This window comes from Lygodium microphyllum, chromosome 6, assembly GCF_053477565.2.
Source record: "Lygodium microphyllum isolate KBCC chromosome 6, Lygodium_microphyllum_v1.1.10, whole genome shotgun sequence".
NCBI lineage: Eukaryota > Viridiplantae > Streptophyta > Polypodiopsida > Schizaeales > Lygodiaceae > Lygodium > Lygodium microphyllum.
Window position 1 is genome coordinate 9,605,644 of NC_141140.1, and position 144,179 is coordinate 9,749,822.

The 144,179-nt window shown below is 41.9% G+C and overlaps 1 protein-coding gene across 3 annotated transcripts; it reads left to right on the plus strand.

Moving 5' to 3' along the window:
- The first annotated feature begins 26,585 nt into the window (after positions 1-26,585).
- LOC148034298 (basic leucine zipper 61-like) lies at positions 26,586-94,495 on the plus strand. 3 transcript variants are annotated; one of them, XM_087679242.1, is made up of 5 exons: positions 26,586-26,876; positions 26,968-27,902; positions 28,011-28,101; positions 28,193-28,319; positions 93,451-94,493. In XM_087679242.1, exons 2-5 carry the CDS (start codon positions 27,148-27,150, stop codon positions 93,795-93,797), a joined length of 1,320 nt encoding a protein of 439 aa, XP_087535368.1. In that variant the 5' UTR covers positions 26,586-26,876; positions 26,968-27,147; the 3' UTR covers positions 93,798-94,493. The 3 variants fall into 3 exon arrangements, with proteins under 3 accessions (XP_087535368.1, XP_087535369.1, XP_087535367.1); XM_087679243.1 differs by having other exon boundaries at positions 26,586-27,902; positions 28,026-28,101; positions 93,451-94,495; XM_087679241.1 differs by having other exon boundaries at positions 26,586-27,902.
- Positions 94,496-144,179: the final 49,684 nt, after the last annotated feature.

Below are 144,179 nucleotides of genomic sequence, written 5' to 3' on the forward strand. Positions count from 1 at the left end.
TAGTCCACATATCAGAGTGGATTAATTCCAATGGCTTCTTACTCTCTTGAACATGTCTAGGAAATTGTTTCCTTGCATGTTTTCCAAACTGACAGGCTTCACATACCTTATGCATTTTTGCAACCTTGAATTTTGGCAATCCTGCAACAATATTTTGGGCCTGCATTAATTTAAGTCACTGTACATTAACATGACCAATGCGTTTATGCCAGATATCAATATCTGCAACTACACCGGTCCCATGTGCAAATATTGCTGCACTCAATTCAGACATGTCTGCATCCAATGTAAACATTCTGCCCTTCTTCTTTCCTTTTTCTATCAAGCGACCTTTATTTTTCATATCCTCAACAAAGCATCCATGAGGATTAAATCTGACCTGCAAGCTCTGCTCAACCATTTGACCAACAAAAACCAGATTCTTGGTGATATTCGGGACATGAAATACATCGGACAAGTATTTCTTTTTCCCATCCTGCATAGACAAAGGAATTTTTCCAATCTGCACAATAGGATGTGCAGTATCATCACCAGTCTCCACAAATCTTGGTTTTTTCATTTTTCTTACATCCTCCATCCATTCTGCATGACCTGTCATGTGGTTTGATGCACCTGAGTCAACATACCATACATCGTTTCTTTCTTCTGCACTTGTCACAGAATTGTTCATGTGCTGCACCATAAACAAATGCTCATTTCTGTCATCACCCTATCTACTAGAAGATGCATAATTCCCTTGTTGCAATTTTCCATTCATGATGTCATTCTGCTTTTTATAGCAGTCTTTAGCCATATGACCCATTTTACCACAGTAGTAGCATTCAACATTGCTATTTGCATTTTGGCCTCTTTGCCATCCACCACGACCTCTTTAGCTCCCCCTGCCTCTAGAGTTACCACGTCCTCCTCCATAGGACTGGTTTTCTTGAGTTTGCTGCATATTCTGATTTCTACCATGGCCTCTAGATTGGCCTCCTCTACCTCTGCCTCTATCTCTTCCAGCATTTGAGTAGAAGACAACTTCTTTTGAAGTTCCTCCTGAAGAGGATGCGCCACCATTTCTCTGCTCCTCAGAAATTAGAAGAGCAATCAACTCCTCAAAATTAGGAAATCTTTCACGGACGGAAATGGATGTTCGGAACTGTGCATAATCCTTTCCTATACCATTCAAGGTCACAGAATCTAAATCATCATTTTCCACTGGCGACCCAATGGAAGCAAGTGCATCTGCAATCTTCTTCACCTTCATGTGGTAGTCATTGATGCTCATACTTTCTCTTTGCACATTGTGTAACTCTTGCTTGAGCTGCATTTTCCTGGCTTGCGTATTTGTGCTATACATTTTTGACAGAGTATCCCATGCCTTCTTTGGCGTACTTGCATCCTGAATATGCACAATCATAGAGTCTAAAATACTGATAGACAGCCAGTACATAACTTTTCTGGCTCTCTCATGCCATGCTTTAAATGCCTGCATTTGCTGTTGATTGGGAACATCAGGAAGAACTGGTTCTTCTTCATTTCATGCAACAAATTCCCAATATCCTTTTCCCGTAAGGAAATTCGTCATTCTAAACTTCCATGCTTGGAAGTTGTTCTTGTCAAGCTTTTCAGTGACAATCTGTGAAAGAGAATCAGACGCCATTACAGAACACTGCAAAAATTTCTTTCACTGCAAAGAACACAGCTTCAACCTCACAAGGGCAAATTTGCAAAACTGACGAAAGTGGTATTTGACCACATAGTCACTTCCTAGTGACGATTTTGCATCAACAGGCAACAAGGATGATTCTGTAACTTCCAATGTCTCTGCGCACAGGCATACGATGCAATTTCTACAGTAACTTTTCACCGACCTGTAGAACAATCGTCGCACAGCATAAAACTGGGCCTTTTCTTGAGTGCGTGCAGAAAACTTCCGCCTCCAAAATAGGCCCCAAAATGGCCTCAAATCAAAAAAACAGAGCAACCTGAGACAATGCATATATTGTCCTCTTGCTACATCGCGAAGGGCGTCTCAACCTGAGACAATGCACTCTTGCACTTTCCGGCTGTGCTACCTGCAGAGACTTGCTCCCAAAACAGAAAAATGGAAGCAACACTGGTCCTCTTACCAGAACACCGTGAACTTGGTTTGCTTTGTTGAGCTCCTTACCACGAACAAGGCTCTGATACCATGTCAAGATTGTGGGAGAGAAGGAAGGAGTCTCACTTGTAGCTTTCTTGCTTGCACTATGGGGGAAATACACACAAGGGTGAAGGCTGAAAATAGTTTTCTTCTTCTTAGTTGTGTAAGCCAAAAGAACTCTAGTACATAGAAAATAGAAGAACCCTATATATGGGTCTCAAACCAAACTCAACTAACTAAGGTGGCATACTAACTGAGCCACGAACTAGAGTAGATAAGAATAGCTGTCATCTAGCTATTATTCATGGGCGGTGTACCAACCACATCTGCAACTGACAAGTCGGTGACATAAATGCACAACGGTCACCCTGGCATATCACGAGTGGAGCTCGATATCTCAATACAAGGATGAACTGCATGGGTATAGTCTAGCTGTAGAAGCACTAGTGTATCCTTATGTTGGTCACCTAGCATACTAGTCAATAATATCATGCCATATTACCAAGGCACATAGTGGATGCCAACTCATGTAGAGCTCGACATCTCAATATAAAGTTGTTATAAGCAAACTTAGCCAATTATACCAAGAATCCTATGCATGCTTATGCATCATGATAAAAATGGCAAACATAGATCTCTAACTACTTATTTATCTTTTCTGTACACAATTTGTTTGTTTTATTATCTAAGAATAGTTTATGTTTAGCTCCTAGCTAATGTTATGTTAATTGTTATAAAAGTAGTGTGTTATTATTTTTAAAAATTTTAATTTATCTATTTACCACATGATTTGTGACTTTTTATGTGAGTTATTAGGAGGGTATCAAATCTAGCATTGGTTGCATTGTGCTTTGATAGATAGATGGTAGCAAACTCATGTATTTCATGTTGTGGTGAGCATATTATTACATAAAAGTTATACAAATTGATCATTTTGAGTGGATCATATTTTAATATGCAAGGAATATTATATTTGGATATTTTATACCCAAAAGTTTATTTTTTGGGTGCTCTCTAGTGTAGGATTATGTATGCGCACATATGTAATTATTTTATTTGGTTGTCACTTTTGTGCAAGGCCTAAATGGATAGATAATATTTTTGTGTGAACCATAGAATAGGTTATTTAGTTTGGAGTTGGAAAATAATAGGCCAAAAAGTATGTCCATGCAAAGAAAGAAATAGCCCAAAAAAGGGATGCTTTTCATGTATTTTGAGCACAAAAAAATAATGCAAATCCATAAAGATACAGATAGGAGACATGCTCACCTATGTATAAGGGGAGATTGTATCCAATCTTGTGCCATGCCCTCTTCTTATATTCTCTCTTCTTGCAATTTGTGTATTTTATCAATTTCTTGTCAATTTGTGCTAATGTATGGTGAAGAGCTATAACACTAGAAAGGGCTAAAAGGCAAATTGTGCTACTAATAGTTGCTTGTTAGCCTCAATAGGCACTCAACAATGCGACATTGAAATCAAGTGACTGCCTCTCCTAAGAAAGCAAAAATACAAGAATGATTCAAGAGTTGTAGTGTGCTCATCTACCTATCTTTTTACATTATAGTCTAAAAGCTCGAAGGCTTGTAGATCATCCCATGATCTAAGTTTTGAAGTCCTTTTTGTCACCTCAAGAAGCTCTAATGCAAGAGAATAAAAGATAGAAAAGAAGAAGGGGAAAAAAAGGAGAGTGAAGAGGAGTTTCTTCTCAACCAATCTATCACTGTCTCACATAAGCTCTCACTCTCACTCCCTCTCTTCACAATCCCTCTCTCTCTCAACAATGAGCACATTAGGGAAGACAATAATAAGAGAAAATTTGATTCACCACGGCATGCACACACAAGAATGAGTTCTATATTCACTTTTTTCATCATCTATACATTAGGATTAGGGTTAGGGTTTCCAACAAAATTAGTTAGGTTCTTTGTACCCTTAGTTAGGGTTGAAATTTCCCCCAAAAGTTGGGCACCCTACCCTCTTTTGTGGTTCATGACCACCCTTCTCTTGATGTATGTAGACAATCTTAACTTGATCTAGTCTAGGGTAGTAGAGAATAGACCTACATATCTCATGGGTCTTCTAATTTAATAGCGAGAGATATTACAACTTGCATGGAATTGAGCCCACCAATTATCACAAACTCTCATTGAAATTAATATACGGAATGGGTTACATTACACTTTATGGATGGCCAATGCAATTAAATATATTATAGACCACACAAATTTCCTCTTGCAAAATCAATTCAAACACTTTGATTTACATGCCCTTGCTTCTCAAATACTTTGATTTTGACTTTGCATCTTTCATCTTATTTTGCCTTTTGCAAATCAGATTACCCCCTCCTAATTGAGTGCTAAGACATTGCCCCATTCTTTAAGTTTGATTGGTGATCTTAAAGAGTATGTCTGTTAGGAGGGTGTATGGATTTGAAGAAGATAAGAGGGAATTTTGAAAGTGATTGTTGCAATAAGAGAATGAATGACCATTGATGCTAATGGGTATCCATGCTCTTCTTTAGCATTTAGTTTTATCTACATCCAGTTTATGCTTTCCCTAGGGGTATGACTAACTTAACCATATAGGGTGAAAGCATGCTATGTTGTATATACTATTGGCAAAAACCCTTAGTACTAAAGGCAACTTCCATTTAACAAGCATGAGAATATGTGCATTTACTACTAGCACGGAATGCCATGGATAGAATGAAGCTTACAAAAAAACCAATCTACACTAGATACCTAGAATCTTATCTAGATAGTATGCATCCCACGCTTTAGTAACTATGTATTTGTTTTTGGCATTGTTTTCAATTCAAATTCATGGCACCCTCTCTCATTGATGAGGCTCTTATCTCTTTGTGCGTGTGTGTGTGTGTGTGTGTGTGAAGCTCTCGGTTGCTACATCTTTGTCTCTCTTTGCCATTGTATTTGTGTGAAGTTCTCTCTCTCTCTCTCTCTCTCTCTCTCTCTCTCTCTCTCTCTCTCTCTCTCTCTCTCTCTCTCTCTCTCTCTCTCTCTCTCTCTCTCTCTCTCTCTCTCTCTCTTTGTATGTAGCCCTAGCCACCACATCAATCAAGGATGATGAAAAAGTGAAGAGCTCCCTACGAAAAGAAGCCCTAATGTGAAGAAATTGCCCGTAAAGAGTTAAGGAAAGGCAAAAATCAATGTCAAAGAGTAGAAGACTTTGACTACACATTGCATTTTTCCTATAGAAAATTATCCTCTCCTTTTCCCTCCCCCATGCTTTCCCCCCATTAGTAATAACACATTGTTGTGTTTCTACTTGCTTATAGCTACTATCACAGGCACTTTTGGTCCTACTCAATATGTAAACCCTCGAAGTATTCCCACCTTGTAGCACAAGGGAGAAGCAGCTAGAGGTGTGTATGGGTTTGCACAAGGATCCTCTGCAAAGTTTAAGAAGTTGATAGGGCCCCTGTACAAGTCCTTGAAAATAAGGACACGAAAGAGAAAGGGGCTAAAAGAAGCACTAGTTTGGATAATGTTGATGATGTAGAAGACTCCTATGACAAAGATGAGTGTAAGGAGAAAGCCTTGAGTGGCCAAATAGAGATTTTAAGCTCTGACCATAGTAATCAAAGGTACCCAATTGAGGTACTAGGTGGATCTCCTCTCCCACAAGAAGCAACACATTGTGAAAGTGTGCAATTCAGATTCCTAAGCTCGTTTACGTAACAAATTTAAATCTAGCATGTTACTTTACATGTAATCTAATTGTGACTCAGGTCTAGCTACCAGTGAGGTTGACCACGAGGGTGTGTTTAATATGCAAGGGATCACCCTTTCGAAAAAGATATGCACAATAGAAGCTATACATCCAAAGAGAGATTGGCAACCAAGGTATCTTTTGATTGGTTTAGTGTTAAATCTTTTTCCTATGTCACATATTTATCTCATATTATTCTATTTGACTTTATCACTGTGATGATCTAGATGATAAAATAGAGGCTGAAATGGATATTGAATTAGAGCAAGAGTGGGAGCTTGCTCTCCATAAAGAGGCATAGGAGGATGAGGCCACGGTTTAGTAGCAAGAGACTGATGTTGCATTTCCCAAGAACACTACCATGGAGCACAAGGAGGAATGCACTGTCCAGGAGCAAAAGGCTACTATTGCATGCCCCAAGGACACTGCCATGGAGCATGAGGCAACACCCATTGCCAATGAGCTATATGAGGAGGACAGTACTAAGGAGCATATCTAGGATGCTACTACGAAGGAGCATGAGGCCTATGTGCTCCAATCCCCTGGTGACAATCCTACATTATCTATCTCGTTTCCTCTTGGGTTTAGAAAGAAAAAGACTTGCGTCATCTTCAAAGCCATAGTAATGCTGAGCCTGTAAACGTGCATAAAACTAGATTGTGGAGCTCTAAATGAGCATATTTGTTGTATTACCATTTTCTTATGAATGATCTGCATTTTATATCATGCACCTTCTCTTTTAATATTGAGCAATAAATAGAGTACTTTTGCCATATCGCAATCTCTCTATGCGTATGTTGAGGGGAGCTCATTTATATGAACATGTGTTAGATATGCTCAATGCCCCACCCTTGTAAGGTGCCACCAATGATCCATGGTGCTCCAAGTTGTAAGCCATTATGAGGAGAAGCCATGTGTGAGCACAGACATTGGGTGGGTCCTTACTTGTATGTCAAATGAGATCTATGTGATCGGATGGCAAAAAGGTGATCTTTATGGATCTAGTCTTTGGGTTAGATAGAGTAGTTATGTCGATAGCAACTCAAGGCACAATGCATCGAGTTGCATGGCGTGGGAGTTATAAGGGTCCCTATTTTGAAGTTCGAGGGTAGTGCCCTTGGCCAAATGGTAAAGAAAATATTCCATGGAATATTCCTTGGTTGACTAAGGAAGGTTCATAATATGGTCAGACTTGTCAACTAGATTACCTTTCCGTGCTATAAAAGAAAGACCCCTCTAAAGCCATCATCAATCCATCTTTCACTCAGTCAGAGTTCTTCTAGCTACCCTTAAGCTCTTTTCCTATTATTTGTTTGGATCTATCAATTTCTTTGAAATTAAAGCAGTCTCTATTGTTCTCACATTTGCTATGTATTCTCTACTCCTTGCTTAGATTATGTCTGTTTTACCGTGTAATTTCTACATGGCATTAGAGTCCAGGGGGATTTGAGAAGTGAAGAGTACATGAGAGACAAGGGCTTCAACAGCGAAGAGGAGAAAGATTTGTTCACCAACCTTCAGCAAAGGCAAGTTAGATGGTACAAAAACTATACTTTGTGGAAGTTTAAAATCACAACTATCCTTAATTCTTATGTGCTTCTCGAGACGATACTGGGGACTAGCCCAAAACCATAACCCACCTTTGACTCATAAAATTTGAGTGTTACAATTCCTCCAAATGTAGATCTTCTACAAACTTGGAAACGAAGGAACGCAGATGTATTGTGTGTCTTGGTTATAAGCTATTCTAACAATGTTTTTACTTGATTCAGCACACAAACGGGCATCAAAGGCTTGGAATATACTAAGGAGCAATATGAGATGCGAAATCAAACAAGGATTTAGAACTTGGAGAATCAACTAGCATTAGAGAAGTTTGCTGAAGGAGAGACAACTAAAGCATTCATCACTCGGATCAAGAATCTACATAATTAGATGGCTAGCACTGGGATACAAAAGACTAGTGAGGAGCTAGCTCATAGGTGTCTTCGGATTTGTTCACCAAAGTTTGATGGATTGGTAACTGCCCGAAACATTTAGGTGACACCCCAAGCTTTGACATTTGAGGAATTTTGTGCACTATGAATGGAGGATTTGAGGCTTAAATCCTAAGAAGGTAGCAAATGTGGTTTCTCTACCAATAGTGACAAAAAGAAAAAGTTTCAAGGAGAGTGCATCTACTGCAAGAAGAAAGGACATGCAGCTTTGTAGATAGTCATGTCAAGAAGGCAGATGAAAAGAATGGCACCATGAAGACTAAAGGTAAGGAGATAGCCAATATGGTTGAAGCAGAGTTAGAGTTATTCATGGCAACCATTGAGGAAGTGTATTCCTCGGCACAAGAAATATCTAACACTAACTCATGGATATTGGATAGTGGCGTCTACCATCACATGACCAATAGGAAAGGTCTATCTATATAGTTCTATGAAGCCTTTGTAAGAATCCATCACTGTGATGGTTGGGAATGATGCAAAATTCCCTGATGAGGGCACATGTACTATTTCCTTTGTTACTATAAATGGTGAACTCAAGAATCTTTCAAATGTGTTGTATGTTCTAGAGATTATGAGAAATCTGCTATTGGTTGCTTCTATAACTGATCTTGGCTATGAGGTGAGGTTTACTAAGACAGGTGCAGAAATTATCAACAGTGTTGGCAAAGTTGTCGGCACATGAGAAAGGAGGAACAACATGTATGAGCTAAGTGCTCTTATAGCCACTGTTGGTTTGGGCACAAGTAAACTTTGGCATGAAAGATTTGGTCACATTGATTTTGCAGTGTTGAAGGAGATGCATAAGCAAGGTATGGTTGCTCACTTACCTATAGTAATAATTGAAATGAAGGAACCATGTGAAGCTTGTATGATGGGCAAGCAATAGAGAAAGGCATTTCCACAAGAAACGAGAATAGAGCGAAGGCTCCTCTAGAGTTTGTGCATGCTGGCTTGTGTAGTACAATGCCTACAAAAGCTTTGGGAGGATTTTCTTATTTTATGTTGATCATTGATGACTACAGTAGGAAGATGTGGGTGTACTTCCTTTGTGATAAGGCTCAAGCTTTTGGTAAGTTTAAAGAACAGTTAAAACTTGTTGAGAATGAAATAGGGCAAAGTGAGAAGTTTAGAACAGATGGTGGTGATGAGCTCAACTCAAAGGAGTTTGAAGACTTTTACAAGAGCAAAGGGATAAAGCGTCAATTCACGATGCCTCATACACCTTAGCAGAATGGCATTGTTGAACGCCAAAATCACACCATTGTGAAAATGGCAAGGTGCATGCTTAAGGGCAAGGGATTGCCTAACCAGTTTTGAGCAGAAACTGTTAATAGTGCAGTGAAAATTCTCAATTGGAGTTACACAAAGGCTCTTAAGAGCAAAACTCCTCATGAGGCATATTCTAGTAAGAAAGCATTTGTCTCATATTTTAGAAAATTTGGATGTGAATGTTATGCACATGTTCCAAAGGATAAGAGAAACAAGTTAAATCCAAAAAGCACAAAATGTATCTTATTGGGTTATAGTGATGAGCAAAAGGCTTACAAATTGTATGACCAAGAGGCAAAGAAGATCATAGCAAGCTGTGATGTGGTGTTCAAGGAGCTACCACTTATCGTGGAGGAGGAGAATATAAGTTCTTCCACTTTATCATCTAGAGAAGAAGTAGTCCACTATGAACCTATCCCAAGAGCTATCCCTACTCTCAAGGAAGAAGCATTGTCTTAGAGGTTTTGTCACCAAATTAAAGTGCTCAGTATGTTTTCATTGAATCTTGATGTACTGCATCAAGTTGCCATGTATGTGGTGCATACTTTTGAAAATATAGAAAAAGTTTATGCTACACAACAAGTGATCACGTGCATTACACAATGAATGTTTGCAATAACTAGAAGCAATCCATTGATTGCATAGTTCATTCATATTACAATTGAAGTTGATGTGGTGCATGAGTTGGCATTTGAATCAATAAAGTTTCACGTCAACAACATGTTAAAATTTTCAAGAAGGTAATCACCACTTTATTTTTCTATACTCCATTACCACAAACAACATGGTAGTGTCATATGTACATATAGGAATGACTTTTTTTTAGTCTTTTAAGAGGCATTATCTTTTGCTTTACCTATAGAGTGACTAGTATTGTAAATATAATACATTTCATAAATTTCTCCATCCTTATATTTTGTCTTTTACGCATGTATATACACAATAAATATAAACCACATACTCAGTTGGTTTAAGAGTCCCTTTAAGATGATAATGGTGGTTTAGTACATTATAGATAAGATAAGATTAAAATTCATTGGCATAGAATCCAATTGCATGGAGAATGTTTCTATCTACCCTACCTTAACAAGGAAGTGAAAGCACGTACACGGAATCAATACTATGGTCAACTATTAGAAAACACATGGTAGTAGTTGATCAATAAATTTATTAGCTTATGTTTAGGACCAAATGGTTCTATTTTAGATGTTTTTGAGACACATGTGGGCCTATTATCCTCATAAATATTAGAAGTAATTGGTTGCACACCAGATACTTGGTTTTCCAATGTCTACAATAATGGCTTGTATAATTCATTTGACATAGAAAACATGGTCTCCAACTATTGTTCACATGATGTACCTCTAGGGTGTTCTAGAATAATTGGACAAGGACCAAGACATTGGGACGAAGATGATGAAAGACAATTGAAAATACTAAGATAAAATCTAGAGAGATTATGCCATTTTTTGGATGAGACGGGGAATCTAATTACATAGCACATATAGAGATGAATGTATTGATTGAGGAACTTGTGGAACAAAGGAGCAAAGCAAGAATAGTGAGGCAACATAAGGGAAAAGATATGCCTAACCAAATAGTTGACATGTGACTTTTTTATACATGATTTACTTGCATTATCCATATAGTTCAATTTATTCATTTCATTTGTTGATAATTGTTGTACTTGTAAGTACTTTTTTGTGAAGTAATTCACTCTTTATTTAGATATCATGTTTAATTTTCTATGAGTTAAGTTACTTTTACTTGCTATAAGTGTAATGTTGTTTAATAAAAATACTCACTATTTTTGGGTATTTTTATGAGTTTAATCTTATGATACCACATGAGTTTATCTGTTGTGCAACATTAATATCAAAAAGTTATTCAAGTGTAGTAAGCTTGTAAAAATAGAATGATGATGTCTAGTAGAGCTATATAACATTGTGGACTTCATGGCATGTCTTGAAGTGATTGTATCATGCCTAAAATAAAAACTTATACAAAGAAGGCTTTGGGAATATGTATTTCATATAATATTTCATTGTTCCATTATATAGCACTCAAAAATGAGGAGAAACCTAAAAGTTTCAAAAATGTTAGATTTGGTAAAGCTCTAAGCATAAAACCAAACATAAATTTCCTTGTATGTTTATATGGTTATGTGCCTTATGAGCATAGGAAAAAAAGTTTATTACTAAGACTGTTAAACCTTTAAGATGTACGAAACTAATGATGTTTCCTTATTTTCTCCTACACATAAAATAGGTAATTATTTTGGTATATGAAAATTTTAATTTTGAGATATGTTGGTATGTAATGAATTTAAGTACTAGAAAAACAAGGCTTTTAAAAGATCATGTTGTATGTTAGCAATAACATTTTGAAAACATCTAAAATTTTCTATTTTTTTAAAAATGACATGTTGATTTTGGATAATTTTTGAAAATGGGCTATTTTCTTGAATTTTTGAAAGGAATCTTCTTAGGAGAAACATACAACTTACCCAAAAGGTTTGCAACTCTATTTCATTTGAGTGTTTTCAAAACCTATGGTAGGATTACCAAGAGCTTTCACTGGAAAGGCTTATGGAGGGATGTTAAGGACTTTGTGATCAAATGTGTTCCATGCCAACTGAATAAGGACAATACTCTTAGACTTGCTAGTCTTTTGAAGCCCTAGCCTATTCCTGAAGGGAAATGGACACATATCACCATGGACTTCATTACTAGCCTTGCCGTTACCAAGAAAGGATGGAACAATATATATGTGGTAGTCAACCACCTCACCAAGGCCACCCACTTTATCCTATCTAAGACCCAATACACTGCCTCTCAGGCGGCCACTTTTTTTTATGGAGAATGCATTCAAGTTGCATGGATTAACATAAGTCATAGTGCATGATCGAGATGCCAAGTTTATGAGCAACTTTTTGCAAGTAGTTTTTATGTTTATGGGCACCAAGCTTGCTTACCACCCCCCATGGACAGATGGCTAGACCAAAATGGTAAGACATACCTACGACACTGTTGCCATGATGTATAACACAATTGGGATATGTGGCTCCACTTGGCTGAATTTGCATATAACAAATCCACCCACTTTAACATTGGGGTTTCTCCTTTTGAGGCATTATATGGGTATAAGGTTCCGCTCTCTACAGTCTTGTTCAATGATAAGATGAACCACTAGAGTAAAGCCGAGTTGGAGCACATGCAGGCCCTACTTTAGCAATGCAAAGTGAATCTTCAGAAGGTACAAGACCATGTGAAGCTTTATACCAATGAGAAAAGAAGGCATTTGGAATTGTAAGAGGGAGAGCTGATCCTCTTGGAAGTGCCTAAGTCCCATTACTCCACTCTTAAAGAAGGTAGTAGTAACAAGTTGGCCCATCGTTTCTATGGCCCCTACTGAAACCTCAAGAGAGTTGGTGACTTGGCTTACCGATTAGAGCTTCCCCCTACCACCAAGATTCACAATGTGTTTCATGTCAGCCAACTGAAGCTTTTCATTGGCACCTCAGTGGATTATGTGAAAGAGCTACCCCCCCTTAGATAAAGAAGGTATCATTTAGTATATTCCTAAGGCAATTATTATGTAGCGAAATAAACACTTGAGATTTCAATCCATCAAATTATACCTCATCAAATGGCAAGGCCTATCCTTGGAATAAGCCTACTAGCATGCAACCACTATTGTGAATGAATTTCCTCACCTCTAAGCGGCCCAATGGGTTGAAGATTAGCTAATTATGTCCCCTTTTGATTGTTGGGGGTAAAGGCGCCTCTACCTAGCCGCCCATGTATTACAACACTGACAATACCCGCCACTACACACTCCAAGTGGTGGGCGCCCATCACCATCACTTTATTATTTATTCTTTTAGTGACAGTTTGAATAAAGGATGGCCCGATCACACATTGTGACTGTTGGAGTTCCCATTTGCTCTCTCTCTCTCTCTCTCTCTCTCTCTCTCTCTCTCTCTCTTGCTCTTGCTCTCCCGTACAAGCTTTGATCCTTCTCACCTTTCAATTGGTATCAAAGCATGGTTGCTTGAGCCTTCCAACTTGGTTTTGACTCCTTCAGCTTCCTATCGATTACCTACACTCATTGGGCTCCTTCCCGGTAGTCATAGGTGACTCTCCCGAGCTCTCGTCACTTCTCGACTTCCTGAGCACCTACCCAGCCCATTTGGGCACCCTCAGGGCATTCCTTCAAAGGTATTGGAGCTCTCTTTTGTTATTTTACTTCAATCCACAGGTTTTGTGAAGCAGGGCAGCCATGTCCTCTTGCTTCTTATGATGCCTACTCTCTACCGGTGACTTTGCCCTTCAAGAGGGAGTTCTTGGGGGTCCTTGACTACTCCCCCAACCTTGCCTTCAGCCCTTCCACAAGCCCTAGATAAGTTTGGGCTAGCTTGAAGACCCGCTAAAAAAATCTTTTTTTACTTCAGCCCTCCCTTGGCCTCATTGGCAGCCTGAAAAAACTTCATTTGGCAATTGGGAACACCCCCTTGATGCTCGACATTGGTGGTTATCATTGGCATTGATTTATGGACTGATTTACCTCAGTCTAGGATTGTTTTCCACAGCAAGCAGCCACAAACAATGTTACATCAGCACTTTATGTATATGCTTGATTGGCATTGACATTGGTTGCTTGGTTCCCAAATGCGCCCCGAATGCTAGGGGAATGTATGCCTATGATGTGAGATGCTTTTGGGGCTGAATTTACTCAGTCATTGATTGTTTTACACAATCCACAGGTAGCCCAAAATAAGGCAGCCCTCTATCATCACACTTTATGCTCATGCTACATAGTCATTTGATGCCCGATTATGCCTGGTTGGTGCCTATACATATGGGAAAGTATGCCTATGGTTTTTCTATGGTTTTGAGCTTGGAAACAGTTTGCTCAATTTTGGACGTTTACTTGCTGCTGGAATATTCAAGGCTAAAGCTTATTTGCTTATGTTTGGATATGCATGTTAGATTCGAGCTATGTCTTGGATGTATACATTGATGTAGTGACTCTCAGGGATCGACATAGAGCTTGGATTTTCTCTCGAATCATTGGTTGAGCTTGAGCTCACTTGGCATAACATTGGGATCTTCATCTCTGATGTACTTATGGCATTACTTTGCTTATGTTTGACCGGTCTTGATATACTTGGCCTATGCCACTACCACATGCTTGTTACATTGTTTGGAGTTGGATTCTACTGAGGGCTTTGGCTTGACATTTGATTTCCTGGAGCTTACTTTGGCAATTTCTCGGCTTGACAAAGTTACATTTTGGATGTACTTGATGTCTATGGATGCTATGTACGGATGCTACACGGCCTATATATGCTCATGAGGTCTTATTGATGCTTGATCTTGAATCTTCTGCTAGCACTGGTGCTATCATATGTCCTTGTTGAGCTTCTTTGCTTGATATTTACGGCTTTTGTGCCAGTGGGAGCATCTTGATATGCTTGACAAACATTGAGCAAGTGGTTTATGCTACTTAAGCATTCGGATACTTGGAACTGGGATCTTCACTTGGATGTTGCATGGTTGATATACCTTGGTCCTCACAAATGTACTTGGGCTGATTTGGGCTTTGCACTCCCTGAGCATACATCTCTTTGTGTCAAGTCTTGCCAGTGTTGTGTACACTTTGTCCTGTTACACATAGGGTGTGCCGACCTATTGACAGATTCTTTTGATACGCTTGGGTGTTTGCTCGATGTCCCTATGACTGTCACTTTTTGCTGATTTATTCCCGCTTGATGCCGGTTATGCTTTGATAGTCATTGGTTGACTTAGTGTATTCATTTTTCCTACAGTTTGCTCTCATTGTACTTGACTATAATTTATTACAACAAGCAGTTATGCATGAACTGATGTGGAATTTCCATGCTGAATCATCCTGATTTTATGTACTTTTGATGGTACTTGGTGGGTAGCATCATTAGCTATCAGTTTGTGGTCATTTTGCGTTGGTTTTGGTGGTATTTTGGCTGTTTACAGCAGCAAACAGCAAGCATTTTTGAATTGTCTACACTATTTTGGACTACAGTATGGCATCTTCTTCCACTGACAGTGCTATCTTCAACATCACTAAGCTTGATGGTATAAATTATGCCTATTGGAAGAGCCAAGTTTGGCAAGTACTGGTGCAGAAATCTCAAATGATGCCACTAAGGATGCATGGCAAGCAGCCTGAAACTATGATTGATGATGAATGGGATGAGCTTGATGAGTTATCAAGTCCACCCTCATCTTGTCTATCATTGAACAGGTGACTGATGACGAATGGGATGAGCTTGATGAGTTATGCAAGTCTACCCTCATCTTGTCTCTCACTGAACATGTGCATTACAATGTAGTTGAGGAAGCACAAAGTGCTTGGCAGCTTTGGGATAAAATTAAAAACCTCTATGACAAGAAAAGTCCAGCAAGTCAAATGTATTGGGTGAAGCAGCTTATGGACCTATGCATGGAGGAGAATATGACAATGTTTGCACATTTGAGCCAATTCCATGCTATTCTCAAGAACTTGACTTCACAGGGCATTACCTTTAATGATGAGGTTACTCCAGTGTTTTTGCTTGGGACTCTGAGTGAGTCATGGGATGTATTCCGCACTGCCTTATGTGCTCCTGCTACTATTTTGAACTTGCATGATGTAGAGAGTGCTCTTCTACAGGAAGAGATGAACCGTAAGAACTTGGATGCCTCTCGTGTGTTGCATGCTTTGACTATTAGAGGCAGAGATGGTAATGGAAAGAGTGACCGTGGGTATGGCTGTGGCAGAGACTTACAGAAGTTTAAGTCTAAGTCGTGCAGCAAGTCTCATGGAAGAAATGCTAATGTGACATGTCATCATTATGGCAAGAAGGGTCATATACACCCATAGTGTCATGAGTTATGCAATGAGAAGCGCAAAGAGAAGGGGAAAGACAAAGTATAGGAAAAGTCCTCTGATCGCAACATTATGCCTACAACATCTAGTGTGAAAATTGAGGAGATAAATGTCATGTAGACTGATGACTCGAATGGGGAGTACATACTTGCAGCTAATTCTTGTGATGCTATGCTATTGACCGAGGTTTACTCTATGTATGCGCAGTGCTGGCTTTTGGATTCTGGTGCTTCATTTCATGTTACACCATGTCGTGAGTGGTTCCATTCCTACCGCAATGTCTTTGGTTCAGTTCACTTGGGTGATGACATGTCACTTGCTATTGTTGGCATTGGGGATGTACGACTGTAGTTCTCTATTGGCAGTACTTTTTTGTTATAGGATGTATGTCATGTACCTATGCTTACACACAGTCTTATGTCTACAGGAGGGCAGCTTGATGATGTTGGATTTCATGTTTCATTTGGGGATTCTGCCTGGAAGATCACTCATGGTAGACTTGTGCTAGCTAGAAGTGCCAAGGCTGGCAGCCTCTATCCTCTTGTAGTTGATGGATCCTCTGTTGACCATGTTTTGTCAGTCAGTTCCATCCCACATGTATCTCTTTGGCATGCCCGTTTGGGCCATATGTCTTTGAAGGGAATGAAATGCTTTCTAGTTTTTGCAGTACTTATTGCTCCTCACTGTCCCTTGACTATGCATGTTTTGATTCATGTGAGCATTGTCTTTATGGTCGACAGACTAGGAATACACATAAGAACTCTGGTAGGACACGCATGAGTGAGCCCGTGGCATTGGTACATTTAGATGTTTGTGGGCCCATGCCCTGTCAGTCTATGGGTGGTGCAAAGTATTTTGTGACATTCATTGACAATTTTTCCCGTGAAGTCTGGGCTTACTCCATTAAGCTTAAGTCAGATGTCTTGGCTATGCTTTAGAGATGACTTGCATTGGTTGAGAACTAGACTGGGCATAGGATGAAATGCCTTAGAATTGACAATGGGGGAGAATATGTGTCACATGCCTTTGAGTAGCTATGTGATGAGAGGGGTATTAAGTGTCAGTTGATCGCCCCCTATACCCCACCCAAGAATGGTTTAGCTGAGCGGATGAATAGAACCATCCAGGAGCATGTACGCAGTATGCTTAGCCATGCAGGCCTACCACAGAGATTTTGGACTGAGGTAGTTAGTACATTTGTGCATGTCATCAATAGATCACCTTCCAGTGGTTTGGATTTCTAGGTTATGCAGAGGAGGTATGGATTGGGAAACCTTCATCTTATGTGCATCTACGTGTCTTTGGATGTGAGGCATTCTGCCATGTGCCCAAGGACAAGCGGACTAAGTTGGATCCTAAGAGTGTCAAATGCATTTTTATTGGCTATGGAGATGCAGGTTAGATGGGTTACCACCTCCGAGATCCACAAGCGCGAAAAGTCATCCGCAGCCACGATGCAGTCTTCCATGAAGACAAGAATCATAGGCAACCTAAAAAGGTGGTAGAGATACGCATGGGTATATTCTAGGAGGAGCCACGTGCTCCTGCACAGCCAGTTGGACGGCCTGCAACAGCAGTTGGTACATATGGCTAGGGTGTTGGAAAGGCAGTAGAGCCTACCGTAAGACGGTCTACTAGAGATAGACATCCACCTAATAGATTTGAGCCTTTGATGCATTATGTCTTGGTTACAGATGCAAGAGAGCCTCTCATCTATGATGAGGCTATGCATAGGGGTGACAGTCACTCCTAGGAGAGGGCTATGCAGTCTGAGATAGACTCCTTGCATAAGAATATGACTTGGGATTTGGTTGTATTGCCTAATGGCAAGAAGGCTTTGCCATGCAAATGCGTGTATAAGATGAAAAGTACCCCTAGGCATCCCAAGCCAGCTTATTAGGCAAGACTTGTTGCTAAGGGTTTTAAGCAGGAGCATGGAGTTGACTTTGATGAAGTCTATTCTCCTGTGGTCAAGATGACCATCCTACACTTGGTTTTGGCCTTAGTCGGGCATCTTGACTTGGACATGTATTAGATGGATGTCAAGACTGCATGCTTGCATGGGGATTTGCATGATGAGATTTACATGGAGCAACCTAAGAGCTTTGCAAAAACTGGTAGGGAGCAACTAGTGTGCAAGTTGAAGAAAAGTCTTTATGGCTTGAAGTAGGCACCTAGGGAGTGGTATCATAAGTTTGATGCCTTTATGCAGTCACAGGGCTACAGCAGGAGTGCTATGGATCCATGTCTTTACACAAAGACAGCCCATGATGGCTCATTGCTTATTTTAGTACTTTATGTGGATGATCTGCTGATAGCAGGGAAAGCTCATGATGAGCTGGATACTCTTGAATCTCAGCTAAAGAAGAGCTTTGAGATGAAGAATTTGGGACAAGACTCTGATTATGCAGGATATGCAGTTAGTAGAAAGTCCACTTCTGGCTATGTATTCACCTATGCTAGAGGTGCTGTCTCTTGGATGTCCAGGGTCCAAAAGTGTATGGCTCTTTGCCACTAAGGCCGAGTATATTGCAGTCATTGAGGCTTGCAAGGAGGCCATATGGTTGGGCCGTTTGGTTCATGACCTTGGGATTGATTCTATACCTATGTTGCATTTGGATTCTATGAGTGCTATTTAGCTAGCCAAGAATCCAATCTTCCATGTTAAGATGAAACACATTGAGGTGAGGTATCACTTCATACGTGGCGTTGTGGAGGACAAGTCTGTTGACCTTGTCAAGATCTCCACTAACGAAAATCCTGTAAATCTGCTCATCACGAAAAGCCTCACTACTAAAGCAATTTGCTTTCCTTAGGAGATTGATGGGTGTTGGATGAGATGACGTTTTTCCTCATCCTGTTGTACATGTGTATATTGTACTATCTTTCTTTTTCTTTTTCACTCCTCACCAGGGTAGATTCGCCTTTAAGTGGAAGGCTGTTGGGGGTAAAGGTGCCTCTACCTAGCCGCTCGTGTATTACTACACTGACAGTACCTACCATTGCACACTCCAGGTGGCGAGTGCCCGTCACCATCACTTTATTATTTATTCTTTTAGTGACAGTTTGAATAAAGGAAGGCCCGCTCACACATTGTGACTATTGGAGTTCCCATTTGGTCTCTCTCTCTTGCTCTTGCTCTCCCGCCATAGCTCTCCCATGCAAGCTTTGATCCTTTTCACCTTTCATTAATCATACACTACCTATTGTGCAGACTGCACACTGTTTTAGAACAATTTTATAACTACCTCAATTAGAGTCATGTGCTTCCTACATGGGATGAAAGTATGCATCATAAGTTTTATTTCGACATGTGGCATGCCCCATTTGGAGTAGCCTATTAAAAGTTATGGTAGATTTATCCTAATAGGCATGTATTGGAGAGCATGCTGTCCATAGTCTTCACCCATCCTTCTCATTGTAATGTTGATCAGAGTAGTACTCTACACCCCCACTCCTTAGCCCCTCCAGTTACCTTTTCTGTTTTAGGGCAAAAACTCTCAGGGTAGGGATGGAATGTAACGAGCAAGATACACAGGAACTAAGGGTTAGACACTACTCACACTAATTAGGTATATAAGGTGTAAGAAACCCAAATTAGGGCATCTAAATATAATCAAGAATTGACTCTTCACCTTTCTCTCAAGCTTTCATGGCTTCCTTTCTCCTTCTTTCCTTTTTTCTGTCTTTCTCTCTCCTCTTTTAGTCTTTCTTCTTCTTTCTCTCTTTCTCTCTCTTCTGCTCATTCTCCTCTCTCCTCTCAGCTTCATTTGTTACATGGACTACACCCATGTAGATCATCCTTGGTTATGGCACATTTATTGTTTTGCCTCTTCTTTTCTAGCGGGTTCACACTTAGTGACAGTGTTGTGTACATATGTTGTGGTACTTTCATATTAGTCTTTTATCATGTTGTAGACAATTTTTTTGTAAAAAGAAGAATATTTAAGCCATGTCTCTCTGTGTTGTCAAGTCTCCATTACTTTTGTGTGTGTGCGCTTTTGGGTACTTCATCTCTTATCCGTTTTCACTCTACCCATGCTAGTATCACAATTTCACCCTTGAGGCTTTACATGGCTACAAAGTGCCCCTTCCCACATTCATTTTTAGTGAGAAGATAAACCCTAATGGGAAAAAGGAATTAGAACAAATGAGAAGAGGTGTCCTATGGAGAGTTGGTTTTGCTAAAAGTACCAAAGTCTTATTGCTCTACCTTGAATGATGATTCCAGTAACAAACTAGCTCATAGGTTTTATAGACCCTATAGAATCTTGAAGTGTATAGGAGACTTGGCATAGAATGAAACTATTCTCTTCCACTAAGATTCATAATGTGTTTCATGTCAAGCATATCAAATCATTTTATAGCACCTAGATGGATATAGTCAATAAGCTGCCTCCCATTGATGAAGAAGGTCTCATATAGTACATCCCTAAGGAGATCATAGGGCAAAATGATAAGAAGCTTCGCTCCCAATCTATCATTGAGTACTTGAGTAAATGGAGAGGTTTTCCATTTGAGGAAGCTTCTTGGAGGCTAGATTCTATTTTGGATAAGTTTCCATACTTACAGGATGTATTAGTGGTGGCCTAAACATAGTTCTAGATGGGCCAATTTTGATACAAACATGACCTAGACAACAATCTCTTTTAGAAGGGTTTTTATTCTACCCAATTTTAGAAAAATACCATCTCCTACATAAACTCAAAGTACTCTTTGAGAGCTACGTTTCAATATGTGGCATGCCTCATTTGGATTACTCTATAAGAAGTTATGTCTATTTATGTCCAACACGATTTATTTTTCCAGTAAGTTGTTTAATAACTACAGGGACTATTTCTTAAAGATCTAAAGGCTCAAGTTCTCTTTTGAAGACATCCAGACGGTGTACATGGCAAAGGCTTCTCTTTATGTCTTCATTTGAGTCAAAATTTTGATTCTTTTCATTCATTTTCTATCATTTGTACAGTTGTAAACAGAGTAGTACTTTATTTTACCGTCCTTTTCAGCCATTGTAACTTTGTTTTTGTGAGCAAAAACATTCGGTAAGGAATGAATTGTAGGAAGTTGAGAAGACACATTATTTTAGGTGGTTTTATTAACAATACCTTGTCACACTGGCATAGGTATATAAGGTACTGAGGCTTGAAAATTTTTGTCACTTTTATAATAATATAATTACATTCTCTTCATCTTACCTTCTTGTTCATAGCTTTCATTGCTTCTCTCTCTTCTCACCTATTTTTCTAGTCTTTTCTCTCCTATCTTTCTAGTCTTTCTCTCTCCTCTCATCACTCATTCTCTCTCCTCTCTCTTCTTTTCTCTCTCTTTTGCACTCTCTTCTCTCACCTTTCAGTCCTCTTCTTGACAATTTGTATTAATGAAGATTGCAATATATGTATTATGATTATTAATATTATAATATAATTGATTAGATATTAATTATTAATTATTAATTAATCAATTAATTAGTAACAAAAGATGCATAATTGTAATTTAATTGATGTATTATACATATATAATTGTGTACATACATAATCAATTATTAATTATGAGAGAGAGAGAGAGAGAATAATAATAATTATAATAATAAATTCTTGATACAGTTTATAGCTTGTCAAATTTATGTGCTATTGTAGGCTCAATGTGTAAGGATAATATGCATCCCATGATAAGCTTAATGTGAATAGAAATCACTATTAAATGTGTTTGTCTTTGAGAAACTTTGAGAAATGATCATAAGGATTCTTTGGAGATATAGTTTATGCTTGATTCTATTAATGTTAGTCTTTTACCCCCATATATACCAATGAGTGCCACATCCCCATATATTGTATTTTCATGATTCAACATCGTATTAGTCTAAGTTGCCAAAGCTTTAGAAATTTAGATTATGATTCATATATTAACCTTTTATGAACCTTCTTGCCACATGAAACATGCTTTCAAACTCAAACATAAAGCATCAAGAGAACATGGATGCAAAGCATCAACAAAATCTAGGTGCGGAGTACCTGGTATGTTACTAATTAATTCAAGCTATTGTATTTCACCTCTCCATGACTATCAAGGCCCTTGTGATGTTTTTCACCTTGTTTTACTAGTTATTTACTAGGATGGCTACTCTTACATTGTTTTAACAATTTAAGAGGACACATGTAATCATTGCTCTCATATGATTTATTTAATGGCCTTGTTTTGTCTTCTTATTTATCACAATTTTCATTCAATTGCCTCCATCCTTTGAAATGATTATAGCTCTTTCTCAATCATATTATTTAGATGTGATAGGGCAATAGTCAATTTTTGGCTCTTGTGTTTCCAAGCCAGATTAGGATAATGAGTGATGTGACTATTGCTCAATTTTTTAAAAATAAAATTTGAGACTCTCACTAGGCTCTCACTACGTAGATGTCTATTCTTGAGAAGAACGTGAAAAGTGGCATTCAAAATACACTCCAAAAGTGCATGCTAAATGCTTCAAGAAATCCAATAAAAGTTTCCAAGGTTGAGCATATGGTATTTATTAAGTCCTACTTTTAACAACATGTAATATATGGTACAAAAGGCTCTATGTACCTTTTGATGGCTCTAACTCATTAGGAGTTACAAAGTACCATTTTGTGATATAGAACTCAACTTTACATCTAACCATGTTGATCACATGTTCTCTTGAGCAAAGTAGGGATCTTATTGGTTCAATCCTATGAAGTATATCCCTAAGATATTGAAGTATTTCAACATAGGTCAACCTCAACAGTGACTCTCACATGAAATTCATAGAAGTTGTCAATTTGAAGATATGGCATGGATCCTTTGGCTAAGAAGTTTGATATATGTGATCATACTGCCCATAGAGAAATAAAAAAATTGTGGAGAGCTGATGATAGTGACAACTTAAGGATGATATATAAGAAATATATATGCTTGCACAATGAGAACACACTTACTTTCAATTTGCTATTGACAACACATAAGATGCTCAAGGCACTTGCCTTGGGCTCTACATATTGGAAGCAATACTCCAAAGTGTGTGCAAGTTTGTGTGCTTGTCGTAATCAAAGTAAAAATGGTATGGGTGTCCCAACGTTGATACATTATGTGAATAGTGAAAGCAATAATGTACATGCATGAAGCTTAAGATTATGTACTTGTCATGATATATGGCCTTTCCACTTTAAGAGCTTATGGTGTATGCCTTTGGGCTCTATATTGAAGCTGAAGTTTGAAAGTATATGACTTGTTATGACATGTGACCTTTCCACTTGAAGAGTGCATGGCAAATTCTTCATACAATATGAAACCACTGAGTGAAGAGTTAAATTTTATTTCCTTCATATGACACCTATGCTTAAATAGTGGGCATATATCTCTCATCAACATAGTAGGACCTCCACATGTTAATGACAACTTGAGTATCGTGTTGCAAGAATGACTTAACTTTTCATGCTTGACATACATCTCTAACATCTTGTTGATTTTCAATGAAGAGTAGAGTTGTGTTCTATTTCTCCTCTATAAGTTTATACATAAGGTCTATAAGCTTGGTTATGAAATAAAGGCATTAAAGTAAATAGTAATTTATCCTCCAATATTAATCAATAAATACAAAGCGTCATACAAGGCATTGAGGGGTCAAGAATACTCTCCTTTGCTTGGATGCTGGCAATAATCTACCTATGGAGGCTCATGAGAGCTAATTTTGATTACCATTGACTATGTATAATACTATTCATGGCAACCTTTTTGGGAATCGATACAAAAACTTCAATAAAAATTACAAGGTATAAATGAAACTACTTTGGGTTTTTGCTAATTTTTCTAGCTAATTACATCAAGGTCTTATCTTGTATTGAGGATCTAGCCTTGTTGTAAACACTATTGTATCAAACTTGTATCAAGGAGTCTATTGTTGTAATTCCTTATCTTCAAATAAAGAACATGCCAACGTATGTTTGGGGCAAAGATATTCATGAGAGCAGCATCCTAGTTTTCTAATATATCATTTGCTAGCCGAATCAATGGACTAGCAAAGGTATGCAAGCTCTCCACTCCAATATCATGATTACCAAGGTGTGTATGAAAAGAAAAAATTAGACATGCTTCCTAAGCACTGACCTTATGATTGTGCCATCAAGTTGCAAGAGGGAGCTCAACCCTTTAGCACAATTTATAAGATATCTCAAGATGAATTGGTAGAACTACAAAGATATATTGATGGGAATCTAGCCAACGGTTTTATACAATACTTGAAGTCACTGGTGGGCAGGTGCTTCAATATTATTTGCTAAGAAGGATGGCTCTCTCCATATGTGTGCCAACTATAGAGGACTCAATAAGATAATCATTAAGAATTGTTAACCACTTCTCTTAATCCAAGAAAATTTGGAGCAACTTGAAGAGTAAAGATATTCACAAAGATTGATCTTCATAGGGCCGATAATGCTGCCAAAATAAGAGAAGGTGATGAATAAAAGACAACTTTTTTGCACAATATATAGCCACTTTGATTATGTCATCATGCCATTTGATCTCATAAATGCTCCAATAGTCTTCCAACATCTAATGAAGATACTTTCTCTTAGTATCTAGATGACTTTGTGGTAATATATTTAGATGATATTTTAATATATTCCAGTAATAAACAAGAGCAAAAGCATCACGTGCATTTAGTTTTGATAAGCTATGTGAAAAGGACTTGTATACTAAATTGAAAAAGTGATCCTTTTGTCAATATTCATTGGATATATTGTCTCTCAAAATGGAATCTTAGTGGATAGGAAGAATGCAAAGAGTGTTCTTAAATGGCAAACACCAAGATTGATTTGAGATATGCAATGATTCTTGATATTCACAATTTTTATTGAATCTTCATTAAGGGTTATTCCAAGATTAGTGTGCCACTTATGTGATTAACATAAAATGGTATATTTAAATAGAACTCTGATATAGAGAAGGCTTTCCAAATACTTTAGTAAGTATGCATTGTAGCCCCTATATTGATACATGTAGATCCATCCAAGCCTTTCTTCTTGGAGACTAATGCATTGGATTTTGCTCTTGATGCTATCCTTTCCTAAGTTGTTGATGATGGCCGAGAACATCTAGTGACTTTTCATTCTAGAATATTCTCAACATTTGAAATAAAATATGAAATTAACCTCTTGTTAATTACTTTTGGTATAAAAATAGGAGGTTTGTGATACATGTTTCCAAGGATATATAATGGACTTTTGGCATAAAATGTTGCCAATGATATATAACAAGCTTCTAGCTGATTGCTAAGGTTATGTAAAAAGAAGAGGTATTTCGAAACAAAAGCCTATCTAATACAAAAATGTATCATAATATGATTGGAGCTTGTTCTTCCTGGGAAGTCTTCTTCCATGACTACTATCCCATACAAGTTCCAATCATTTTGGAAGTAGCTGGCTTTATCTGGATTATCTTTTCTCCATTTGTATTTGCTTCAATAATCTTTATATTTCTCCATTTTTTGGTTAACTGGATAGTCCATTTCTTTATAGTTGCTTTGGATTTCTACTTTGGGAGTCTAGATAGTTCATTTCTTTATAGTTGCTTTGGATTTCTTATGTGACGATGGGATGTTGAGCTTCTAGTCAAGTCAAAATCCTTCCTTGAAGATGTTGAAATTACACGATAATGATGACCAAGTCATCACCAAAGCAAAAGACAAAGGAAATCCATGTTGATTGTAGTAGCTCAAAGTGTTTCTTTTGTTTCCATGATGTAATGATAATCTATAGTGAGCAAAGTTGGAGGCTTGATGATCATCATAACCAACAAGGCATATCATTGCTAATGTATGTGGTTTTGCCTTCAAGGGTTTAGGATGTGCACAATGGCCTCCATGGTGCCAACTTCTACTTGCCACGACCCCTCTTCGATCCAACTTAGCCATACGTGGTCTCTTCCTCTCTGTAATCTTCTTCTTCTTCTTCTTCTTCTTATTTAGGTATATTACATCATGCCAATAGAATACCCGTCTTCTCTCTTGCCATGCGCATGCATGCCATGGCTAAGCATGATATCTTCCTGCTGTAAAGAAGGAAAGAGGAGGGCAAAGACATTGTTGCTAATGATTCTCCTTCTCTCTTTGAGAGACATATACACTGTAGGTGCAATAGACACAAGAAAATGGTCATAGAAGTGGAGGAGGTGCGAGAAGAAACTCACAGAAGAATCTCATATATAATGATGCATTACGATTTAGGTATAAATAGATATTAAAAAATAGATTCATTTAATATTTATATAAAAAAACAAGTTATTCTAATTTTATGTGCTAAAGAAAATTGTCGATCAAAATGATGAGTATATAGTATTGGGCGAGGCCAAAAAACGTTGAAATATTTGGAAAGAGGGTTTTTCGGTTTTAGGATCTAACCTTACAAATAACCTAAGGAGTGGGCCCAAATGCCAGCTGGACGAGCCCCACCACCAAATCAATCTTGCGCGCTGACTTTTTTCAAGAGAAAGACCTCGCAGTTCCGCGGAGTATGATCATCACACGTAGCACGTTGGCGCCCAGCGATCGCCACGTGGCGGTTGCGAGTAGGCCTGCTGCCCCATGTCGCCAACGGCGGGCGGGGTGCTCAGCTAGGCTCGCAGGCGGACTCTCATCATCACCACCACCACCATCACCAGCATCGGAGGATATCGTCATCATCTACTTCGTCGTCCTCCCATCATCCAACCACCATCGGCCTTCACTGTCGACATATCGATTCAACTGTCTCTCCTTGTCTGTTTTTGCTTTTGTCCGCCTCCTTTCTCTCATCACTTTCTCCAGTCGAGGCTTCATTCGACGCAACGGAAAGGTCCTTCATCATCCGTTATGGCATCTCGGGATCTGCGTCTTTGTGCTCACCCGCTGTAAAGGATGATGACACACCTTTGATGATAATGCAGAGACGGCGAGCATCTTCTTGAGAGCTGGATCCCTCTCGCCTCTCTTCCTGCATTTCGCTGCTTCAAAGGCCGCCATCCGTCCTGGTATGTATCGCGAATCCCGTTCATAAACCGTCTGTACTAGGCACCTCACGTCTAAACAATCGGTGAAACCAAGATCCATTTCCGGGCCTTGAATCCATGGAAGCTGATCGTGGCCGAGAAGTTGCAAGCATTGATTGGTCGTTTGCAGCAGCATCACCACAGCCTTACCTTCCACCGAAAAGCCCTGTGTTCGCTGGTGGTGCATCGACCCTCACTGACGGTAGCAATAGTTTCTTCTCCAATTGGTCCGGTTTTCCTCATCAAAGTGGGGGCCGCAGGCAGCACCACCGCACCCCCTCTACCAGCTTCCTTCCTCAGACACCGGCGTGGATTGACGATCTGCTGAATGACACACCAGATGCACCCCCGGTGAAGAGTCTGCACCGACGGTCTTCCAGCGATTCGGTAGCATTCCTTGAGGTCCCCTTCCACCATGCCAGGATTGATGACATTGCAGAAGAGGAAGAGCTGGACTTTGGGAATTCTAGTCTGAAATCAGGAAGAAGATTTAGGCACTCTGACAATTTTGATGAAGAACAGCTTACATCCAAGTTTGCAGGGATTGGCCCATTCCAAAAGCATCACAATACTTATTCGGTTGCAAAGCCAGATGCATTGCTATCTGACAGGAGAACACCATCGGAAACCCCATCCACAGCTTCTGATCAAGAAAGTTGCAAAGCTCATTCTTTGGATGATCAGAGGATTAGAGGGGTTGGGTACTTGAAAAGTGAGCCAGAAGTGCAGAGCACACACAAAGGTGAGCAGATGATGTCATCAACAGGAAATACAGAGACCTTGCCAACTTCCATTCTGAACGACCCGACCCTTGACCCGAAACGGGCCAAGCGGTAAGCTACTTCTGCACAATGAGGCTTACTCTGCTAGGCCACATGGACATTTCCACAGTTGTCGGTTGGTTTTGTCTAGACTTTTCAGAAAACCTACATTTTTTTCAGGATCTTGGCTAACAGGCAATCTGCTCAAAGGTCAAGGGTACGGAAATTGCAATATATTTCTGAGCTTGAAAGGAGTGTTAACATTCTGCAGGTGAGAAGATGGAAGCTCGCACCCTGTTTTGAGTGCAGGAAAAATACAAGTTTGATTTCACTGGATTGCTCAGGTTTGTCTACTTTTACAGGAAGAAGTATCAACACTGTCACCTCAGGTTGCATACCTTGATCATCACAGGATTATTCTCAATGTTGACAACAGCGCTATGAAACAAAGATTGGCTGCTTTAGCACAAGAGAAGCTTTTCAAGGATGGTAATAAATATGCTGCATGAAACATTTAAGCCCAACCTTTTAGTATTCTTACTGCTATGTTAACCAAGTAGAGTATGCTAAAATTTCTTTAAGTTAACATTCTATTCTACGGATTAGCCTCTACTTTGCTGCTAGCATGACGCACAAGCAAACTGCTTGTCTTACATCAGCAGATTGTCTGTTCCAAAAGGGTGCAAACCCACCATGAAATACAAAAATAAAAAGAATACAGACTGCTCACTTCAGAGGCTGAAAGATGAAGTAAAAAAAGAAAAAACACAGTGCTTTATTCAAAAGAAAGTAGGCAGCTAAAGAGGGAAGTACAAGAATATGCTTTTTTCAAGAGAGTGGACAGGTAAAAGCTTTCCTGTGAAAGTTTTGCAAGACCAATAACTGCTTGGCTGTAAGTGCTGAGCAATTGATACGTCCTTGAAAACCAATGCATGCTTAGCTGAGTAGAATGGAAATGGAAGAGTAGATACAAGAGCCCTTTTTTAAAAAGGGATCGCTAATTTACCAGAGTATGAGAGATAGGACGAAAAGTTCCGAGGCAAAGTATAAGATTAAGGAACTTTCAAGATTTAACAAATAAACAACAAAAGGAAAGTCTATTACAAGGCCTAAGGAAATAACCCATCTAGAGTTCTACAATGCCACATCATGTTTGACTCAAAATGGAAAAGTGTCAAAAAATCCCAAATCCTGAGAAAAACATCTCCTCTCCTTCTAGTCCTTGAGTCAACTTGCAGCCTCTCCCATGTATGCAGACAGTGGACAATTGTTGTCTAGAGGTCTTTGGAATGGCAACCCCATGACTACATGTGATAGTCCCAAATAAACTAAGTAATGATATTGGTTATCAACTCCCATCTGTGATAAGACCCCTTGGGCCACTTTGTGTACTAAAAATCAAGCATGGCTATCTTGCTCAAGAGCTACAGGGAATTGAGATAGGAGCTACTCTTTTAAGCATCCTCATAGTCACAAGTCAGGCATCTATTCATGATGCTGTAAAGAAATACCCTAGCACAAAAACACAAATACAATTGTACAACAAAACACAAATCGAACAGAACATAGTTAGTATTTTTAGATAAGTGGACAATCGTATTAAGAGGTGTGGCTACATACCACGTTTGATCATGGCAATATTGATCCACCAACCGAGGAGCGTACTTGTGTTGTGACACAAAACTACATCCCCTAGATCAAACTACCTCCATCTCCAAAACGTAAGACAACAAACCGAGGTCTGTCATCTTAAATGTAGCACAGAGCTTGGTCTTAATTTTTGCTATAGCAGTAGAATTTGATCCAGTGATAAGTAAGTCGTCTACATGTAGCAAGATATAGTTGACCCCATTTGAAGTGATATGGACATATAAGTTTGTGTCATAAGGGGTAGAATGATATCTGAGGTCTTACATGGCTCTAGAAATCTTGCATGGTCTTTGGAATCCATGGTAGTCTGATGTCTCTTTGGCTATGTCGGATATTGGAGGAGCAAGCTAGGCCCGTTGCTGCTCATTTCTCAATGGATTTGGATTGAAAGAATGAAGCGGTGATGTCGTGTTCGAAGTCATCTTGCTCTCTTGTTATTTCTGCTTCTTGCGAAGGGCTTTGAGTTTAAAGGCCTAGGTTTGTTTAGAGAGATCCTAGCTCTGATACCATGTAAAGAAATATTCTAATGCAAAAACATAAATCCAATTGTACGACAAAGCACAAACTGAATAGACCACAGTTAGGGTTAGGGTAACTCAGAGACAATGAACATAGTGAATAGTCTGAAATGAATGAATCTGAATAATATAATGCTTGTGCAAGAAACACACTATGTAGTAAATGAATATTGTACCTTGAACTCTCATGTCTTAAGGACCGAGGTAGAGGTCACCTTCATATTTTCATACTGTGTTTCATTTTGCGAAACAAAAAAGGTTTTGAAAGAGTTTCTTTTATTAAAAGGACATGTTGCTTTTATTACAACCCACATTTCTTCTATGTCCTCCTTGCACACCCCGTCACCTCCTCCTCCTCCTTGTGCATCTCCACCTTCTCCTCTATCTCTTCGTGCTCCACCTCATCCTCTATCTCTGCCGCATGTCTTCCTTCTCTTCATTCTCCATCTCTTCCACACACTCCTCCACCTTAACCTCTACCTTGGGCCTCTCACCTTGAGTGAAAATGCCTCCTCACAGATTTTCACTCATGAACTTCAGTTTCTACTTTCACTTTACATTATGTATTATGTGTATGTTGTAGCCTATATATTTTGATTTGTGAGTCATGAATGCAAATTTCTAAATTAGTAGGTAAAATGGATGTTTTAGTTGTAGGCTTTTGAGTTTTGACTCTAGGATCTAGGTGGAATGAACAGTTTCATTTTATGGATATGTTTTCTTCCTCTAATATTACTATATATGGATCTACTTTTCTTCCTCTAATATTACTAATTTATAATAATTTTAATTATTATAAACAATACTTTTCAAAACCTCAAGGTAGCTAACAAAACGAAATGCGAAATGAAACCTCGAACCCTCAAAACACGAAATAGGATGAAACATTTCTGGTGACTATGATCAATCCTTTATTTATTCTCCTTAAAACAACCCCAAAGCACATTAATGCTTATTTGTTATCGAATGGCTTATTTTTTGGCAGTAGATATTACATGGTATTAGAGCATATATGCTCTAAGAGCTAATGATTCTCACCTCTTATGAAGACCAAAGTTTGTGTTTAGCTAACAATGCATTACATGCTGATTAGCCACTTATAACATCACCAAAACATGCTTAATTAATTAAATTATCAAATTTCATTAAAAAGAAATGCAATCCTAGAGAGTGTTTGTGTCCCATAAGCCAAACCCTAATTTGGGAGGACTGGGGCATCTATAAATAGACAAGCTGCCCTCCAATCAGCCTTAATCTCATTTTTGTAGCTTGTAGGTGCCTTCTTTTTGCTGTCCACACTCTATTCCGGAGGATATCTCAGTTTGAGCTAGGGTCCACTACAATCTATCATTAGGCACTTGCTCTCCAGCCTATCTCCTGCTGTTCATGACTGTTTTCAGTCTTGCAGCTTGTTGTTCAGCCAGGCGAGTACAATCTGCACCTTCTCCAATTGCTGCATGCTGCCATGTGCCCTATTTCTTGCATTTGCTGCATTGTATGACTAGCCTCAATTGCGTTTTGCTGTTCCTGGAGCCATCTGATGGCCATGTCATCATATCATATGTGTTTGCTATTTGTGGAGCCGCCTAGTCTGTCATGTCATCAATGGAGTTGTGTTTACTAGATTTGTTGCATAGCCAGGCTGCCACATCATCAGTACTTGCTATATTTACTTTTCTTTTGCTCTGAGAGCCCATCTGTCATTGATAAAGTCATCACAGAGTTGCTTGCTATGCTGCCAGACATTGAGAGGCTACTTGCTGTGTTTCGGGATGTATTAGAGCACGACACACTTTTCTGCTCATACTCTCTGCCTCGATCCTGGAGGCATGGGAGTTAGGGGGTTAGCTGTCACCTTGCATAGTGTTTGTTCATTATTCAGTTTTCTTTTATCTTCTGTGTTCATTGTCTCTATATTACACTAACCCTAACTATGTTTCTTTATCAATCTGTGTGTTTGTCATACGATTGTATTTGTATTCCATAGTCCAACATTTCTTTACAGTTTGGCCTTCCACAGCACAAGGACACCTTTTGATATGTTTGCCACATCATCATCAATGCATTCTGCATTAGAGCCTATGAAGACTATTCTCAACTCTCTCCTTCAAAGCCCGTAACATTGGATGAGTTGAGAAATTGATATTCTCAAACCAAAATGTATAGGATTACGCGCGACGAATATGAGATGATTTTGACTTTTTGATCTTTTTATGGCATTATTTTATGCCTATTTATATAGCTCCTCCTCCTTAGTCAGATCATTCATCATTTACAGTCCTTCAAAGCAAGTCCTATTGGAGAGAGGGAGCCAATGCTAGTGCCCATGCAACCAACTATTCACTGGTGTACATGATTGTTTCTCGAGCATACATCTGAGTTCTCATCTGTATTGTGTTCTTTCTTTCCCTTTCTCTTTTGTCTTGTATTTCAGCAGTTTATTATAGCTTATGTTTACACTTCCATTGCTGCACCACTTTTGACATGGTATCGGATTTCAGGATTTGTGTTCCTGCTATGTTTTCTTGCTGATTTCAAGACTGTTTTCACCCTTGCTGATCAGGTGACTGTTGCTCCATACAGGTGACCCATTTTACCTGCGTTTCCTGCAGATTTGCCATCGCCTGCTATCTATAGCCCCTTTGCTACTTGCATTTTGAGTTTTCAGGTTGTTGCAACAGTTTTTTAGCCTATTTGTCGCAATATTCAGCTTGCATTTTGGTGTTCTTGACTCCTTCCTAGCTGGGCAACTGTACTTTCAGGCCGTTTTTGCTGTTTTTGGTAGTTTTTGACTAATTTTTTGATTTTTTGCAGCAGCTTTTATCTTCTTTTGGTTAGATTTTGGGTTATACTATATGTGAACTCTTGGTTTTTGTAGTCTTTGCTCGTGTTTTGGTTGTGCTCCCTCTCTCCAAATACTTTATTTTCTCTACTTCTTCTAAATCCTCTATAGATGGCTCCTCCATGCACATCCACTAATGACAAGCTCCATGGACCTAATTATTACACGTGGAGTGCAGTGATGAAGGTCTGGTTTATCCGGAAGTGGTTATGGTACGTGGTTGGTGGAGCTATTGCACATTCTCAATAGCCTTCTCTTGTTCCATTTGATTTTGATGAAGACAACCATGAGGAGGTAGTACTTGGGATTCGGATGATGCCCGTGCTTATTCGACCTTACTTCAGTGTATTTCCAAAGAAGTCCTACTAGCAGTCACCTCCTGCAGGACAACTTTAGATGTATGGTCGAAGTGGCAGTTGATGTATGAGGCTCCTTCCACCATGAGGGCCGTTACTCTCTATGGCCAGCTCCAGCAACTGAAGTTTGAACCCAAAGATACAATTCAATCATTCCTACTTCGAGTTACCCAAATCCAAGACCAACTTTGCACTATGCAGTCTGCCCTATTAGAGGCACATCTTGTTGATACAGTACTCTACAAGCTTCCTCAGGAGTTTGATGGAGTGGCGAATGCTTTACGGATGCAGACATCTACGACTCTTGTCAGTTTTCTTCATATGTCCTCGATACTACTTGAGCATGAGGCGACTTTGCGACTACAGGGGTAGCTTTCGTCATGTTATGGAGGTTCAGGTGAGGCTCTTGTAGCTTCAGAGAAGGGTTCGAAGATGCAGAAGTCAAAGGCCCAGTGTTATCATTGTGGCAAGAAGGGCCACTTGCGAAAGGATTGCAAAGAGTTAGTGGCTTCTAGGAAGAAAAAGAAGCAGAAGACGAAGCGGGATGCGGACTCCTCTGACGAGTCATCATCTGCCTCAGATTCCGACTCAGATCCTTCGGCCGAGGCGAAGTCCAATGCGTAGAAGGGATCCTCTCTTTGGATCGTGGGAAGGGCTTGGTGGCCCCTTCCATTCTATTGTATCAAATCACCCATGATCTGAGAAAAGGTGTTAGCAGATATGTCAGCTCATGTGTGAGTCTGAGCTGCAAAGGCTTGGGTACATTATTTAGGTTATTTAGGCATTTTTTATTGTGTCATTATGTGGTCATATTGGGCATTTATTGCTGGCCGACTTGACATATTTTATGGCATTATTTGTGCCTATTTATTCTAGGCTCCTCCTCCTCAGTTGGTCAGTTCACCACCTGGAGGTCCCATGGAGAGAGGAGCTGGTGCCGGTGCCCATGCAGCCAATGACTCACTGTTGTATGCGATAGTCTCGTGTCTGATATATGGAGTCCAGTTCCCGAGCACACATCTGAGTTCTCATCCATATTGTGTTCTTTCTTTCCCTTTCTCTTTTGTCTTGTATTTCAGGCTTCAGCAGTTTATTATAGCTTATGTTTACGCTTCCATTGCTACACCACTTCTGACACTAACATGGTATCAGATGTTTGTGTTCTGGTTCTAGTGCTGTTTTTTGCTGTGGAAAGTCTGCCCTTACACCTATTTGCTGCTGATCAGCCTCCTAGTGTTTGCTACAGCCCATGCGACTTGTCCTTGTTGCAAATGGGCCTGATTTTCTGCCTCTGAAGTCTGCATTTTCTCTCACCTGCCTGCGTTTTCTGATTTTCTGCATTATTTTCATGCTGACGACTTCATTTGATGCTTGTGTGTCTGCGTTTTGATCTGCAGATGCTGCGTTTTCAGCATTTAATGCTTGTTCATGTTGGATGACGGTGTTTTCAGCCTCCGGATAGTGTTTCTCAACTATTCTCACCTTGATTTCCTTAGTCTTTGTAGTCATTTACTGATCAGCTCCTCTTTACACTACTTGTGAACTCAACATCCATGCAATTTGTGTTGTGTTTGGCTGTACTTTCCCTCTATCTTTCTTCATTTCTTTATCTTCTTATCCTATTGTCTTCCAATGGTACCTCCCTGTTTTTCTACTGATGATAAACTTCATGGCCTTGACTATCTCACATGGAGTGCTGCGATGAAAGCATGGTTTGTGTAGAAGCGATTATGGTACGTGTTTTTTGAAGCTATTGAGTATCCTCAGCCTCGTGCTCCTCTTCAAGATGATTTGGACCAAGAAAACCATGATCAAGCTGTGCTTACATGGGATTTTGATGATGCTTGCACGTATTTTGCTCTTCTTCAATGTATCTCTAAAGAGGTTTTATCAGTGATCACCTCATGCAGTGGTAGGGAGAAGCTTTAGATGTTGTATGAGGCTCTCTCGAACATGCGTGTAGTTATCCTCTATGGCTAGCTCCAGTAGATGAAGTTTAAGCCTAAGGATACTATCGAGTCATTCTTGCTTCATGTTACATAGGTACTGTGAAGAAATGCTCTAAACATAGAAAACACAAAACCAATCATATGACAAAGCACAAACTGATAGAACATAGTTAGGGTTAGGGTAACTCAGAGACAATGAACACAGAGAATATTGAAGTGAATATCTATTGAAAATACAGGTGATGAGGTATCAAACACACTATGCAACGAATGAATATTGAACCTCAAACTTCTGTGTCTCAAGGACCAAGATAGAGGTAATGAGCTAGAGAGTGTGTTCATACTCTGAACGGATCTTGAAACATAGCAAGGTAGCTTCCAAGGGTCGAACACTAGTAAATGCAGTTGTGGAAGTTGGATTTGATGCAGACAGGTAATGAGGAGAGAGAGAGAGAGAGAGAGAGAGAGAGAGAGAGAGAGAGAGAGAGAGTAAAAACGCAGGTACCTGAGGAGAGAGAAAAACTAAGCGACAGCAGAAAGCTGAAGGTGCAAAAGCTGATGTGGTCCTCCCAACCAGGTGACAATAAAAACAGCAGGGGGATAGTCTTTGGATGGTCGCCAGAAGTAGAAAGTGGTCAAGAAGTAGTAATCAAGAATTGAGAGCGGTCATTAGGCAGCAAACACAGCAACTGTGTGGTTGGATCAGCAAGGTAGAAAGTGATAGAAAAATAGGGTGGAGGTTGGAAACAGCCCCAGACTGATGTAGACAGCAATGGGCAACTTTGGATGAGATGTCCTCTGCGAACGGGGTGTAGGCAACAAAGATAGAGGGCCTGAAACTTGCAAAAACGAGATTGGGCTGAATGGAGGGCAGCCTACCTATTTATAGAAAGTTTCGGGATCTTGTATCACGCACTGTTTTAGAACTCTCTCAAACAACGTACAATTTAGGGTTTTGATTAATTAAGCATTTTTAAGACTGTTTAAGTGGCTAATTCAGCAAATAATGCTTATGTTAGTTCAACACCTCTTATCAAGCCCAAAAAGTAAGCTAGAAAGGAAGGCCAATAAAAAATTTTAAATGGTTTTATTTTTATTTGTTTTTACCCCAAGGCATTCCACCCCAAAGCAGCTAGGGTATCAAACAAAGGGTGTACGATGGTTGCCCAATGGCCTATCAAGACTATAGAGGTGATGGTTATCTTACGAACGGAGTCCAAGTGGTCACCCCAAAGAGGCTAGGGCGTCGGACAAAGGGTGCACGTCAACTGTCTAGTGGCCTACCAAGTCCTGTAAAGGCAGATGGAACCATAGTGAACTTTTTTTTTTTGTGGGCTCGATAATGACTGTTTCAAAAAGGGAAGGTGGCGGTTAATTAAGTAATGAAGGGGAGACTTGTAGCCAAGCCCAAAGGCTTTCACAAAATAAACAGGCCATTCTACTACTACTGGATATCGATGATGAAGGTATAGGCTAGTGAGTGTGTAATAAATATTAGGGGTATGTGGAGAGAGAAAAAAAATGTGTGGAAAGCAAGCTAGCAAGGCTAAGTAAGTAAGAGAGACTATCATGTGCAATGGTGTGAATATGGTGGATCCAAAGTTGACTACTCAGAAAGACCGAAAAGGGATAAATGCACATAGGTGCATGTTTATAGAAGAGAATGCCAATGCATTGGAGGTATGCAAGAGGCAATGTAGGTGTGATCATGCTTATGCAAAATGTTATGCAAGGTTGCTACTTGGACAATGCCCTTGTATGGGAATTGTTCACTTGCTCAAGTGTCCTTTTTCAATCATGTCATCTTGATAGTGGGGATGGAGATACAATTTTAAAAAATGTACAATAAATACAATGTTTGAATCAAAATGTGTAAGCATCATCACTGTCACTATAAAGAGAAGAAGTTGCCCTCTCTCAAAGTGGAAGGGAAAGCAATGGACCGCTGCCCCCTCTCACTAGGAGATGGTGGAAGGAGAAGTAAGCACCCCCTCTGTTTGTAAGATATTGATGTCAACGGGGGAAAGTAGTGGTACCCAAAGAAGAAGAGTGAGATATATGTCCAATTGAAAACCTCTGAAATGAATAGCCACCAAGGTAGACTCCAAAGAGGCAATGATGAATCCTAGGGAAGAAGCGTCACCAAAAGATGCAACCATGAGAAGGAGTGCCAAATGATCCAAGTCTTTGCTCCGAGCTAGGCAATAGTTCTTTTGGAAGCAAATGCCAACCTTCAAAAGGAAGCAAAAACAACTACATAGATCATAAAACATACAAACCTCAACTTCAATAGAAAGTGTAAGTGGGTGCTAGGGACAAATGTGAAAAGACCCCCACTACCTAAAGGTAGACACACTAAGAATATGAAACAGTAAAAGGAGAAATGTGCAACAGAAAAGAGAAGACAAACTAGAGCATGCTCAACAAGGATCAAGTGATGTATAGGTGGGGAGTGGAAAGGGATCACAGTTAATATCACGAAGATCTGAACTAGAGGAAGGCTCCACAATTTGCTAGGCGGAAGCTTCTCTAGAGAAAGTAGGCTCAAGTACTTCTTGCTACATACTTGAGGAGAGGGCAACTTTGAGCGGGAAGGGGACTCATCAAGTCTGTCCTTAAGAGAGACAACAAGTGCCCGAGGATAATTGAAGTCCATAAAAGTAGGATGGGAAGATATTTTTGACAACTCCTTAGGTAAAGAGGGAGCAATAGAATTAGTTGCCATGTGAGTAGTAGGTCCACCCTGCTATCTCGGTTGTGGAGGGGGGGTGGGAGTGCCCTCACCAGATGTGCTCGAGATGAAGAGTCTTGGGCAGATTGCCCTTAGCCTTTAAATGATACTCCTCGTCAAAGTGACCAGCCTTTTGACAATGTTGGCAATACCTATTTTTCTTTGGTACATTTTGCCACTTGGGTTTGAGTTTTGATTGGGAAGTTCCTTATGACTCACTAGCTTGGGATTGATTTGGATTTTGATTGAAAGTTTGAGGTTGCTTGCCCTTTCATTGTTGCCCCTTATGAGAAGATGCAACAAAGGCCCCCTTTGTGGAGGATGTCCCATGAAATTGATCGAAAAATCGAGTGTAAGATAGTAGTTGACACTCAAATTCATAGAATGTGGACATCTGAGGTTGTGAGATCACATGCTGCACAAAATGTAAGTATTTCCTTGGTAGCTTTTTAAGGAACAATGTAACTTGATCGTCAGGGTCTTAGGGGCCCTAGTGATAGAGAAATTAGTGAGGAGACGTGATACTCAGCCAACTTGACTTTCAAGTCATCCTTGTCAATGATTGTGAAGTTTTGTAGCTCATGGTCTAAGTTGATGTAGCGAGTCTGATTCCATGCAACATAGCCGTCAATGAGATGGGCCCAATGCTCAAAGGCAAGGTCAAAATGCTAGAGTTGAGAATGGAATTCAGGAAAGAAACCTTGTATCAACTTGACTATGGCTACAGAGCGACAAACCTCATATGAAAACTAGTGGGGGTTATGTTGGGGTTTTTATTTGTAGACAAGTTCCCACCAACCTTGGGAATCCAAAACATGCCTTATCAAATTGGAATGAGTGGTAAAATTTGACCCGTTAAAATGAGTATTATCTAAAAACGCATGCTTGGTTTATGAGGGTGAATGGATGTTGGTGGGGGGTAGGTAGGTGGTGTAGGATATGGAGGTGGATAAGGTGGATTTGGTGGTGGTGGATAAGAGAGTGATGGCTCAGGTGGGTAGGCAAAAATAGACAGTGTGTGTCCAAGAAGTGCTGATTGATGTGAAGCCATTGGAACATGAACGTTTCCATAATGTGCCAATGGTGGAGGTGGAGGCACTGGGACATGTGAGCCCTATCCAAATGTTGGTTGGGAAATAGAAGAATGACTAGTCAGGCCACTAGGTAATGCCATGGAGGCAAATTGTAGTACCAACTGGGGCACACTCGGGTATGTTTGGGAGGCACTCCCAAAGGGATAGCCTGAGTGTGTGGGGGAGGCCGAGTCTCCATCACGGGTACACTGCCCAGATAGGTGGAATGAGGTGTCCTAAAGGATGTGCCTAAGGATGCGGAACCTCCCAAGGTTGTGTGTGGTGGAATATATGGTGTCCTTAATGGAGGCTAAAAGAAAGGTGCAGTGGAATATGAGGGTGGGATAGGTGGGAGCCCAAAAGGATTTGTGATTGGTGTGGAAGTGGGAAATGATGTGGGTTCCTTTTGTCCATTAAATGCATTAAATTGAAAAGATGATTGTGATGTGGATGTGGATGCATCTACTCCAGTTTGACCATGAGAAACAAAATCATTTGAAGAAAAAGAAAGTGGGGGATACTTACAACTTCTTGCTTCAATTTCTTCCCTTCGTTTGAGTTTACAGAGAAAAATCTATCTTCTTCATTGCTCATAAACAAAAAATCATTATGGATAACCCCTTTATCAAGAGGATCTCCCAACCCTTGAGAAAAAGAGAAATTAGCTTGAACAGAATTAGAAACATGTGTTGATACTTTACACTGGAGTAAAGATGAATGATGGAAGTGGTGTATAGTCCGTGCCAATTTCCACTTGCGCATGGCCAGTCCATGGTGGAAATTTCGTCTTTCCTGCATGGTCATTAGTTCTATGCATTGAACCTAAAGGAGAAAACTCAATCTTACCTTCAATTTGCTCCTGATCCCTATGCATAAGGATGAGATCGTACGTGAAATCTCATATGATCGATGGACTCCATGATAATTTGACATTTCTCTAGCCATACTACATCTATCAATGGCAAGCTGGGAGGCCCATTCCCGATTGTTTCTAGACATGTTTGGCTATGAAGATTGAAGTAGTGTGGAAGTGTTCGAAGTCATTTGACCCTTTTGTTGTTTCTGCTTTTGTGGATGAGCTTTCCGATCAAAGTCCTAGGTATCTCAAAGAGAACTTGATTCTGATACTATGTGAAGAAATGCTCTAAACATAGAAAACACAAAACCAATCATACAACAAAGCACAAATTGATAGAATATAGTTAGAGTTAGGGTAACTTAGAGATAATGAATATAGAAAATATTGAAGTCAATGTCTACTGAAAATACAATGCTCATGCAGCAAATACACTATGTAGTGAATGAATACTGAACCTTGAGCTCTTGTGTCTTAAGGACCAAGGCAGAGGTAATGAGCTGGACAGTGTGTCGTACTTTGAACGGATCTCGAAATGCAGCAAGGCAGCCTTCGAGGGTCGAACACCAACAAATGCAGCTGTGGAAGCTGGATTTGATGCAAACGAGTAGTGAGGAGAGAGAGAGAGACTAAAAAGTAGGTATGTAAGAAGATAGAAAAATTGGGCAACAGTAAAAAGCTGAAAACACAAATGTTGGGAATAAAGGGCCATCGTGCCTTTTATATGTGCACGGTTGTGAACACACCCTTAGCACATTGTACTCTCATACATATATCTATCTAAAAAACCTAAAGTGGTACACTCGTCATTGTACCGAAAAACGTGTTCACTCTCTCTCTACTCTGCTCTCTTGCACTCTCTCTGTCTCTCTCACTGTGTGTAACGACAGTCTGTCTTGATCTCCATGCCTAGTCAATTCCTACAAACTGGTATCAGAGCCAATGGCTCACTCAAGCTATTGAGGGGTAGATCAATAGGTGTAACAGTCTTGTGGACAGTTGAGAGGTGCAGGCGACACGCAGAGTCTTGTGTAACAATCTTGTGGACAGCTGCGTGACCAGTCGAGCTGCGTGACAGGTGACAAGCTGCACGACGGGGGCTCCACACGAACTGTCGACTTGCAGAACAATGGGGGGACTGCACGATGGGGCTCCACGACTGACAGGTCAACGGACCCGTCATCAAATTTTTTTTCTCTTCAAAATCCTTTGAAATTCCCCCCTCAAATCAAGGTTTCGCACGCGCAAGCACAATATCTCAGATCTATGCAAAATTGTCCCAAAAATTTGGGGCTTTTCCCGAATTTGGGGATCTCAAAACAGAATTGGACAATTTGACTCAGAAATTGCAAAGTCGGTGCACGTTTGCCCGGGAATTTTGGGGCTTTTCACATTTCAGTGAAATTCTTTCAATTTCACTGAAATTAATGCACGCAGGATTTGGAAAATTTGGGGATTTGTCCAGATTTGGTGTGAGCAAGATGCAACAGTGATATTTGTCTTAGAAATTGCAGGAATTTGTGACATTTTGTCCCCGACATTTGGGGCTTTTCATGTACATGCACAAATTGGGCTGAAATTAACCCAATTTCTTGACATTTAGGCACATTGGACCCTGTGAAATTTGGGGCTTTTGCGATTTGGGCAAAATTTGTGCAGCATTTTGGTCATTTTATGTACACGTAGGTTGAATTCTGTGCAATTTGGGCATCAACACTTGGTAAAATTTGGGGGTTTTGCTGAAATTGCTCTATTTTGGCAAAACTGGACTGTCCTATGCATGACAGAGGAAATGCAAATGTGTGTTTGACGCTTTTGAGCACAAAATTTTGGGGCTTTTGACCGTTCGTGTCAAATTTTATGTCCATGGGTACATGTACAACAGAAATTGCAGCTGAAATTTTGGGATTTCTCATGTAAGATGCACATGCCCTTGGAACAGCTGTCATCAGTTGGATAATGTTGTAGCACTTGTTTTGGCGCTTCTGAAAACTTAATTACAGATCTGAAATCTGTACTTCTGCGTGGTCATTTATTGCAGATTGGTACTTGTTTGTACCTTGGTCACTTGGGTGACAGTTTGGGCTTGCATTGCTGGTTTTTTTTTTTTGGTCACATTTGGGCTGAAAATCATGGCTGGCAGCAGTAATTTGATGCACATAAAGAAGCTTGAAGGCGCACATAATTTTGCAGTTTGGCAAAAACAGTGCTACAATATCCTGTTACAAAAGAAGCAAGCAAAGCTGATCAAAACCAAAGGGGCAAAGCCCGCGGACATGGATCAGGATGATTGGGATGAGTTGAATGAGCTTGCATGCTCAACCATAGAGCTATCAATTTCTGATGCCTTGCTGTTCAACATTGAAGGTTTAGATTCTGCATATGCTATATGGACCAGACTGGAAGAATTGTATGCACAGAAGAGTGCTGCAAGCAAAGTGTATTGGTTGAAAAAGCTTATGGATTTGCGTATGAAAGAAGGTACATCAATGCTCACTTGAGTGAGTTTAACTCCATTTTCAGCCAGCTGGTTGCCTTGAAGTTCATGATTGATGGGGAATTTAAGGCTACTTTCTTGCTTTGCACTCTACCAGAGAGTTGGGATACATTCAGGACTGCTATGAGCAATTCTAATGTGATCCTTTTGTATGCTGATGTAGAGAGTGCTCTACTTATGGAAGAGATAAATCGGTAGAAAAATGCATCCAGTAAGTCTTCTAGTGCTTTGCATACTAGGGGCAGATCACAGCAAAAAGGGCAAATATGATGGCAAGGGACGCAGTAAATCACGTGGCAAAGATGTTGAATGCCATCATTGTGGCAAGAAGGGTCACTTTAAACGTGACTGCTACAAATGGAAGAAAGAAAAAGGAAAAGGCAAGAAGACAGATGACTGCAAGGAAGAGAAGGACAGTCAGCCTAAGAAGAGCAGTGTAAAAATTGAAGAGGTGAATGTAGTCACTCATGACAGTGACAGTGGGAGTGATGTACTCTTTGTCTCTTCACATTTTGGTGCACATGCTTTACTTGCAGATACAGACGATGACATGCATACCTGGATTGTTGATTCAGGTGCTTCCTTTCATGTCACTCCTCATCGTGAGTGGTTTTCCGCCTATACAGCGGGTCGACATGGTGTTGTCCATCTTGGGGACAACTATGTATGTGAGATTGCAGGTATTGGCAGTGTGCAATTACAATTTCAGCATGGCTCTATCTTTACACTTTAGCATGCACGGCATGTACCTCAGCTCAAGAAGAGCTTGATTAGCATAGGGCATCTAGATGATGATGTTTTTCATACCACCTTTGGTGATGGAAAATGGAAGATCTGTAAGGGATCTAGGGTTATTGCCAGAGGTTGCAAGAGTGATACGTTGTATCCACTTCATGTATCTAGTATGCGTGACCATGTTGTTGCCATGACCGAGCAGCCAAGTGTTTCTTTGTGGCATGGCCGGTTGGGACACATGAGTCAAACAGGAATGAAAGTGCTTTCTCGTTTGGGTTACTTGCCTTGTCTTCGTTATGCTGATTTTGAGCATTGTGATCATTGCATTTATGGCAAACATGCACAAATGTCTCACAAAAATTCTCTTTCTTTGAAATCTTCTCCTCTAGAGTTAGTACATTCGGATGTATGCCAAATGCCAGGATTATCTTTAGGGGGAAAGAAATATTTTGTCACCTTTGTTGATGATGCTACACGGAAAGTATGGGTTTACCCTATTCGTAGCAAGGATGAAGTGCTTGACAAGTTTAAAAAATTCTTGGCATTAACTGAAAATCAGACAGATAAGACACTTAAGTGTCTTCGCTCTGACAATGGTGGGAATATGTGTCCGAGGCCTTTCGGGCATTTTGTGACAGCAAAGGGATAAAGAGGGAGCTCACTGTCCCTCATAATCCACCCAAAATGGAGTTGCAGAGCATATGAATCGGACCATACAGGATAAGGTCCGTATGATGCTATCTCATGCTGCATTACCCCATGGTTTTTGGGCAGAGGCTGTTATGGCAGCCGTTCACTTGATTAATCGGTCACCAAACAGGTCTTTGGGGAGGGGAGTTTCCCAAGAAGCGTGGTCGGGCAAGCCACCTTCATATGCTCATCTGAAAGTGTTTGGCTGCGAGGCTTTTGTGCACATTCGTAAAAAAAAAACGCAGCAAACTTGAGCCAAAGTCGTGTAAATTCATTTTGCTAGGATATGGTGACGAGGGTGAAATGGGGTAAAAATTATGGGATCCTGAGAAAAGGAAAATAGTACGCAGCAATGACATTATCTTTCGGGAAGATCGCATGCACAAACAGTCCGAAAAGACTGAGGAGGTCCGTAGGGTTGTATTTCGGAAAGAAATACCATTTGGACAGCAAAATGTGCCCGTTGTACAGCAGCAAATACCTGCTGTAAATGAACTTTTAAATGCAGGAAATGATGCTGGAAATGATCAACTAGCTATTGCCCATGAAAATGAGCCATTACATGTGTAGGAATATCCAGGACAGCAAGCTGTTAATGCTGATTTGCAGGCTGAAATGCCAGGACAACATGCTGAAAATGAAATTTTGCAGGAATAGCCAACAAACGATGACCATTGGGCTAGGAGATCATCTAGGGCTACTAGACAACCTGACAGATTTGTTCCTGGTGCAATTAATGTGGCTGAGTATGTCATGTTGACAAACTGTGGTAAACCGTCTTGCTTCAAGGAAGCAATGGACAGACAGGACAGCAAGAAATGGTATAAAGCCATGTTGTCAGAGATGGAATCTCTTAAAAAATATGGCACTTGGGACTTGGTGCAGTTGCCTAAAAGGCAGAAAACCCTTCCATGCAAATCGGTTTACAAGAGGGTCACTTCTGGTTTCTTATCCAAGTACAAAGCAAGATTGGTTGCAAAGGGGTACAAGCAGGAGCATGGAATTGACTTTGATGAGATTTTCTCTCCTGTAGTCAAGATGACTACATTGAAAACCATTTTGGGCTTGGTTGCAGTTGAAGATATGAAACTCATACAAATGGATGTAAAGACTGCGTTTTTACATGGTGATTTGCATGAAGACATATATATGCAGCAACCTGAAGGGTTTGTTGAACAAGGGAAAGAAAAAATGGTATGTAAACTCAAAAGGAGTTTGTATAGGCTGAAACAAGCACCAAGAGAATGGTATCATAAGTTTGATACATTGATGCAGTCCCAAGGCTTTCATAGAAGTCAAGTGGATCACTGCTTGTACACCAAGAAGGTAGCAGATGGCAGCCTGATTATCTTGGTTTTGTATGTTGATGACATGTTGATTGCTTGTAGGGATACTCATGCCTTGGATTCATTGAAGCAAAGTCTTCATGGCAGCTTTGACATGAAGGATCTGGGTGATGCAAATCACATTCTTGGCATGCGAATACTCAGAGATAGATCGAAAGACTTACTCTATCTATTTCAGCAGGAGTATATCTCCAAAGTTTTGTAGCGTTTCAATATGGAGGGGGGGAAAACAATTGGGGTTCCATTGCCTCCATATGTGAAACTCAGTGCAGAGGACAACCCTACATCTGATGATGAGAAGGCTGAAATGGCCAAGATACCATATGCTTTAGCTATTGGCAGTTTGATGTATGCTATGGTTGCTACACGTCCTGACATTGCTTTTGCAGTGGGAGTGGTTAGCAGATACATGGCAACCCCTGGCTAGAAGCATTGGGATGCAGTGAAAGGTATTATGAGATACCTCAAAGGCACAAAGGAGTTGTGCATTTGCTTTGAATAGTAGAAGGTATTTGTTGTTGGCTTTACGGATGTAGACTATGCTGGTCATGCGGAGTGCAGGAAGTCCACTTCTGGGTATGTGTTTACTTTCACAGGAGGAGCATTCTCTTGGATCTCCAGGCTGCAAAAGTGTGTTGCATTGTCTACTACAAAGGTAGAGTATGTGGCTGCCACTGAGGCATGCAAGGAGGCTTTATGGCTTTGACGTCTAGTGGGAGAACTTGGTATCTTAGAGTTACTTGTTCTCCATTGTGATAGTCAAGAGTGCTATCATGCTAGCACGGAATCTTGTCTTTCATGCAAAGACAAAGCACATACAGGTGAAGTACCACTTCATTAGAGATGTACTTGATAGCAAGAGCATTGAGCTTGTCAAAGTGCATACAGATAATAACCCTGCAGACCTTCTCACAAAGGGTCTTCCAGCAGAGCGGTTTGCTCATTGCCGACAAATGATGGGAGTTGGATAGATATATTTATTTCAGCTTTGTGCATACTTAGACTTACCTACTTCTTTTCTCCTCTTAAGGCACATTGCCTTTAGGTGGGAGGTTGTTGGGAATAAAGGGCCATCGTGCCTTTTATATGTGCATGGGTGTGAACACACCCTTAGCACATTGTATTTTCATACATATATCTATCTAAAAAACCTTAAGTGGTATACTCGTCATTGTACCGAAAAACGTGTTCACTCTCTACTCTACTCTCTTGCACTCTCTTTGTCTCTCTCACTGTGCGTAATGACTGTTTGCCTCGATCTCCGTGCCTAATCAATTCCTACAACAAATGCTGATGTGGTCCTTCTACCTAGGCGACATAAAAAATAATAGGGCGGCATTTTTTTAATGATCGTCAACCGTAGAAAGTGGTCAAGAAGTAGTCGCCAACTATAAAGAGGGGTCGCTAGGCAGCAAATGTAGCAATTGTGTGGTTGGATCAGCAAGGTGAAGGTTGGAAAGTGATAGAGTAGTAGGGTGGAGGTTGGAAATAGGCCCTAGACTAATGTAGACAGCAATGCGTAGATTCGGATGAGATATCCTCTGCAATTGGGGTGTGGGCAGTGAAGGTAGAGGGCCTGAAACTTGCGAAAACGAGATTGGCTGAATGAAGGGCAACCTACCTCTCCTTATAGAAAGTTTCAGGACCTCGTACCGCACACCGTTTAAAAACTCTCTTGAACTGTGCACCAATTGAGGGTTTTGATTAATTAAGCATTTTTGGGAGTGTTTAATGGCTAATTCAGCATGTAATGCTTATGTTAGCTCAATAAGTATAGGATGAGCTTAAGCATATGCAGTCTGCACTTCCAAAGGCTCATCTAGTTGAGACTCTGTTCTATAAGCTCCCTCCAGAGTTTGATAGGGTAGCTAGTGCTTTGCGGGCCCACACATCATCGATGCCGGTGAGCTTCACACATATGTCCTCGATGCTTCTTAAGCATGAGGCATCTACGGTGGCTCCAATGAGACATTTACAGCTTTAGAGAGGGGAGACAGGAAGAAAAAGTCAAAGGCTTAGTGCTATCACTGTGATAAGAAGGGACATTTACGCAAGGATTGTAAGGAGTTAGTGGTTTTGAGGAAAACGAAGGAGAAGGAGAAGAAGCAAGGTACATACTCTTCTAATGAGTCATCCTCCTCCTTTGAATCTGACTCAAATTCTCTAGCCAAGGTGTAGAAGGGGTCATCTTCTTCAGACTAAGAGAAGGGCCTAGCTGCCCTTCCTTCTGTTGCTTTCTAGTACAGGTGATGTAGTCATCCCTCATGACTCTCTAGTGTCAAAGAGAGAGTGTGAGAGGATGGTGAGATGGGGCAGGTGACCTTCCTCTATATAGGTATACAAGTGTATACGTTCCAGAGAGGGACTTTGATGACACATCGATTGAAGTCTGACAAGTTTTGAAATCCTGGAGTTGGGATTGACTTCTAGGTTCATGATGGGCTGTTTTCTTGATTGAGAGCAGGATTGGCTCCTAGTTCAAGCTCCCATGTGGGGACACTTTGGTGATTTGGCCAAATGGGAGGAATCCATGGTCACATATGCTCAAAGGTATTGTTGACATGATGATCATTTATGCTATTGCGAGGCATTGTTTGACAAGCATAGAAGTTGCTATGATTCTTTTGTATTTTCAGGTTTTGGTGAAATCGACATCAGGTTCTCTTCGAGGCACCTTGGTCGTGGGCTTGATCACCACTACTTGGATATCCAAGGTTCTATTTTGGTGGTCTTTGCTGTATAGACTATGATGAATCATTATCATCATATCATTGTATTGTATCAGATCACCCACGAACTGAGAGAGGGTGTTAGTAGATTAGTTAGCTCATGAGTGAGTTTGGGCATGTACATTTGCGGGATGGGCACTATAGATATTTTAGGTGTTTTTAATTTCATTTTTTGGATGGTTTTGGCCATTTATTGCTGGCTGAAGTGGTGCATGATGTTGGCTGAGACGATCCTTTTATGGCATTATTTTATGCCTATTTATACACCTCCCTCCTCCTTAGTTAGATCATTTATCATCTATAGTCCTCTAGAGCATATCCTGCTGGAGCGAGGGAGCTGGCTCCAGTGCTCACTCAACCACTGACTCATTGTTGTACATGATTGTCTTGTGTTTGGTACATGGATTCCATTTCTTGAGCATGTTTTTGATTTCTCCTTTTGCAATATTCTTCTATTTTTTCTCTTGTGTTGTGTTGTCTATTATGCAGTTTTCTATGCTTCCATTGTTGCACCCACTTTTGACACTCGGAAATGCCAATCCAATGCTTTCTAGGCAGCAATGCATGCATGCTAATGTGGGTTACCTGGGGTACTTTGGTCTTGCTTTCGTTTTTCCAAGCAATGGCTAGTATACTTTAGCCATGGGGATGTAAGGATCAAATGTATTTGATATGCATCCACCTATGCATGGTATGCAAAGACCAATGTATTTGTTTATGGCAAGTGAAATGAAAAACCCAATGGATAGCAATGTTGGCATGATATTGGGGCACAAAGTGGCATGTTTGGTAATGCATTTGCTAACCTTAGTGTGTTCTGAACTCATGGTATCAATGTTGGTCAATAAGCAATGTACTTGTGGATAGGCACCGCTAATTTTTGAGTAGGGATAAAGGATTAAGTTAATTTTCAGAATTATTAATTCTGAAAATTAATTCAAATGGCTGAAAATTCCATATAGTAGTTTGCCACTTGGCAAAACTCTCATGCAAACTGAGTTGGGGTTGTTAAATTAATTTTTTGGGTAGGATATAGGATTAATTTAATTTTCAGAATTAGTAATTCTGAAAATTAACTCAAATGGATGAAAATTCCATATAGTAGGTTGCCACTTGGCAAAACTCTCATACAAACTGAGTTGGGGTTGTTAGAGGCTAAAGGGGAGAGAGAACAACCATTGTAGAGGTTGGAGAGAGAGAGGAGGAGAAACTACTGCTTCAGCTCCCAACACACAGGAGGCTATTCCAGCCAATAGGAAGCTTAGGATCAGTCGGCACAGCTTTAGAAGCCCCTGGGACTGCAGGCAACAGCCTGCAGAAGGAAGATTCAGCCAGGTTGCTGCTGTTATTGCAGGTGATAGCCACTTTTGGGTATGGAGGCTGTAGAGGACTGCATGTGGGGCTGTCTTATCAAGGGCAGCTTCTGTTTCTTGGTGACAGAAATCAGAAATTTCTCTCCTCAGTTTTCTCTCTTCTCTATAAGAAATCACTCAATAGATTTCGACCATTTTCAGGGCTTGATGAAGAGAAGCTAGCTGTGTTTTTGCTCTTGTAAACCCTAATTTATAGCAGAAATTAGAGTTTAACAGCCACCTTGAGTCCCATATAGGGAAATTGAAGGCTTAGTACTTGGAATCAAGAGCTAGAATTCAAGATATTGCTAGAGGTTTCAAGAAGTCAGCCATTCCAATTGGATTTGGGGTTCAATTTGACGAGCCAAAGGTCAACTAGAGATCAATCCCCTATTAGATCAAGAAGCAAATCAGATTGAAGGCTTGCTGGTCATTTTTGATAGTAAGAGACATTGGATAGTGAAGGGGATTGGATACAAATCTTAGTGTACTTCATCCATAATTGAAGCTAAAGAAATACCGCAAGGGGTGCCAATTTTGGGGCCAATCAGGAGTCTACTATCCAAGATTATTTGGTGAGGTTTGTATTTTCAGTCTTTGTGAATTTTATGCTTGCTGTAATTAGTGCTTAATTAGGTCATTACCATTCTTTCAGAGGAGGAAGGTTGGTTTCAATAGTCAAAAGTTTGGTCAGTTTGACAATGAGCATTGCTCAAAGACCAAGGGCAATGTGCCCAAAACTAGATTCTCTTTCCCACTTGGGAATTTGAGCACATTAGGAGAGGGCACTTTTGCCCCTTGATAAGTGAGGGGATTATCCCCTTGTTGAGAAACCCTTCACCCTTCACCCGCAGTTTGCGTTTTTGTATTTCTACGTTTTGCGTTTAGGGTTTGCAGTCCCAAAAAGGGGCGCCATCCTAGACTGGCTTTGCCTATTTATAGGCCACTCTCTCATTCATTCCTTACAGCTAATTCATTCAGTCCGTCACCTCTTCTCTCCAGCCTCTCACCCCTTCAAAAGGACATTGTGGTTCGTGGTTCGTGGCTGTCTTCATCATCTTCCTTGTGCTACGGCACCCTTGTTCCCTTATATAACATTCACTCCATGATTCAGAACTTCATCATTCCATTCATTAGAGTTTCTTCTCTCTTCTCTTCTTTTCTCCATGTTTGCCGAGTTCACTCCATGTTCCTCCTTGCAAACCCTACTGTCTCACTGGTACGTCATCTTTTGACATGGTATCAGAGTTGGATTTGCTCAAATAGCGGCAAAGATCCTCCACTCCAGTGAAGGCAAAGACTGATGGTGGGTTCAGCATCCACTTCTCTTCTTTTTCCCATGCATTAATATCTCGTTTTTGCAGGTTTCAGGTGTTTTCAGCTTGCTGCCCACACCCCTTTCATGGAGGACATCGGAGTCGAAGCTAGCCATTGCTGTCTACAACAGTCTGGTGCGTGTTTCCAGCATATCACACACTGTTCGGAGCTGATTTTAGCATATTGACTGCTGCTGTTGTTTTTTCCTGCGTTTTTAGTCTTTCTCTCTCCTCACTTGCGTTTTTCTACTGGTTGCAACCTCTTATTGCTGATCGCATCCTCCTCCCACTGGCAGCTCACTTCCAGCCCTTCCACCCCTTGAGGCGGACATTGCGGTTCGTGCTTCACACTGCCCTCACACCCCTTGAGATGGACATTGCGGTTTGTGGTTCATGTTGGTTGACCTTTTCCTTCTTTGACAAGGCACACTAGTATCCATGGCTTCTTTACCAACAGATGACCAAACTATTGGGTGTTCCTACTGCGCCACGAAGGGCCATCCCACCGAAGATTGCTGACTTCGACCTTTGCTCACCACCCCTCGGAGTATATGCGTATTCCACCAGGCACTCCTTGTGCCACCTCTCCTTTCTGGGCCACAAAGATCGTTTTGTATTGGCTATCAAAGTACTATGCTCAAGGCAATAAGACCCATCCGATACACACTAAGTCCTCTCGAGCACATGGAGAATCGATTGGCGCTACGACCTCCTGGAGATCGTTGCAATGCCAACGGCAGTCTTTTCCCACCTATTTTCGGGTACAGTGGCTACCACGGCCCGCGGTTCTGCAATTCGCTCCATCGAGAGACAATGATTGTTTGATACAGTCTTCTCGTCAGTCCGTTCCTTCGAGAGACAGCGGTTGCTCGACTCCTTCCTCTTCTTCGGCTTTCCGGTCTACTCCATTGAGAAGTAGCGAATGTTGCCCACTCATTGCTTAGTCTTAGTCCCATCCTTCACCCTCACCTACTTAGGTTTGAGAGGCCACCGTTGAGAGTTCTTCACCACGCTTGATACTTTCTTTGGCATGATTGGCAGCACTTTCTTCATCCTCAGACACTTCGGAGTCTGTGATCCATGAGTTTTTGGATTCCCTATCTATCTCAAAGGGGGATTCACAGGGGGATGATCTTTCTTTGCCCTCTGAGGGGGCATCTACATCTATTGTGACCCGCCCTTTTGTGAAAAAGGGCAAGGGGTCCCCACTCCCCGCTCAATCCTTCGCACACCCTAGAGGAGGTCTTTTATCTTCTTCTTCTACCCTTGGATCGAGGATCTATCTAGATTGGGGCCTTGGAGGTTTAGCCGTGACTTGGTGACGAGGCCTTCGTATTTTTTCTTACATGGATGCACAGAGCTAGTGGCTTCTCTCCCGAGGTTGAGATACCATGTAAAGAAATGTCCTAACACGAAAACATAAATGAAAATCGTACGACAAAGCACATATTGATAAAAGAACACAATTAGGGTTAGGGTAACTCAAAGACAATGAACACAGTAAATAAATGAAGTGATATATCTACTGAATAATATAATGCTCATGCAGCAAACACACTATGCAGTGAATGAATACTGAACCTCGAACTCCTGTATCTCAAGGATCAGGGCAGGGGTAATGAGTTGGAGAGTATGTCATACTCTGAACGGATCCTGAATCACAGTAAGGTAGCCTCCGAATGTCGAACACCAGTAAACGCAACAACGAGAAGCTGGATTTGATGCAGACAACAGTGAGGAGAGAGAAAGACTAAAAACGCAGGCAGCAGGTGAGAGAAAGACTAAAAACGTAGGCAGCAGGTGAGAGAAAGACTAAAAACGCAGGCAGCAGGACTGTGATGACGTGGTAGGCTGTACGACAGCAGGTTTGCATAGGAACAACAGTCGCCTGGCTGGAATCAGCTCCAAACTGCGTGAAGAGGGCTGGAAATTAGGCACCAACTGATGGAGACAGCAATTGACAGCTTCGACTAAGATGTCCTCTGGGAATAGGGCGTGGACAGTAAGATGAAACATCTGAATCTGCAAAAACGAGATTGAACAAGAGTGGAGGGTTGATTGCCTATTTATAGAAAATTAGGGTTCTAGATCCTCTCCCACTTAACTCTCTCGATCTGCTTCCATTTTAGGGTTTTGGCTAAAATAAGCCTAAAATAAACATGTTCTGGGGCTGTTTAAGTGGCTAAGTGCATTTCTTAGTATAGGCAGCAGGTGAGAGAAAGACTAAAAATGCAGGCAGTAGGATTGTGATGATGTGGCAGGCTGTACGGCAACAGGTCTGCACAGGAACAACAATCGCCTGGTTGGAATCAGCTCCAAACTGTGTGAAGAGGGCTGGAAATCAGGCGCCAACTGATGGAGACAACAATGGACAGCTTCGGTTGAGATGTCCTCCGCGAACGGGGTGTGGGCAGCAAGCTGAAACACCTGAAATCTGCAAAAACGAGATTGTAGAAGAGCGGAGGATTGGCTGCCTATTTATAGAAAATTAGGGTTCTTGATCCTCTCCCACTTAACTCTCTCGATCCGCTCCCCATCTTAGGGTTTTGGCTAAAATAAGCCTAAAATAAGCATGTTTTGGGGCTGTTTAAGTAGCTATGTGTTTCTGCGTTTTGCGTTTAGGGTTTGCAGCCCCAAAAAGAGGCACCATCCTAGACTGACTCTGCCTATTTATAGGCCACTCTCTCATTCATTCCTTACAGCTGATTCATTCAGTTTGTCACCTCTTCTCTCCAGCCTCTCCACTACCCTCACATCCCTCTGAAGGACATTGCTGTTCGTGGTTCGTGGATGTCTTCATCATCTTCCTTGTGCTACAACACCCTTGTTCCCTTGTATGACATTCACTCCGTGATTCAGAGCTTTATCATTCCATTCATCAGAGTTTCTTCTCTCTTCTCTTCTCTTCTCCATGTTTGCCGAGTTCACTTCGTGTTCCTCCCTGCAAACCCTATTGTCTTGCTGGCACGTCATCTTTTGAGAACACTAGTGGGTTAAGGTGCTCGCTACAAATATGCTGGTTACATGGCTTCAGGACTATTACGCACTCTAAGTCATTGAGTGCATTTAGAAATAATTGTACTGCATTAATTCCTAATTTTGGTCTCCATTTGCAGCCTCAAAAAGTCTTTATTTGGCATCATTATGCATGGTAGAACAAATACCCAAAGTGTTCGAGTGCCACCCAAGACAATTGAGTGTCTCATGTGCCCATTAACATTTGCACACACTTGTCACGGACATGCCATGATCAAGTGTACGGATTAATTCTTGCTCATGCCATATAAATCCACACCCCATGTGAACGCACCCTTAACATGACATCCTTGAGCCAATCATGCAAACCTATCCTTGCCACATTATCATAGAATTTTCTAGAAGATATGCCATGTCATTGCTTGCATCATTGATGATGTCACCATGGAACATTCTAGAAGATCTTTAGCTACCCTTCAACACCTATAAAAGGAGGGGCTCACCATAGAGCTCCTCAGTCTTGCCAATGCCAATCTTGGGAGCTTAAGGAGTCGAGACCTCCATGTAAGTAACTTCGAGTTCCAGTTCTAGTTTTTGTCTAGTTATGGTATCTACTCTCGTTGTCTTGTCACCTTGTAATCTCGTAGTACGAGATCTTATCTAGTATTGTCTTGTATCTTGTTCATCCTCGTCGAGGGAGATCTTGTAATTTTGATATCTTGTATCCATACTTACGGTCTCGGGTTGTGGGATCCTTCATATCCTATGGAGTCCTATTGTCTAAATCTACGGTATTGGGTAGTGGGATTTTCCGTATCTTGTTAAATTATCATTGTACCTTATGCCCTTACGTGGGATTACCTTGAAATCAGAATTCTTGTAACAAATATTGCATCTAGTTTAGTCTCTTGAGCACAGTCTAGTGCTCCATAATAGTTTGGCAAGACTGCTTTCTAGCTCTACTGAGCACCATGGAGGCGACCCTTGAAAGAATCATGGCCTCCCTTCAAAACTTCCAATAGCAAATTCAAGACTTGAATGAACGACAAGTGTAACTTCAAATAGAACACCCTATGCATCTAGGCCTTGCGCTTCAAGAGATGCAAGACTAGATCCGAGACTTGTAGAACAATAGATAAAGTGATCAGATGGTTCCGCGTGTTTATCAACCCCCAACAAGAGAATCCAAGATTAGCATGTCAGAGAAGTTCAATGGTGACTGTTCGAAGTTCAAGGGATTCCTGCAACAAGTAAAGCTCTATATCCACATGCAATCAGATAGGTATCCAGATGATCCTTCCAAGGTGGGATTCATTGGGACTTTGCTTTGTGGTCAAGCTTTATGATGGTTTGCCCCAATCTTGGAAAAGAATATGTCAGTACTTCATAACTATGAGGCATTTTTTTGTGAGCTCACTTCCACATTTGGAGATGTAGACATTGGTCGAGTAGGAGAAACAAAACTTTGGAAGCTATGCCAAGGTAACCGCCCTACCTCTGCTTATGCATCTAAATTTAGGTGATTAATTTGTGACCTCACTTAGTATGAGGAGTATTTAATCAGCCAATTCAGATGGGGTCTTCGAGATGACATCAAGGACCTCATGCTCACTATAAATGAGGTAAAAACACTCAACGATTACATCATGCAAGCCATTCAGTGTGATAATAGATTGTTCGAGAGGAAGTAAGAACAGTGAGAAGAATCAAGGCCTCGCCAATGGAATCTAGTCCCAATTAGAGACCCAATCAGAGAAGAAACCAAGCCTGAATTGATGCAAATAGATAATACCAAATTCCAGCCCTTGATCCCACAAGAAAAGCAAAGACGAAGAGAGAATCATCTATGTCTATATTGTGGAAACCGTGGACATCTCTCTCTGAATTACCCAAATAAGAGGGCAAGAACCCCAAGAGTTGGTGCAACTATTCTCGAGCAAGAAAATGAGGATGTCTGGTTGTAAATGAGACCGTACACCTGGACCTTGATATAAGAAAGGGTCTCTTGATCCTAGCCACACCCTTGAAAACTTTCCTTGTCACAGTCTAGATGATCCTATTGAGAAAGACCCTTTTCCTCAAAGCCCTGGTCGACTTCAGGGCCTCCCGCATGTTTCATTGATGATGGCTTTGTGAATAGATATCAAATTCCAATACTCCAAAAGACCAATCTTGCAATAGTTGAAGTCGTGGATAAAAGACCTCTAGCATTTGGAATATTACCAAGAAAACCCGACCACTCATGGTAACTCTTGGCGATCACAAATCTTGTGTATGCTTTAATGTAATGTGCTCGCCTATCGGCTGTCCAGGCATGTTTTTAGTGATCCATCGAGAGACGAATCTAAGCGACACCGCCCAGTACTCCCATGGAATGTTATGGGGTTTGTTGCCTAGGGTTTCTCGAGTCCGTCTCGCAATGGAGCGTTCACGGCCGAACTCACTAGGATCGATCTTAAACTTGGGTCCCTAGTGGTTAAGGTCTCCTGACAGCATTTTAGCGTCCGGTCTTGGACATCCTACTTTACGTAGCGATACCCAAGTTGAAGCAGATCCATGCCAAGCTTGGTTCAAAGAGAATGGGAAACGAGAGGGATGCGCCGCTCAATCTCTCTGCCCGTAAGGCATAGTCCCATTCTGTTCTCCTAAAACAACATGAATCGGGGTTCTAACCTAAAAATTTCTAAGGGTCAAAAGCTTATGAGAAGCCTCCCAGTTCTCTAGGACCACCCTGTTGTAGGACAGACCTGTCGGGGGTTCTGTCCACCCGCTTCCCTCAATAGGCATTCTTTAGTTATTTAGTCGAGCTCCACATGACCCACAAGCTGCCTAGGAGTGAAACACCATTTCCGTGGTTGGCCTTTTTACCACTTGACCTTCGGCCCATGAATCGAGCAATGTCCTTCTCGGGTTGATCTCTGGTGCGATCTTGGAGATGATCCACATGTGCAAAATATCCTTTCTTAATTAGACCAGTTAAGAATCAAGCACAAACAAGGAATTCAGCCCTAATACCATCTTTCAGAAAACATTTCTTTATTCCCATGGCAACTTGTCATCATAGACCCCTACCATGAATTTACCATCAACCACAAGTACTTGGAATAATCATCCAAACGGAAACCCAACAATTAGTTGAATGTAAAAGTATTTAGGATGTTTTTTGATCAATCCAATAAAGCCATTTTTGTATTTTTCCAAATAATGCAAGAATAGATGCGATAACATTTCCATCGCATATTCACTCTCTCCCTTGGGATCTAAGAGCGATACTATGCAAAACTTTACTTGACATTCCCTTGTTTCGGCTAAGGCATATGTTAAGGTTTCAAATACTATACAAGACATAAGTTCTATTAATCACTTACATTGATCGATAACCGAACCTTCTTCCCAAACAAGTATAAAAGTACCGGTCTTCTCTTTGATTTAGGGTGTTTTTTTATCCCTGGAGCTCTCCAGTTTCCTTTGAGGCTTGGAGTTGTTGTTTGTATCTAGCCTATAACCTTGAATTGGGTTGATGAAAATAATAGTTACTAGACGGATCTCAAGGCATCTTAGTTTTAATCCTTATGACCAATGCTTTTACCAACTATGCACATCATCAAGATCCCAAAATAAGTATGAGCTATCAGTTCGTGCTATTAGCAAGAGCTTGGGCAATGATCTAGAGTTTCTTAAAACAAACTTCCTTTAAACTGGGTTGCTTACCATGCAATCCATCTTACTTCCAGTGAGGTGAAGAATATATCTATTATTTATGTGAAAAGGAGAGTCAACAATACCTTGGAATCCTATATGCTGCTCATGCTGTGTATGGATTTTATCTCATAGCAACTAAATGCAATTTACTACTCTTGTTACATGCACTTCACAAACTTCATCTACGAATACTTCAGATGAAATTTATCATTTTCAATGACCTATTCTAGTGCGGCATAGTACGGTCCTAATGTGTCCCATGTGGAAATCAAAGCAAGCAACTGCAACTTAGAAATGTACTATTTATATCCGGTACTAAAGTTGTATTGGCGGTGATACCCTTGCCCGCGGCTTCGTTGCAGTTTGTGGGGTTGCCACCCACACCCGACATTGTTCGCTTCAGGGCCATTCGTGATCTTCCTTGTTCCTAGGCGCAAACGCCGCAGGGTCTTTAGCAGCCTCTTGCCCAAGAAGAGGGGACAATTGGGGAAAGTCCACTTGCGGGGTAGGGAATATACTTGGGAAAAAGAAAAGGAAAAGCACGTATGGCCACCTCTAAGGAGGGGAAGGGAGGTAGAATCTTCTTAGAAGGTTCTCTTTCTCTCTCTCTCTCTCTCTCTCTCTCTCTGTGTCTTCCTCAGTGTGCCGTTTTTAGGCCTTCCTTTCTCTTTGCCAGGGGGGAGGGGGGGTTTATAGGGGTAAAGGTGGGTATTATTGGGGGGACCGTGATAGGGCCCCAATCATCCATCTAGGTAGCCGCTGCCATGCCAACGTGAGTTGGAAGGAATAGTGGGGGGGGGGGGAGGTGGCACACGTGTAGCCCTCCCCCCACATCGATTTCACCGTAAGCCTCATGATGATCGTCGTCATCTTCTTTAGCTGCACCGTCTTGTACTTCATCTCGTGCTTCATCTCCAACGTGCCATCATCAGGTGCTTCATCTCTCCCTTTCTCCGCCAGTTGGTGGCGTCGATTAGGGGGGGGGGGGGGAAGGGGAGAGAAATGAAATGATATATTAACGTCTACAAAAGGCCAAAATGACCTCTAAGACTGAGTAGTAACAAAAAATTTCAAATACTTTCAATTATTAGAAGGGGTGGGGGGGGGGGGGGGTACTATGCGAGGGGCGGAGATATTACATCCTCTCTCCCTTAGAGAACTCCAGATGTCCTCATCTCGGAAAAACTTGGGAAGGAAAGCATTAATGGGGCTTAAGGCCTGTGGGTTAGGACCCACCATGCGTCTGTTGCGCTACTTTTAATGATTCAAGTAGTGCAACTCATATTATTGCAATTAATTGTAGGTACAAGAGTAGGATTTATTCCCGATATAAGTTGTATTACATGTCGATAAAATTTCTAGGATTTCTAATCAACCCGAAGAGGTGTATTGGTCTCTACGTCTTCGTCTTCATCTGATTCCTCTATATATCCATGGACTGCACTTGTGGAGCTTCGTTTTCTTGGAGGCTCAATATCTTCTGGACTTAGGTCAGGGCAGTCTACTTGGACGTGTCCTAGCTCATTGCAGTGGAAGCATCGATGGTTGGGACATCTCCTATGGATGTGCCCCATCTCTTCGCACGTGTGGTATCTCTTGCCCTAATCTCGAGAATCATGCTTGAAGTAATGTATCTTGCAAGTCTGTTGGATGCATTGCTTCAAGACGGTGGTTCAGAGGAGTGTTCAGGCCATGGCAAAACTTGGATACTTGTTGCACAATGTCCATAGGTGGTGCGTATTTCAGTAGGGTTACAAACTTCACTACAATACTCAATAATCACTCACAATAACCCTTCTTGGTGCCATGACCAAAAGGTGTGTCTGATATGAAAGGTCACTAGAGCCACTACGGTGACTCTTCATATCTCATCACTGTCACTTTACTCCAGTCTTCTCTTGAGTCTTCAATAGCTACTTCTTCCACTTCCTTGAGCTCTTTTGAACTTGCATTCACCTCTTTCCAAGGTTAGAAAACTTTTCAAAAGTCTCACATACATTTCATAGATTACTTATAGAGACATACAGAATAGAACAAAACATGAACAGCGGCTCTACAGAAGCTCAATAGAGGGTTAGAGAAGGTCAACAAAAAGCATTAGGACCATATAACTCATACTAAAACCATTCCAAACTATCAAAAACCATTCAATGGGCTTTCAAACAACCATAAACTTCATCAAACATTATTTCTATTAATCACTTATATTGATCGATAACCGAACCTTCTTCCCAAACAAGTATAAAAGTACCGATCTTCTCTTTGATTTAGGGTTTCTTATTCCTAGAGCTCTCCACTTGCCTTTGAGGCTTGGAGACTTTTGTATCTAGCCTAACCTTGAATTGGGTTGATGAAAATAGTAGTTACTAGACGAATCTCAAGGCATCTTAGTTTTAATCCTTATGACCAGTACTTGTACCAACTATGCACATCATTAAGATCCCAATCTATTAAGTATGAGCTATCAATTGTGCTATTAGCAAAGAGCTTGGGCAACGACCTAGAGTTTCTTAAAACGAACTTCCTTTAAACTGGGTTGCTTACCATGCAATCCATCATACTTCCAGTGAGGTGAAGAACATATCTATTATTTACGAGAAAAGGGGAGTCAACAATATCTTGGAATCTTATATGCTGCTCATGCTGTGTATGGATTTTATCGCATAGCAACTAAATGCAATTTACTACTCTTGTTACATGTACTTCACAAACTTCATCTATGAATACTTGAGATGAAATTTATCCTTTTCAATGACCTATTCTAGTGGAGTATAGTACAATGCTAATGTGTCCCATGCGGAAATCAAAGCAAGCAACCACAACTTAGAAATGTACTATTTATATCGGGTACTCTAGTTGTATTGGCAGTGATACCCTTGCTCGAGGCTTTGTTGCGGTTTGTGGGATTGCTACCTACACCCGACATTCTTCGCTTCAGGGCCATTCCCGATCTTCCTTGTTCCTAGGCACAACTCCCTCAGGGTCTTTAGTAGCCTCTTGCTTGAGAAGAGAGGCAATTGGGGGAAGTCGGCTTGCGGGGTAGGGAATACACTTGGGAAAAAGAAAAGGAAAAGTGCGTGTGGCCACCCTCTAGGGAGGGGAAGGAAGGAAGAATCTTCTTAGAAGGTTCTCTCTCTCTCTCTCTCTCTCTCTCTCTCTCTCTCTCTCTCTCTGTGTCTCCCTTAGCGTGCCCTTTTTAGGCCTTCCTTTCTCTTTGCCATGGGGGGGGGGGGGGGGGGGGGTTATAGAGGGAAAATGGGTATTATTGGGGGGGTGTGATAGGGCCCCAATTATCCATCTGGGCGGCCAGAGTTGTGGGCCACCACCATACCAACATGAGTTGGAAGGAATAGTGGAGAGAGAGAGAGAGAGAGAGAGAGAGAGAGAGAGAGAGAGAGAGATAGTGGGGGGCAGGGGGGGAGAGGTGGCACACGTGTGCCCCTCCCCCCATCCATTTCACCATGAGCCTTGTAATGATCGTCGTCATTTTCTTCAGCTCCGCCGTCTCGTACTTCATCTCGTGCTTCATCTCCAAGGTGTTGTCGTCATCATGTGCTTCATCTCTCCCTCCCTCCTCGAGTTGGTGGCGTCGAAGGGGGGGGGGGGGGGGGAAGAGTAGTAAAATAAAAATTTAAATACTTTCAATTATTAAAAGGGGAGGGGGGTTCGTACGCGAGGGGTGGGGATACTACATTTAATGTTATATCCAGTCCCACAAATCCAATCATCCTTGGGATGCATTGGCTAAAGAAATACAACATAGAAATTGATTGGGTTAAGCAAAAGATTACACATCGTGAAAATCAAGAAAAGTCAGTATATTAGCCTTTATACACAAAGCAAGGTAGGAACCGATCTACACGATATATCATATACCAACTCAAGAATCTAGTAAGGATGAGTCAGTCAAGCTACGAAGCCAGCATCAAGAATTCCAAGACATCTTTGAAAAAAAAATGCAGATCTCTTGCTCGAACACAGACCATATGAATGTGCTATAAAACTCCATGAGGGGGCTCAACCACCCTTTGGACCCATCTACAGGCTATCCCTTGATGAACTAGTTGAACTACGCAAGAACATTGATGAGAACTTAGCCAAGGGTTTCATTAGGCACTCGAAGCTTCCTACTGGAGCCCCAATTCTGTTCATTAAGAAGAAATATGGGTCACTTCGAATGTGTGTGGATTATCGAGAACTCAACAAGATAACAATCAAGAATTGATACCCTTTGCCGTTGATACCAGAGCTCTTGGAATGCCTTGGAAAAGCCAGGATCTTCACAAAGATTGATTTACGAGGGGCTTATAATCTTGTATGGACCAGAGAAGGAGACGAATGGAAGATAGCCTTCTGCACAAGGTATGGTCACTTCGAGTATGTTGTTATGTCATTCGGTCTCACCAATACTCTTGCAGTGTTTCAACATATGATGAATGATATCTTCCGAGAGCATCTAGATCATTTTCTAGTTATACACTTGGATGACTTCTTAATATTCTCAAAAGATCCAAAGGAGTATGAGCACCATGTAAAATTAGTTTTGGAAAAGCTCAGAGAAAAAGGACTATCTGCAAAACTTGAGAAGTGTTTTTTTCATCAGACAGAAGTGGAATTCTTGGGGTACAATGTCTACCAGAGAGGAATCATGGATTCCAAGAAGATTGAGACTATTCTTGATTGGCAGACACCCACATGTGTTTGCGATGTCCAATGTTTCCTTGGCTTTGTCAACTTCTACAGAATATTTATCAAGGATTACTCAAAGATAGGCACACCACTCACCAGACTCACAGGAAACTCAAAGCTCTCATGGACCCAAGAAGTTGAGAAGGCCTTCTAGACCCTGAAGATGGCTTTCACCATTGCCCCAATCCTAGTCCACCTAGATCCTCCATTTTTCTTGGATACCGATGCATTAGACTATGCCTTAGGAGCCATCTTGTTCCAACATGGAGATGATGGTTATATGCATCCAGTGACATTCCACTCAAGGAAATTCTCCCCTCTAGAGATAAACTATAAGATCCATGACAAAGAACTCCTTGCCATTGTAGATGCCTTTGATACTTGGCATCATCATCTAGACGGTGCAACCCATAAAGTTATCGTCTATACAGATAAAAAAAATCTAGAATACTTTATGACAACCCATATCCTCAATCGAAGACAATCCCACTAGAGTATCTTCTTATCTAGGGTTGACTTTGTCATCACCTATTGCCCAGGACGCCAACAATGCCAATCAAATGCTTTATCAAGAAGATTCTACTTGGCATTGAAAAAGGGAGAGGAAGATTTTGATCAACAACGAGCAATACTACTCAAGCTAGAGCACCTCTAGCTAGTAGCCATCTCCAGCTGTCACCAAGACGACCCTAGCTTGATCTAGTTAATCCATGAAGCCTTGCCACAGGATGATTTGGCCAACAATGTTAAGAGAAAAAATCAAGAGAGAAAAGGAAATAAAGTCTGTGAGTTTCAGGAAACTAATGGATTGTTATACTATACGGATCTACTTTACATCCCTCCAAGAAAGCCAAGATTCCAGGTACTTCGACAATGCCATGACACCCCAATGGCAGGATACTTTGGAGTTAATAAGACCTTAGAGCTTATTTTAAGAGATTTTTGGTGGCCCAGACGTGAAAAGAAGTTAAGGAATATATAAAAATCATGTGATACTTGCAACAAGGCCAAGGTACCTCGTCACAAACCACATGGTCTCTTGCAACCCTTACCCATTCCAGCGTGACCTTGGTCTTCTCTATCCATGGATTTCATAACAGATCTTTCCAAATCAGACAAACATGACTCTATTCTTGTTGTGGTAGATAGGTTTACAAAATGGCATATTTCATTCCTAACACCAAGACCATCACAGGCGCAGCTACTGCTAGACTCTTCCTTAGATACATTTTCAGATTACATGGACTCCCAGACGATATCATTAGTGATCGGGTTCCCCAATTCATATCTAGTTTTTGGAAGAGCCTTTGTAACCTCCTTGGAGTCCAAGTTAAATTATCCACAACCAATCATCCATCGATTGATGGTTAAACAGAATGCGTAAATCAAGTTTTGGAACAATATCTTTGCTGCACCATCAACTACCATCAGAATGATTAGTTTGAGCTCTTGCCCTTTGCAGAGTTTGCTTCTAATAATAGTATCCATGCGTCTACCAAGCAAACTCCTTTCTTTGAAAACTATGGCCAGCATCCAACGATGGGTGTACATCTCTCCAATTAAGTAAAGAACCTTGCTGCCCGAGATAAAGCTCAACACCTAGTAGATATACATCAAGAACTCAAGTAGCAAATCCAAAAGGCTCAGAATCAGTACAAGCACTATGCGGACCAGTATCGTCTCCAACATCTAGCATACAAAGTTGGTGATAAAGTATGGTTACTCAGGCATAGTCTTCCTTGTTTCCTTGCTCGAGCCGCATAGCTCACCATTGAGGGGGGGAGAGATCTAATCCCCCACCACTTGTCCAGATTGAAGATCATGAAGAATTTGAGGTCGAGACTCAAGGATCTCCCAAGGTCGATCGGAATACCTTGTTTACTGGAAATGATATGACATCAATGATCGCACTTGGGAACCTGTAGAATGTCTCCAAAGAGCATCTCTCAAAGTTAAAGAATTTTACAAGAGGAATCTAATGAAGCTTGGACCAAACCACCAAGCTGATCCTCGTGGAACTCGTCGATAGAGGAGGGGGTGATGTCATGGACATGCCATGATCAAGTGTACATATTAATTCTTGCTTATGCCATATGAATCCACACCCCATGCGAATGCACCCTTAACAGGACATCCTTGAGCGAATCATGCGAATCCAGCCTTGTCATGCTATCATAGAACCTTCTAGAAGATATGCCATGTCATTGCCTGTATCATTGATGATGTCATCATGGAACATTCTAGAAGATCTTTAGCCGCTCTCCAACACCTATAAAAGGAGGGGCTCGCCATAGAGCTCCTTAGTCTTGCCAATGCCAGTATTGGGAGCTCAAGGAGTCAAGACCTCCAAGTAACTTCGAGTTTTGGTTCTAGTTTTTGTCTAGTCATGGTATCTAGTTTTGTCTTGTCTTCTATTATACTCCTGTTGTCTTGTCACCTTGTAATCTCTTAGTATAAGATCTTGTCTAGTACTGTCTTGTATCTTGTTCATCCCTGTTGAGGGAGATCTTGTAATTTTGATATCTTGTATCCATAACTACGGTCTTGGGTTGTGGGATCCTCCATATCCTATTGAGTTTTGTTGTTTATACCTATGGTCTTAGGTTGTGGGATTTTCCGTATCTTGTTAAGTTATCATTGTACCCTATGCCCCTACGTGGGATTATCTTGAAATCAAAATTCTTGTAACAAATCTTGCATCTAGTCTATTCTCTTGAGCACAATTTGGTGCTCCCATAACAACACCAAGCCCAACTCATTCATTCATTCTCAATCAGTCTCACTCTTCACGGACTCCTAATCACATTCACCTCTCCAACACCTAGTGGATGCTGCCCTAGGGGGGTGGCTGTGTGCTGCCTACAAGAGTTGTTCTCATGCCTCCCACCCCAGGTGGAGATGCTGCCCTATTCATCTCACTGCTGCCCTGACTGGACGGTGCTGCTTGCCTGTGTTTCCTGCTCCAGCAGCCATTAACACCTGCATTTTCTGTCCACACTAGCCGCCCTGCACTCAGACTCTTCCAGAATACTGTTGCCATCATTGTCAGCTTCTGTGTTTGTGACAATACGTCATTATAGCTGTTAATACTTGTGTCTTACAGCTTAGCAGACAGCCCTACTGTTTGCCAGTCATCTGGAGCATTCGTGGGCTATTGATCCTCATTTCATCCGTGCTAAATCTGCATTTATGCTGATGCTAGTCTGAGTTTACTGCTGTCATCATTAGAGCAGCTCCCTTTCTTCAGGGTAGCTCATGAGGACTACGTTTTGCTCCCTCTATTGCTGTCCTTCATTACCAATGTCTTCTTCGACATCTCCCTGTTTGGAAGTGTGTTTTGCTCCCTCCATAGAACATTCTCTCATAGGTCCTACCGCCTAATCATCAAGACAATGTAGTCATCTCTGAGCTCTTCTCACCTCAATACCAATCCTAGAGACATGGCCAACTTGAGGCTCTCTCTCACTCCATTATACCAGCATGTTTCAGTGTTTGTCATTCATCTTAGTCTTCTTCTGTGTTTTTGATTTTCTTTGTCGTAGTGTTTGCGTACACACTCTATGTTCCTCCCCTTAATCCTACTAATTATCTTGGCATCAAAGTAGAGGTGTTCCAACAGCTAAAGATTTTCATTCTCCATTGAGGCAAAGAAACAGGACATGGTAATTCTCTCAGATTCTAGACTTTGATAGATTTGGTTGTGCCACCAGGGAGATACCACTATGTTCTTCTTCTTCCCATCCTGCGTTTATTGTTTTAGCACACTAGTGCTATGGGTTCTGCAAACATGGAAGCATAGTTGGTGCACCTACTACAGTAAGAACATTCACTTCATGGAAGACTCTTGTTATGGACTTTTGTGTTCTATGCCGCCAGAGTATTTGTGTCTGTCCCTCAGCACTCCTTGTCCCACCTTGCTGTTCTGGGCAATAGAGATTGTTTTGCATTGGCTATCAAATTTCTATGCTCAAGGCAACAAGATTCACATGACGTGAACTAAGCCCTTGCAAGCAAAAGGAGACTCTAAGATCTCATGAGATAATAAGCCCTCTTGGAGACCACCACAATGAGCTACAGAGGTTTCCCCCACCTACTTTGGAGGTATAGTGGCTTCTCCCCAACAAGAGATAGAGGCTATTCAACTCCTTCAGCTTCACAATATTGCTCCGTTGCAAGGCCAGAGTTGTTCGCCACCACCTTTGGCTCCACAGTTCGCTCCATTGAGAGATAGAGATAGTTGCCTACTAGTGTCCCCACAAGAGCTATGCATTATCACTCCTTGTATGGAGCTCGTATGACTCTACGAACACCAACTCTGATGAGGATATTGAGGAGAACATCTATGATACCCCTCGTTTGCTTTTTGAGCGAATCCATGCTATCTTGCATTCCCATTCCTTTTCTACTTAATTTGAGAGGCCACCTCTGGAAGCTATCTAGCCTTAGTTCCAATGTAGCATCAAATATGTTCACTGGCACTACCAGTGGTCCTCCCTTTGTTGTCAGACACATCGGAGATTGTGATTCATTTAGATTTCCTATTTCCTTCAGAGGGGGATGTTTTCCTCAAGTTTCAAAGGGGTTCATTCTACACATGCCTTGGCAAAGAGCCTTGGGCTACTTCTTTTCTATTTAGGGCACTTGCACCCAATATCTATAGGATTTTCCCACACTAGAGCCTTGGATGTTTCAGCCATGACGTGGTGGCTGCACCTTCTCATCTTGTCTAGCATAGAGACTCCCTATTTGTTGTTTCTTTCTACTATGCACTCTTGTATGGTATCATTCGCCTTCGTGAGAGCTGGAGTTTGCTGAAGAGGAGTCTTCTACCTTGCTATGTTTTGTTGGGTGGCACCAACAATGTGCTAGGAGGCCATTTCAACATATCTAGAGTGTTCATTAGCTGCATTTACAGTAGGGTGGACATTTTCCAGGCTGTGTGGATCAGGTTCATCCTTCAGAAGGCTGCATTTTCTGTCCTAGCCATCTTCCCAACCTTTGTTTTGCAGTTTTGCACCCTCCCATGGTAGCATTTTGATTGCCTTGTGTTTCATACTTACACAACACCTAGGCAGACATCTTTTAGGTCGAAGTCATCCCTTTGCATGTCGTCTACACCAATATCATCCTTTCTTTGTGTTCAACAGATATTCTCAAAGGACATAGATGGTAGACTAGTACGATTGGTAGGATCATGTGGATCATGATGGTTAGGATTGGTCGAGAAGATTAGCCTTTTGACTGCAGTTATCGTGAAGATCGTTGCACTGTTAAGATTGAGGTTGATGTTGTGATGCAATCAATATCAGGCTCCCTCCCGATTACCGTCTTATTATTCTCTCCTTGTTTCCCATTCCATGGAGTCACAATTGGCTATTATGGGCACCACCTATTTAGGCACTTGTTCTACCCTCTCTCCTGCTTTCAAAAAGTTGGATGGGACAAATTATTCTCTATGGTCGTGCAAAGTCAAGTGCATCCTTGATATCTTTGACCTTTGGGAGTTCGTCATAGTCCTTTATCATCTATCTACTATGGATCCCTAAGTATTCATTCATCTGAGCTCTTCACTTGTTCTTGAACTCCCTGTTGTCGCGTCACGAAGCTGCCCCCCGCCTTTGTCTGAACTGTCGCTTGCATGCGACACCCACCCCCCACACCCTCGCCCGCCCCCCCCCCCCCCCCCCCCCCCCCCCCCCCCCGGCCCCCCTCGATAGCACAATAGTGTGATAGGTAGGTTCTCAGCAGGGATGCGCAATGGAAACCTCTGGTCAAGACGCCGGCGCATTTTGTGAGTGCCCCCCAGTCAAACACCTTGCGCATCATCCTCTTTGAGGAACATCTCTTAGCCGTCCGTGCCACAGAGCTGGAGTTGAAAGAAACAACGATCTTGGGTCAGGTCATTGGACACTCCCCATCGAGGGCCCAGCTAGGGGATTGGCTCCACTCCACGCTGTGCATTGGCACAACGCAGATCATGGAGGCAGTCCTCATGGGCCAAGGGATCTTCATGGTTTGACTCACAGACGCAGCTCGTGAGTTAGTGGAGAGCTCGCCCTATGTCTCCACGAAGGGAGTCATTTACATGGTTCCCTGGTATAGCGGCTTCATAGTTGAGACAATTGGACTTCATAACAGATTTCTCAGATATCCAGTCACATTACTTTTCCCAGAACTGGCGGTAGAGTACTGCCAGTTAGTGGAGGACTTTGGACGGCTCTTCGGCACAGTTTTTCTGTCCTCCTTCGCAGATGAAGTGACAGCTTCACGAGTCCCAAAGGTACGAGTGGCCATGAAAGACTCAAAGAGTATACCAAAGTTCCTAGAGATTGAGGCAGGAAGTCACTTCTTTACGCAGCAGGTCATTGTGACTGGGCAACCAAGGCAGTGTCTGCACTGCTACGACTTTGGGAATTAGGCAGCAGATTGCACGCGTTTCGGAGCCAAGGCGGCTCCGTTGACAGGCCCGCAGGTGGATACTGACGGATTTACATAGGTTGAGAGACGACAAAGAGGGAGACGGCAAGGGGGTCCGCAGCTAGCTCCTCAGACACAGCCTCATCAGCAGGGAGCAGGAGGGCGAGCGATGCCCCCACTGCCCCCCCCCGATAGAGCACTCCGCAACCCCCCTGCCCACCCCACCTGGCAAGACCACAATCCTCCACATCCACCACTTGTGCCATAGACTATCTCACTTGAGATCCCCTCCCCCCCCCCATGGATCCCCCACTGACCCTGGCCCATAGTCCTCCCCTTCCAGGGCCACTAGCCCTCTCCCACACTTGCCACGCGCCTCCGACCGCCCCATCATCCCTCGATCCTCTTTCCCCCTACCACCTCCCCTGCCGAGCACCCCCCTTGATCCGCACCTGGTATAGGTGATCCCTCCCAGACGCCCCCCTCCCTCTCCCCCCACAGGAGGTGATGAGCCACACGTCTACATCCTCCTCGCACTAGTAGTCCTGCTCCCCCCACACAGCCACTAGCTCATTTGCCCTTGCCACCTGTCACACCTTCTCGAGACAGGCGCAATTGTTACCACAGGAGTTCTTTCGCAATGGCCCATGGTCTTACCTAAGAGTTGCGGAGCGCGGAGAGTTCCCACTACCTTTAGAGGTGGAGATCTTCATGGTGCGTAAGTCAAGGAGAAGCAAGGTCCATCTACTAGCACCACCGGATGGACCAAACTACATCTTTTTTCTTCAGTCACTCTCACTCAGGGAATTGGACGATGACACAGATAGAGGAGGTGAAGAGTTAGGTGGCGGACCACATCTCCTAGTGGATGGGAGAAGAATGACTAGCACTGTTTGCACAGCAGTGGCCAGGTTGCATGATGGACATTAATTGGTGGGCTGGTGCTCAGGTCCCACACTCCAGCATTATCTTTCGAGCCCCTCCATAGTGGAGAGCTCCGATGGATGTGATCAAGTGGCCCCTAGCACATGCAGCCCATTTCTACCAGTGTAGAGTCATGACTCTCAGCATGGCTGATAGATGCATTGGTAGTACCACCTGGAGCATCTATCACCCCCATGGTCTGCTGCTCGAGGGCCACCATGGGGGACTGGAGTTCTCCGTCCAAGCGTGTGGCAAAGCTTACTTGTATGCCCCATAGTTCTTCATCCTCATCAACAACTTCCACACCGAACAGATGCTTGTTCGGTTATGTCAAGAATCACGTGGTGGGGGGACTTGCTCAAGATGCTGCGCCGAACACACACAGAATGCACAAGGAGAAGCTCACTCAAGAGACAAGAAGAGAGATGGATGCCAAAACGTTTTCTTGCTGGTTTCTTCTTCTTCTTCCACACTCTTTACAATGTACACAAAGTATAGATAATATATAACATAAAGGAAAGTGGCCTACTAAGTCAAATAATGCATAACCGACTACACTAGTCGATTGGCGCTATAACTATGCCAGCTGTAAATAGGTGTAACAACCTGAATATAATAAGTAATGAGTCAGTGGCCATGTGAGAGTCATAATGACCATCGACGTGCTAAGTGTAGACATGTGGACCCATCTAACCAGGCGGTCCATCATTAATGTCCGCATGTGTTGAGCTTGTCATCTCAACACTCCTCAAGCTCAACTGCATCTCTGCAACTCCAAGTAAGCTTCAAAACTTTTGAAGCTTCTTTGTATTCAATGCCTTCGTGAAGATATCAGCTATTTGATCCTGTGTGTTGACATACACCAAGTCAATCTCATATGATAGTACCCTCTCTCATAAAGTGATAGTGTACCTCAATATGTTTTGTCCTGGCATGAAACGCAGGGTTCCTAGCCAACTGTATACTGCTCATGTTGTCACAATAAATGACAACTGGACCTTCCACCTGCACATCTAAATCAGCCAATAACTTTTGCAACCATACTATCTCACATGCTGCAACAACAGCACCTCTATACTCAGCCTCTGTACTCGACAAAGCAACTGTAGATTGCTTTTTGTTGCTCCAAGTAACTACTGCACCACCAAGAGAGAACATGTATCCGCTGATAGATCTTCTATCAGACATACTACTAGCCCAATTTGCATCTGTGTATCCAAACACCTATACATCTGTATCTGCTTCATAGAAAAGTATATAATGTAATGTGGACTTCACATATCTCAATATGCGTCTGATTGCATCCAAATGTGGCTTTCTAGGTACTTGCATAAACTGACTCACAAGACCAACAGCGTAGCTCAAGTTTGGCCTTGTAATGGTCATGTAGATCAAACTCCCCACTATCCTCCTGAACATAGTAGGGTCTTCTATCTCATCCCCAACATCAGCACTCAACTTTACATTCTGCTCCAACGGGATTGAAAGTGGTTTGCATGCTGTCATACCATACTTGGACAACATATCCAAGCCATACTGTCTTTGGGATAGCCATATACCATCATCACATCTGATCACCTCAATGCCAAGGAAGTCCCTTAGCTCACCTAAATCCTTCATCTCAAACTTCTTCTTCAAAAGTCCTTGACTTCAGCAATCCCACTATCACTATCACATAAAAGCCAATATTGACAAGATACTCTCTGATCTTGTCAGACCATACTCTAGGTGCTTGCTTGAGCCCATGGAGTGCCTTCTTCAACCTGCACACATACGTGGGATGCTCTAAATCTTCATAACCTGCTGGCTGATCCATATACACTTCTTCCTGCAAATCACCATACAAGAAGGCATTCTTCACATTCATTTGCTGCAACCTCCAACCTTTGGCTGCTGCCAAAGCAATCACACATCTGAGAGTTGCTATTCTAGCAATTGGACTGAATGTTTCATCATAATCTATGCCATATGTCTGGGCATAGCCTTTTGCAACCAGCCTAGCTTTGTACCTACTAATAGAACCATTTGTATTGTGCTTAATCTTATAAACCCACTTACATCTAATAGCTTTCTTGCCCTTCGGCAATGATACTAGATCCCAAGTCTTATTGGCATCTAATGCAGCCATCTCCTCATCCATTGCTGCATCCCAATGAGTATGACCAATAGCATCCTCAAAATAAGTGGGCTCAACATCCTCAACTAGTTTCACCATATAAGCATAATGGTGAGCTGCATAACTTTCAAAACCAAATCTTTTAACAGGATATGTGACCCTGCTAGATCTGCGTACCATTGGATCACTCAATGGAGCCTTTACATTACTGTGAGCTCTTTGTACACTTGGTGTCCTGACAGAAGGAATGCCAAGCTCATCATCCAAGCTCTTTGAGCCACTGGAGTCTCCATCAAGAACTGCATCAATGCCATCTGACACTTTATTCTTTCCTTTGTTTTTACCTGTAGTGCTGCTAGATACATCTGAAGATGTAGAGCTACTCCTTAGTCTCCCAGACCAAGGACTACCAGATGATGTCTTTGGTCCACTAAGAGTCCGTGATTCTTGCTTTTCAGCGTGCATATGAGTATCATGATCATCATCATCATCCAATGCATCACCACTAGATGCATACCAACTGCTCATTTCATCAAAGATGACATCCCTGCTCACTGTGAACTTACATGTGACAGGGTTATAATAGGGATACCCTTTCTGCTCTAAAGAGTATCTAATAAAGACACATTTTTCTGCCTTTGGATCAAGCTTCTTCCGTAGCTCATCTAGCACATGAACATATGCAACAGAGCCAAATACCTTCAAGTGCGATACATCAGACTTCTTGCCAGTAAAGCATTCTTCAGTAGTCATCCCATGAACTGTAGCTATGGGAGTTCTGTTCATAATATAAACAGCAGTATGAACAGCCTCAGACAAAAAATGCTTAGGCATATTCTTTTCAGCCATCAAGGCACGTGCAACTTCTGCAATATGCCTGTTTTTCCTTTTTGCAACCCCATTTTGCTGTGGGATATACCTTCATGTGAACTGTCTCTTTATCCCATGAGACCTCAGAAAATCACTGAACTCATTCGAGAGGTACTCTCCCCCTCCATTTGACCTCAAGCACTTTACTTTCAAGCCTGTTTCTCTTTCAACTGCAGCCTTGAAAGTTCTTAAGTGCTTAAACGCTTCACTCTTTTCCTTCATAAAATATACCCACAGCTTTCTAGAATAATCATCAATGAATGTGACAAAGTATGAACTGCCTCCAAGAGACACATTTTGTGTAGGCCCCCAAATGTCTGTATACACAACATCAAGGATATTTATGCTTACATCTCTGTCATGTGAAAAGGGTTGTCTTACCTGCTTACTAAATTGACATGCTTCGCATACCTTATGAAATTCTGCAACTCTAAATGTAGGCAAACCTGTAACTAACCCTTTGGACTCCATTAATTTCAGCCTTTGTACATTTGCATGTTCAATGCGTTTGTGCCAAATTTCAATATCTGCAATACCTTTTCCTTTAGCATACATAGTAGCATTCATAGTAGAAATTCCAACATCCAGAGTAAATATACGTCCAACTCTACTTCCCTTTGCAACTAACCTGCACTTGTTATTGAAGTCTTCTACAAAGCAGCTCTTTGCATTAAATCTGACTTGCAGCCCTTGCTCTACCATCTGACCGACTGACAGCAAGTTCTTTGTAATAGATGGCACATGTAATATATCTGAAAGACTCTTTGTCTTACCATCATGCAAGGACAAGGGAACTTTTCCAATGTGTAAAATTGGGTGGCATGAATCATCACCCGTCTGCACATAACCTGCATTTTGCAAATCCTACATCTCTCCAAACCATTCTGCATGGCTGGTCATATGATTGGATGCACCTGAATCAACATACCAAACATCATCATGTGTTCCCTTTCCTGTAACAGCATTCAGCATATGCTGCATAACAAATAGACATTCATTTTTGTCTTCATTCTGTCGTGAAGACGATGCATAGTTTCCTTGCTGCAACTTATCACTGCGAATATCATCTTTCTTAGCATAACATTGGGCTGCAATATGACCTGTTTTGCCACAGTAGTGACACACAATACCAGAGTTATTAGAACCTCTATTCTGCCATCCACCTCTTCCTCTAAAGCTCCCCCTGCCTCTAAAGTTACCACGACCTCCTGAAACCTGCACGTCGCCAAATTGCTGATTCAATCTGTTTTGCTGGTTGTCACTACCACGTCCTGTACCAGGGCCTCTTGAAGAGAACCTGCCACGTCCCCTTCCTAAATTGGAGTAGAAAGCTTGGACCTGTTCACCACTTCTTTCAGATGTCTCACTCTGTATGTTGATCTCTTCAGTGATCATAAGGGAGACCAACTCATTGAAATTTGAAAATGGCTTTCTGATATATACGGAAGTTATAAAAGACTTCCAAGCCTTTTCATTGTTAAGTCCACCCAAGGTAGACGACACCAAATCATCATCATTGGGCATTGCATCAATCACTGCCAAGGCATCTGCAATGCTCCGTACCTTCAGTGCATACTCATTGATAGACATCTTCCCTTTCTTCAATGTATTCAACTCTTGCTTGAGTTTAATCTTTCGTGCCTTTGTATTTACGGAAAACATACTTTCAAGTATGGTCCAAGCTGCATATGAATTCTCTGCATTTTTGATATGTCCTAGCATATTATTGTCAATTACTGCAGACAGCCAATACATGACCTTTTTGTCTTTTGCATTCCATTCCTTCCGTGCCTTTGTCTCTTCTGCAGTTGGAGGATCACTTACCTCCGGCTCCTTTTCTTTACCTGACACAAACTCGTAGAGGCCTTTTCCAATAAGGAAGTTCGTGACACAGAACTTCCATGAAGGGTAGTTGTTCTTGTCGAGCTTCTCAATGATGGGGTTTCCACTGTTCTCTGCCATTATCATAAAACTAATACCAAACAGCAAGCAAATCTTCTGCAACCCTCGACTTGTAGTGTACATCAATACATCAGACAGCCTTTTTCACTGTTTTCTCAACAATATATACAAGGGCTTACTTGCAGAATTCACAGCGCTCTTCGAGCACACCAAATCTCACTGCAATCTGAGATTTTTGCTTTGCCTTGCTTCCGGTTCCTCCATAGGCACTGTCCAAGAGAAAGAGTGGAAGAATGGGAGAGCTTCTTACCCGTGGCTTGCTTGCTCGAACCTTGGTTCTTCTCCTTCACTTCAGCCTTCGAAATCAGCCTCTCTCAGTGGCGCGGCTCTGATACCATGTCAAGAATCGCGTGGTGGGGGGACTTGCTTAAGATGCTGCGCCGAACACACTCAGAATGCATAAGGAGAAGCTCACTCAAGAGACAAGAAGAGAGATGGATACCAAAACGTTTTCTTGCTGGTTTCTTCTTCTTCTTCCACACTCTTTACAATGTACACAAAGTATAGATAAGATATAACATAAAGGAAATTGGCCTACTAAGTCAAACAATGCATAATCGACTACACTAGTCGACTAGCGCTATAACTATGCCAGCTGTAAATAGGTGTAACAATCTGAATATAATAAGTAATGAATCAGTGGCCATGTGAGAGTCATAATGACCAGTGACGTGCTAAGTGTAGATGTGTGGACCTATCTAACCAGGCGGTCCATTATTAATGTCCGCATGTGTTGAGCTTGTCATCTCAACAGGTTAGTCACAGGTTTCCCCATGAGCTTACACCTAGCATCCTGGAATGCGAATAGTCTCCACTACAGTGGGGCACGTGGTTCCAGGAAGTTGATTGTTCGGCAGGAGTTGCAATCGGCCCTTGCGGGACGGATAGACATCGTGCTTCTATAGGAGCACAAGCTTACCTCCGCACAGGCCCATCGGGTAGGAAAGGTTCTCCCAGGTAGGTTACACACCTATTGGGAGTATGCCATCGGTGCCTATGGCAAGAGTGGAGGTGTATGCACCTCTATTGGCCCGAGCCTTAACGCCTACGTACAGGATCATGGGGCGATTGTGGTAGGGAGGGTTCTATGGGTTAGGTTGAATATTGGGGACTCATGCATCAGAGTCCTCAATGTCTATGCTCCCACTAAGGTCAGGGCATACAATAGGTTTTGGGTGGAGATTGCAGTAGGACTCCCAGAGGTGGACTCTTGGATTGTTGGAGGAGACTTCAATAACTTGGAGGCCTTAGAGGACCAGTAGGGTAGATACAGAAACCACCAGGGCATGGCTGGGGAGGAGCACGAGGCATGGGAGGTCTTCCTACTGGAAGTAGGAGTTCGCGATGCTTGGAGAGACCCAGCTTTCCACAGGAGAGAAAGGTCGTTGGACTTCTCATGGGGATACAGGCAGCTAGGCAGAGTCTTGTTGGAGCGGTTGGATAGGTTCTATGTGGGAGAGTGGGGATGCTCTTGCGGAGGCCAGATAGGGTAGTTGGCTGGCACCACTCTGTCCGACCACTACCTGGTCCTCCTGACACTTGATCCCCCAGTATCTTCCCTAGGTACATGATCCTATCGGATCCTTGACTCGATCTACAGGAGAGAGGAGGTGAAGTGAAAGATTGAGCAGATTTGGAGTAGGAGGGACCACATCGCAGAGGAGGTTGCAGAGATCCTAGCCGAGTCGAGTAGTATATGCCAGGAGGCAGCCCTACAGGCCAGGCAGTAGTGCTGGGAGGAGGAGAGAGCACTCCGGCGGGACCTAGCAGCTACACAGAGATTATTACAGGAGACACTAGGGGATCCCATCCTCCACACACAGGAGGTGCGCGCACGAGCAGCCATCGCCGGCCTAGAGGACAAGTGCTCGGGGTTCTCATTCCGCACCTCAGCAGCCTTCTGGGCGCGGAAGGGGGACACGATGTGCAGGGAGCCCCGCACCTCAGGAGAGCAGATACACAGCCTTCGGGATCAATATGGGGGGATTCGCTCTAGCCCAGACGAGGTGATGGTGATTGCCACCGATTATTACAGTCACCTTTTCTAGTAGGAGACAGAGTCTTAGCCAAAGAACAACGTTGCAGACATTAGGTCTGGGATCACATCCCGTCCCTCGTCACAGAGGAGATGGGATGCTCCCTCCTAGCCCCCTTCATAGAGAAGCAATTAGAGGAGGCTTTCCACACACAGGACATGCAGAAATGCCCGGGAGAGGATGGCCTCTCCAAGGCTTTCTTCACCACCTTCCGAGAGGTAGTGAAGGACCCCTTACTGTTGGCTTTCCAAGAGATTTTCAGCTCAGGTTGTATGCCAGGGAGTTTATCGGCAGGTCTTATCAGTCTCCTCCCCAAAGGGGGAGACCGGTTGGAGCTATCCTAGTGGAGACTGATCACCCTATTGCCAGTTGTTTATAAGGCATTGGCAAAGATGATTGATAGGTGACTCCGCCTCGTGCTTCCAGACATCATTTATGACACACAGACAGGCTTTGTTGAGGATAGGAGTATCCTAGACAACGTCTTTACCTTGTTTGAGGAGACAGAATGGGCCAAGCACAGTGGTCAAGGTTTGGCTATACTACTCCTGGATTTTGAGAAAGCCTATGATAGGGTGGACTGGGAATTTTTGGAGGGCACCATGGAGAGGTTGGGCTTCCCTTAGGCATGGATCCATGGGGTCTCTACACTCTATAGATCGGCTACCAGTAGGGTTCTCATAGGTGGCAGGAGAGGGGAGGAGTTTCGGCTAGAGAGATCGGTATGGAAAGGCTGCCCACTGGCCTCGTATCTGTTCCTACTCTTTGCAGAGGCGATGTCTCATTTCCTTAGATCACGCGTGAGTGGGCTACGTGGCTTCCGACTTCCAGTGAGAGAGGAGACGGAGCTGTTAGACTCAGAGTATGCAGATGATACAACACTTTACATAGAGGACGATGAGTTGATGTTGGAGAGAGTGAGACTAGTTGTCGAGGTGTTCTGTACTATTGCAGTAGGAGCGAAAATCAACTGGTGGAAGTCGGTTGGTTTCCTTATAGATCTGGACTCTAGTACGGAGTGGGACATCCACTTGGGATTTAGATGGGTGTGTAGAGGGCAGACCGTCTGCTACCTAGGGTTCTAGGTGGAACTCGACATTACCCCTGCCTAGCAATTTCTACGAGTCCTCGACTCTATTCGGAGGAAGCTAACCTATTGGAGTACTGCTCGCCTCTCCCTAGGGGGCCGAGCCCTGGTGGTCAACCAGGTTCTCCTAGTGATAGCTTGGTACATTGCCTCATGTTGGTGCTTCTCCTCGTCCTATGCTGCTCAGCTTCGCCACCTAGTGCGAAATTTCCTCTGGGTCAGGTTGAACGGCTCTAGGGACTCCGGTCAAGGTGGTATGGATTGTCAAATGATGATGTACCAGCGAGACAATAGGGTTTGCGGGGAGGAACATGGAGTGAACTCCGCAAACATGGAGAAGAGAAGAGAAGAGAGAAGAAACTCTGATGAATGGAATGATGAAGTTCTGAATCATGGAGTGAATGTGATACAAGGGAACAAGGGTGCCATAGCACAAGGAAGATGATGAAGACAACCACGAACCATGAACCACAATGTCCTCCTGAAGGGGTGTTAGGTTAGTGGAGAGGCTGGAGAGAAGAGGTGACGGACTGAATGAATCAGCCGTAAGGAATGAATGAGAGAGTGGCCTCTAAATAGGCATAGTTAGTCTAGGATGGCACCTCTTTTTGGGGCTGCAAACCCTAAACACAAAACATAGAAACACAAAAACGCAAACTGCGGGTGAAGGGTTTCTCAACACCCCCTCTTAGGCCCAAAAAGGGGAACAGAAGAAGAGTGAGGTGGAGATGCAATGCTACATGCTGAAGAATGCTCATGGAGCAGGTGTCACTTGGACAGTGTCCCTCGTGGGGAAATCGTTCACTTGCCCAAGCGCCCTAGTACAAAGATGATAAAAACATGCAATGCATAGGAGGAATGTGGACTTTGTGTGGTGCCGAGAACCATAAGGATATGCCCGTACTCGATCTCGGGAGGTGGCTCTATGCTGACCAAGGGACGAAGGCAAGAAGAAGAGGAGGAAGAAGATGTAGAGGATCCCAAAGATCCAAGATTTCCACCGAAAAGGGAACCTGCAGTAAAGAATAGTAGACAGAGTGAACTGGAGAACTCGAAACTCAACTTCGGGAGAGAAGCCACTAGCTCCGGGCATACATGTTGGAAGGAATATGAAGGCCTCGTCACCAAGTCGCGGCTGAACCTCCGAGGTCCCGATCTAGGTGGTACCTGAAGATCCTGGGTATCAGTAGAAGAGATGACTGGTCGAAGACAGCCACCCCAAGAAAGTAGAGGATGGGTGAAGAACTTCATGTGGAGTAGGTTCCCCCTTTGAGGTGGGAGGTGGAGGGGCCCCCGCTGAAGTCGAAGAAGTAAATGCCCCCTTTGAGGGCAAACAAATAACATCCCCCTCTGAATCCCTCTCTGAAGTAGATAGGAAATCCAAAAACTCATGGATCACGGACATATGTTTGATGATGAAAGAAGTGCCGCCGGTCATGCTGAAGAAGGTATCTGGGGTGCCGAAGAGCTCCCAGAGGTAGCCTCTCGAACTTGAATAGTCGAGGGTGGGGAAAGGTGGAGCTCAGAATGAGCAAGAGGTGGGCAATAGTTGTTGTCTCTCAGTGGAGCGGGCTGGGTAGCCGAAGAAGAGGAAGGAGTGGAGCAACCATTGTCTCTTGAAGGAGCAGACTGACGAGGAGATGGTATCAAACAATCACTGTCTCTTGATGGAATGGACTGCAGAGTTGCAGGCTTTGGTAGCCACTGTACTTGAAAATAGGTGGGAGAAGACTACCACTGGCATTGCGACGATCTCCATGAGGTCGTAGTGCCAATCGATCCTCCATGTGCTCGAAAGGACTTAGTGCTCATTGGATGCGTCTTATTGCCTTGAGCATAGTACTCTGATAGCCGATGTAGAACGATCTCTATGGCCCAGAAAGGAGAGGTGGCACAAGGAGTGCCTGGTGGAAGACGCATATACTCCGGGGGGATGGGGAGCAAAGGTTGATGTCGATAGTCTTCGGCGGGATCACTGTCCGTGCCGCAGTAGGAACACCCAATAGAAGGGCAATCTATCGGGGGAGATGCCATGGTATTGGTGTGGCAAACTGGAGAAGGGAGGAGTCAGCCACAAACCACAAGCCACAATGTTTGTCCCTCAAGGGGTGGGAGGGCAGGGGAAGGGCTGGAAATGGGTGGAACCACTAGTGGTTAGGAAGAACCACCAGCAGTTAAGGTGCAGCCACCAGTTGTGGGAAAAAAACTGCCAATTGAGAAACAACAGTGCTGGTTGTACTGCCAGCTGACTAGCTGAGCCACCAGCAGCAGCCTGTGCAAATGCAAGGAGATAGGGAGGAACCGCCTGCTGTAAACACAGATCAGCAGAAGGAAGAACCGCCAGCTGGCTGGGCAGAACCGCCAGTCTGCAACCAGTGCCGCCAGTTGGCTGGGTGGAACTGCCAGTCTGCAGCCAGCGCCGCCAGCAGCCGCCGCCTGAAAAATGCAGGCAGACTGGGTGCAGCCGCGGGCAGCTGGAGCTGAGCCGCTGGGGCAGACAGGAAACAACTGCCAAGATGCAGGGCGGAGCAGGCCAGCGGCAGAAGACAGCCGCCAAGAGCTGGGCGGAGCAGGCCAGCGGCAGAAAAAACAGCTGGAGGTTAGCCAGCTGCAAACGCAAGCTGGGCTGAGCCTTGGGCTGGTTTGGCTGAGCTGAAGGCTGCAAACGCAGTTTAGAATAGCCGCCAAAAAAGTGTTGATGCAGCCGAAGAAGAAGAGAAGTGGATGTCAAACCCGCCACTGGTCTTTGCCTTCACTGGAGTGGAGGATCTTCGTTGCTAGGTAAGCAGATCCAGCTCTGATACCATGTCAAATGATGACGTACCAGCAAGACAGTAGGGTTTGCGGGGAGGAACATGGAGTGAACTTGGCAAACATGGAGAAGAGAGAAGAAACTCTGATAAATGGAATGATGAAGTTCTAAATCATGGAGTGAATGTGGTACAAGGGAACAAGGGTGCTGTAACACAAGGAAGATGATGAAGACAGCCACGAACCACGAACCGCAATGTCCTCTTGAGGGGGTGTGAGGGTAGTGGAGAGGCTGGAGAGAAGAGGTGATGGATTGAATGAATCAGTCGTAAGGAATGAATGAGAGAGTGGCCTATAAATAGGCATAGTCAGTCTAGGATGGCGCCCCTTTTTGGGGCTGCAAACCCTAAATGCAAAACACAGAAACACAAAAATGCAAACTGTGGGTGAAGGGTTTCTCAACATGGGCGACCATCATCCGGCATCGGTTAGAGGGAGGGCTTGGGATCATTGACCCAGAGTATCAGAGTATGGCCCTTTTGGGCAATCTTGTAGTCCGTGGTCCACACCAGGAGGGCAGACCTGGAAGGTCCTACTGCAGGAGGGTCTCCCAGGAGTGCAGATCGAGGCTTGGCGGGGATTGGAGACCGTCCTTGAGGTGGATCTTCATGATGGCCCAAATCATGCTCCCCAGATCCCCCTTCCTACGTAGCTTACTTCGTGTGTGGCAGGGCCTTCGTAAGGCCCTAATTCAGAGCCCCCCAGGTTGCTACGAGGAGATAGACCGCCAGCCGGTGATTTGGAAACCCTAAGTCAAAGATCAGGAGGGGGTACAGATATGCGAGTGCCCCCACATCCAGTGGGCTGGTTGGGAGGCCGCGGCCTGGCTCACACCATCAGGACCTGGCGAGAGGTGTACAGGTTGGTGGATGAGGTGTTGCAATGGGTATTAGGTTGCCAGAGAGGAGTTGAGTTGAGGAGAAGGGAGATTGATGTAGCAATACCTCAGGAGTGGCTTGGCCCCCCGGTATGAGAGCGGGTAGAGCTCGGGGAGGTATGGGCCGCTAAGTTTCACCAACAGGTATCCCCCTACAGGTGGCAGGTAGGGTGGGTGGCGCCCCGCATGGGACTTTCTTCATCGTTCAGGAGGGGGGGCGTTTGGCCCTTGACAAAGGACAACAGGATGAGGGGATAGTTGTCCTTTCGTGGAGGAGGATTCGGGTGGTGGGCCTTCAAGGGAAGACATGGTGACTAGATCCCTATGTTTTTTGGGAGGAGCTCCGAGAGTGGCGCCTCTGGATTTGGGAGGGCAGACCACTGGATGAGCTGGAGTGGGATCCAGGGGAGTGGCTATGGCTGGCCATTGTGGTTGCAAAGAAGCCATCGAGGTTCTTGGAGTACACAATTAGGATTGGCAGACACGTGCTGATGCAGGAGGACATGGACTGGGCGCCGTCACGTAGCAGGTACTGGGCGGAGTGCAGCATCACGGATGCTTTCTGATGGACTTTCCAGCGCTGTCTATGGGACAGTTGGAGGTTGAGGAGGGTATCGTATTTTGTATGTCTGGTGGCACATGTAGGCTTGGCGGTAGGGAGTTGGTTAGCCCAGATGCAGAAGGATGGAGGGTGTAAACGCTGCACACAACAGCTTCTCAAAAGCACTGCCTCTGGTTGTATGAGGCGGCGCAACTAGTGTGGAGAAGAGCATGCCGCATTCTCCGCCGCATAGCATCCAACCTTGGATGTATCTCTTGGGGAGCTTTCTGCTAGCAGGCAATCAGCTAGGGTCATCACCTTCTGTATGAGGCTGGGATGCAGGACACGATCTTCCTTATTGAGGCTGGGTCATGCGCAGTAGCGGGCTTGGAGGCTCTACCCATCCGCCAAGTACTGGAGCCCACAACAGACCACTTTGAGGTATGGGAGATCGTAGGGAGTCTCACTGGATGGCATATCTGGAAGGCGCGGTGTTAGGAGGTTTTTGGAGGAGAGAGGCTTTCTGTACAGGCGACTTTGGCAGAGCTTTGGACCTCCATCATCCACTCCCTTCGCGGCCAATGGGACCAAGTGCAAGGCGAGTCCCGAGCTTGTTAGGAGCTCCGTCTTCACTTCATGCGCACTTGGGGCTGCCAGGACTTGTTTTTGGTGATGCAGGCAGGCAGCCCCAAATGGCAATGGATCCATGGCTTCTTGCCCCCATCCCCTCTAGACTGCCTTGAGAGGCGTGTATGTTTGATATCTCTGTGACTCTGTATCAGCTCCAGCTAGTCTGTTGAGTAGGAGCACTTCTTTGTATTCAAGGTTTTTCTGAAGTAATATAATTAGCCACTCTTTATTTGCAAAAAAAAAAAGGGATCCCTAAGTTGGAGCGACCTAGGACTCCACAGCTTGATGGATGTGCTCAACACCAGAGCTTTCTCATGTGAGCCATATAACTTTTGTGCTCATGCATATAAGATGTATCTGCACTGTTGCAAAGGTTTGGACTAGATTGGCATCCTTATATCAAGTTTAGACTTTTGGGCATCAGATCATCCTTGAGTTGAAGCTACGACAACTCTCTGTTATAGATTCTCCTATGATGGAGGACCACATGACTAGATGGAGGAGATTTGGAATGAGCTTGCATGTCTTAGTAAGATTTTGGCTTTTGAAGACCTTGTTGTGATGCTTGTGTCACCTAAGTATGCCATCTTCTATACAAGTCTTCTCACCTCTCATACACGAGATACTATCACTTGGGAGAGCTAGTCCTTATAGCACTTGAGCAAGATGCGTGTCACAAGGAGAAAGATTCTTGTGGAGCTTAAGTTGGGAGTCTTCTTCAGCTATCCCGTGCTCAAAGTGACTTTGTCTTATCCATAGCGGTGCTTTGAGTCATATGACTCCACGGGGAGATGGGCTCCAAGAAGGGGGTACAACCACTATTGGTGATATCTCATTGGTTCCTATTTGTGGTGTTGGCACAATTCCTCTATTTCCCAACCATTGATCTCAAAGCTCCTTATAAGTCTTGCATGTTCCGAAATTGGGCATTCTTCCCCTCTTTGTTCATGGCCTTACGAGACTCTGTATGCAGGTTGTCTTCATTGACCAAGTCATATTTGCTGGAGGACTCCTCATTAGGAGGCTTCCTTCTGAGTAATTGGTAGTCTACAAAAGAGGGATCTATATTGACTCCATTATTCTTTAGTGTGAAGGACCCCTCCAAGCATGCCGCACCCGTTTACATTTTTGCAACCCCCCATCCCATGGATTCTACCCCATCCCCCACCATCTCCTTTGGTGGCTCCCTCATACCCCCCAGCCCTTATAGAGGGCGATGATCTCGGCACTACGGCTGTGGATTCTTGTTTCAGAGGGGGATTCCCAGGATTGTGAGGAGCTTTTTCAGAGATTGTAGTCTTCTATATGCCTTTCATCCATGTGGCGGCCTCTTTTCTTTGTCATGGAGGCACCATCCTGTGCTGCTTGTATGCCCATCCCATGGCCCTTGATCCCTGTTGCTCTTTTTTGGTCGCCTTGCTCACCCATTCTTGACTTGACATCCTTGAATGATCTGTTGGAGGCCTCTCCACCCCCGTTGGCCTATGGTGACCTCCTGTTGGATCAAGCTTTCATCTAGAGACTCCTTGATTGGCTTTCTTCATTGATGGATTTCATAGGCAATGGCACTCCTGTCACCTTGGATCCATTCCATCTCTGTTGCCCTTCCGCCACCACAGGCAGGATCTGAGAGGGGGTGGTAGTAGTCATGTGTGCCATGTATAGTCATCTCTTGCTTATGAGCCCCAGTTTGAGTTTGATGAGGATGTTAGGAGCTCTGATAGTGTAATTTTCCATTGGTTCATTTGTCCCAGACATTTTTATGTGGAGATCCTTCCTTGCATTTGTCACCTAGCAGCTTTTTTCCTTCATTTTCAGGCAAGCATTTATTGCTAGAGGCAAGGCAAATTTTTAAATCAGGCATGCATACATCATTTAGTGCATTTTATCTAGCATTTGTAGGGATTATTTGCTGGTCTGTCCTGCATTAAATGAAGGTCGGCCGGTTTCAGCATTTTCTCCTATTTATGGCTGCCAATCCCTCCACTCTCATTACCCTTTTTAGTCATTATACTTTTCAATGCCACCTCTCCTTCATCATTCTCATCCTGTTGCCCAACTTTAACACCCTTACTGATGCTCCCAGCTGCATTTAGCCAGGAGGGGCTGAGTGAGACCAACCTTGTATCATTCAGATTTCCGATAATTTTGTTCCTTTAGTTGACTGCATTCCATCTGCTGCCTTCTTCTCTTTCACTCCATGTTCACTGTTCTTTTTTGCTGTACACTGTCACAGGGAAAGCATACTGCTCTTAAACCATGGATGTTGTTGTCAAAGGCAGAGGAGCTAATGTTGGCTCATGGTGCTAAGAACCAGATGAAGAGGGTGATAGAGTAACTTGATGAAGAAGAGTAACGAAGACCTGATAGCCCTTAACTGTAAGAGATGGAAAAATAATTAACCAGGAGGGTAGTTGGGACATGCTTGTACTTAGCCTCAAGAGAGGTCTCCTATGCTAGCCAAATGTGGTAGGTGTGTTCAAAACTCCACCTCGACAGAGGGATTCAATGCTAGTCAAGAATGTGAAGGCAAAACCATCAAGGTAGTCATCCATCATGAGAATAACATGAAGAAGAACTGAATGGAGTTGTAATTGAAGTAGAAGGGGGAAGCACCTCAGCTGGGAGAGCAATTAGGAAAGACATTTGGTGTGGTAGGTGGAAATTTTCCTGAACTTGGTCTTGGTAGAGAAGACAGTCTTTGTCTCTATGCTGATCAAGGAAAATCCGGAAAATCCAGGTTGTCAAACCACCCCCATCAAGGCCAGCAAATTGTTGCAAAGTAATTCTTAACTGAAATACAAAACCCAGCATGTAAATACCAAAAGAGAAACCAAAACCTACATACCACTGTTTCATGTTAAAATTCTTTTGATACTTATCTAATGCTAAATGGATCTAAGAGAGTGTGTAGCGGAAGTTAAGAAAAAGGGCTAAAGGAGGGCTTAACTAGTTCAAAACCTGTCATAGCCTAAATAGTCCTAAGTGCATAGGCTGTGCAGTCTATAGGCCCGATTCAAGGAGCCTAAAGATCCAGCTAGACTGTCCCAAGATGAGCCTAATCTAACATATAGGAAAGTAACCTGACTAGCCTAAGGATTTTAAGGGTAACCTAGGAATCCTAAGAATCTAGCCTAAGGCCCTAAAGGAGCATCGGAGCTGAACTGGTTAAATAAGCCATAAGGCATTTACCAAGGAGGAGATTCAAAATCCATAGCATCAGTGGGTCACATTGCAAGGAGAAAAATGTAGTATTTGTACCAACCCTTTGACATGGAAAATGGTCATTAGTTGGGATGTGGTATTCGTAGAAAATGCAGGCCAACCTTTCTTATAATCCAAAACACAGTCCTATCTGGGTCCACAAGACTTTTTTGCCATGCTGTTGCCTTCTTTCCAAAGTGGTGTACTGGAACAAGACCAATTTCAGCAGCCTATCAAAGTGTTAATGCAACCAAATCTGTAGTGTTTGCCCATTGAAAATTGGCCCTAGTTTTAGCCCATTGATCAGGTAGATGATGATGATGTAATGGCCAAAGAGAGGGCTGCTATCAAGGCATCTAAGACAATGGCTCTTGGACATATCCTCTGAGAGCAATCATTATACTTCCACTCCCTGATAGAAGGAATAGCTGCTCACCATGCATAGGGACAATTTCTTGCACAAGCTCTTGACTTTACATCATCCAATGAAGAGTGTATTTCTTTTGAGCATGCTGCGGAGGCAAGGTATGCCGCCATTCATTCTCTTGTGCTGTGTTTGGCTTTTCATAACATGCAGAGGCTACTTTATGTATCTGGCATAACGATTCATATTTGCGAATTCTCATCCTTTCTGTTGATAACATCCTTGGCATTCAATTTGCCACCATTAGGTGATGCATCATTATGTCACAATCCATATATATTGGACAGGTCTTGCAACGTTTTCAATTCAAGGATGGTAAGCTGGTGTCAGCCTTGGAGCCTAGTTTCTATGTCTCTTCTAATGATGGCAATGGTTCTTTCTACACTACTCTTTATCAATAAGCTATTGCATGTCTCATTTATTTATGTCACACTAGACTGGATCTTCAATTTCCACTATCCCAAATGAGTGGGTTCTTAGATACCTTAAATGCACCTAAGTTTTAGGCCTTTTCTATGAGGTTAGTTCTTCACTTGCTATGCATGGATTTACAGATGGTGATTGGGCTCATTGAATTCCTTTTGGTCTAACCAATATTCCAGCTACATTCATGAGACTCATGAATATTGTTCTATGCCCCTATGTATGAATGTTTGTTGTACTTGATATCCTAATCTATAGTCACAAAGGAGCATTTGGACCACTTAAGAAAAATGTTCCGGGCGCTTAGAGAACATTGGCTTTATACTAAGGAATCCAAGTATAAATTTTGTTCAGCAGACTTTATTGGCTGTATGATTTCTGAAGACAGAATTGAGATGGATCTTGATAAGGTTAAGGCAATTATAGAGGTGCTGGAGCTGCGTCTTTTGCTCCATATTTGGTCTCCATAGGAAACTTGTCAAATGAGATGCAGATCCGACCACCTCACACCATGTAACAATATATATCCATGTAGTGTGAAGTATAATGGACTCATGAATTTTGTTCTATGTCCCTATCCACAAAAGTTTGTTGTACTTGTTCTTGATGATATCCTGATCTATAATTAGTCTCAAAGGAGCATTTGAACCACCTAAGAAAAGTATTCCGATTGCTTAGAAAAGATTGCCTTTATGCGAAAGAATTCAATTATGAATCCTGTATAGAGGACAAATATCTTGGCCATAGCATTTCTACAAAGAGAATCGAGACGGATCTTGTAAGTTTAAGGCAATTATAGAGGTGCTGGGGCAGCTACTTTTGCTCCAAATTTGGCAGTCTCCATGGGCAACTTGTCAGATCAGATGTGGATCTAACCACCTCACACCATGTAACACTGTATATCCATGTAGTGGGGAGTATGATAGACTCACTGTGCATGTGAGGGGAAGGAAATGATCTCGGTGGAAGGCCATCTTTGTTGGAGTGATTGGAATGGTGTGCTCCAAGTCCTTTGAGTATGTAGCTTGAAGATGGCTGCTCGAATCACCCTGTTCAGCTTGGATCCATCTATTTATCATGTGTAGTAAACCAATTGATGCTTAGTGTATCCAACCTACATAGTGTATCCAACCTACATTGTGTTGAGATATCGAGCTCCACTCGTGATATGCCAGGGTGACCGTTGTGCATTTATGTCACCGACGTGTCAGTTGCAAATGCGGTTGGTACACCGCCCATGAATAATAGCTAGATGACAGCTATCCTTATCTACTCTAGTTCGTGGCTCAGTTAGTATGTTACCTTAGTTAGTTGAGTTTGGTTTGAGACCCATATATAGGGTTCTTCTATTTCTTTGTATAAGAGTTCTTTTGGCTTACACAACTAAGAAGAGAAATACTGTTTTCACCCTCCACCTCTGTGTGTATTCCCCCATTGTGCAAGCAAGAAAGCTACAAGTGAGACTCCTTCCTTCTCTCCCACAATCTTGACATGGTATCAGAGCCTTATTCGTGGTAAGGAGCTCAAGAAAGCAAGCCAAGCTTGCGGTGTTCTGGTAAGAGGAGCAGTGTTGCTTTCATTTTCTGTTTTGGGAGCAGATCTCTGCAGGTAGCACAGTCGGAAATTGCAAAAGTGCATTGTCTCAGGTTGAGACGCCCTTCGCGGTGAAGCAAGAGGGCAATATATGCTGCGGGTGAGGGCTTTAACCCATGGCGACCCTGTTTTTTTGATTTGAGGCCATTTTGGGGTCTGTTTTGGAGACGGAAGTTTTCTACACGCACTCAGGAAAAGACCCAGTTTTATGCTGTGCGACCACTGTTCTACAGGTCGGTGAAAAGTCACTGTAGAAATTGCATCGTATGCCTGTACGCAGAGACATTGGAAGTTACAGAATCATTCTTGTTGCCTGTTGATGCAAAATCGTCACTAGGAAGTGACTGTGTGGTCAAATACCACTTTCGTCAGTTTTGCAGATTTTCCCTTGTGAGGCTGAAGCTGTGTTCTTTGCAGTTACATAATTTTTTGCAGTGTTCTGTAATGGCGTCTGATTCTCTCTCACAGATTGTCACTGAAAAGCTTGACAAGAACAACTTCCAAGCATGGAAGTTTAGAATGACGAATTTCCTTATGGGAAAAGGATATTGGGAATTTGTTGCAGGAAATGAAAAAGAACCAGTTCTTCCTAATGTTCCCAATCAACAGCAAATGCAGGCATTTAAAGCATGGCATGAGAGAGCCAGGAAAGTTATGTACTGGTTGTCTATTAGTATTTCAGACTCTATGATTGTGCATATTCAGGATGCTAGTACGCCAAAGGAGGTATGGGATACTTTGTCAAAAATGTATAGCACAAATACGCAAGTCAGGAAAATGCAGCTCAAGCAAGAGTTGCATAATGTGCAAAGAGAAAATATGAGCATCAATGACTACCACATGAAGGTGAAGAAGATTGCAGATGCACTTGCTTCCATTGGGTCGCCAGTGGAAGATGATGATTTAGTTTTTGTGACCTTGAATAGTCTAGGAAAGGATTATGCACAGTTCCGAACATCCATTTCCGTTCGTAAAAGATTTCCTGATTTTGAGGAGTTGATTGCTCTTCTAATTTCTGAGGAGCAAAGAAATGGTGGTGCATCTTCTTCAGGAGAAACTTCAAAAGAAGCTGTCTTCTACTCAAATGCTGGAAGAGATAGAGGCAAAGGTAGAGGAGGCCGATTTGGAGGCCGTGGTAGAAATCAGAATATGCAGCAAACTCAAGAAAACCAGTCCTATGGAGGAGGACGTGCTAACTCTAGAGGCAGGGGGAGCCAAAGAGGTCGTGGTGGATGGCAAAGAGGTCAAAATGCAAACAGCAATGTTGAATGCTACTACTGTGGTAAAATGAGTCATATGGCTAAAGACTGCTATAAAAAGCAGAATGACATCATGAATGAAAAATTGCAACAAGGGAATTATGCATCTTCTAGTAGACAGGGTGATGACAAAAATGAGCATTTGTTTATGGTGCAGCACATGAATAATTCTGTGACAAGTGCAGAAGAAAGCAACGATGTGTGGTATGTTGACTCAGGTGCATCAAACCACATGACAGGTCATGCAGAATGGATGGAGGATGCAAGGAAAATGGAAAAACCAAGATTTGTGGAGACTGGTGATGATACTGCATATCCTATTGTGCAGATTGGAAAAATTCCTTTGTCTATGCAGGATGGGAAAAAGAAATACCTGTCCGATGTATTTCATGTCCCGAATATCACCAAGAATCTGGTTTCTGTTGGTCAAATGGTTGAGCAGGGCTTGCAGGTCAGATTTAATCCTCATGGATGCTTTGTTGAGGATATGAAAAATAAAGGTCGCTTGATAGCAAAAGGAAAGAAGAAGGGCAGAATGTTTACATTGGATGCAGACATGCTTGAATTGAGTGCAGCAATGTTTGCACATGGGACCGGTGTTGTTGCAGATATTGATATCTGGCATAAACGCATTAGTCATGTTAATGTATAGTGACTTAAATCAATGCAGGCCCAAAATATTGTTGCAGGATTGCCTAAATTCAAGGTTGCAGAAATGCATAAGATATGTGAAGCCTGTCAGTTTGGAAAAGAGGTAAGGAAACCATTTCCTAGACATGTTCAAGAGAGTAAGAAGCCATTGGAATTAATCCACTCTGATGTATGGACTACTAAAGCTGCATCTCTTGGAGGCTGTCATTATTTTGTCACTTTTATTGATGACTATAGCAGAAAAGTTTGGCTGTATTTTATGAAAAAGAAAAGCAAAGTTTTTGGGCATTTCAAAACTCTTAAAGCTATGGTTGAAAAAGAAACAGGCCTGCAAATAAAATGCCTAAGGTCAGATGGAGGGGGAGAGTATCTCTCAAATGAGTTTGCAAGGTTCCTGCAGGAGCATGGCATAAAGCAGCAATATTCATGTAGTCATACCCCACAACAAAATGGAATTGCAGAAAGGAAAAATAGACATATTGGAGAGGTATCTCGTGCCATGCTCAATGAAAAAGACCTGCCAGATTTCTATTGGGCTGAGGCAGTTGCTACAGCAGTCTACATAATGAATATGACTCCCACTGCAGCAATACATGGGATGACTCCAGAGGAGAGGTATACTGGTAGGAAACCAGATATTTCTCATTTGAAGATTTTTGGCTGCATTGCCTATGTTCATGTGCCAGATGAGTTGAGATCCAAGTTGGATCCAAAAGCTGAGAAGTGCATCTTTATTGGTTACTCTTTGCAGCAGAAAGAGTATAGATGCTATAACCCTTCTACTCGCAAGTTTACAGTGAGCAGAGATGTTGTTTTTGATGAGATGAGTAGCTGGTATAAACCAGTAAATGTGATTGATAATATAGATGTACAAAATGGTAATGCTGCACAGAATTCACAGCAGCAGTCACAAGATATTAGTGGACCTGGAGCGTCCTCTAGCAGTGGTTCACATTCTTCGCCATGGACAGACAGATTGAGATCAGGAGAATCTTCTCAAAGCAATGCAGATAGTGATATGCAGGTATCACGAAAAGGAAAAGAGAAGGTAGATCAGCCCATGTTTGATGTGAATGCAGGTCACTCTTATGTGGATGGTGAATCCAGTGGCTCAGAACAGAGCATTGATGATGAGTTGGGTATCCTCTTTATTGTTACACCTGGAGTAAGGAAGACCAGGGATGTTTTGAGAGCACCCGGAAGTGAGCCTACTTTGCGTAGGTCTACCAAAGCTAGGTATCCTGTGGATAGGCTGAAATATGATGGATTTACAGCCATTCACTATGCATATATGGTCAAAGTGATACAGGAACCAGAACCCAATTCTTTTGAGCAAGCCATGGGAAAAGAAAAATGGGAGAAAGCCATGGATGAAGAAATGGATGCCTTGGAAGCAAATGCTACATGGAAGTTGGTACCTTTGCCTAAAGGTAATAATGCAATTGGTTGTAAGTGGGTTTATAAGATGAAGCACAATGCAGATGGTTCTGTGAACAGATACAAGGCAAGATTAGTAGTCAAGGGGTATGCACAAACATATGGCATTGATTATAAAGAAATATTCAGTCCGGTTGCAAGGATGGCAACCGTAAGAGCAGTCATTGCTATGGCTGCATCAAAGGGATGGTCTTTACATCAGATGGATGTAAAGAATGCCTTCTTGCATGGTGATTTGCAAGAAGAGGTCTATATGGAGTAGCCACCAGGTTATGTGCATGCTGTTCATCCTGAGTTTGTTTGCAGGTTGAAGAAAGCCTTGTATGGCTTGAAGCAAGCACCTAGAGCATGGTCTAACAAGATAGGACAGTATCTTGTCACTATTGGCTTTCAGATTTCCAAGGCAGATTTCTCACTTTATGTGAGAAAAACAGAGAAAGGTATTATGCTCCTTGTCATTTATGTTGATAATTTGATTATGACAGGTGACAGTGATGAAGATATCCTTCATGTGAAAACGCTATTGAAGTAGAAGTTTGAGATGAAGGATTTGGGAGAGCTGCGTTATTTCTTGGGCATTGAGGTGATTAGATCATCAAGTGGGATACAGCTCTTGCAGAGGCAGTATGGATTGGACATGCTGTCCAAATATGGGATGACAGGCTGTAAGCCTATTTCAGTTCCTTTGGAGCAGAATGTGAAGCTGAGTGCAGATGCAGGTGAGTTTCTGGAAGACCCTACTATGTACAGACGCATAGTAGGAAGCTTGATTTATATGACTATTACTAGGCCAGATTTGAGCTATGCTGTTGGATTGGTAAGTCAGTTTATGCAGGCTCCAAGGAAACCGCATTTGGATGCGGCTAGACGCATACTCAGATATGTGAAGTCCACATTGCAATATGGACTATTTTATGAGACTGGGGTTCAGATACAGTTGCATGGATACACTGATGCTGATTGGGCTGGTAGTATTTCTGATAGACGATCTAACAGTGGATATGTGTTCTCTTTTGAAAGTGTTGCAGTCACTTGGAGCAGCAAGAAACAGCCTACAGTTGCCTTGTCGAGCACAGAGGCTGAGTATAGGGGTACAACAATGGCTGCATGTGAGGTAGCTTGGTTGCATAAGATACTTTATGATATGCATTAGTCTACAGATGGGCCAGTTGTCATTTATTGTGACAACATGAGTAGTATACACTTGGCAAATAACCCAGTCTATCATGCTAGAACAAAGCACATTGAGGTGTATTATCACTATGTGCGGGAGAGGGTTGTGTATTATCACTATGTGCGGGAGAGGGTTTTACTAGGTCTTATTGATCTAGTTTATGTCAGCACAGAGGATCAGGTAGCTGGCATATTTACGAAGGCATTGGGCGCAGAGAAGCTGCGCAAGTTCAGAGACGTGCTTGGTGTGCAGGAATTGGGATTGAGCTCGAGGGGGAATGTTGAGATATCGAGCTCCACTCGTGATATGCCAGGGTGACCGTTGTGCATTTATGTCACCGACGTGTCAATTGCAGATGCGGTTGGTATACCGCCCATGAATAATAGCTAGATGACAGCTATCCTTATCTAAGTTCGTGGCTCAGTTAGTATGCCACCTTAGTTAGTTGAGTTTGGTTTGAGACCCATATATAGGGTTCTTCTATTTCTTTGTATAAGAGTTCTTTTGGCTTACACAACTAAGAAGAGAAATACTGTTTTCAGCCTTCACCTCTATGTGTATTCCCCCATTGTGCAAGCAAGAAAGCTACAAGTGAGACTCCTTCCTTCTCTCCTACAATCTTGACACATTGTGTATCCCCACCTAGTGCCAATTGCCATGATGACCTTAAAGCAAGTTGAGAGTATCTCTGTTATAGAAGTCCCAAAATCCGTGTAGGAAGCTCACTGTCTGGGTCTACCCTTGCTCATACAATGTCATGGGAAAGTAATACATTATCATCAATAGTATGGGAGATCATTATCTGGTTGTTCTATCAGCTCCCAAACATTATACCTGGGTGGCTAGTTACCTTGCCGTTTCTCTTTCCCTCTGCTTATGAGGCCATTCCACATATAGATGCGCCATGCAATGATGGGGAAGTGAGCAATGTCTCAAATAGCTAGAGCTTACCCGCTCAAGCAAGTTGCCTCCACCAACTGTATCGGCCCTGCATAAATAGATGCTTAGAAAACACGTATGATGTGACATGGTCAGATAACATCTTAACTTGTGGTACTCTATTGAATGCCTTTTGGAAATCCACAAAAGCAATGTATGTATGGGTGTATATATGCAGAGGAGGGGGACAGTTTTTAAACAGCATTTTTTACATGATAATTGGTCTTTTATTATGCAGCTCAAAACGAGGCTCTGAAGAAGGAAGTGAACAGATTGAGACAAGTCTTTCAACAGCAGCAACAAAGGCAAATGCAGCACAATAACCAGCAGCAGCTTGCTAATCTTTCATCTTCTCAAGAAATTCAGGCAAGCATTTCTTCTGATGTGGTTAAGTGTATGGATGGTGTTCTCAAGGACAAGGAAACGGACGCACTGAGAGTCCATGGGCCTTCCAAGTCTCCACTGCTGAAACCCATCGGACCGTCTAGCTGTTTGACAGGCGAGAAGGGCAAAGGACTCCATGACAGTCAAATCATGTCAACGTCGACAGCCGTTCATTCAGATCTGAGAGTTCACAATCCCTGAATTCAGGGGTTTTCAGAGTAAGCATCGAGTGTTTGATTCATTTGGCGAGGCTTGCAGAATTTTTTCACGGGGGGGTCTGAATGTGAAGCAGGATTTTTGTATCCGCCTGTCAAATAAGTGCTGTCACAGTAAATCTTTGTTCTTCCGTCACAGAAGTTTTCAGAGTCCTGAGATTCTTTTCTAGGTCTATGATTCAATTTGTCAAAAATCCCTTTCTAGGTAGTTAGAACTTCCAAGAATCAGCTTGTAACAAAGTCGACAACAAGAAGTGATCCGGTGCTGGGGGCTCTTGGTATTATCATCAGACTCTTCTTTTTCCCCTTTGTGTTTACCACTGTGCCATTGTTGTTATGGTGGCAATGTGTTTGGTGTAGTGAGCAACATGATCGAGTTAAGACGAGTTTGGTACTGTTGGGGTAGGAGGCATGATCCAATAGCCTTCATAGTTTCTCCCCCACTTTCAAGCTTTTCGAAGGTAGAAAGTGCCCAAGTCGTACACTTCTCTAGCAAAACTATGTTACTGAATCAAAAATAAGTTTGTGTGCTAGTTTTTCACGTCTTTACATGCATTAACTATAGGGGTTAACAAGGTGCAAATTCTTGTATATTCAAGTTTCAAATGTACCCTCAGAGAGTGCGATCGCCCAAAAAAAGCAATTGTAATTTTTAGCCTTGAGTCTCTTATCACAAGATCAAAATTGTCTTGCATATGTAGGAGGTTGATTGTTTGGTTTGACTTCATGCATGTTTTCTTATTGATCTATGTTTAGTTATAATTAATGCAAATATTGGTTACATTAATCCAAGTTGGTTCAAGTTTCTTGTGTCTTAATAGAAATGAATTATCTAAGCAACTCATGAATAACACTTGAAACAAGAAAAAGTATCACTCGTTTACGCATCTGTGACATGAGGCTATGTTTGACATTAGTCAATCACTTTTGTAAAATGAAAACACTTCTCATGATATACTCCAATAACCTTTAACTACCCAAGAGTATAGCACTTGATAGGTGAATATGATGTTGCATTACAAAGCTTGCATGCATATAACATTGCAAGCAATTGGTTATGGCCATGCAATGCATGTAGGTTTGTGTGCGTGCACTTGAGGCATGAACATTCTTCAAAATGACAAAAGGAGAAGGGGAAGTGGAACACGAGATTGAAGAGCATAAAGATGAAAACCCAAAACACATGAAAGCATGAAGTACAAATAAGAGCAATGGAATTGAATTTGTTGTGTGTAACCAAAGCAAGTAAATAACAATCACCATACCGAGAAAAAAGTAAGAAAAGAATATCTCCACACATGCCCTCTCCTAGTTGAAAGCATGTATAGGTGAGAACCCTGAAGATCAGATCTCACATGGCTCTCCCAAGGCCCTTTGCATAGCTACTAGGGAACCAAGAAAGATGCCAAATGAAAGCACCACCAAGCTGGCGGTTGTCACCCTCTCTTACACCCCTTTGTGAATGAGATCATGAGAAGAAAAGGAAGGCACCATCCCTTGATGAGAAGCTGAACACTAAGAGAACAAAGGATGAAGAAGCCTACGACTATCCACAATATATGTGCGACCGCGACCACACCAGTCACCACTCGAGCAACTTGATGATGCCCATCTCATCACCACCAAAGAAATGTTTGCCATGGTCCATGTAGCATAGAGTCCTCCATGAGTGAATAAGAGGAGAAAGTTGGAACATCTCCCAAATAGCAGTAGGCTTAAAAGGTGAAGCAAGATAACAATCCTCTCATAGACTGGAGTTAGCATCACAGCACTAGCCAAGCTCAAGTGCATCATCCAGACGGCACAACCCAACCACGTAACAAGACCCGCAACCAGTGGCCAAACACTCAACCAGAATACTCTGGAGTCTGACCAACCTAAAGATGAAGTAAACTTGAAAAGTCCGGATACCATGTCAGAATGACAAGGCGCAGAAGGACAGCACAAGATCGAAGAGCGTACACATGAAACACAAAATACGTGAGAGCATGAAGAATAAACGACAGCGACAGAATTGAACCCACTAGTGTGCAACCCACGCTAGTAGAAACCCACCACCATAGCTGGGAGGAAGCAAGATTAGAGTAGTCTCTCTCGCTGCCCAAAGGCTAGGATCTCACGTCCAGGATCATCCACAATGGAACATAGAAGTACTTGTGATCCCACGAAAGGGAAGGGCACAGGCACAATCCATATACGAACGCCACACAAGAAGAGCGCGGCTGGCCCAAATGAGTGATGGGACAATGGAGGAGGCTCAGAGCAGGTCCGTCGATAGTGATGAGACAATGGAGGAGGCGGTTATAGAAGGCAGCAATGAAGGGGATGCGCTGGTTTTTGCAGTCTCATGAAAGGAAGAGGGATGAAGAGAGCTCTGTCTCCGAGGAAGCTGAGCGAAGGATATCTGTCAAGAAAGATAGCAACTCTCTAAGAGTCGAGCAACAAAGTTCACAACGGGATTACAATCTCCGATTCCAATCCTCAGGTGGTCTCCGATCTCTTGGCTGAAGCTTTACAAGAAGATGGAGGAGCACTGGGATGGTGTGGCCGAGAGGATCACTCTTGATTCAAGCAAAGTTTGTAGCAATGTGCTACGCTTCAATACTCGTGGTGTGCTTGTCTTCTTCACAGGGAAGCCACCCAGGGCCATGGAGGTGGCTGGATGGCTCGATGCAATACTCAACACCCCAGGGTGGGTGGAGCAAATTTCTTATGGAGGCAAGGGGTTCTATAAAGTCCTCTTCAACAACAAAGAAGCTGCATGCAAAGTATTGGATCAAGGTCTCTACTTTTGGGGGATGGACCTGGTTTACATCACCGCTTGGAAGCATGTGGAGCGGGGTAAAGAATCGCTTCACAAAACATGTCCAGTCTGGGTCGAAATCCTTGCGTGCTTATCTAGACTAGTGCATGCTACTGCATATTACCAAGCCTGAGCAGGGAAAACCTTTGTACATCCCCCCTTTGGCTAACTCCTTCAGAAACGGAGTGTGCATTCTTTGGAACCCGCAGGAGGAGTAGCCCGAATTTGTGGACTTGGATATTCCACATGTTGGTTGGTGAGCTATGACTTCGACTAGTATGGAGCAAGTTTGCGGGTTCATGCCATAACTGTGGTAAATGGGGACTCTACGTCATAGAATGCCCAGAGCTTGTGGACAAGGAAGATGGAGACAATCAAATGCAAAACCCATTAGTGGTGGATGTGGCCAAGGACAATCCTCCTACAAACAAAGGCATAGAACCAATGGGGCAAGGTGAAATCGACAGGGAAGGAGGTTGGCTGCAAGCCAGAGCTAAGAAAGCTAAGTCTTCTCCGCTTCAAACGAGTGTCCAAAATGTAGAGCCTGCCACATCTAACTAGCACTATGTTAAGGGGTTCTGGTCCAAGACTGCCATCTCACATTTAACATTCACGTACAATTCCCTCTCTCACAAGGGCTATTGGTCTTGGCTAGACCGATGGTACTGCACACAGGCAGGCAGGGGAATGGCTCCCTGATGTGGCTCTCGTGGGGGCTGATGTCAATTGCCTCCTCTCTGACCACCTCCCAGTTATCCTCGAGCTGAGATCATTTGAGCCCTCTGGGGTGGTGGGCAAGCACAAGGGCTTGATTGCTAACCTCAGACACTATGTTCAGACCTCATTCCAGTACATGTTCCTAGGTGGTTTGGCTAAGCTAGAGAATGATTTGAGCAATGGTGATTGAGATCCTTGGGGGGAATTTGTTAACACAATGTAGCACTCAATCACCCTCTAGGGTGTCTAGCTAACCTCCAAGGAGCAAAAGGGGGAGGAATGGGCACGCATGATGGTGGGGCCAATCTATTAGCTGTGGTAGGCCATTGATCCCTACTCCAAGAAGAGATTGAACCTCTAATCAAAGCCCAAAAGTTCTCAAGTGTGGCCCTAGAAAGGGAGATTGAAAGGATCAACTTAATATTTCGCAGGAGGCTTAATGCTCCTCCCAGTAGTTCATTAGGAGCTTGTATAGAAGAAGGAGATGTGATAGCCTACTTGCTCTTCAATTTGACAACGGGCATTGGATCTCTAACCAATTGCAAGTAGGTGGTGCATGCAAAGCCTACTTTGCCAAGCAATATCAAGAGATTTTGGGCAAAGTGAAGATAGACACAATACAAAAACTTCTAGATGTGGTCCCCATGGTGAGCACTAAGGAGGAGAATAATAAATCGATTAGTCCCTTCACAATTGAAGAACTTGAAGGGGCACTCAAAAGTCATGTGTATATACATATACATATATATATATATATAGTAGCGAGAAATCTCCTAGCTTGGATGGGATAATAGTAGAATTTCAAGTAAATTTAGTTAGTGTCTAGTCTCAGTCATCATGCATCTTGCCCATAAGTTTCACCCTTCATAGCTAGACCTTGTTCAAAGATCCGTGTTTCTTAACATGGTATCAAAGCCATGTTGAGCATGGTTTAGCTCAATTCAATGTTCTTCTAGCTTTGTACAACCCCTGGTCAGCTCAACTTCATCAAATAACTTCACCTCTCACTCAATTTTCACTCTACCATTCTTGGCAACCATAGCTAGCAGTACCTACCTGCCTTGGAGCTCCTGGATCTCTCCATCAACAAGATCTTAACTGGATTTCTTCTAGGGAGTTGTTCCTTGACTCAGGGCGCAACTTCCTATCATAACAAATCTTGACATTGTGGTCTCTCTTGGTCGGCATTGTGCTTCTTTCATGTTGCTGTCCATATTGCACCCTGTTGTCATACAACTCCCACAATCAGCACCAGCCGTGATCAGTCTTGCAACCATAGGGCAATCAAAGATTATGACCTATGTTACTTCCCATTCAAATCTTAAGCCAAATGGTTTACTGTGGTGGCTGGACAGAGCAAAACCCTAAATCCACCATAGCCATTTTTACTCAAGCTTATCTTTCCCTTCATTTTCTCACTTCCCTTGGCTCAAACAACCCATTGCAACTCTGATCCACTATACCATTGAAGTTTCAGCAAGTGTAGCCCTTAAACTTAGCAAGAAGAAGGTTCAAAAAGATCAAGCATCAACATCTGACATTAAGCTTCAAGATAGTATCTCTTGATACTAAAAGTAGTGTTGTTTAAATACTAATAACTAGTGTTCTTTGGCGCGATTTTTTTTCCAACTTTTTGATTGGATTTACCTCAGTTGTTGAAGCTAATTTGTTGCTGCTCCTACAATCTAGTATGGGGAAAGATTCACCGTTATGCCGCTTCAAAGGAATGGGCTTCCACACTTGGTAGACAAGTATCAAGTTGATCCTGATGAAGAAGGGCATTTGATCAATAACCAATGGCCAAGAGAAGAAACCCAGAGATGTTGCTTTTGCAGTAGTATAGTAAAAGATTAATGACAAAGCCCAAGCTATCATCAAGCTTGAGCTTGATGATGGTTATATCCACCATGTAGACACATGTGATACATCTCATGCCACTTGGGAACAGTTGGATATACTGTTTAGTGGCCAATCTAAATCCTCAAAATATGGATTTTTGATTGAACTTTTCAGGTTGGATATGAAGACTAATACACCCCTTGCAACCCATCTTAATTATATGGAAAGTCTGCTAACTCAACTTACAGGGATTAATTAAAAAATGGATGAAGATGTATGCATTGGGGTTTTGTTGAAGAGTCTTCCTTCAAAATTTGGTAATGTCTCTACCACATTGATTAAGATGCCAAATCCAAAGCTGGTAGACATCAATGCATTACTCCTTGAGGAAGAAGATAAGCTCAAAGGTAAAGAGGAAGTAAGCACTTCAAAGGAAGAATGGTTTCTCTATGTCAATAACAAGTACAAAGGGAATAAAGACATTGTTTATGATTTCTGCAAAAGACCCAAGACACATTGAAAAATTTTGTTATGCTAGATAAGACCACAAAAGGCCTATCTAGCAACTGCCAAGGAAGAAGAAGAACATGAAGAAGAAGGCACTCAAGATTAGGATAAGCCTCATTAGTCCTTCTATTCCCACTTTTCAGACTAACTTTTTAAGCCTTGTATGTACTTGCATTAATGCTCCAATCATAAGCTTTGTAACCCTCATGGAACCTATGCAGTATAACCTTTGCACACTTAGTGAGACCTTGTGATAGCCTCTAGCTTTATATGGTTGGTTTTTCCATGTCTATAGTTAGCAAGGTTCTACTCATGGCAAGCTCTGTATACCCAGTGCTTTTCATGGTTGCGATTGAGCCTGGATGTTGAGATTTATGCAATCACACTCCTAAGACACCCTCTTTGTATGGAGCAGTAGGGCAAGGGACATGCAACAACCTAGGAGAAGCTGCATGAATCCCATAGGCATAGTGATAAAAGGGAAACCATCCTACAACTATAAAAGCATGTACTTGACATTGAGTTAGATGATGAATGCTATTGTACTTTGTACAGTCTTGTCTCTTTACTCAAGATTGTGTTTATGAGTTCAAGCCAATCTATCTTGAAACCTAATCCACTTGAGTAATAGACAATGTCTAGTCTTAGTCATCATGTATCATGTCCATGCGTTTCACCCTCTATAACTAGACCTGGCTCAAGGATCTGTGTTTCTTAACAAGAGGCAAGCAACTACTAGGTCAAGGGTTTGTAAATGACCTCTTGATGTCCTTGAAAGCCTAAAAAGAAAACTTGGAGAAGGTAATGGCCATTTTGAGTATTTACGAGCATGTTTTTGGTTTTGCCATCAATATCAACAAATCAAAGTTAATCAATGTATCAGAAGTGGACATATTGAATTTGCAATTGAAATGAAGTGTAGGGAGGGGCAACCTATTTAGATACTTGGGTTGTACCTTTGGGGGTGTACATTTAGAAGTTGAGGTAGATCCTCTTGGGTGCTCAACAAAGCCCAAGAGAAAATTAGTAGTTGGACATCAACAAGTTGGCCATTCCACATCCAGCTTAAGATTATTCATTGCTTCGTTTATCCAGCGCTCACCTTCCTTTTACCATTCATTAGGTGGGGAAAGCATGAGTAGAAACAATGGGACTCGATGGACAGTAGATTCCTATGGTAAGCAAGGTAAGGTGCGATATTCCACACACATTGCTCTGGGACAAGCTCAAAGTCTCTCTTTTAGAGGGGGAGGTCTAAATCTTGCGGATTCCTTCAAGGAGGTCCATGCTCTTAGAGCCAAGCCTTTAAGAGACTGCTGGCTAGAACATCTACCATGGCCATATATGTTGGCTAACATGTTGGAGATAACCAATCATAAATTTTGCAATACTTAGGGGCTATTAGCTTGAGACCTATTCCGGGGTCACATGCTCTATGCTCTATCCAAAGTCAAGGCCCACGGCTTCATTCTAGAAGTTAACAAGTCATGGGAGGTATATCCAGTCGTCTTTGTATCTGTGCCATGGAGGAATCCCTCCAACATGTGTTTTGGAATGGATGGAGAATGGATGTATATCTAAAAGAATTTGAGCACTAGTATTCAACCACTTTTCTCAAGTTGGAGAGCATAAATATCTTATTACATAGTCAATCAAGCTCGTGGTCCCAGGTCTCATTTGGTTTGCTAAAAAACAAGTGGTCTCCCAAGGCATATGTAACTTGCCTTCTTAGGTGGAGATAGGCTCCAAGACTAGTAGTATATGGGGGCAGATTGGTAACCTTAGGATACTTAGTGCCGATGATGTGGCCACAATATTGTCTTTTGTAAGGCCCTAAGTTTTTTATAATTGAAGGTATTTCTTTATTAATACAAACTATATTTTTGTGTATAAATATATTAAAGCACTACTCATTACTATGGAGTTCTGCAAATGAAGATTGTACATTTTTTCTTAAAATAATAGAAATGACACGTGCTAGAAATCCATAGGTTAGTAATCCTTTACAGCTCTTGTTCTCATGTGTTTCATTAAAAGTGAGAGCCCAACACATTGTAATATCTCATCGAGTCACTATTTGTAATTTTTATTCGTATGTGCACATAAGACTTGCAATAAATATGAGGATCTATAGGCAACTCTACTTGCCTAAAAGGCCATATACATGTAAAAGAGAGGCGATTGGCCTTCAGCTTGCTCCTTGGAAGACAAGTTTCACCCAAGCTTAATGTTGGCTGGCTGGCCTCTTGAAACTCTTTGAAATTCCCAAATTTTAAATTTTGAAATTCAAGTACTAGGACCTAAATTTTGTGTACTCTTCCCAAGCTAGCTAGTAAACCATAATGTTTGCTATAAATTAGGGTTTAGGAGTAGAAAATCTTCAATTGCACCCTCTTGGGACCAAATTTGATTGAGATCTCTTGAGAAAAGTGTGAATTGGTTGAGAAAAATTGAGAGAGAGGATGAAAAGAGAGAAATTTTGGAGCATCACCAAAATTAGTTGAAAATTAATACTTCCCTATTGTGAATGAGTGATCGGCTGCCTGCAACACACCATCAATAGGATCCCCATGTGTAGTCAATTGCCCTTATGGGTCCAAAAATTGGTGTCACATGCCTATAGATAACCTATAGGGGCTGTCATGCCTCCAATGGCCTCTTGATTAGCTTGTGGAGCTCTTTGATAGTCTCTAATGGTTGGACAAGTCTAGGATAATCACTAATGGCTAGAAAATTGCAGCAACATCTCTCTGTCTTCCTCTCCCAGGCTCCACAATGCTACACAGTCTCTAATAGTTTTTCTCTCACTTATATATGCAAGTTTTGCTAAGTGGCAGCCTTTGAAATGCATTTTTTGTTGGATCTAAGGTGCTTATACATACGCCACCTATGTATTACTACACTACAATACCTACACACTTGTGCACTGTAGGCAATGGCTGCCCATCATTGTCACTTCATTATTTATTCTTTCAGTGACATTTGAATAAGGGAAGGCCAAAGTCACACATTGTGACTTGGAGTTTCCACATCTTGTGTCTCTTTGTCTTGCTCTCTTGCTCCATCCATGATAGCTCACTCCTCCATTGCTTTCGCTTGCTTGTGCTCTCACTCAGGCTTCTTCCTTCAATTGGTATCCGAGCTTAGATCGAGGAGCTTCACCCACCATTGTTTAGCCTATGGTTCGAATACCAACAATCCATTTATTCATAGCTTCGTCGGCTTGTAAGATATGCATTTGATGCTATTCTTCTTCTTGGTTGATCAAAGCTTCTTCATAGCATTGGAGAAGCTTCATTGAGCTCCCCTTGAGCTTTCTTGGAATCCTTGCAAATCTCGCTAGACTGCGACAATTGTCAAAATCACCATTGCCACTGTTGAAAATATATTCTAATATCATAGTTAAACACCATGTGCACCTACTGGTTAACCAGGCTTATGCCCTTTACATGCTTGAAATTGTGGTCTCATATACACAAATCATAATTATTATTAAAACCATAAGGGGTGTATCCACATGCCATAATACCAACATTTTTTTGACCATTTAGGCAAGGTTATGCATAAAAAGCGTAACCAGTGCCTCATAGTATTGATATGTCTCACGATACTCATGTAAAGAATACATAAGTTGTGTAGACCACATGTAACTTAGTTAAATATACTTCTCTTGCATGACCTTAAATGTACATTGCATACCATCCATGTGTCTCATACATGCCTTGTAAATGTACATCACATCTAAATGTACTTTCCCTATGCTCTATACATATCGGTGGCCTTGCAATGTATAGTTTCAGAGCCTAGGTCAAACCATACACATTTGCATACCAACTCATAGTGGCTAGTACATTGAATAGTTATCCCAATGGTTGAAATATTGTTAGTATATAGTACCCCGGATGCAAACCAAGTACATCCAAGATCCACTAGAAAATTGAGCTATCCATCAATAGGGGAGTGGAGATCCAACCTCTCAGTTAGCATCGAGCAATACTTTGGACCTCCTATACTCTACTGAGCTTGAAAGAGTTTGATCCACTATCAGATCCAACTAAAATATATCAAGGTAAAGTGCGACACGAATGATCTACCAAGTTACCCTCCTCCATCCATTTGCATCCATCATAGATGAAACAATATTGAGACTTCACCAAGAAGTACATGTAAAGTTTACCTCTAATTACACTTGCCTCAAAACCTCAACTAGGTTCTAGGCCTTTGTCTCTTTGGACCACGTAGAACCTTTGAACTTTTGCATTGCTGCTAAAAAGGATACATTTGTTGCATTTTCCCACGACTAGCATATATACAACATTTGCATGATTGACATTAATGTTGAGATGTTGAACTCTACACGAGCTGACATCCATCATGCGCCTTGGTGATGTGGTAGGATATTACTCACTGATATACTAGATGATCGACATGAGGATACAAGGCCAAAAAGCTACAGCTCAAGTCAGAGCTATTGAACCAAGTGAAAAGAGGAAACGGTCCATTAATGATTATGCCTTGAAGATCAAGAGTATTATGAAAACTCTTAGATCTATTAGTGTGATAGTTGATGATGATGTTGTGTGTGCATGCTTAGATGGACTTGGAGTTAAATACAAGAGCTTTAGGTCATCTACTATAAATACAAGAGATAATATCCTTGATTTTACAAACTTGATTTTTATGCTGATACTTAAGGAGAACTTTGACTTAGATTTCTCTTCTTCTCAAAGCAAGAACATGTCTGAATAAGTGTTTTCCTCTTCTAGAAGAGGTAGAGGTTAGAATAGAGGCCAAGGTGGTGGTCGTGGTCAAAGTTATGATGCAAAACAAAATAGAGGAGGACAGTCTTGAGGAAGGGGGAGTCAAAGAGGCCAATTTTAGATTCTAATAGATAACATAATTTTGGTGATAGCAAGGAGTGTTGGCACTATGATTAGAAAGGTTACATTTAAAAAAAAAAATTCAAAAAGAAGATTGAAATCAAAAATAAAAAAAGTAGAAAGAAAATTATGCATCAAATATTAGAAACAATGATAATAGAAGTAAACAATTGTTTGTTATACAATACTTTATGAATACTACGATTGGTAATGGTTCATCAAAGAATGATGTATGGTATGTAGACTCATGTGCCTCTAACCATGTGACTTTTCATGGAGAGTGGTTTAGAGAGATAGAATCTCCAAGCTATGTGGAGATAGATGATAATACAGGTCACCCCATTACTCATGTTGAAAATATTCATTTGAGTATGTAAGACTATGAGAGTGGTTTAGAGAGATGTGCATTTCAGAATCTCCAAGCTATATGGAGGTAGAGGATGCTACATGTTACCCCATTGCTCATGTTAAAAATATTCCTTTGAGTATCCAAGATGGTAAAACTAAGTACTTGGTTGATGTACTATATGTACCAAGTGTTACAAAACATTTGGTTTCTATTTGGTTAGAAGGTAGAATAAGGATTGCAGGTTTGGTTCACATATGATGGTTGTTGTGTAGAAGATCCTAAAAATGATTGTAGATTGATTGCAAAAGGAAAACATGTTGGAAAATTATTCACTCTTGATGTGAGTTTTCTTGAAATGAATATTGTCATGTTTGCATAAGGTTCAAGTGTTGTGGTTGATATTGAAATTTGGCATAAGAGAATTGGTCATGTGAATGTGCATCGAGCGATAGATATGTAATCAAAATAGATTGTGGATGGTTTGCCTAAGTTTAGAGCTCATGGGATGCATAAAGTATGTGAAGCATATCAATTTGAAAAGAAAGCAATACATGTATTTTGCACATGAAAAGTATGCATATAAAAAGCCACTTGAATTAATATATTTTGATGTGTGGGGTCCCACAAAGACTGCAACTTTGAGTGGTTGCAAGTTTTATGTTTTCTTCATTGATGATCATACTTGTAAAGGTATGGGTTTACTTTATGTTTGAGACAAGTGAGGTATTGACTCACTTTAAGATCCATAAAGCTATGGTTGAGAAGGAGACACAATTTTAGATTAAATGCCTAAGGTTGAATGAAAGGGGAGAATATCTTTCCAATAAGTTTCTTGATTTCCTATAGAAAAATGGTATATAGAGATAGTATGCATGTAGATATACTAAGCAAAATGGAGTTGCTGAGCCCAAAAACATGCATATTGCAGAGGTGGCTCATGCATTGGTATAAAAAGGAAACTTACCTCATTACTATTGGATTGAAGTAGTTGCTATTTTTGTATGCATTATGAATAGACACCCACTACTGTTGTACATGGTATGACACCCAAAGAGAAATTTAGAGGTAGAAAGCCAAATCTGTCACATCTAAAAGTATTTCGATTTATTGCTTATTTCATATTCTTGATAAGTTGTGTAGTAAATTGAATCCCAAAGCAAAAAATATATACTTGCGGAATATTCTCCTAAGATGAAGAGATATAGATGTTATAACCTTGTTACACGTGAGCTAAGAGTTAATAGGGATGTTATTGTTAATGAAATGATTAGATAGTATAGTAATGTGCAAAATTCATTTGGGGATGATGAGCATGAGAGTGTAGTTGTGTAGAAAACAAGTCAGCACCATAAACATTGAGTGGACCATAAGAGTCTCCTAGTCATGATTATGTTGATAAACCTTGGAATGGTAGATTGAGGTCATAGATTACTCCACCAAGTATATCATAGATGTCAAGAAAAGGTAAATAGAAAGTTGGGGACTCACCTATTATAACATATGTATCATTAGGTTTCTCTCATGTTGATGTTGATTCAGATGACTATGAGTAGAGCTTGGATGAGGACTTTAGGATTTTGTCTATTAAAACACTTTTGGTGTGTAGAAGACACAAGAGGATGTTAAGGAATTTAGTAGTGATCCAAGTCCACATAGGTCAAGTAGAGTAAGAAAGCTAATATAGCAATTAACATATGATAGTTGTGCATCTCATCACCATGCATACATGGCTAAGGTTGTGCAAGATGTGGAATCCACTTGTTTTGAGAATGTAGTGGATAATGAGTATTGGGATCATGGTATGGATGAAGAAATGGTTGTACTTAAGGAGAATGACACATGAGAGTCGGTGCCTTTAATGGAAGGCAAGAAAGCTATTAGTTGCAAATGGGTTTACAAGGTCAAGCATAAGTCAATGGGATTTATTAATAAGCACTACAAAGCAGGAATAGTTGCCAAAGGATATGCGTAGACTCATGGTATTGATTATGGGGAAACTTTTGCTCCAATGGCTAAAATGGCTACTGTAAGGACTGTCATAGTAGTACTTGCATCAAAGGATTGGATCATGCATCAAATGGGTATTACGAAAGTCTTCTTGTAGGGAAAGTTGTAAGATGAAGTTTATATGGAGCAACCATCTAGTTATGCATATGAGAATCATCCAAATTATGCATGCAATCTTCGTAAGGTCTTGTATGGGCTGAAGCAAGTACCCAAGGCATGAAATGACAGGATTGCAAAATACCTTATCAACATTTGATATCATAGAGTACAAGATGATAACTCATTCTATGTATGTGAGAATGATAAAGGCATTGTGGCCATTACTATATATGTGGATGATTTGATCATTATGGGTGATAATGAGATAGAGATTGACCAAGTGAAGGGTCTCCTTAAGAATCAATTTAAGATGAAGGATTTGAAAGAGGTATGCTATTTTCTCACCATAGAGATAATTAGACTCCAGAGGGTATATAGTTATCATAGAGACAATATGAATTAGATATGTTGAAAAAGTATGGTATAGTTGATTGCAAGCCTATTTCTATGCCTTTGGATGTTAATGCTAAGCTTAGTGCACATGAGGGTGACTTTGAGAATGTCACTATATAGCAAAATATTGTGGATAACCTTATCTATTTGACGTTCACTAGGCCAAGCCTAAACTATACAATTGGTTTGGAGAGTCAATTTATGTAGCTTCTACCATAGAAGCCACATTTAGATGTAGTGCATCGCACATTGCACTATGTCAAGTCCACATTAGGTTATGCCTTTTTTATGGTTTAGGCATATCATTGGACTTGCATGGTTATATAGATGTAAATTGAGCTAGTAGTATTTCAGATTGGAGGTCTACCAATGGCTTTATGTTTTTCTTTGGTAGTGCTATTGTTACTTGGAGCAGTAAGAAACAATCGACACTTATCTTGTCTTGTACTACTACATAGATAAAGTACATAGGTGTTGCAATTGCGGCATGTGAGGTAGTGTGGCTATGCAAGCTACTTAGTGATTTTGGGATGCAGGTGGACAAGAAGGTTATCTCCTATGATAACCTTAGTAGCATTCAACTAGCCACGAACCTAGTGTCACATGTATATACCAAACACATAGAGGTCCATTGCCATTTCATTTAGGAGTGTGTTTTGGTAGGTGATATTAACTTACTTTATGTTAGGAAAGAGGATCAAGATGTTGACATTTTCATTATGGCCTTAGGAGAGCTGAGAAGCTTCAACACTTCATGACTATGCTTGGAATTCATGAGCTCATACTGAACTCAAGGGGGAGTGTCGAGATGTTGAACTCTACATGAGCTAGCATCCACTACGTGCCTTGGTGATGTGGTAGGATATTACTCACTGGCATGTTAGGTGACCAATATGAGGATACATAAATGATTCTATAGCTAGACTACACCCATGTAGTCCACCACCCTTAGTCATGTCACATTCATTATGCCACCCCTTCTTTGCTTAGTGGGTTCACACTTCATGATCGTGTGTACATACATTGTGGTACTTTCATATTAGTCTTTTATCATGTTGTAGACTTAGTTCTTTTGAGTGTTCCATTGCTTTTGGGTGTGTGCTCTTGCTTGCTTCATCTTTCTCCCCTCTTGTCTGTTTTCAATTACTACCATGAGTCCCAAACATAGTGGAATGCATATATGCATTACCGAACTTGCCACTTTGTTCCCTAGCATCATGCTATACATTGGGTTTTTAAATTCCACTTTCCATACCCGAATACATTGGGCCTTGCATACCATGCATAAGTGGATGCATGGTACACATAGGTGGATGCATATCAAATACACTAAATCCTTGTATCCCTATAGTTGAAGCATTATTAGCCATTGCTAGGAAAAGTGAAATACTATCAAAGTATCCTAGGTGACCCACATTAGCATGCATGCCTTGCTTTCCACAATGGAATCAATTAACACTTCCAAGTTGTCCTTGAATATGCATCAATTGCCATTGGCATCATGTTCTTTACTCACTATCCACATTTTGGAACATCATGCAACTGCATTGGCTCTTCCTTTGTGGTACATCTTGTTGACTTGGAACTCTTGAACATGATTTCTTCTTATTGCCTTTATTGCCCTCCTTTGGGAGCTCCAAAAGCATAGAAATTGAGGATCATTTGCCAATTGCACAAACATTTCAGCTCTGCTGTTGTCCTTAGTTGATCCTTAAATCGATCATCAAATTTCTCTTATCTTGATAGTCATCAACTTCAATAGGCCTAGTAGGTCTAAACCAATACTAGCTACTTGCTACCTATGTTGAGGGCCTTATCTAAGATTAGGCATTGCCTGCTCAAGTAATTACAAATTCAAAATATGAGTAATGTTTCGGACTTTCAATCAAGTGCCTTGTGCCATCTATTCAAAATATTTGATGGTATCCAAGCAATGGAACTATGAAACTAGCCTTTCTTCTCAAATATGGTGGTAAATAATTTTTTAAAGCACTAATTATAACAAGCATAAAATTCACATAATCTGAAAACACAAACACAAGATGATCTCCTTCAATCTTCAATACATCTTGTTGTCCATAGCAACTAGCAAGCCTTCAAACCAATTTTCCCCTTGGTTTGTTTGGGGATTGGCTCTCAATTTGCTCCTTGGAAGACAAATTCTACCCTGAGCTTAGTATTAGTTGGCTACCCTCTTGAAATTTGCTAAAATTCCCAAAATTTTGTTTGAAGTACTAGACCCTAAATTTTGAGCACTCTTCTTCCCAATATGGTTTTGGTAAACTCAAATTTCTACCTATAAATCAAGGTTTAGGAGTAGAAAATATCCAATTGCACCCTCTTGAGATTGAAATTGGCTAAGATCTCTTGAGGAAACCTATGAATTGGAATGGAGTGGAGGCTGGAGAGAGAGAAAATTTAGAGCTTCATCTCCAAAATTGGCTAAAACTTAATGTTGCCTTGATATGTCTGGTAGATTGGCTACAACTCACCATCAATAGGAGCCCCATGTGTAGTCACTTGTCCTTGTGAGTCCCATAATTGCTATCAATTGTCTATAGATAGTTTATAGGGATTGTCAGTAACCTCCAATGTTGATAAATATTTCTTAAGTTATATTCATATCCTAAAGTGAGACTATCGTTGAGGGTTAAAGGACACCTGTGCCTAGCCGCCCACATTTACTTTGTACAAAATGCATGCATACAGCGGCATGGGGTGCTCCATGATGGGTCACTGTTGTGTTACCTGTAAAATGTGAACCACGGGTTAGGTCGTGAGGCATGACGGATAGAGCTACTCGCATGAAATGAATTTAAATAGCAGATTATCAAGGGCATATGACAAGGAGGGGTGAGGTGAGGCATGCAGTATTTGTTGTAGAGGGACGGCCCCTGTGATGATATTTGTCCTGCCTCAAATGTGGAGCGGATTCCAGCCAGTAGTAGATCTTTGCTTATGCCAAGTTGCGTGGACTGGCTGTGATGGAATGGAGTAGGGCTCATCCCCAGAAGGAGGGGATGGCACCCTGTCTACACCCTCAGAGGTGTTGGTGGCTAGGGCTTCCCATGGCGGCAGTGAGGGCTGGATGTCCTCCATCTGGAGGTGGGAGCAGTCACACGACTTCTGGATGTGTGGTGAGAGGGGGACATGAGGAGCTGAGCCTGTCAAACCCAAACTTTTCTTCCTACTCTTGACTATCATTGCTTGTGTGTGTTGGTATTATCTATACACACTCACAAAACTCATTGTTTATTTATGTATACATTTATGAATCCATGTCACTTCATGAGGATAAAAATCAATTGTAGAACTCAAGATTGTACTAGAGTGTGGCACATGCATCCAGTACTCGTGGCAGCTTACTCGATAACAACATATATTTTGTAACATCGAGTAGCATGGTACCTTGTCTGAGTCTACTTGCAACATGTAGCTTCTCCTCAGTGAGAATCTTATCAACCAAAGAGTTTTCTTGGATAGTTCTGGCTAAGTCCATACCCCAAATGGCAGTCAGTATTTGAAAGGAAGTTGGCGCCACATAGGTTGGGTCTCGAGGGCCAATTTTGGGGTTCAGCAGCCCAGAATCGCCATCACTCGGACAGGTTGAATGCGGCACAATTTTGGACGATGCAATAACAAAGCAATCAAATCACAAGATTTACGTCATGCCTTGTGGCAAGCACCTCCAAATCAAAGCTATAGATGGAGAAGAAGAGTTGTATGTACCTGCAATGCACTAAAAACACATGGGTGAAGCGATCGATCTAATGTGGGCAATATGTCTCTCTCTCTTTCTCTCACTCTCTCACAATGCAACAGTTGCAATTGAGCTCTTCATTGGCCTCTTGGTTTATAAACCCTTCGGTATAAATCCTTTCAAGTACTCTTTGGGCCTATTTTACAACAGCAACCCTAAAGCTTTCCGCTTCGATTTCTTGATCCTACCTACTCTAAATGCAACAAAAATCAAAAGTGAAGCATTGAAGTGATTTCTCTTGTTTGCCTAATCATTAGAAACACAAAATACTTATGTTCTTCGAAGATGAAACTCCCAAATATCCTACCTACAAAGACCATCCGTGAACCCTACTTCGACGCTCGATTTGAAGCGTGCAAGAGCTCAAGCTTGAATCCGTTGGTCTCCCAACAACAGAATCAAAATGTAGAGGGAGATCACGAGATTGGACAATCACCTTCCATGTTCACATCGATGCTTTAAAATTCGTCGTGGGAGTTGTGTTGTGCCAACCTAGTGGACACAATCTAGACTATCTAGTGAGCTTTGCTAGTAGACAACTCACAGATACATAAATGAATTACTCAACATCAGAAAGAGAAGTCTTAGCCATGGTATTTGCTGTGAATAAATTTTGGTATTATTTATCTTTTGTCCATGCCTTTTACCTTCTTTTGTTGACCATTAGGCATTGCTTTATCTTGTTAATTAATCTTGGGCTACGGGAGGCATTGCTCGATGGTTACTTTTTCTTTTAGAAATTGACTTCTCCATGGTGGTACGCAAGGGGAAGCAACAATACATGGCTGACCATATGTCTCGCATACCCACAAGAGAAGCCACTGGGACAGGGCATCCTGGATGAATTGCCAGATGTGCATCTTTTTCACATGTCTAGCACAAGAGATTTATTTAGAGATGATTTGATTGAGCAAACGACATAGTCCAAGTGCTTGAGCATGAACTCCTTGATCAACCACTCAACCCAACCCCACTTGGACGAGTTGACATTTGACCTGGCCGAATCAACCATAAGGACCAACTTGGCATTGAGCCTAGGCATTCAGCCCACTTGACTCGGCCCTTGGCCATTCGGACAATGTAACCCATCCATCGAGTGATGCTCCAGTCCACTATGTGGAGGAGCTGAACGACGAGGAACGTTACGTAAACCCTTATATCTCGTATCACGAAGAGGGTAATCCAATCCTTATGGATTATAGACCAATACTAGTGATGGCATTAGATAGAGATGTTGAAAATAGAAAATGAGGCTTGCCCATAAATGGCTTTGTATGAGAGAGAGACAAATGATTATTCTCTAGAAGAGATGTACTATATCCCATAGGCACAGTGAGGAGAGTGGAAGAACCCAAAGGCTATATAAGTATGTACTTGGCTCTCATTTCAATGCAATGGTACTACCATTCTGTGTCACTCAAGATTGTGTTTATGAGTCCAAGTTAATCTATCTTGGAACCTAATTCACTTGAGTTACAATTCTTTATCTTAGTCATGTTTTATGTTTATAACCTCCGTCCACCATAGCTAGCGTAGCTCTAGATCTGTGTTTCAAACATGGTATCAGAGCCATGGTGAGCTATGTCTAGCTTCATTAGATTAGATTCCTAGGTTGAGCCTTTTGTCTTGTTCTATTGTAAATGGATAGTAGGAGTTGAACCTACCTTAAGGCCCTCTGCCATATCCATGCCTTAGTGTAATAGCTCTTCTAGAAGAGGAATGCCCATGCCTTCCTTGAAATTAATCTTATGGTGCACTCTTTCCTCTCCATGAATAGAACCCCAAGATAGAAAGAGAGAGAGACCCTACAGTTTGAACTAGAAGTCCTATCAAGATTGCACTATGAACAAAAAGTCCCTTTAGATCTACAGAAAAGAAAAAGAAAAGTGCTTCTTCATTCCAGATCCTTGGCTTATACTTCTGCCACAAGCTGCTTGGTTTCGTTGAAGTCGTCTCTATCATTAAGTGCTCCCAAAAGATCACAATCTAGAGGTTCCAACTCACGACTGACAGAGTGGCTTGACCTGCAATGAATCTCAACTGCTTTTGTGTGTCAGAGACAAAGAAAGAGAAAAAGAAGAGCTTGCAGCTACTACTAATAGCCGTGATCATTCTAGTGGTTCAAAGCTACCTAAGACGTCCCCACAAAATCACAAGTTGCTACGCTTGATATTCCTATTTCCATTTTAGCCGCCTGGGCTGCTTTCATTCAATCTGGCATCGAGTTGTGGTGGTTTCCTACATTGAAAGCTCCATTCCATAAGATAAACCATTTCAATCATAAAGGGGTGTGCTTTAGTCCTCTTGACAGTGACAGACAAAGGAGAAAAGAAGAGGTGGATTTTTCCTACTCGACCAGTAAGTGAGGGCATTTCTACTCCAGTTAGCATCATTGTGAACAGACCAAGAGGTCTCAAAGAAAAAAAAAGGGCGGCAACGATCATCCTCATTATCCTATCTTTCTAAAGCCTAAGGCTGAAAACTCTCTTACAAAATCTCTTTTCACACTTTCTCTCTCCCAACTAGTTCAGCAAAAGCCACGTTCACACCTATCTTACTCAACCAATTCAACTAAGTCTTATTCGTACTAGTGGTTATAAACTAGTTAATGTAATCTGCTCTCACATTGCCACTAGTCTGTCTACAAGGTGCTCTTGTGTAGATACTTAAAAACATTGAAATTGTGGTTCTCATTTGACTTGTTAAAAATCCATCAAACTTCAATGTAAAATCTTAGGAATTCTTGTAACTGGGATTAGACACTGCCATTGAGCAAGAATGCCAATCGGTAAGAACTTCCCATATTGGATTGTGTTTCCCTTAGTGGATCTTGTTTTCCATAGTGGATTTAAAAATCCTACCAAGATGTAAAGTTTCAAGCCTTAACTTGACTAGGCTACCAAACTTGAGTTAAAAATCTTTATCTAAGTCATGTTTTATGTTTATAACCTCCGTCCACCATAGCTAGTATAGCTCTAGATCTGTGTTTCCAACAAGAGGTAGAGGTAGAGGCGTAGGAGGGCAGTGCCAAGATCTGATCTCATGTTGGACTTGCCATCACCCAGGACATATCTCCTCGCGATAACCCAAGAGGGAGCAGGCCAATTGCAATAGGGCAAATATTAGGTGCGCGGAGTGTGGAATCACTCATCTCTTTGCCGATTGACCTAGACAGAAACCATCCTCTAGTTTGACAATCATGCCATTAGTCTCATTGGGATTGTTTGGTGTCAAGACACTCGATGGGGAGGCCACACCTATCCAATTACATGCCATGACCCGTGCACAGATAAAGCAGGCTGGCATATCATTTCCAGGGCCTACTAACTTAGATGCAGCCTCAATTGGGAAAAAGAGTCATAGGCAAAGGAAAAGGAAACTCGATGTAAAGGTCACGCTAAAAACGGAGAGTGCCACAATGCTGCTTGTTGAAAAAAAAGTATTAGATGCAAAGGCATGAACATCGGCTCCTAAGACGACTGAGAAGGGAAGTGCAAAGGTAGGGGAATACCCCAACCCAAAGCGCTAACTTGAAGCCATCGAGAAAGTGAAGGAGTGGGTGAAAGAGGCTCAAGAACACCTAAAAGACATTGAACCCATATTGGAGGAGGAGATCGATGATCTCTCAAGCATAAACATGCCAATCTCACCACCACGACCAAAATCGAGAGGTGCAACTTCACCACAAGTAGTGCCGCTTAAATAAAGCTCGATTGCTACAACGGGCCAGCGAATCACTTAAGGCCATTGGCCTAGAAATGCAGGGTTTGGAGAAAAGCAAGCATCTAGCAACCTCCTCATCACACTGGTGGCCACCCCTATGATGTTAAGCCTAGGAGACCTGCTCAGGCAGTCGCGCTGATGCTGTGGCAAGAGCTGAGATAGTGGGTTGAAAGTTTGATGGAGCAAGCTGCCGCTGACTTGCATGAATATGACGTAGAGATGCAAATACAGAGTCTGATGCTGCACTCAATGCCCAAATACTTGTATGTCAATGCTTTTCGAAAAGGCACGAAAATGCATGTTGTCTTACCGGTCTTAGCTCTTGGAGATACCACAAGAAAGGGAATTATAGACACGGGGGTAGGAGTTAGTGTGCTTAGCCACACAGTACTCCAAGCTTGAGGCAACCCGCATGTTGAGAATGCTAGGTTTAATATCACACTAGCTAATGGAATGAAGGTAAGGCCATTTGGGGTGCTAAAGAACTGGCATTTGAAGATCACATGACTCCAATTCTCCGTGGACTTTATGGTCATGAAGGGGGTGGACTATGACATCTTGTTGGGCCGGCCCTGGATGCACAATGCACAGGTTGTAGAGGACTGGGGTAATGGTCTAATCTTCTTAGGCATTAGAACAGAGGCAGTGTGAGGGTAGAGATGGATACTTAGAAGACAACACCAATCATCCTAGATGCCATCTCAGCCATGCTGAAAGGTGACGCCCGAATTAGAAAATCTTACGGGATGTTGACTATGTATATCCCTTGTCCAAAAGATGAAAGAGATTGGATGCATGTGCTAGCCACTATCGATCTGCCATTCTCGGATGGTGAGGAGTACGAGGAGGCTGCTAAGGTAGTCAGTAAGCCCATAAAAACTTTGATGCTAGTCTGCATGATTGCTAAAAGCTCAAACAAATGACCAAACCTTGTCAAATTCCATATCCCCAGTAACAAGCGATAACTCCTTGATATCCTTGAGTATCTGATAAACAAGCTAGCAGGAAATCTAGCCGCTAACCTTAAACCTCTCCAAGATCTCTTGGATGAACCTAAGTGGCGATGGACCAAGGCATACGACTTAAATTTGAGGTACAATTTGGGCCTTAGTCACTGACAAAATGGAGGAGCCATATCAAAACTTAGGAGATGATGAGCAGTTGGATGAAGATAGCTCTGACAATGAATATGAGGAATGTTGTTCCCTTAGTGACCAGAGTGAAGGAGAGATGGATACCATAGAATACGACACTAAGGGACGATTGATAGAATACATACAAGCAGACTCCAAACCAAGCAAGAAGAATGTTTTTAGGATTGAGAAAGGAGTCAGGAACATGGATTGCAACTACACATGGTCGGAACATATAGGAGCAATGGATTACAAGAAAGCAGGCCTAGCCCAACCAAGTACTGTACCATTGTTCAGGTCGGATTCACCCTCTGAGCTACGATCCCCAGGAGAGACTCCCTCTTCTAGTGAAGACAAAGAGTTTGATTCTGAGTCAGAAGTAAGCTTGGATAGAGATCTTGAAATGCCTCAACCTCCTAAGATTAGATGCACCAAAGGGGACCTACCCATTCACCTAAGGTGCCAAAGGCTGAAAGAGGAAAGGAGGAAGCAACGCAAGGAACCACTAGATTGATGAGCAAAGGAAGCCGCAATACCTACCAAAGTGATTCACAAAGTTCAAAAAATGCGATAGGATAGTGATCTTGTTGGGAGCTAAATGCCAAGGGCAAGCCAACGAACCAATAGAAGGACCCACCAAGATTAAGGATGTCAATTTAGCCATTGAAGAGGAGACACCCCAACCTGCCTTTATAGCCGATGACTTTATTGAGGAAGAGAATGTTAGAATATCAAGCTCCCGTTACTCTTTAGTCAGTCTATCTTTATGTGTGTGACCGGGATACAACTATACACGTGTGTCACATTCAATAAGTCGGTGTAGTCAGTGACTTAACCATAGTTAGTATTGGTTAGTCATATCTATGTGTGTAAGTCTCTTTCAGTTTGTATGATGGAAGAATAATGGAAGAAGAACAACAATAAGCTGAGGCTCATCTTCCACTCCACTCTGTCTCTCTCCCTCTCTTCCAACATGGTATCAAAGCTTGAACACTTGAAGCCTGAAGGCTTGGCAGTGGCCATTTGACATCAAGACATCGGATCTGAAGAAAACATCATCAAATGAGATTGTGCCTGCAGCCCGTTTTTTTGCAGAAGCTATATCTTGCTATAAAAATGGTTTTTGGAGAAACGGCCCCTTGCCCCTGACCTTTTCAATGTGATCTACAACTTTGCAGAAGAAAGTTTTTTCAAATTCCTCACAGAGTTTGAGATATTCAGCCCAGACCTGTGCAGTCTGGCTGTTTATTGCAATAAATAGTAGGTGATTCCAGGACATTGGTGGCGCATTTACCGTGCCATAGGCAACATGCGTATAGTCACTACTTTTAGCAAGGGCTGCATGACTCCTTTAAAGTCTGCAAAGCCATCAGTAGAGAAACCCATCGTCAAGTCTAAGGAAGGGATTGTAACCCATCACAACCCGCCAAACCTCAAGATAGGAAAATCACTAGAGTCAAAGCTGAGACCTATGGACCAAAGCTTCAATGGATACCTAAATATCAAGGCATGCCACCTAGAAGCAGGCTCCCATGACCCTGCAAGGCTAAGAACTTGCACTCAAAATCTAGAAGGTCGAGACAAAACTATTGACCTCGACAAATGGCCAAGCTGGATTTCCAAGACCTTATTGCAAGCTCAAGGCTATTACGAGGGTAATGCGTGGATATGGGTATCTAAAGTCAAGATAGCCAAGGGCACTACTCGAACATCGCCCTCATGCTTGACCACCTAAAGCATCAAGGCAAATGAGGCACACATGCCACAAGAAACTCAAGCTGCTGCGAACCTCATAGAACCTCAAAAGCCTAGGCCAACATAGCCTAAACCGAGCTATTGACAAAAACTATAGCCCGCTACTCACAAGCTGTCTCAATCCGCTCCAACTTGTGCCCTTAAAGCCTTAGAAGCATATAGTAGCGCGACACCCATAGCTCCAACCAAGCTAGTCAAAGAAGAGGCCAAAAGCCACAACCTCTAGAGCAACCCAAGCTACAACAATCATCTATTGATCTAGTTTCATCAAACCCCAACCACCAACCAGCCTTAGATGCTCTTATGAGTGGAGATCAATTCTAACCTTGGCTGCAGACTTAGCGGAGAATACGGGGGATGACTTGGTTGCTTACCTTAGATGATTGATGCTACCTTTATGACACTTGCTAAAAGCTATAGCAGGTTGGATTTAGGTCTTTTGGATGAGTCTATAGCGACGGAAGGGCGTATACTCCCTTGTTCTTGGGAATAATCAAAATTTTTATTCATTAAGGCTTTCGAAACAACTAAGGAGCCAATTTCCATTGAGATCTCTAGAGAACATGCATGAAACCAACACCTCATTATGTCCTATCACAAGAGCACTGTCCTTGCCACAAATAGAGAAATCGAGGAGTTAAAATAGTTCGCTAGTAGTGACTCCTCTTTCTTGAGGAAATGGTATGGTCTCTGACTTCAATGGGAGCTAGAGGGCTACCAAATCATGACTAACACTGAGCAACAACATGCCATAAAAACCTTGGAGTATGACCCCACTTATGTAGCGCCAACCTCATATAGGGTGTTGACCACCATCTATAACCAAACCCTAGAAGAGCACCTCCTGACCCACCCGTATCTGGATCCAATTCTGACCGAGGAGGAGTTACACATTGCCAGTTCGATGACTTCATCATGGATGTTCTCACCTACATCACTCAAACATGCATCCGTCCTTTCAACATGGACCACTATGCTCATTTAAAATACAATCTAAATTTCTATACTTGGCTTATGCGGAAGTAAAGCCCCAAGAACACGCATTGAATGCCCTTAACCTCTCAACCTCTAATCTTAAGAAGGATTCTTCTCATTTTCAAAGGGGGGGTAAGGTGAAGTAAGGTAAAATCAACATGTGAAATCAAGAGGTGAAATTAAACATGTAAGGAAAATGAAACACACAAGGAAAAATTAAAGTCTCAATCAACGTCCAAAATAGATGAAAATCAACTCGTGATTAAGAAAAAGTGTCGTAAAATTTTGAAAATGAATAGAACGGCTCAAAGAAAAATTCTCTTTTTTATGCTTAAACATGTTTTTCTTGCCATAAAAGCATGATCAACTCCTGTTTATCTTCCAACAAAAAAGTGTCTTAAAAACGCTAATGGCGAGCCACGATTTTATGACAAGAGCTTAAGGTGGCAGTGTTAGAAACTCAGATCTAGGACATGGCTATGGCGGAATCTATGGAGGCTGAAATGGAAAGTAGAGACTCATGAAGACATTGACACTGAGAAGTCAAATTGTCACACAAGTGAATTAGGTTCCAAGATTGAGGCTTGGACTCGTAAACACAATATTGTGTATTGACAATGACAAGGACACTTTATTGTAAAGAAAAGAGTACTATCATTGGATTAGAAAAGAGTGCAAGTACAATGCTTTTATAGGAATTGAATGGTAGCACTTCTTCTATTGTGCATATGGGATTCTGGTCCTAAGCCCTCACTGCTCCTTACAAAGGGACTGAAGTAGGTGTGATTGCAAATATCTCAACACCCCTCCTCAATCACAACCAGAAGTACAAAGTGTGTAGAGGATTTAGTGAGAGTAACTTCTGCAAAGTGTGGGCACACCATAAAAATGGCAAAAACTCCAAAGGCTGTCGTAGAAAGGCTAAGTGTGGGTATCGCAAACATGATGTACATCAGGAGGTTGTAGCAGGGGCCTCACAAAGTGTACAGGGACTGTAGTACAAGGCTACATGAGGAGTTTATAAGTTTATATCCGAAGAATTAGGGCTTAGGAAATACAAGGCTAAAAAAGTCTATCTGAATAGAAGGACCGATGAGGTTTGTCCCTTCTCCTGGTGGTCTTCTTCTTCTTCCTTTGTTTCATTTTCTTCTTCTTCTTTGACTGCAACTGGATAGGCCTTTTCGAACCTTTTTCTAGCATGGCAAAACTTCTTGATGTGTTCGGTTCTTTTGCAGAAGTCACAGAAGAGCCGATCCCTCTCTTGCCTTTGTACCTGTTGCCAACATATAATGCATGTTTATCTCTAGAGGTGCTTGGCTCTTAGTTTTTAGCTTCTTTTCCTCCTCTAACAGTGATGCCTAGATATCAATAAGTTTGGGGTTTGGCATATTGATTAGGGTTGTTGATACATTATTATATTCAGGAGGCAAACTTTTAAGTGGAACACCAATGCAAACATCTTCTTCCATTTTAATGTTGATTCCTGCAAGTTGGGTTAGAAGTCCTTCCATGTAATTTAGATGTGTGGCAAGTGACATGCTGGACTTCATTTCAAGCCTGAAAAACTCAATCAAGAGACCATACTTTGATGATTTAGATTGTGCACCAAACAAAGTGTCAAGTCTCTTCCATATATCCTATGAAGTATCACAGTTATCCACATGGTGGATATAGCTGTCATCTAGCTCTAGTTTGATAATGGCTTGAGCCTTATCATCATTCTTCTGCCACGTGACTGCAAGTTCCACATCACAAGCCTTCTTTTCTTTTCCAGTGGTAATGTCCCAGAGGCCCTTCTTTATCAAGATGAGTTTGATGCGGGTTTTCCAGTTGTGAAACTCGACTTCTTTGAAGTGAGAAATTGGAGAGTCTTTGCCCATGTTAGATGGCTAGACCAATAGCAAACAACTTCAGAATTTGAAAGGGAGCGACAGATCGAAGGTTGGACTCAAGAGCTATGGCGGGAGAGCAAGAGCAAGAAAGGGAGAGACAAGAAATGGGAACTCCAACAGTCACAATGTGTGACCGGGTCTTCCTTTATTCAAACTGTTACTAAAAGAATAAAGAATAAAGTGACAGTGACGGGCGCCCGCCACCTGCAATGTGCAGTGACGGTGACTGTCAGTGTAGTAATACATAGGCAGCTAGGCAGAGGCAACTTTACCCCCAACAACCTCCCACTTAAAGGTGAATTCGCCCCAGTGAGGAGTGAAAAGAAAAAGAAAAAAGATAGTACAACACGTACACATGTACAACAGGATGAGGAAAGACGTCATCTCATCCCACGCCCATCAACCTTCTGAGGAAGGCAAAGCGCTCTATAGAGAGGCTTCTCATGAGCAGATCTGCAGGATTCTGGTCAGTCGACATCTTGATAAGATCAATAAACTTATCCTCAACGACCCCACGTATGAAGTGATACCTCACCTCAATGTGTTTCTTCTTCGCATGGAAGACCGGATTCTTGGCTAATTGAATAGCACTCATAGAATCCGAATGCAGTGTAGGGATAGCATCAATACCAAGGCCAGTAACTAAATGACCCAACCAAATGGCCTCCTTGCAAGCCTCAGTGGCTGCAGCATACTCGACCTCTGTAGTAGAAAGGGCTGTGCATTTCTGCACCCTGGACATCCAAGAAACAACACCTCCAGCATAGGTGAATACATAGCTGGAATTGGACTTCCTACTATCTGCATGTCCTGCATAATCAGAGTCAGTGTACCCCACGACTCCTGTATCCTGGTTGCCATAGCATATGCACATATATGCAGTGCCCTTCAGGTACCTCATGATACCCTTCACAACATCCCAATGCTTCTTGCTAGGTGTAGCCATATAGCGTGCCACAACACCAACTGCAAAGGCAATATCTAGATGAGTGGCTATCATGGCAACTAGGATACAGGAGTCGTGGGGTACACTGACTCTGATTATGCAGGACATGCAGATAGTAGGAAGTCCAATTCCAGCTATGTATTCACCTATGCTGGAGGTGTTGTTTCTTGGATGTCCAGGGTGCAGAAATGCACAGCCCTTTCTACTACAGAGGTTGAGTATGTTGCAGTCACTGAGGCTTGCAAGGAGGCCATTTGGTTGGGTCATTTAGTTACTGGCCTTGGTATTGATGCTATCCCTACACTGCATTCGGATTCTATAAGTGCTATTCAATTAGCCAAGAATCCGGTCTTCCATGCGAAGAAGAAACACATTGAGGTGAGGTATCACTTCATACGTGGGGTCGTTGAGGACAAGTTTATTGATCTTATCAAGATGTCGACTGACCAGAATCCTGCAGATCTGCTCATGAGAAGCCTCTCTATAGAGCGCTTTGCCTTCCTCAGAAGGTTGATGGGCGTGGGATGAGATGACGTCTTTCCTCATCCTGTTGTACATGTGTACGTGTTGTACTATCTTTTTTCTTTTTCTTTTCACTCCTCACTGGGGCGAATTCACCTTTAAGTGGGAGGTTGTTGGGGGTAAAGTTGCCTCTGCCTAGCTGCCTATGTAGTACCCCACGACATCCAAGAAACAACACCTCCTGGACATCCAAGAAACAACACCCTGGACATCCAAGAAACAACACCTCCAGCATAGGTGAATACATAGCTGGAATTGGACTTCCTACTATCTGCATGTCCTGCATAATCAGAGTCAGTGTATCCCACGACTCCTGTATCCTGGTTGCCATAGCATATGCACATATATGCAGTGCCCTTCAGGTACCTCATGATACCCTTCACAACATCCCAATGCTTCTTGCTAGGTGTAGCCATATAGCGTGCCACAACACCAACTGCAAAGGCAATATCTGGATGAGTGGCTATCATGGCATACATAAGACTGCCCACACTGCAGATGCATAGGGAATCTTGGCCATCTCGGCCCTCTGCTTATCTGTCTGCGGACAATCAGCCTATGATACCTTCACATAAGAAGGCAATGGACAGCCAATAGGCTTTACGTCCTGCATGCGGAAGCGCTCAAGGACTTTATGAATGTACTCCCTTTGTGACAAGTAGAGGAGTCCCTGATGCCTGTCACGTCTAATGCGCATACCAAGTATGTGAGCGGCCTGTCCCAGATCTTTCATCTCAAAGCTCTTCTTGAGCTGAGCCTTAAGAGCGTCTAGCTCATCAAGAGCTTTCCCTGCTATCATCATATCATCCACATAGAGTACCAAAATCAATAAAGAACCATCACGGGCTTTCTTTGTGTAAAGACACGGATCCATAGCACTCCGGCTGTAGCCCTGTGACTGCATAAAGGCATCAAATTTATGATACCACTCCCTAGGTGCCTGTTTCAAGCCATAAAGACTTTTCTTCAATTTGCACACTAGGTGCTCCTTGCCAGGTTTTGCAAAGCCCTTAGGCTGCTCCATATAAATCTCATCATGCAAGTCCCCATGTAAGAAAGCCGTTGACATCCATCTGGTATAAATCCAAGTCAAGTTGAGCAACCAAAGCCAAGACTAAGCGCATGGTAGTCATCTTAATCACAGGAGAAAAGAACTCATCAAAGTCCACACCATGCTCTTGCTTAACCCTTTGCTACCAATCTAGCCTTGTATGCCAGCTTGGGGTGTCCACGGGTACTTTTTAGCTTGTACACCCACTTGCATGGCAAAGCCTTCTTGCCCATAGGCAAGGAAACCAAATCCCAAGTGTCATTCTTATGCAGGGAGTCTATCTCAGACTGCATAGCCCTCTCCTAGGAGTGACTGTCACCCCTGCGCATAGTCTCATCATAGGTGAAAGGCTCTCCTGCATCTGTAACCAAGACATAATGCATCGAGGACTGAAATCTATCAGGTGGATGTCTGTCTCTAGTAGACTGTCTCACGGTAGGCTCTGCTACCTACCCAGCTACCTGTCCAACACCCTGACCATGAGCATCTGCTGCAGTTGTAGGCTGTCCAACTGGCTGTGCGGGAGCTCTCGGCTCCTCCTGAAATATGACCCTGCGGATCTCAACAACTCTCTCAGGCTACCTATGCATTTTGTCTTCATGGAAGACTACATCATGTCTGCAGATGACTTTCCATGTCTGCGGATCCCAGAGACGGTAGCCCATCTAGCCTGCATCCCCATAACCAAGGAAAATGCATTTGACACTCTTGGGATCCAGCTTACTTCTCTTGTCCCTGGGCACATGGAAAAATGCCTCACATCCAAAGACACAGAGATGCACATAAGAGGGAGGTTTTCCAGTCCATACCTCTTCTGCAACCTAGAAATCCAAACCACTAGAGGGTGATCTGTTAATGACATGCACAGTTGTACCAACTGCCTCAACCCAAAAGCTCTGTGGTAGGCTTGCATGGCTAAGCATACTGCGTACATGCTCTTGGATGGTTCTATTCATTCGCTCAGCCAAACCATTCTGGGGGGGTGTAGGGGGCAATCAACTGACACTTAATACCCCTCTCATCACATAACTACTCAAAAGCATGTGAGACATACTCACCCCCATTATCTGTCCTTAGGAATTTTAGCCTATACCCAGACTGGTTCTCAACCAATGCAAGCCATCTCTGAAACACAGCAAAGATATCAGATTTCAGCTTAATGGGATAAGCCCAAACTTTTCGTGAAAAATCATCTATGAACGTAACAAAATACTTTGCACCACCCATAGATTGACAAGGCATAGGCCCACAGACATCCGAATGTACCAATGCCAAGGGCTCACTCATGCGTGGCCTACCAGACTTCTTATGTGTAGACCTAGTCTGCCTACCATAAAGACAATGCTCACATGAATCAAAACATGCATAATCAAGGGGCGGTAAGTACTGCAAACTAGAAAGCATTTTCATTCCCTTCAAAGACATATGGCCCAAATGGGCATGCCAAAGAGATACATGTGGGATAGAACCCACATACAAAACATGATCAAGGGAAGAAGCTGATACAATCAAGGGGTAGAGACTGCTAGCCTTGGCACCTCTCGCAATCACAAGTCTGCCACGAGCGATCTTCCATGTAGAGTCTCCAAAACATACATGATATCTACATCATCAAGCTATCCAACTGACATGAGACTGCGTGTCAAAGAAGGTATATGACGTACATCCTGCATAACAAAACTGCTGCCAGAAGGAAACTGTAGCCTAACATCACCAATGCCCACAATATCAAGAGAGCTGTCATCACCCAAGCGCATAGAACCTGAAACAGTACGGTGTGAATGAAACCACTCTCGGCAAGGTGTTACATGAAAGGATGCACTTGAGTCCAAGAGCCAACACTGTGCATACATACAGTGTATCTCTGTCATCTGCGAAGCACTAGAAGAAGTTGCTAGGATATAATCATCATCATCAACATCCTCAGGCTGCATAACATTAATCTCTTCAATTTTAACACTGGACTTTGCAGGTACTACACTGCGATCAGAAGACTTATCCTGCACTTTGTATTTCCCCTTATCTTTACACTTTTCATTGCGTAATTCATGGCATTGTGGCCTAATATGGCCCTTTTTCCCACAATGGTGACAAGTAACATCTGCATTCCTGCCACGGGATTTGCTACGTGACTTCCCATGAGACTTGGACCGAGATTTCTGAGAATCCTGTCCACGGCCACTACCACTGCCATGCTTTTCATATCCATCATTCTTGCCTCTAACTGTCATAGCATGAGACACACGAGAGGCATCCAAATTCTTACGGTTAACCTCTTCTTGCAGAAGAGCACTCTCAATATCAGATAATTTCAAGGTAGTAGTAGAGGCACATAATGCAGTGCGGAATACATCCCATGACTCATTAAGAGTACCAAGCAAGAAAAGAGGAGTGACATCCTCTGCAAAAGTGATGTCCTGCGAAGTCAAGTTCTTGAGTATAGCATGGAACTGGCTCAAGTGAACAGACATAGTCACATTCTCCTTCATGCGCAGATCCATAAGCTGCTTTAGCCAATACATCTAACTCGTTGGACTTTTCTTGTCATAGAGATTCTTGATTTTATTCCACAATTGCCATGCACTCTGTTCTTCCTCAAAGACATTATAGTGAACCTGTTTTGTGAGAGACAATACAATAGTGGACTTGCATAACTCATCAAGCTCAAGCCATTCCTCATCTGGCATAGTTGCAGGCGGATGCCCGCTTAACCTCAAAGGTTTGATCTGCGATTTCTGCACCAACACCTGCCAAATCTGGCTCTTCCAATAAGAGTAATTCATACCATCAAGCTTAATGATGTTGAAAATATCATGATCAGTGGACGAACTCGCCATAATGCAGGCTAGAAGACTGTAGACAGTTCAAAACTGCTTGGTGTTTACTGCAGAAAATGACAAAAAAATCACCAAAATTGAGGAAAAATGGCAAGGAAAGTGGAATCAAAGCTATTTCCCACCAAATACTAGTGAAAGTACATCATTTCAGAGTGTTTCAACATGAAAAATCCATGTCAGTCCATATATATATGCTTGTTGTAATAAATTTCAGATTTCAGTAAAAGAGAGCTAACAGTCCCAAAATCGGATCCCAAGGCAATTAGATATTGCCAAGACCAAAGCCGGCATCATGCAGGCATAACACAAGCATATGACAGAAGATAAACATGAATCCAACACCCAAACATGTCATACAAACATCTGCCAGTGAGTAGGCACACCCCCCAGTCAACGGGGCAAAGTGTTCTTGCCACTACCAAAACTTGACACAAGTAGGTCTCAGTTCACAAAGATACGGATCCAAAACTGAGACTTAGCTCATAAGCATACAGTGAACCAAGACATATGATGTATCATCCCAAAAGGTAAGAAGTCCCAAAGTTTCAAGTGTCTGTAATAACTGCTCAATAGCATGTAACGGCTCAATGCATAAAAGTACCGCCTACTCAATGTCTGATAAGCATTCAAGAATGCTCCCACTGGCACAAAAGTCGTATGTATGAGCTCAAGAGCTCAAGCCAAGACAAGACACAGTGCCAATGACATAAGTCCAAGACAATACATCAATAGTACATATCGAACATGTAGGCAGTAGAGCATCTGTATGTAGCATCCGTAAGCATGTAAGACATCAAATACATCCCAATCCAAAACTCTGACAAGCCAAGTAACATCCAAGACTACTGCAGATAATCCACAATGCATCCAAAGGTGGAGCTTCAATGAGCACTGAAGCTCAACGTATGCATAGGGTAATCAACCGTGATATGAGCATCAAGCCGTAGGCAACGGGTATGCATAAACCCAAGAAGCATCACTGTCAAAGCATATACCAATAAGTGCGGGCTGAAATAAGCTCAAGATTCCAAAAGCATCTGGATTCAATGACAAGCTCAAAGTTTTCCCTCGATGATCAATCCATCATAGCATAACCCAAGACATACATCCGAAACCAATAGGCATATGTCAAAGCATGAAAGATAGATTCAGTCCAAGAGTATCCAGCATGCATTTATTGTTATAAACTGTATATTTCCAGCCCCAAAATCAGGCCAAAATCATAGCATTACATGTAGCTTCAATCCCCCAATCAATCGGGATGCAATAGGCATAAAACGGGTTATGTAGTCATGCCCAAACAAGCATAAGCATACAAATACATGTTGTCTCAGGCCTAAAATCTATTGCAGAAGATTTTGTCATCAGAATTTGGCAAATCTGACATCACCATCACGTTCGAAGTGTGCCAAAATCCCAACTTAGACTCTTACCTTGCTTGAATCGGATTTCGAATGCCTGAGATATGACAAAAAGAGTGATTTTTGGGCTAGATTTTGAAACATGCGCAAAAAAAATATGAGCTGGCTGGGGGGGTCTGTTGTCCCATGTGTCAACAATGGGGCCCAAAGGGGGCACAAATGAGGGCCAAAGAAGGCCTACACCAAGCCTCAATAAGCCTTGATAGGCTGGAAGCAAGATCCAGGTGAAGGAAGCTTCAAGAGGTGTGAGCTATGGCTGCCCATAAGACCTGAGAACTGAAGTAAACCCTAAAGAAAATGATCAAATACCTCTGATGTAATGCCCTAAAGGTGCCCAACAATGTCTGGAAGGTGCTCGAGAAGTCGGGGAGTGACGGGAGCTCGAAGGAGTCGGATATGACTGCCGAAAAGGAGACCTAATGCAAGTAGGGAGTCGATGGGATGCTGAGAATGCCACGAACCAAGCTCAAGAGTCAGAAAGCAAAGCTCTAATAATACCAGTTGAAAGGGAGCGACGGATTGAAGGTTGGACTCGAGAGCTATGGCGGGAGAGCAAGAGCAAGAAAGGGAGAGACAAGAAATGGGAACTCCAATAGTCACAATGTGTGATTGGGCCTTCCTTTATTCAAACTATCACTAAAAGAATAAAGTGACGGTGATGGGCGCCTGCCACCTGTAGTGTGCAGTGGCGGTGACTGTCAATGTAGTAATACATGGGTGACTAGGCAGAGGCGCCTTTACCCCCAACATAATTCTCAGATTTTATCAATGGAAGAGCAGATTGCATAAGTGACTGATTCTTCATAGGATGTGGGAAACTTTCCTTTGACCTTCTCCCTTAGTAGAGGATGGAGTCCGACTAGAAAACAATCTTTCTTAAGGCAATCAGGTACTCTTTCTCCCTCGGGTAAGGAGGCTGTCCATTTATCCCATAATTTTATAAACATGCCTTCATATGCTTGGTACTCCCCTGGTAAGGTTTGGCGAAGATCTAAGAGTTGTCTCCAAATATCTTCAGGTGGCTCTATATCTTGGTACTTGTGCATGAATGCAGTCTTGAGATCCTCCCAATTACCCCTTGTAGCCTCCGGGAGAGCTTGATATCATACTTGAGCATCACCCTTTAGAACTAAAGAAAAGGCCCGCACTTTGGTTGCTTCATCGTCCCGACCTGTGACTAGGAATGCCATTTCTAATTCATCTAGAAAGTCTAGAGCTTTCTCCCCTTTGTGCCCAAAAAAACTTGGAAAAGCCATGATAGGAAGATGTTGATCTAGCTCAATACAAAATAAAGATGAACATGCCTAGGCCCAAGTCATATCTTATTAAGGGTAGAATAAATGGATTTACAGATGCATTAATCTCAGCAAGACGACGAGGGCCCAATAAGCCCCTTATAATATTTTGAAACCTAAGCTTTGTGCTAACGATTATATGCACGGTTTATCTAGCAAGTGGACGGATAGGTCCATACAAATCCCTATGGTTCATGGGATACACTTAGAGTAGAATGAATATGTGCACATTAAAGGAGATGTTATAATCCAAAATAGGGAGTATTATGGGATCAGGGGACAACAAGATCTCTCTCAACCTCTCAGCTCCAAAATAGAAGACCAACCTTTGCTGAAAATGTATCTTTCTACTAATGCACACATCCACCCGAATGTTTTGAACCGATTGAAAGTTGTAGAAAGTAGGAGTAGTCATTTATGCATTAACTACAAATTTTCATTACAAACTTTCATGAAGCGTGTTGTTGAAGCTATGGCCTCTTAGATCCCACCATTCGAGAGATGCGAATTATTTGCTCACCACTGATTAGCGTAGCTTTTGTGTGACCATCATCAGCCTTGTAAAGTTCATAGGCTTCGATAGCTACCTTCTCAATTACTTTGAGTCTTCTTGCTTGTAGTAGTTGAAGCGCATCACTATATGTAGCCTCTCGCCAATACTGCACACCATTGATGTGTAACTCTCTCTCAAAAAACTTGTTAATCCCCGAATTTGAAAGCGCCTTCACCACTTGAAGACGAAGCTTCTTAGGGAGTGTCTTTACACTAGACACTAAGCACTCAACACAATGCCTTGACCTAGAGACTTGATGAGAGCAAGATTTCTCATGAAGCAAAGAAGGGTGTGTGTAATTAACTTGCTTTACCCGCATACGCACCATTTGTCGATAAAGATCCTTCTTCTCTTGAGCTTCTTTTGGAGACCATAGTGGTACTCTTGAGTAGTGAATCCCTTGAATAGGGTTTGATGAAGATTCCTCCTTAGTAATTCCTTGACAAATACTCGTTGAAGAAGAGGACAACTCCTTAGTTGTTTCTTTCTTCATAGAAGTTGTAGAGCGTAGCTTGAGAACTCCTCAGTGGGGGCACAAAAAATGAGGGCTAAAATGATGAATGGGTTTCCTCTCACCCATCCAACCTCCAATCCTCACTAAGAGAACTAAAGAGGGGCATCACCTAGCCAAAGGGAGGATGGGCTAGGACATCCCTTTTCTCAAAGATAATCAAAAGAACCAAGAAACAAATTTACAAGAGAGAATATATGTACTAGACACCATATTAGAATATGAGAGAGAGAGATGAGAGGAGAGGGAGACAAGAGGAGAAGAGGTAGATAAAGCTTACCATTATGTATTCATGGAATGAGAAGATGAGAAGAGAGGGAGACAAGAGGAGAAGAGGTAGAGGAAGCTTGCCATTATGCTACATAATAAAAGAACTCACTCATAGCTTACCTCAAAGAGATGGACTAGCATGAGGGTATTCTAGAGTGCTCTCATGTGCTTGTCATTCTCCTCCCCCCTCTCCCATTATCCATGGGCTCTTTATATAGCCTCCACGAGGGATTAGATTAAGATAATCTTCTTGATTAACATAATCCTAGATGATGTATGGCATCTTTGAAAATATGGAGAATAGTGAATGGGACAAGTCTTCCCCTTGGTCATCATGCAAGAAGCCAAGGGCAGTAGTAGAAAAAATAGAGAAAGGGAGCTAGATTACAAGAGGTGGGTGCCCAAAGCACATTATTATAATATATTTACAAGAAGGATAGAATGGAAAGTTGGTGTGGTGAAAGAGAGAAGCAAATTGCATGTAGCCAGTAGTCTGCGCCTTCGTAACTTCAAATTCGTTAAGAATCTGAAAAAAGTTTCTTCTGCAACTTTGTAGATCAGGTCGAAACTGATTGAGTAACGCGGGAATTTTCTTGAAATTCACTTTTTCTTGGGAGTTATTGAGATGATAAAAAATGGCTTCCAAAAGCTACTTTGACTTTAGTCTCCCATATATATATAAATACATATAAGCATGTGACAGAAGGGGTCCATGCTTGTAATTTTTTGTGTAAGATCCAAATGACACCATGATGTGGATATTGACTTGTGTGCTAGGGTAAGGTGTCCTCTAATGATGGTGATAGATTCCAAATCTTAGTGATGCAGGCGGAGCCCATGTGTAGTTGGAGGCTAGTCCTTTGAAAAATCTATGCACTCACTCAACTCCTAGGTGTAATCCATTTCCATCTTCACTAAGATAACCATCCCTTTTACCCTTTACATTGACATGTCTCCTAAGAACTTGTTCCCCCCATTTGCTAGAGTTATTATAATCGAGAGCAATGTAACATACCTAGTACTTGAAGAGTAAACCCAAAGTGATATGGTAAGCTCTTGATAGGGGTTTTGGCCAAATTTTGTGCTAGTAATCCAGGTTGTAAAAAACCCGGATCACTATGTAGAATGTGACATATTGTAGAGGGCTCCACTACAACATGGGTTGATCGTTATGTATGTGTTTATGAAATTTTGGAGGTAGTGCATCAAGTAATGGTTATTCACCACTCCTCTCATGGATTCTATGAGTGTGATGGCTATTGCACAAAGGTGAGCATATGAAAATGAATATTCCTAGATCCATATCTTGATGGTGAAAAATAAATTGTCTAATATACTCTTAATTTTGCAATTCTTTGTATCAATGTTAATCATGATTCGAAGACGTGCAACAGACCCCCACCTTTTCATTATAGAGAGCACATGACGTTTGAGGCATTACATATGCAACCTATGAATACATTGTCATATCATTACATTCCAGGTACATCACGAGCCATTAAGCCTTCTAGGGTACAATGGCATGGTAGCTTAAAGAGGAGCTACACATTCTTGGCTTGCTTTGTTGAGATTTGTTGTCATCAAGGTGGTGTATGTTTTGAGTTGGGATGTGGTACATACCCTATTCTCAAGGCATGCATGAGCAGTGGAAGATTATGTGCATCCATTGATGTAGATGAGACATTTGGCTACTCCGTTAGCTCCTTGATTTCCTATGTGTTGGCTTTGGGCATGGATGTCGAGCCTTGCCCTTGCCCTCGCCCTCTTTAAGTATCATATACCTAGACTTTTAGATACTCTAATCTTTAGTGCCCTTCCTGCATATGGAAGAAACAATGTTTAGAAAATGGCCATGCCTCTTCCTTCCCTACCATGTATGCCATGCTACTACTGGCTTCCACTAGCTACCACTAGGTTACTGATACTCTTGTTTTGTGCAAGCTAGTGTGGGTTTCTGAGCCTAATTAGCTAGTATGGTATTTCATGGGGGCCAGATTGGGATGCTCCAATACATTGCCATCCTCTAGGGTGGCCATTTAATATCTACCATTGTATCGGGCAATAGTAATTTGTGTTGTGAGTGGCTATATTACAAATACACACCATTGCTAATTCAAGCCACATTCGGCCTATACATAGCCTCAATTATTGCATGTTGTATAGCACAGATTCTTGACCTCATTTTTTAAAGTACCCTTTGAGGGTTTATTGCCATTTTCTTTCTTCTTAGACTTGCTAGGCTTTTTTCTCATCCTCGAAGTTATTTTTCTCATTGTTAATTTTTACCTTTAGATCCAAATCAGAGTACAACCCAAAGGCTAAGATGTATGCTCTAGGAAGAGATGCTCTATATCCCATAAGCACACTAAGGAGAGTGGAACAACCCAAAGGCCACATAAGCATGTTCTTGGTTCTTATTTCAATGCAATGTCATTGTACTTTTTGTCCCTTCAGTCAGTGTCATTGTCTACAAACACAAGATTTTTTAAATGAGCCCAAGCTTCCATCTTGGAACCTAATTCACTTGTGTGACAGTTAGTCCGTCTTGTCTATGTTATCATGAATTTTCTCTTTCTCTTCCATTCGCCATAGCCATGCTCTAAATCCATGCATTCTAACATGGTATCAGAGCCATGGTGAGCATGGCTAAGCTCATCAAACTTTTTCTTCAGCTTCTCTTCATCTCTAGTTAGCTCATTGTCAACTCATGAGTTCATTTCTCACTCCAAATCCACTCTTTCCTTCATGGCAGCCATAGCTAGCATGCACCTACCCTTCTTGGAGCTTTTATATCTCTCACACTGGGTATATCTCACTGAACTTCCTTCAGTGGAGCTCTTGCTCTACTCAAGGGGCAACTTCGTGTCACTTCAAACATCAACATTTCCCTAGCACTATAGGAATTTGCCATCATTGCCTGTTTTATGCCTGCGTCTGTTCATATCAGCCCTGCTCTCCCTACTCGCAGTACAATTTTTGTCAACTTTATAGGACAATTGAAGCTCCATACCTAAACTCTCTCCCACTCAAAGGGTTTTCAAAATTGTTATCTCTATGAGCTACAATCATTGAAAAATGAGGCCCTTGTCCTGAAACCCTAAACAAGAAGCCATAGCTAGTTGGGTTGAAGCTTATAATACACTTCATTTTCTCACTCCTCTCAGTTCACTCAAGTGTTTGCCACTATGATCTAGTGCTCCACTCAGTTTCTAGCACTTCAAATTAGTAAGGAGGGAGAAATCATCCAACAACATCAAGATTAACATCAAGTTATTCAAAGAATAATATCTTTTGATACTCATTTTAGTGCTTCTTGGTACTTGTGTTTCTTGACATATCCAATAACAACTCATTTGCTGGTTTTACTTGAGTTCTTACAATGACAAACATGATTATTTTAATGTGGAATGCCTAATTGATTAAATCCCTTGTAAGCCTCAATCTCATTGTAAAAGGATAGACACTAATCGAGCATACTCACAGTAAGACCTCCTTCAAAATGTCTAAACTTGATCAAATAGCCAAATTCAATGATGAAGGCTTTCATACCTTGAAAGAAAAAACAAAGTACCATCTCATGAGAAATGACCTCTGGGATTTATTTGATGATGATGCAGGAGATGTAAATGGTAAGAAGGAAGATCATGAAGACGGGTTCATTGAAGAAGTCTAACCCAAGACAAAAGAGTGGAAAAAGATGAACAAGGCTGTAGGCATCATTGCGTGGGGACTATATGATGATATATTACACCGTATTTCTAGCATCAAGGATGAAAAAAAAGCATGGGATGAGCTTAATAGGATTTTTGGAACTCAAGCTAAAAACTCAAAAGTAAAATTACTCATGTAGTTCTATAAGCTAGATGTAAAGGATAGTTCTTCTATGACCATGCACATTAACAAGTTTAAGAGCCTAAAAACTCAACCTGCAACTTTAAAGAAGAACATAGATGAGGATGAAGTCATAGCAATGCTACTAGCAAGTGTAGATCAAGAACCATATGAGAACCTTGTGTCTACCCTAATTAATGTTCCTAATCTCTCACTCAAAGACATTGAGCATTCTCTACTTGATGGAGAAAGTAAACTTAAAACAAGGATGCAAAAGAAATCATCTCAAAGGATAACCTCTTGTACACTAAGGGAACTTATGGAGCAAAAGGATGTGGATGAGGATTACCAAGGATCAGGTCATATGTCATGATTGTGGTAAGACTAGGCACATGGCCAGTGAATGTTTCCATAAGAAAAGAGCACAATAAGTGTAGAATGGTAACCATCAAAATCGATTCATGAATGAAGAAGATGAAGAAGATGCTTCCATTATCGACAACAACCTTGACAAATAGTTTTGAAGAAGTTTTCATTGTATCTTTCCTATAGTGGATTTTGTTTCCCTTAGTGGATGTTGTTTTGTAAAAAAACTTGCCAAAGATATACAGTGTCAAGCTTTAACTTGACTAGGTTGCCTATGGGCTAGTCTCCTGGGTCATGTCATCATGTAGGGGAGAAAAAAGCTAGCAAGTGTAGGAACTCATAATTTGAGGGCGTGTTGAAAGATATGACAAACGATGTATGATTTAAGAAGAGATGCTCTATATAGTATAAGTATAGTGATGAGAGTGGAACAACCGAAAGGCTACATAAGTATGTACTTGGTTCTTATTTCAATACAATGTCATTGTACTTTTTTGTCCCTTCAGATAGTGTCATTGTTTACATACACAAAATTGTGTTTATGAGTCTAAGCTTCCATCTTGCAACCTAATTCACTTGTGTGATAATCAATCATTCTTGTCTATGTTATCATGAGTCTTCTCTTTCTCTTCCATCCATGCATTTTAACATCATTGACCTGACGAAGGAAGTTGACAATGTAAGTGACATCAAACTAGCTAATGAATGCATTGGGATCCTGATGGGATGATCCAGAGAACTTTAGGAATGGGATATTGGTTTGGTGGGTCATTCTATTAGGAATTGAAAATACAAGAGGGGGTATAGGTGGGATAATAACAGGCTGAGCAAAAGTAAAGAAATGACCCACTAGCTTCAATGGAGTAGCATGATTGGTGGGAGTATAGATCTATTGCCATTTCTAGGAGTGGAGTACAATTGGCTCTTTGGTAGCTACTGAGAGGATTGTTATACTTGAGATGTATCCTTGCTCAGGATAGAAGGGGTCTCAAGAGATGCTTCCCTTTGGCACTAATCAGACTACGATAGTCATGCTTGGTTGAGAGTTAGAATTGCATTGGGTGGACCTTGCAAATATATATGCATTTAGCCTAGCACATGGAGGAACAATCATGGTGGTCACCATGTGTAATCATGCCTGAACATCACCACCATGGTACAAAGTGCAATTATACTTAAAAGTAATATAGGTGGATATTGATATCCTAATATATAATCATTGTCTGAGGTAAAAAGATAGATGTAGCCAAACTAACAAAGAAAAGGATAATATACTCAAATAAAATTCCCAAGTTGTTAAAATATCAAGAATGCATGCTAAGGTGGATTAGTGATGAGAGCAAATAGACGATCATAATGAGGCATAAGTAATGACAAAGAAGAACAACTGATATTATCCAAGCATAATGCAAGTACAACTGAATGAGAATGATAGATGACATGAGTGTGGGGATGAGTGCCTTTTATAGGCTTACAGTAGGTGATATTGGTAGGTGGAAAAATGTGGAAAGTGACTATGGTATTCACCAACTGTGGGTTTAATAAACCATGCATACATGACCTAGTCTAAGGCTTTGCAATGTGATTCTTTGCCTTGTTGATCCTTACAAAGAGGCTATATTGGATGTGATTGCACATTTCTCAACACCCCTCCTCAATTGCAACCAAGAAAGACATTGAGTACACAGAGGCTATCATAAGTAGAACCTTGCTAAGTGTAGACATGAAAATAAACAACCATATAAAACTAGAGGCTGTCACAAGGCCTCACTAAGTGTATAGAGGCTATAGTGTTCAAGGGTTACATGAGGAGTACAAGAGCTTATGGTAAGAACATTCAGCAAGTACACATTTAAAACCTAAAACAGACTATCAGAAAATGAGCTACAAAGGAGGGATTGGTGGTGAGTCCTATCCTTTTGTTCTTGGGGGTGTCTTCTTCTTCTTCTTCTTCTCCATTGTTGTCTTCATCTTCTCCGACTATTGCAAGATACGATTTTGAGATCTTTTCCTAGCATGATAAAACTTCTCAATATGCCCATTTTTCTTACAAAAATCACAAACTATGCTCTTCTTCCCTTTGTCCTTCACATTTGTCCTTCACATAGAGGAGTTGTTGGTCTCCTCTTGGGGTGCTTGTTTCTCCTTTACTCTTAATCTTCTTTTCCCCTTCAAGGAGAGAGGCTTTGATATCCACAAGCTTTGGTTTCTCAATTCTCAACATCTTATACCAATCTGGTACATGCTGAACAAGCATTTTTCATCTCATTCTTCTCTTTTTTCCATCCGTATATGATTGCTTCTCTTAGAGGAGAGAGACTAGATTCTAATCTCTTCAACCAAGTAGCTGTTGATATCAGCATGAGATGCATTAAAAAGAAAACATTGGGTTGTTTTATGAGATGCAAGGAATGAACAAAGACTTGGATAGGGGTTACCTTGGCAGTCCAGTGACTCACTAGCTTCTACTTACCCACTTACAAAGGCTATTACTCACTTTAAGCCTTATCCAAGGTACACAAGACAAAGATGGGGGTTAATGTCAACTAATACAATTGATTCATGATTAGTTATGATGCATGCATACAAGAGGGATTACACTACTAAGCCTCTGCAATCTTAATCTCTCAAATAAATAGATTAAGCTCAACAAGTGGATAAATTTGAGAGATTAAGAACATATTGACATACCTCTTCAGTGATTGGGGAGGCAGTTGAAGCATAACTCATCATGATGCTCGTTTGATTCATCAAGCAAGCTCGGTTGGTTGGGGCGTTCCTATGTAAGAAGAATTTAGCATTCAAATGCTTCCACTGATAATGATTAGGGCTCCCGTGCTTGTTCCTGAGCTTGAACTTTAAGGGTGGAAAGCTTCGTATGGAGCTTTCATGGCTATGCACAAAGCTCTCTACATGCTAAGCTCCATGTCTTCAATCTATGTATGAGAGGTCATTTAGGGGATGAAGGGATTGTGGGGAGGTTGATCTCTCAAAGATAGGGGGGACTGGGCTGAGTTCCAATGGTCTAAGATAGCTTCAGTTGAAGAGTCCGTGGCTACCCAAATTGTCCCATAATTGTCCAGCTGCTGCCCATCTTGGAAGTTGATTTCCGGGGCCAAGAGTGTTAAGAAAGAAGAGAGAGGAGTGCTGAGTTAGTGCCCCAAGAGTGGCAAGAGTGCCAAGGGGCAGCAAGAGGGGGGAGGCAAGAGGACTAAAGCAAGCACGGTAGCCAACGCAAAATGCACCGAAAATTGCGAGGGCTGGAGTGTAGGCCTTCTGGGTAGCAAACCCCCCACTCTATTACTTGTTTTGGAGCTAGTGGGGTCATGAACAAGGTTCTAGGGTTGGCTAATGTTGGGGAGCAACCTCAAGCAAGATCTTGAAGGTTTTTGGGGTAGGTAGCCATGGCAGCTTGCAAGAGAAGAGAGAAAAGGAGGGTTGAGGCAAAAAGCAATTGGGGTTTTTGCCCTCTTCCAACTCCTGAGTCTCTATAATTTTTAGAGTCTTTGGCCATAGCTCCTGCTTGGTCCAAAAAGCTGAGGTTAACTGTAGTCCTTCTTGCTGTACCTGTACCTATAAGCTGAGTAACTAGGGTTTTTGGGATTTGAAAAGGAAGAAAGGGGAAAGAAGAAAAGGACCAAAGCCTGAAGCTCTGATACCACTTGTAATGAATGAAGTTGAGAGGGGAGAGGAGAAGAGCTGAAGAGAGAGAAAGAGAGCAAGAAGAAGAGAAAAGAAGACTAGAAGAGAAGCGAGAAAGATAGAAAAGCGGAGAGAATGAAGGAGGAAGCCATGGAAGCTAAAGATAAAGGTGAAGAGTATGTTCTTGATAATAAGTGATTTCCCTGATCTGGGACTCTTACACCTTATATGCCTCGGTCAGTGTGACTAGGTGTCTAACCCCTAGCTTTTATGTATCCCGGTTGTTACACATATGCGATCTACAATTTCCACACTTCCCATTGCATGATCTCTCATGAGAAACTGTGCAATGAGCAAAAAATTATGATTTGAGTCTTACTCTTTTCTCATCTAGTATTAATTGTTTAATAATTTTGTGCTAAACACACAAAACCCACAAAATGTGGTTTTATGACAGATCATGAGTTTTACGGGTTTGGTTGTGTTATATCATGTTCTTATGGCATGAAATAGTGAATAATGACAAATCTCAATATTTCTAATCATTTTATATTAAAAAATTAAGAAATATTATAAATATATATATAATAAATCAAGAAAAATAAAGAATTGATTTTATAAGAAAAAAATAGCTTTTATGTGTCAAAAAATTATGACTGTGTCTGTGAATGTATGGTGGGGCTAGGGTATGAGGGTTAGCCTCAACCTATCCCCATTTTATGTTAAAGTGTGTATTTATTGATTTTTATATATGAAAAACACATAAAAAAAATTCTTTACATCTACCAATGAATACAAAACCATAAATGTATCGGGACCAAAAATAGGCCTAACACTGGCTCTAAGGCTCTAGCTAAGCCTCTATACTAAACCAAAACACACCAAGGCCTCATGCCTAGGAGCGTCTGGAGGCTACACACATTGATCTAACTTAATCACGTGTTCGTATCGTTTATTGTTTAACAAATCCCTTCCCAAATCCTCACAGGGAGGACCACCCAAACATACTGGTGCCTAGCACCCCATAGCACACGCACAAAGTGCATCCCTCAGCTAGCTATCGTGGTCCCACTATGACTCTCCTACACCTCGAGGGTTGGCCCCAAGATGCACCATTCAACCATATAACACATATGACACATAGTCCTCTCTTTATAAAAAATGTTCCAAGAGATGAAGTATAATCCTCACTGAATCAATCCCCAAAGAAACGGACGTATTAAACCTACAGCTTGAAACATTTCACACTCCCAACATGGGTCAAGATTTAGGAAAACAAGTGCTATGTAATCAAAGAGCTGATAGTCATTTGATACCATGCATATGAGATGCAATGCAAAGGTGAATGCCCACAAGTGCACACATAATTTATTTAATCAAAACAACAACATGAATGTGCACAACCAATTCCTTTTATGATTTCATACTACTAGTGTACTTGTGGCATTGCATAGGGATAACACCAAGTATACTCATGCTACTAAATCCTTTAACACTTAAACTAAGCACACCCTATATGCAAAATTCAATGAATAAATTAGATTTAAAACCATGATGATCAGCACTCAGGATCCCCCTCTCTCCCTACTGTTTAATGTTATGCTTGTGGTGGTGGTAGAGGTGTAGAGAATGTTCTCATATAATTTTCTTGTTTGAAAAGCAATAAATCACATACTATAACATGGAAATGGGCTAAGACCTCATGCCTTCGGCCTACCATATATCCACAAACATATTTGTAATTTTTTGGCTTATAAATTTATTTTTTCATATAAAACTTATTTTTCTTGATTTATTTTAAATAAATTACTATTATTTTTGTATTTTTTGATTCAACCTAATTATTATTATCTAGATTCACTAGTATGTTTTATTTCATCCCATAAGAACATGATTTTCCCACCCAAAATGAAAAAAATTCTATTTTGTCTCATTGCAACTCATGCCCTAATCTGTGAGAAGGCGCAATGCAAGAGTTGGTTTGACAAGCACATTAAACAATAAGACTTCGAGCAAGGAGGCCTAGTCTTGTTGTACTCTATTAAGGGACACACACAAAAGATGAAATTTAGAGGATTGGGACCTTTCAAGGGGTTTGCAACATCAATAGAATAGGCAATGTAGAAAATTGAAACCTTAGAGGGGGAGGGCATATGCTTTTTGAACGGAAGTCACATAAAAAAGTAATATCCTCCTTCACATCCACTCAATGAACCTCCAATGATAGAACCACCAATGAATGTGAGAGTTGCAACTATCATTGAAATAGAGGATGAGAATGAGGAAGCACTAGCACCACCCTACTTGTGTATAACAATGACCGCTCAAAAGGCATACACCTTTGACACGCTAATTGATGAGGGAGGTGACTATAATATCTTAACATATGATCACTGGACCACTATTAATCAACCCCAATTGCAACCAACCAATGCAAAACTCAGCCCATTTTGGAGGTATTCCTATGCACTCTTGGGGAAGTGCAAACTTATGGTTTCTATCAAGACTAAGAGCCTACCCATCATCTTTTATGTACTACCTAACAAACAAAGTGTGGAATCACTATTGGTCATGTGTTCAAAAAACAAGTTTACTATAATGTTGACTACAACTCGCAGCGCATCCACCTTGCCACATGCAATGTTAGAATAGTAATGACTTTTAGTAAGGGCACCATAGCCAAGCAAAAGCTTGTAGTGCCACGGGTAGTTAACCCTAGTGTCAACCCTAAGGAGGGGGATAGTGCATCACAACATACACTCATGATGAAGTCCCACGAGCATTTAGAAACCACACCCAAAGCTACAGATCAAACAATCAAGTGGGTCCCCAAGCGTAGACCACAACCTTACAAAAGCCAATCATTGGGAACTCATAGTTTTCATGCCTCACACTCTAGACCTAAATGGAGGAGTGGGTGCTCCTGTGATACACAGTTGACTAGGTCGCACTTGGTCGCAAAAGCCCTATTACATGTCCAAGGTTACTATGAAGGTAACACCTTGGTGTGGCTTCCCAAACTCACATGTGGCATGTATTCCCCTCAATCCCAGGCTCCAAAAGATAATGCCCAAAAATGTAAATTAAAGTAGGGTAAGAGAAATGGCAAGATGAAGGGTGCTCAATCCATGAGTGCTCCAATGGTCTATCGACCAAAAGCTCAACCAATTTTCAATGAGCTTCCACCTAATAACTCTCATATGATCACCACTTTATAATTCGATGACAAAGCATCAACCAAAATTCAAACCCAATCAATTTCTCAAACCATGCTTACCAAGCCCAATGAGAATCCCAAAATAGAAACACCACGTGTACCAACCTATCTATTCCAATTAAACCAAAGCCACCAGCTTGCCTTAAGTCATCGTAGCAACAATGATCCATTCTTGAGTTGTCTTTCAACATTGCCATGGACATAGGAGATGACTTAGTAATGCACATCCAATAATTGGACTCAACTTTCACATTGTTTGGTAGAAGTTACGAATGCTTGGACCTATGCCCACTTGATGAACATATAGTAAATGAGGTACATTCCTTGCTGTGTCCTTGGAAAGAATATGAATTCATCTTCACAAAGGCCTCCATCATTGTAGAAGAGTTAATTGCCAATGAAATTTCAAGAGAACATGCCTTAAGAGAATGCTTAATCACATCCTTCAAGAAGAGCAAAATTCCTCGGGTAAGCTACTCATGAATATATGTGTGCATCATGTGGGTTCAAAATAAGGTATTTTTAAAATAACACTTTTATACATATTTTACATATTTACATATTTTACATGATTTTAAAATAACAGTTTTATATATATTTTACATATAGAAGGGTATAATATAAAGGGGGTATTTACAGATTGAATAGAAAAGGGTTATGTTTTATTAAGGAAAAATTCACAGATAAGGATATTTATAAATAGGCCTCGAACTTAGGTGATGTAGAGGATATACATATAGTAACTTCCCCGAGAAAAATTCCCATGCTACCACAAGAACTTGCTGAGCTCCAATGGTTAGTTGAATCTCAATCCAATTTCTTACACAAGTGGTATACTCTGTGCATTCAATGGGCACAAAAGGATTATCAAATCATGACCAATGCAGAGCAACGACGTGCCATCAAGACTTTTGACTATATAAACATATGTGGCTCCAATTTCATTCATGGTATTAGCAATGACAAGTAATTGGCCATTATAAGACAATATTGTTAAGACTTCAAGCTCGATCTACTATCTTTGGTATGACCATACCCGACACTTGAGTTGTCTAGCTGTACTACATGATGCAGATATTAAATAAGTTGGTGGTTAGGACTTAGCTGTTTGGTGTGAATGGTCCTAGACCTTAAGTTGTAACTATTCTCTTTAGTGATGTGTGGAATGTAAGAATAGAAGAAATGTGTGAGAGCTCATTGCTCTACACTGTTGAGTCCAACCCTCTCTGTCTCTGTTTTAGACTTCTAACATGGTATCAGAGCACCCATGACTGGGCTCTGTGGAGAATAGCATTATGGAAGAAGACCTAGAGATTGAAGGAAAAAAACCTACTATGTAGAAGGATTGATTGTCATTGTTTCTGCAGAGGTATGTATTGAATGCATCTTCATTATACTTGAAGGAGAGTGTGTCAGGACCTATTTGGAGCTTTGAGGAGGGTTGGTTGAGCACCTGGAAGAAGACCTTGGTCATCATTATGAAGAGAAGCTGCTACTAAAGACATTCTAATAGACTCCGTGTTTGCGCCTGATTGCCTGATGGTCTGCCTTGGCTGCTCATGGACATGATAAGCATCATCTATGCCATTTGTAGCTTGTACACATGCTTGAGAAGACATCTTGATAGTTTGACATGGCAACGGTTAAGTTGGAGCTGAGATAAGAGCTGAAATAGTCAGCTATAGATCTGAAATTCAGACCAGGCCTGCCACAAACAGGGAATACATAGCAAATATACTTCTCTAAGATGAGCTTGGGAGCTGTTTGACATGCCTGGAAGGACTTGATATAGCATACATATGCTCAGGAAGACATATGTATTGAATGTCATGCTTGTAAGGTGTACTTTCTTGATGAAATCACTCAGATTTGTGAGCTCTTGATAGGTTGAAAATGATCATTCATAGTTTACAGGAAGCACTTATCTATCTTGGAAGATTGCATGTTTTTTTGTCAGCCTTGATGACATGTATGACATGGGATATGCCTGCTAAATTGGTTGTGGATTGGTATGAGCATTGGATGCTCTTCGAAATTGAAATTTGGATAAGAAAACAAATACTTTGACACTCTATTGGTTGGTCATGAACAGTGAATGCATTGTTTGACATTGCTCCTGAAGACAGGACACTCATCGGTGTTGACATGTCCATGTATTGGTTCCCATGTATGGTGGCATATGTATGTGACATTTTGAAGAGTTTGGTGGACTAAAATACACTGTCATTGACTATCTTTGCTTGGTTGAAATTTATAGCAAGTGTACCTTGCTCTTGTACTTGCAGTACATGATGTATACAGTGTCAGACAGACATGTCTGGGAACTCATATGCAGAGATAGATCTCTGAATTGCTGCAAGCGTTATGGGACATGTATGACATGTATACTCAATGTTTTTGGCCTTAAAATTACAACTGGTTACTCACAGTTTACAGTTCTCAGACTATATGTATTTACCATGGCAGTGAGGTTGCAGGAGTTTAAGCTGAAGCAACTACATAGCATGTGTATTGACTGTTATACCTACAGGTTAGACCACTTGTTTGTGGACTATTTTTGAGTTGTCATTGGGATGAAATACCCTGGTTTTTTATTGCAATTAATTACAGAAAACTATCATAAACAGTTGAGGATTGAACTTGGTCAGTCATACTTGTTGGCTTGCAAGAAGTCAAGCAGTGACTAAATATTGTCTGGTACAATATGGCTAATGTAGAGAGGACTGACAACATAAGCTAGATAGTGGGGGAAAAGCTTGACAGTAACAATTATGCCATATGGAAGTTCCGCATGGAGAACTTCTTAATAAGGAAAGGCTACTGGGAGTTGGTGACTCTAGCGGAAGCTGAACTTGAGCTCCTAGATCAACCTACGGCTGATCAGAGACGATTACACTGAGCTTGGACACAAAGAGCTCATAGAGTCTTGCACTGGCTCTCTTTATGTATCTCAGATGCCATGGTAATGCAGATAATGAACTGTAGCTCTCCTAAGAATGCATGGGACATTTTGGCCAAGTACTATGGCGAACCACAAGTGCCAGGAAGATATAGTTGAAGTAGAAGTTCAACAA

Bases quoted from the DNA above. Each gene is read 5' to 3' on its own strand.
- LOC148034298 (XM_087679241.1), top strand. From the start codon at position 27,148: ATGGAAGCTGATCGTGGCCGAGAAGTTGCAAGCATTGATTGGTCGTTT. The intron at 28,102-28,192 runs GTGAGAAGATGG...CTACTTTTACAG, and splicing joins GGAGTGTTAACATTCTGCAG to GAAGAAGTATCAACACTGTC. The intron at 28,320-93,450 runs GTAATAAATATG...TTTATTATGCAG, and splicing joins AGAGAAGCTTTTCAAGGATG to CTCAAAACGAGGCTCTGAAG.